The sequence below is a fragment of the Schistocerca americana genome, chromosome 1 (genome assembly GCF_021461395.2).
Source record: "Schistocerca americana isolate TAMUIC-IGC-003095 chromosome 1, iqSchAmer2.1, whole genome shotgun sequence".
Classification (NCBI taxonomy): domain Eukaryota; kingdom Metazoa; phylum Arthropoda; class Insecta; order Orthoptera; family Acrididae; genus Schistocerca; species Schistocerca americana.
Genome location: NC_060119.1, coordinates 670591696 through 670735874, shown reverse-complemented (window position 1 = coordinate 670735874; position 144179 = coordinate 670591696). Strand labels below are relative to the sequence as shown.

Here is a 144179-nt window from a genome sequence, read left to right as displayed (position 1 = left end):
ACGCCCAGACATTTGAACGACTTGACTGTCTGAAGGAGGATACTAGTAATACTGTACGCGAACAAAACAGGTATGTTCTTTCTAGCCGGCCGCGGTGGTCTAGCGGTTCTAGGCGCGCAGTCCGGAACCGCGCGACTGCTACGGTCGCAGGTTCGAATCCTGCCTCGGGCATGGATGTGTGTGATGTCCTTAGGTTAGTTAGGTTTAAGTAGTTCTAAGTTCTAGGGGACTGATGACCACAGATGTTAAGTCCCACAGTGTTCAGAGCCATTTGAACCATTGTTTTGTTCTTACTACTCATCCGCAGTCACTTCCATTTTTCCACATTTCGAGCTAGTTGCCATGAGTCACACCAACTAGAAATTTTGTCTAAGTCCTATCTTCCTACAGTCACTCAACTTCGACACCTTACCGTACACCACAAAATCATCAGCAAACAAATCCACATTGCCGCCCACCCTGTCCGCCTAATCATTTTTGTATACAGAGAACAACAGTGGTCCAATCAGGGGCAATCCTAATGATCCTTGCCTCTGATGAACACTCGCCGTCGAGGACAACATACTAGGTTCTATTACTTAAGAGGTCTTCGAGCCACTCACGTATCTGTGAACTTATCCTACAAGATCCGCACCTTCGTTAACAGCCTGCAATGAGGCACCGCGTCAAATACTTTCCAGAAATCTAGAAATAAGGAACCTGCCTGTTTCCCTTCATTCATAGTTCGCAGTATATCATGTGGGGAAAGGGAAGGTGAGTTACGCACGAGTGGTGCTTTCTAAAACCACGCTGATTCGTGGACATAAGCTTCTCAGTTAAACTTGGCATAATTGTACGGAGTGCCAATGAGAATATGGCAATATCGTTATGGGAGTGTGGGAGGAGCACGAACGTTGCCACATAGCTTTCATCATTGTCATACGGACACAGGACTAGGCACGAGCTTTTGCAGTTGCATTTGGCATACAGCACGAGCGATGGACGCAACAGTGTGTGACTTTCTAAGGTGAACAAACTTTGCCACACAGTATATATCATTGTCATAGTGACAAGGCGCTAGGCGCAATTGTATGTAATGTCAGTCGGAATACAGAACGAGCAATGGACGTATGTGTGTGTGACCGTCTGAGGAGAACGAACGACCCCTGACTGCATTCACCATTGCAATACAGACCTAGCACTAGACGTGATTGTCTGGAATGCCATTCGCAATACAGCACGAGCAATGTGTGAATGTCCGGGGACAATGAACGGTGCTATACTGTATTCCTCATTGCCGTAAAGACTCAGCAATAGGCATGATTGCAAAAAATGGCTTTCGGCACTAGGGGACTTAACATCTGAGGTCATCAGTCCCCTAGAACTTAGAACTACTTAAACCTGACTAACCTAAGGATATCACACACATCCATGCCCGAGGCAGGATTCAAACCTGCGACCGTATTGGTCGCGCGGTTCCAGACTGTAGCGCTTAGAACCGCTCGGCCACCAATGGCCGGCGCTTGATTGCAAGTGGTGCCATTCGGGATACAGCACGAGCAGTGGACGTATTAGTTTGAGAATGTCCGAGGACAGCAAACACGCTATTCATCAGTGTCATGTGGACCGAGTACTACGCGTGATTGTATGTAGTGCCATTTAGAATATACCACGAGTGAGGAACATATCTATATGTAGAGGAGAAAGAATGTTGCCGGAGTGTAATAATCACTGTCATACGGATCCAGCAGTAGGCGTGGTTGGATACAATGCAATTAGGATTACAACATGAGCGAAGAGGAGAAAGAATGTTGCCAGAGTGTAGAATCACTGTCATACGGATCCAGCAGTAGGCGTGGTTGGATACAATGCAATTAGGACTACAACATGAGCGAAGAGGAGAAAGAATGTTGCCAGAGTGTAGTAATCACTGTCATACGGATCCAGCAGTAAGCGTGGTTGGATACAATTAATTAGGATTACAACATGAGCGAAGAGGAGAAAGAATGTTGCCGGAGTGTAGTAATCACTGTCATACGGATCCAGCAGTAGGCGTGGTTGGATACAATGCAATTAGGATTACAACATGAGCGAAGAGGAGAAAGAATGTTGCTGGAGTGTAGTAATCACTGTCATACGGATTCAGCAGTAGGCGTGGTTGGATACAATGCAATTAGGATTACAACATAAGCGAAGACGCGTCGATGAGTTAGCTTCCTAGAAGAATGGACTTCATCAGACTGCACTCACCAAAGCCATAATGTCTCAGCACTAGGCGTGATAATATGCAGAGAATGTCAGAATACAGGTTGAGCATTCGACGCATCCATATGTGAACGTCCGAGGAGAACGAATGTTGCCCGGCTGCGTTCATCATCGGCATGTAGTACCGTTACTGGGTCTGATTGTTTGTGGTGCCTTCGGAATTCGGAATGAGCGCTGGATGGTTCAGTAAAGAAGTGTGTGAGGAGAGTGAACGTTACCAGACTGCATTTATCATTGTCATGTGGACCTGTTACTAGCTATGTTGTGTCATTCAGAATATAGTGTGATCACCTATGGTTTGGAAAAGGTGGTAATTTGGGCACCAGCCTTGTCTTGTAGGTCTCCCTGAGATTATCGTATAACAAGATAACGCAATACCGCATATTGTCCATGTTGTGCTACCTTACTTCTGTACAAAAGGCGTCCCGACTCTACCCCTTGCCCTTTGATCGTTGACCTAAGCTTTGCGAAACTATAGTATAGGGTTCACTATATCTTTTGTATTGACACACATTCGTCTAATATTACATCACCAGACAGATCCTCTTCACAGAAGCTCTCAACGTACTTTAACTGGCAATCCGCTTTCTTCCCTTCTTTTAACATTGGACTTTCCTATGGACTCTCAATTTAGAGAGCCACGCTTTTAATTTCTCAGGAAGCGGTTTTGGCGTTGTGATACGTTGAGGATTTCCTTCTGTAGACCATTTAACTTTTTTTTCTCAGTAAGTTCTTAATTAGTAGCCGGCATCACTACGATTGCAGACGTGTTATTGACGCAATGATCAGTGAATTTTGACAAAATATTGATGGGCCCTGTTATCTTACCGACTTAATTTACAGGGCCATGCATAGAGGCATTTAGCAAAATAAGTTGGCACTGTGACTGGAAAATGTCCATTCGGTTACGTTTTGTTTCAGTACAATGCGGGTACTGCAAACGTTACCAATTACGCAACACGGCTTTTAAATCAAACATTCTGTGAACAATAAATAGACACACGAGCAACATGCATTATCCACTATTCTAATTCTATCCCATAACTGATTACTGTGTAAGTTAAAAGTAAAGTATGGAGGGAAAAAGTAACCAAGGGAGACGAATTAATCTCTTGCATTCTGAACAGATTCTTACTGACAAAAGTGCACGGAAATGCCCACTGAATATTTATACTTAAGCTTACCAACACAACTAATAAATGTACTGAAGTCAATCATATAATGCTGGAAAATTGTATTCAAACTATTGTCAATTACTATTATGTTTTTCATAAGCGAATTACTTAAGTAATTATGTGTATTATTGCCTGACATAGTCATGGTGGATACAAGCGATCTATGAAAATGTGAAATGTGTTAAATGTTAAAGTTTTTTTATATAAAATCCTTTACTAGATTAATTGAGCTGTAGTTGGCTAATTCTTTAGCCGAAAGTATTTATCAGTTACTGTTAAAATACTGCGATCTGGACTATTACAGGATTTTATGTAAAAATAGTTAACGTTTAGTAGTTTGTGTTTTTCTGATCATTTCTACAAAAGTTTCGTTTGTGTGCAGCATTCAAACTTGTTAATCTTAAGTTACTAGAAGTTCATAACTTTGCGTTTAGAGTGCAATCCTATACCTGTCGCAGCTGTCGGTGACTTGTGAGAAAATACTATAAGATGAAATTTAATATTCGATAGAAGTAACGTACTGTCAGAGCCTGACAGTATTCTAATTCGAAGAACTGGCTACAAGATCGCAAAGCTGCGCATTCCTCGGACCATAAAAATTTAGTAAATTTTGAACACTTGACTGATGAACTATAATTGGAGTTGTTTCATCACACAATTACTTGAGGTAGCAAATACTGGAGATACGAAGATGAGCGATCACTTACATTCACTCGTTCAAAACGTAACTAAATCGGTAAAACAACGGAAAAACTGTCATTTTAGTTTTATTTATTGATTGACTTATTTTCTTTAATGGAAGGAACAGCTGGAATAAATATATCCAGGGTATACCGGAAGAATGTTCAAATATCGAAGGTGCAAGACAGTACACACTGTCAGGAGGCATTAAGAGCAGCACAAATGCATGTGATGGGCCGTGAGTCGTGGGAAAGTGGAACACGCACCATTGAAAACCTGCTCCGGTGGACATTCTCGAGAATGATACCTAATATCATGCTTCATACGAAGTAAGACCCCCCGATGAACCACGGACCTTGCCGTTGGTGGGGAGGCTTGCGAGCCTCAGCGATACAGATGGCCGTACCGTAGGTGCAATCACAACGGAGGAGTATCTGTTGAGAGACCAGACAAACGTGTGGTTCCTGAAGAGGGGCAGCAGCCTTTTCAGTAGTTGCAGGGGCAACATTCTGGATGATTGACTGATCTGGCCTTGTAACACTAACCAAAACTGCCTTACTGTGATGGTACTGCGAACGGCTGAAAGCAAGGGGAAACTACAGCCGTAATTTTTCCCCAGGGCATGCAGCTTTACTGTATGGTTAAATGATGATGTCGTCCTCTTGGGTAAAATATTCCGGAGGTAAAATAATCCCCCATTCGGATCTCCAGGCGGGGACTACCCAAGTGGACGTTGTTATGAAGAGAAAGAAAACTGGCGTTCTACGGATCGGAGCGTGGAATGTCAGATCCCATAAGAATAACATAGATACAAAGAAGGTATATAAAGAGCAACCAAAGGATAACAGAAAAATAATTCAGGAGAAGAAGCAGGAGTGGATTTAGAAAAGATACGGGGCCCAGTATTAGAATCTGAATCTAAGAGAGATTTTGAGGACTTATGATCAAAGAAGGCAGAAGCGACAGATAGAATTCCATCAGAATATCTAAAATCATTGTGGGAAGTGGATGAAAACGACTGTTCACGTTGGTGTGTAGAATGTGTGAGTCTGCCAACATACCATCTGATTTTCGGAAAAATATCGTCCACACAATTTTAAAGACGGCAAGAGATGACAAGTGCGAGAATTAATGCACAGTCACCTAACAGCTCATGAATCCAAGTTGATGTCACGAATAATATACAGGAGAATGGGAAGGAAAAGTGACGACGTGTAGATGACGATCAGTTTGGCTGTAGGAAAGGTAAAGGCACCAGAGAGGCAATTCTGACGTCTCGGTTGATAATGGAAGCAAGACTAAAGCAAAATAACGAAACGTTCATAGGATTTGTGGACCTGGAGAAAGTATTCGACAATGTAGAATGGTGCAAGATGTTCGAAGCTCTGAGAAAAATCGGGGAAGCTGTAGGGAGAGACGGGTAATGTACCATACGTACAAGAGCCAAAAGGAAGTAACAAGACTGGACTACCAAGAACAAAGTGCTCGGATAAAAAAGGGTGTAAGACAGGGATGTAGTACTTCACCCCTATTGTTCAATATGTACATCGGAGAAGCAGTGTGACAAATAAAAGAAAGCTTCAGGAGTGGGAGTAAAATTCAAATTGAAAAGATATCAATGATACGATTCGCTGATGAGACTGCTACTCTTAATGAAAGTGAAGAAGAATTACATAATCTGCTGAATGGAGTAAACAGTCTAATGAGTGCAGAATATGGATTGAGAGTAAATCGAAGAAAGACGAAAGTAATGTGAAGTGGCAGAAATGAGGAAAGCGTGAAACTTAACATCAGGATTGATGGCAACGAAGCAGATGAAGTTGAGGAATCCTACTCCCTAGGCAGCAAAATAACCGATGACTGACGGAGCAAAGAGGATATCAAAAGCAGACTAGTACCGAAAACTAGAGCACTCCTGTCCAAGAGAAGTCATTTGTGTCAAACACAGGCCTTAATTTGAGGAAGAAAGTTCTGAGAATGTACGTTTGGAGCACAGCATTGCACGGTAGTGAAACATCAACTGTGGGAAAGCAGGAACATGAGAGAATCAAAGCATTTGTGATGTGGTGCTACAGACGAATGTTGAAAATTAGGTGGACTGATAAGGTAGGGAATGAGGAGGCCCTGCGCAGAATCGGAGAGGAAAGGAACATGTGGACAACACTGACAAGGAGAAGGGACAGGATAACAAGACATCTGTTAAGATATCAGGAAATGACTTCCATGGTACTGTGACTGGATTGAAGAGTTCCTAGCAAACGTAACACAACGTACCATTCTCAAAGGAGAGAAGTCTTCAGACGTAAAAAACTCGAAGCGAGTGATATCCGTTCATCACTTTTCACAGTATATATAAGTAACTTCAGAAGTTGCATGAGGCTTTTCGCGGATCATGCTGTTGTATACTGGGAGTCGGCATCCTGAAAGATTGTACCGAAACGGAGGAAGACCTGCAGAGAATCGACGCTTGGTGCAGGGAGCAGCGATTTCCCCTCAACATAAGCAAATATAACGTATTGCGAATACATAGAAAGAAATATCTATTATTATATGATCACAGCATTTCATAAAATCACTGGAAGAAGCTACTTCCTTAGAATATCAAGGAACGTGGAGCGATTTAGAGTGTAACGACGACATAACACTAGTCGCAGGAAAAGTTATCAAGAAATGTAATACGTCAATAACAGGATGTAGCTTACAGAACCCTCATTCGACCAGTACTTGAATACTGCTCGCCAGTACTGTACCGGATGCGATCGATAGAGAAAATATAGAATATCCAAAAAAGTGGAACGCGTTTCGTTACAGATTCATTTAGTAAACACGAAAGCGTCATGGAGATGAACCAGCTCCAGCGGTAGACGCTCCAAGACAGATGTTCCGCATCACAGTGTGGGGTACTACTGAAGTTCTGAGAGCGTACACTCCTAGAGGAGTCAACTAACATATTGCTTCGTCCTGTGTACATATCGCAAAAGACCACGGTAAAAGTATTAGAGACAAGTGCCATTGTGGAGGCTTACCGACAAGAGTTTCTCCCGGGAAACATTTGTCACTGTTGGAGGAAAGGAGGGGGGGGGGGGAGATGGGAAGTGACAGTGAGATACAAAGTACTTTGCGCCGACACCGATGGCTTGTGGAGTCCAGATGTGATGGTAGAATCTCCAACTATTATTTCATCAGGCGTTAAAATATCGATGCTGTCAATGTAGCTGGTACTTGAGTTTGTCGGTCTTCGAGCTTCTCCCCGACACAATGTCCTTCAGAGATGCATGCGTGTATCGTAGTAAATGCAGTTACTGCATTAACAAACACACTGCCACCATTGAAATACTACATATTTTCAGTGCTATGAAGTGTTCGCCGTTGAAAATCAATTTCAAATATAATTATGGCAACAAACCGACTTATTCTATAACAAGTAACTTTCCATAAATCAAAACTTTCCGCAAACAATCGTGGTCAGCCACTGAAAGTTTGTCGGCCGAATTCGAAATCACTCTAGACTTCAACATTTTATATTTTCCTTTCTTCCCCCTCCCATAATGCAACTTATTATTGACGTGTCTTCAAACGCCATTATGAACATACGACTTTAACAATTAAGTAAGTCTTAAGTACGTTGCAATGCTAACTTGTAAGTGAGAGTTCGACGAGGAAGCTACCTAATCACACGTAGTTAATCATGTTTCGCTGGAACCGTAGCAACTCGGCAAAGACCTTCCTGGTGGCAGGCGGAAGCAGTGTGTGGGGGCAGGTCGTGCTAATCTCAGCACTTCCGGCGTGCCGTATGGTTTTCGCGCGAGATACGTGTGGTGACGACCAGTCTCCAACGCGTCGCCTACACGTTCGCTGCTCCGTAAGCTGAATAAGGTGAGGTGCCACAATTCCCGTTTATATACCCAAGGATTTTACTTCCATATTCGATCATTAACGTCAGGGCTGTTTTATTACGTGTACAACAGCGATATAACGATTTCTAGCGATCGCTGAAGGCCATACTGTTTATTCTGAGGCAGGCCAGTTTGAACGAATAACTGTTGCCCCAAGCTCGGGATCATATTTGAAAAAGGTCGGATTCTGTGGTAGTTCTCGCCTTGATAAGTCGTTTTGACAGGAAACGTCTTTACCTCAAACAGACGCACAGAACTGTTGTCCTGTATCTCTGACGTCAGTCTGTTGGAGAGTATTGGAACATCATTTATATTCGTGTATTGTGAGACTTATGGAGTCCGAAAATCTTATTGTAGGAATCAGCATAGGTACAGGCAACAACGATCGTTCGTCCAGAGACCTAGAAAGCAGTAGATACAGGCGCGTTCCTTGACTTTCGGAAGGCTATCGATGTAGTTCCGCACTGCCGCCTAATGAGCAAAATACGAGCGTACGCCACATCAGACAAGCTGTGACTGGATTGAAGAGTCTCTAGCAAGCAGAACACAACAGGTCATTCTCAATGGTGAGAAGTCTTCGTATCTAAGACACATCGGGCGTATCCCAAGGGAGTGATATTCTCACAATATGTACAAATGTCATAGTAGGCAACATCGAAAATTCCTCGAGGCTTTTCGCGGATGACGCGATGAAATTCACGAAACCTGGAGAGGATCGACACCTGGTGCTGGGAGTGGAAACTGATACTCAATGTGAACAAATGTAACGTACTGCGAATACATATGCAAAAAGACTCTTTATTGTATGATTACACGAATACAGAACAATCACTGGAAGAAACGTCAAGCAATATATTGCTTATTGCTACGTATATCTCGCGAAAATACCGCGAAGAAAAAACAGTAGAGTTTCGAGCCCACACGAAAGCTTATCGGCCATCACTCTTCCAGCGAACCATACACGAGTGGGAAAGAAAAAGAGGTAACTGACTATGTTACAGAAACCATCCTGCGCCACCCACCGCAAGATGGCTTGCGGAGTATAGCGCGAATATAGCTGTAGATGTGGAAGTACAGTATTAGACATAAAAACTGACCGCCGGCCAGCCGTCACAGAGAATAAGTCCGAGTCGTTCACTTAAGGTGGCCAATAAAACTGACCGCCCCTGACAACTCTAAGCATCCACAACTTTTTTTTTTTTTTTACCTCATTTGGGTCTAAAGTTATGAGTCTGATTGAACATCGAAGATAATTCGCTTAACAGTATACCCACCAGCAATAACAAGTATTCCAGAAACAATTCCGCACGACAGCTTGTGGCTGCGTCGCAATCATAACAGCTCACACTCGAGCGTTTCCTCGCGCTGCAGCGGCTACCAGCCACCAACCAGACGCCACCCGCCGCTTGAAATCCGGCGACGCCCATGTGAATGCGGCGCCACGCTGTCAGTGTGTGTATCAATTGTCATTTTCGAATTGGAAGTTCTAGTTATCATCTTGCATACTTGAAAATCATGAACTACAGTAAAGCATTGTAAAACTGAGTCACGAGTAGAAAAAGGTGTAACATCTGCAACACAACATTTACTTTTGGTATAACAGAGGGGTGAATGCAGAGGAGGCAGCTAGAAAGATTTGAACTGTGTGTGGAGCGAGTGCTTTTGGGAAAAATACGCCAGAAAACGATATTCTTGTTTCAGCAAAGATCGTTCTGGCATGAATGATTTTCCATATTAATGAAGTCTCGACTACTGATATATGTGATGGATTACCATTTTACCATCATGCGACATTTGCGTTCAACAGGCAAAGTTCAGAAGTCTGGTGTAGAAGTACTGCATGCTCTAATTCGAAGCAGCAAAAATTAACGGAGTGACTATTATTGAACGCCATCAGGTCGTTCATTGAGCATTCCTATGCAGTACTGTTACTGGTGACATGTTATGATGCCTTTATCGTTAACTTCTTAAGAAGAAAAGAATGGCTGAGCCCCACCAAAAGACGTAAACTCGAGCAAAGAGTAGTATGAACATAATATTTTACGTCTGATAGCTCCAAAAGTGTGTTTTCGGCTACGAATTTTGCCCCAAGGGGTGTGTGCAACACAGCTGGAATTTGTTGCCAACAACTGAGACGCCTTTCGGTCGCAGTGTAAGAAAATCGAGCAACAAAACTACATCACCTGTGCTACGGCATGATAACGCACTCTGTTGATTTGAGAAACAAAACTATCCAGCAGATTGATAGGAAAGTCGTCTCTCAGGCACTTGTATTGATAGGGAAGTCCTCTCTCAAGCACTTGTCCCTCTCGTCATATATTCGTAAAATTTTACCCTTCCCTCTCTTGATCGATCAACCGTCAAGGCAATTCATTTCTAGACGAAACACTCTTAAAACTACTGTGGTTTAATGACATCGTTAGAACCAGTAGGTTTCTACTGGCGTAGAATTTGTAAACAACTTTAGCATTGTCAGATCGATTTAGATATCGTGAAAGAAAATTCTGCTGCTGATTAATTTCTCTTTGATGATTACTGTTGCATTTAGTAAACTAATGGCAAAGGTAACTAAAATATTCACTGTACTAATACCAATTAAATTCAGTTTACTACAGAAACATCACGACGGCAGTCTATCTTAATGAAGCATTAAGTGTCTGTAAGGCGATTGAGCCTATTTTGACACGAATTAGTAGGATATTACCGACTTTTGACTTCGAAAAGATCTGTTTTAACTTCATTTCCTGTATCATACGCAAGTATTACGAAAATGTGGCACTTCATGGATAAAATTATGTATTCACAACAACAAAAAATATGTCGGCAGAATCAAAAGTGGCATTACGAATTTGACAGTACCGTAAGGTTTTCGCTCTGACACTTAGGGTTTCTGAAAGTAGCAAGAAGAATTTTGCTCGAGCGTTGTCTTACGGTTCCCTTATTGAGTTTGTATCTGCCTGCTTGTAGCTCTGCTACAGAAGAATTAAAAATCTGGCTTTGAGCGAGTCTCGTAAGGCGAACGAAAGCAGCTTGCACCTGGTAGCCAAGCATGTTTGTTACCTGGGAACTGGTCTTTTCCTAAAGTGGGAAGACATCCTTTGCTGGTTGAATTGTTGGCAAATGTCAATCAGACGTATGCCGTTGGTCTAAGGGTTTCGGTGTGTTGAATTTGTACCAATGATTTTTCTACAGGTTTTTTTCTGTCCCAAATAGAGAGCTGAAGTCTCCCATTAGTATTTTCACGTCATCTTGGTGAATTTTGCTCATAGTATTTTCGTGTGTGTTCCAGAATTTTTGGACATTTTCGGTGTTTTTCTTACATTCGATGTTGGTGGGGGCATGTGCATTGATGAGTGTATATTTTGTACTAGGGCTCTGGATGAGCATATTCATAAGTCGATTGTTGATGGGCGTGATTTCTTTGACAGAGTTGATGATAGATCTGTGTTCGAGAAATGCAATGCCGAAGATTGGTACGTCTTTCGCTACCTTTCGTTGTATTTTGCTCTTGAAGATGCAATGGTTTCCGTAATGGAAGGTTTCATTGCCACGTAGTCATGGTTCTTGAAGAACAAGGATGAGAAATTTTTGTCGGTCGATTTCTTTTGTGAGAATATTTAGTTTTCGTGTTTGTATCAATGTATCGATGTTTAGTTTTCAAATGCATGTTTTCTGCATGTAGGGAAATTTACCAGAGATCTTCGATATTCTCTGCCGTGCTAACCTGGACTCCCCAGAATCCGAAAATCCAACTGCCGCCTGTCGACAGGCAGGTTGTGTATCACCTGGGGTAAAGTTGACTTCGCTTGCTCAGTTCATGTTTGCTTGTGTTTCATTGGTTTGGCCAGGGTTATTCCAGGACCGGGCAGGACCAGAGGGTGTTGAAGCCTTTGGAAGCAAATATTTTCAGCCGAGCTCATTGAGCTAACAGACGGTGACCAGAGTAGCGGTGATTTTCATTCAGACGCGTCTGGATTTTGGGCTCAGCGGATTGAGAAGCCGTTCAGGATTGTGTTAGTATTTGGTTCACCCCAAGCATTTGATTTCCTAGGTACCACCCATATGGGGGAGGGTTTCCCATATCGGCCACACGGGATTATTATTATTATTATTGTCATTATGTCATCAGCAAATCCGAAATGGTGTATCTTCCCACCACTGAAATAGATGTGTATTGTTCGATTCAGCATTTCCATCACATAAATATGGGTTATAATTACGTTACATTGCTACTAGAAGATATATTTCTCACTTTTTCTTAGAGAGTTGCCACCTGTTACTCCATCATAGGAATTTATGTGCGCAGCATTGTTGCAATGCAGACGTATAATTATTTGGGTCTCGAGGAGTAATCGAAAGTTTCCAGTGCTAGACGCACGACATCGTCCGAACGCTCGCGGGAATACAGTGTGGAGGCGATGGGAATTCGCGTCTGACGAGGAGCGTGTGTAGATAAGTGCTGCAGAGAGGTTGGCTGCTGCGTCCCGACAGTGCCCACTGTCAGAGGTTCGAGTCCTCCCTCTGGCATGTGTATGTGTATTGTCCATGGCGTAAGTTGGATTAAGTAGTGTGTAAGCTTAGGGACAGATGACCTAAGCAGCTTGGTCTCATAAGTTCTTACCACAAGTTTACAAAATTGTAAATCCAAAATACTGCATCTCGGTACTTACAATAGTGCAATAGGTGCGCACTGGTTAGATGTAACTGAAGAGAGTCTCCAACTCGGATTGTGGTTAAGGGCGAATCCCAAGCGCATGGCCACGAACATTTGGGAGCGGAAACTTAATGTCATCGGAACCTTGTTGAAGGACCATGATATGCAATCGTTAGACCAACTGCAGAAAGTTCAGTTTATAAATACATACATACTTAGCAAAATATGTCATGTCGCAGCAGTCTTACCGATACTGCAGGTCACTGCACGTAAAATATTAGCTGTAGCTTCTTGGTACGTGTGGAAACAAAATATCTTCAAAGTATCCTTCCACACGGCGACTTTTCAGAGGCAAAACGGTGTACTTGGAATTAAAGACGTGCTTTAAAACTAATACATGCCACTAAGACAAGCATCACGAAACTTCTGTTCCTCGCGTTAGATCTTGGGGATAGGAACGCTCCTGTTAATGTATCACGTCAGCCTAGATTACGTCCGAAAGTACTATGGCGATTCGAGATGTATAAGACTTCCACCAGCACAAACCAACACTAGAACCGTCTATGATTATATTACCAGACATCATCTTCGCAAACCAATTCCGGTAAGTTAACCTACAAAAAACTGGAGGAACGTCTGGAATAATATCAACAATAAAATTATACCAACTAGAGTCATTGCCGTATTGTGCGACGTTGCAAACGAAACCATACCCACAGCGGAACGATTATGGAAAATCAAATTGATACCAACTCCATACTGCGACAAATGTCGGCTTGTAGAAACTGTAGCGCACATCATCTTATGTGAAAATAAAATCAGAATCTGGAACTGGACTAGGAAGAAATTAGCACTTACAACAGAACCGCAGAAAGTCATATACCGATCACTGAAGCTTTACAACCCGACTGGAAATGTTACCCATCCGCAAAGAATAACAGTTATTCGTGGCCTCTGGGACAGTTTGTGTTTTACGTCGTAACAAACAAAACTTAGAAGAGTACATGTTCTATATAGCAGAAGAACATTTTAAGCTGAAGAAGAATAACAAATATAAGGAATGGTTTAAATTTTTTTATCTTTTGCTTTATGTGAGCTATAAAGAGGTGGACAGTTTTATTGATTAGAAGCAGAATACTATTCTTTCACTTTTTTTTGTTCCTGGAATATTCTTTTACGTTGGTTCTAAAATCAGAACTGTTCTAATTTGGCAAAACCCCTCCGGCTCCGAAATTTCTTTCATTTGTTGAAAAATATATGGCTTCGTTACAGACCTCGTATGCATCCAGTCATAATATCTTCAATTGTGAATATATTTCTGAACGAATGTTTGTTATGTATTTTTCCGTCACCCTTTTCACTGTTAGAAGTTATGTTCTACAAGGAACGCACGCCATTGGAGGCGGCAATCTGTAATTTATTTTACCTTAATTACTATTTCAATTTTGTCCTACAATTTAAAGGAATATACGGGTGCAAACATGGGATACATGGGAATAATGCAGCTGCTCAGTGACAGGTGTGGGAGAGGCAACCGCGCGGGATTAGCCGAGCGGTCTCGGGCGCTGCAGTCATGGACTGTGCGTTTTGTCTCGGCGGAGGTTCGAGTCCTCCCTCGGGCATGTGTGTGTGTTTTTGTCCTTAGGATAATTTAGGTTAAGTAGTGTGTAAGCTTAGGGACTGATGACCTTAGCAGTTAAGTCTCATAAGATTTCACACACATTTGAACATTTGGGGGAGGCGTTGTGGCCAGGCCTCGGATCTTCAACCCCTGCCCTCTTTGCCTCAGCCTACCTGGTGCTGAAAGTCTTCTCAAACTTTAAAAATAAATAATAGTGCTGTGATCAACACTTCTGTCTAGTAAGCAGGAGGTCTAAGTTCGAAGCCCAATCGGTCACAAATTTCCATCTGCCGTCGTTGCTGTATTTCAACACGCTGTGACAGTGTGGACGTCGGTCCTCCGATATTTAAGATGCAATTGTTTTTTGAGGCAATAGAGGTGATTTGCGAACATTTGTGTTGCCATCAGTGTAACGGGACTTCACAGGCATTCAACCCTTATTCATTGCTTTGTGCCGGCGCTAACTGTTCTAATTTGTTAGACTGTAGTTCATATTTAGTCAAATAACGAATGGTCAGTATACAAGTATGCCGGCCGGTGTTGCCGAGCGGTTCTAGGCGCTACAGTCTGGAACCGCGCCACCGCTACGGTCGCAGGTTCGAATCCTGGCTCGGGCATGGATGTGTCTGATGTCCTTAGGTTAGTTAGGTTTAAGTACTTCTAAGTTCTAGCGGACTGATGACCTCAGAAGTTAAGTCCCATAGTGCTCAGAGCCATTTGAACCATTTTTGAAGTATACAAGTATTTACGAACAGTAGAAGCAGGATTGCAGCGAACTGATTACTTAACCAAGTGCAACATAGAGTACCTGTGTAATGAGTCATTCCAGTTGCATAGCTGATGGTATTAATTGTTAAGCAATTCATTGCAGAATTAATGTAATACCCGCACGATGATCTCTGTAGTCATACTGTATCATTAGCAGCCCGCGAATGGAGTACTAAGTTCATTAAATCGGATTACTCAAGATGAGGTCAAATAAAGACAAGCGACGACACCACAACACTATCTTTACTTAAGTAGGTAGTCAGCGCTAAATTATCTGCGCCACCATTGACGTTACTCTAAGCAGTTTTGACAGCATAACACCACCACAACTACTGACAACGTGAACCATTATCTTCACGCAGTTGTGACTCGCAGTCATTGCAAGTTGCTGATGTTTTTCAAGAATAGCGGAACGTGCTTCTGAAGTTCCATTTGCATTACGACTAGGACGGAGAGAATCCTAAATAACAGTAATAGGTCACCCAGCGAAGAGAAGAGTCCACGTATTGTCTCAAGTTCTTGCAGTCTGAAATTAATGCTGTTCCCGATGGTTTCACACTAACGGGTTCTTTTGGCTATCGGAATACTCATATGGGAATTATAAAAGTGTAATTGCTAGAACGCTCAACTACCTCAATAACACTACATTCTGGATTGAATACGACTCGGAAAGCGACGTTAATTTGACGTTTCCATCCATCTCCTGATGTCTTACTGAATGAAGTCTGAAGTGCACCCACAGTTGTGTTGCCTGCCGCAAGGATTCTGTGAAGTGTTGTGGCAGCTGGCAGTCATTGCTGAATACAGACATGTGCAAATATCCTCACTGCTCTAGGGAAACTAGTCTTTGTTGCATTTTTTCCGTACCGTAATTAGCACAATAACATAAGGCTTGTTCTGCTGAAGAACTTGATGCCCACACGTCCTTAAATAAGAATCTCCTAGCGGGAGTAATGCATGAAAGGAAACAGACTGTTGGACAAAAGAATGGACAGCTCCCTGCATTTTTCGTTTCCGATAGCGCCAACGATAAGAATCTGGTGCATATTATGCTTCAGAACCCTAAACTGTTTATTTTTTTTGCTTCATAATAAAACAAAAGTTATGATACGAGAAGAGGAAATGCCTGATATGCTTCTCAGGAACTTTAGTTTTTCGTGTTCATTTTCTCACTTCATACCAAGGGCGTTAATATGAGAAGAGGAAATGAAATATACACTTCCAAGACATAATATTTCCTCGTGTGCTACTACTGCATACATGAAAGCCCTGCAGTTAATTTTTGTATGTTGGATAAATTTTGATATCACCTCACATTCCTTTGTGAGAAGGTTCCTATTTTCTTGGGATTCAAATAGAGTAGACATTTCATCACTGGTTAATATTCTGATGACTAATGACATGATCCCCGTTGCAATTGCTCCATGGCGCCTGTGAGTAGAGTCTTACGTTGGTTACTATAAGAACACGCAGGCAGTGATATCCGCTCACTGCAGTCAGAGCCAAGGTGTTTTATTTCGGTTTATGGCAAAGCGTCTGCTGCAGTGTCCACGCTCAGCCAACATAAACAAATCGCGGCGGCATTGGGCACAGCTAATCGCTGCACTTGTCGCGAGCCTCGACAACAAGAGCGCACTGTCTCTGCTAACGATAATATGGAGTTAATACATCTTACTTAACGTAATATGCAAGACGTGGGTTGGGTAAAAATTCAGTTTGTAACTTCCCATCGCATTAAAATACTTTACAGTCATATTTGATGCAATATTTGTTGTTGGTTCTCTCTCTAATGTTAATAGTATTGATTCAGATTGTGCGTGAACACGAAAACACACACACACACACACACACACAAACAGTCATTGAATCCAGTGAGGGTGACAATTACTGTGTGTTGAACAACACATGCAACAGTCAGTTCCTCAGTCGGCGTCGAGTGGATGAGATTTTTCAATTACCTTGCATTGCAAGAACTGTAAGGAGGAGACTGAAAGTAAATGCACTTGTATGCTAAAGAGCTGCAACAAAGCAAAGCTTGACCGATATCAGCTAATTGTCCACATGGGTTTTGTGGACGAGTATACTTTTAATAACCAACCCACCCACGATCATTATGTATGATTTCTCGAAGGCGTAGGGGCATTGATTTCATTAAGTGGTCGACAGTGTAGAGTGATGGTTTACTTTCCACCATACGTTTTCTATATTCGTCCAAAGGTCGCTTGCATTTGTAGGTCCACAGGGCAATTACCTTGTTACCTCTGCCCACATATTCTCTATCTGGTTGATGTTCGGTGATCGTGAATCAAACGGCAACAGCTTTATCCACTCTTGACCCTCAAACCAATCTCGCACTGCTATGCTATGATGAATGGGGCTCTGCTCTTGTAAATAAACTGTTATCTCGTTAGTTCATATATTTATATTTAAATAACGTATTTGTAATAAGCACATTGGATTATTATTTTCCACAGTATTTAAGAATTCAGCCCCTGACATAGATAAGTGACCTAGATTCAACAGTCCAATTAAGAATGTGGTTTACCCAGTCTATCACATGATGAGAGTCGTAGTCGGATATCCACATTAAGACTGACTGACTGAATCCGAATATAACGATCTGGTATCGAAATGAAATTACAGAAATTGGATAATTGGAACGTCTGTATTGCAACAATGCTGCGCACATAAATTCCTATGATGAAGTAACAGGTAGCAACTCTCTAAGAAAAAGTGAGAAATATATCTTCTAGTAGCAATGTAACGTAATTATAACCCATATTTATGTGATGGAAATACTGAATCGAACAATACACATCTATTTCAGTGGTGGGAAGATACACCATTTCGGATTTGCTGATGACATAATGACAATAATAATAATAATAATCCCGTGTGGCCGATATGGGAAACCCTCCCCCATATGGGTGGTACCGAGGAAATTAAATACTTGGGGTGAACCAAATACTAACACAATCCTGAACGGCTACTCAATCCGCTGAGCCCAGAATCCAGACGCGTCTGAATGAAAATCACCGCTACTCTGGTCACCGTCTGTTAGCTCAATGAGCTCGGCTGAAAATATTTGCTTCCAAAGGCTTCAACACCCTCTGGTCCTGCCCGGTCCTGGAATAACCCTGGCCAAACCAATGAAACACAAGCAAACATGAACTGTGTAAGCAAAGTCAACTTTACCCCAGGTGGTACGCCGGCCGAAGTGGCCGTGCGGTTAAAGGCGCTGCAGTCTGGAACCGCAAGACCGCTACGGTCGCAGGTTCGAATCCTGCCTCGGGCATGGATGTTTGTGATGTCCTTAGGTTAGTTAGGTTTAACTAGTTCTAAGTTCTAGGGGACTAATGACCTCAGCAGTTGAGTCCCATAGTGCTCAGAGCCATTTGAACCATTTTTGAACCCCAGGTGGTACACAACCCGCTTGTCGACAGGCGGCAGTTGGATTTTCGGATTCTGGGGAGTCCAGGTTAGCACGGCAGAGAATATCGAAGATCTCTGGTAAATTTCCCTACATGCAGAAAACATGCATTTGAAAACTAAACATCGATACATTGATACAAACACGAAAACTAAATATTCTCACAAAAGAAATCGACCGACAAAAATTTCTCATCCTTGTTCTTCAAGAACCATGACTACGTGGCAATGAAACCTTCCATTACGGAAACCATTGCATCTTCAAGAGCAAAATACAACGAAAGGTAGCGAAAGACGTACCAATCTTCGGCATTGCATTTCTCGAACACAGATCTATCATCAACTCTGTCAAAGAAATCACGCCCATCAACAATCGACTTATGAATATGCTCATCCAGAGCCCCAGTACAAAATATACACTCATCAATGCACATGCCCCCACCAACATTGAAAGTAAGAAAAACACCGAAAATGTCCAAAAATTCTGGAACACACTCGAAAATACTATGAGCAAAATTCACCAAGATGACGTGAAAATACTAATGGGAGACTTCAGCTCTCTATTTGGGACAGAAAAAACCTGTAGAAAAATAATTGGTACAAATTCAACACACCGAAACCCTTAGACCAACGGTATACGTCTCATTGACATTTGCCAACAATTCAACCACCAGAGGATGTCTTCCCACTTTAGGAAAAGACCAGTTCCCAGGTAACAAACATGCTTGGCTACCAGGTGCAAGCTGCTTTCGTTCGCCTTACGAGATTCGCTCAAAGCCAGATTTTTAATTCTTCTGTAGCAGAGCTACAAGCAGGCAGATACAAACTCAATAAGGGAACCGTAAGACAACGCTCGAGCAAAATTCTTCTTGCTACTTTCAGAAACCCTTAGTGTCAGAGCGAAAACCTTACGGTACTGCCAAATTCGTAATGCCACTTTTGTTTTCTGCCGACATATTTTTTGTTGTTGTGAATACATAATTTTATCCATGAAGTGCCACATTTTCGTAATACTTGCGTATGATACAGAAAACGAAGTTAAAACAGATCTTTTCGAAGTCAAAAGTCTGTAATATCCCACTAATTCGTGTCAAAATAGGCTCAATCGCCTTACAGACACTTAATGCTTCATTAAGATAGACTGCCGTCGTGATTTTCTGTAGTAAACTGAATTTAATTGGTATTAGTACAGTGAATATTTTAGTTACCTTTTCCATTAGTTTACTAAACGCAACAGTAATCATCAAAGAGAAATTAATCAGCAGCAGAATTTTCTTTCACGATATCTAAAGCGATCTGACAATGCTAAAGTTGTTTACAAATTCTACGCCAGTAGAAACCTACTGGTTCTAACGATGTCATTAAACCACAGTAGTTCTAAGAGTGTTTCGTCTAGAAATTAATTGCCTTGACGGTTGATCAATCAAGAGGGGTAAAGGTAAAATTTTACGAATATATGACGAGAGGGACAAGTGCTTGAGAGAGGACTTCCCTATCAATACAAGTGCCTGAGAGACGACTTTCCTATCAATCTCCTGGATAGTTTTGTTTCTCAAATCAACAGAGTGCGTTATCATGCCGTAGCACAGGTGATGTAGTTTTGTTGCTCGATTTTCTTACACTGCGACCGAAAGGTGTCTCAGTTGTTGGCAACAAATTCCAGCTGTGTTGCACACACCCCTTGGGGCAAAATTCGTCGCCGAAAACACACTTTTGGAGCTATCAGACGTAAGATATTATGTTCATACTACTCTTCGCTCGAGTTTACGTCTTTTGGTGGGGGTCAGCCATTCATTTCTTCTTAAGCAGTTAACGATAATGGCATCATAACACGTCACCAGTAATAGTACTGCATAGGAATGCTCAATGAGCGACCTGATGACGTTCAATAATAGTCACTCCGTTGATTTTTGTGCTTCGAATCAGAGCATGCAGTACTTCTACACCAAACTTCTGAACTTTGCCTGTTGAACGCAAATGTCGCATGATGGTAAAATGGTAATCTAACACATATATCAGTAGTCGAGATTTCGTTAATGTGGACAATCATTCATGCTAGAATGATCTTTGCTGAAACAAGAATATCTTTTTCTGGCGTATTTTTCCCAAAAGCACTCGCTCCACACACAGTTCAAATCTTTCTAGCTGCCTCCTCTGCATTCACCACTCTGTTATACCAAAAGTAAACGTGTTGCAGATGTTACACCTTTTTCCACTTGCGACTCAATTTTACAATGCTTAACTGTAGTTCATGATTTTGAAGTATGCAAGATGATAACTAGAACTTCAAATTCGAAAATGACAGTTGATAGATACACTGACAGCGTGGCGCCGCATTCACTTGGGCGTCGCCGGATTTCAAGCGGCGGGTGGCATCTGGCCGATGGCCGGTAGCCGCTGCAGCGCGAGGATCGCTCGAGCGTGAGCTGTTATGATCGCGACGCAGCCATGAGCTGTCGTGCGGAATTGTTTCTGGAATACTTGTTATTGCTGGTGGGTATAGTGTTAAGCGAATTATCTACACTTCCTCCTAACAGTTACGCATCTTACAGTGTTGTCAGATTGTGCAGATGGCCGGACTTAGAGTTGTCAGGGGCGGTCAGTTTTATTGGCCACCTTAAGTGAACGACTCGGACTTAGTCTCTGTGGCGGCCGGCCGGTGGTCAGTTTTTATGTCTAAGACTGTACATCAGCCGTATTGTCGAACCCTGCCGATCACGGGTTTATGGCCAGCCCATGTTTTGCTATGAAAATATATGGCGAGGAAGGAAGAACGATTGAAGTTCATGTATTATCCCGTCGACGGTAGGTGCATGAGAGGGAAGGAAACTCTTCTCATACGATAGGTAGGTGAGATACGAGGGTCCCTTAGCCAGGCGAATTTATGGCCTAATGCCGTGAATTTTCTTTGCCAAATTCCAAGCGATGAAGAAAGATCTATATGATGGCATTGGTGAAGGTGGGCAGAAAGCTTTAGGAAACGCTCGGTCTCAACATGAATTCTCATGGCTGAGGACTGCAGTTGATAGAAGGGCCTATGGGAAGCCCTCATAGCTCTCATACAATCAAATGATTGATATCGATGACTATACGCAGTATGGGAGGATTGTGTCTCACGGCTACAGATGGAAGCAGCACAAAATTTTTGACGCATGGAACATGAAAGCTATTCATTAACATAAAATGTAAGGTTGAAGCATAGACCCAGCGCATAGACCAATCGTCTCGAAAGCTCCTGTCGAACATCTCCCCATGTGAGAAGCAGATTACTGTCATCAAATCCTCACTAGTCTTCGAGACTAACTGAGAAGTCTGAGGTTTAACCCATAACGTTTGCTTTCACTCTTGCCATTAGAAAACGATCGCAACAGCATCACTTCCGCCCCACTTCAGGTTGGGTATGGGCCTGCAAATTTTCTTTGCAAGAAGAATTAGGTCTTCTCTGAAGGTCGAGCGCCAAGGCATGTGTAGGACTACAATAGTAACGACTTCATTAATGTGAACACTAATTGTGTGTACACATCCGGTAAACTGACATCATGTCGATAAAAGGAGCGTTCAAATGATGTCTGGAAGACGCAAATAAGTAACTAACTAGCAACCAGAACAATAGACTTGTGTCAGGTCACGACAGGACAATGTGAATATTTACATTTGTAGCCGACACTACTTTGGAGACCTAAAAAGAATATTTGCATCACTACTCTTCTGTTGGCACTATGTTTCTTACATTCCTATTCCCAAATATCAACAATCATTTTTTGCTGGTCCTACTGTTTTCCAGTAACGTAACGTCATTACTTCTATAGCGCCAGACGTGTCTCAGTTACCGGTCTCCATTAGTAGACGAGGATAGGTCTTAGTTTTGTTTAACATATTTTAACGCAACAATATTGTGATCACAAACTTTCAAGTCATGTGCCTTGCACAAAAACGTGACTGACTTCCGTGAGTAGCCAGCAGAAACGTATTTTGAGCGATCCGTTAGTAAGCATAGCACACATTCATAAACTGCTGCAATAACATTTGGAACGTAAGTTTACACAGAACAGTTTAACACACAAGCTGAAAGTACTTATTCTCTGGATTTATGGACATACAACACTGAAATGTTTAATATTTTTTGAAGGCAGGCATTGACAGCCATAAGGATCTTCACAAATTCGATTGTACCATGTTTAGGCATCTTCACTCTTTCTTTACTCTTTCTACGATCTTTTTGGGACCATAATTGTGTTATCTATTCCACAAGCAAAATGTCAATACAATAAAGGGCGTACATACACGGCCCAGTCACATCAATTTGACCACCGCCTATGTTCCTCATCAACGTGCAATAACCACTCCCACACGACAAGTTGCAGCAGTATCAGTGCGGGGACGCGGAAAACATTACAGTCGTTGTCGTAACGCGTAAACGGAGTGATTTATCAGACGTTCAGAAAGGCATGGTCATTGGCTTTCTGGCCAGGGGTTGAAGCATATCCGAAACGTCTAAGTTTGCAAGTTATTAGCGTGCCACCGTGGTGAAAGTGTACCGTACATGGCAGAATGACACTATGCAAAATCAGCGCCTAGGCAACTGACATTGGGGTGTCACACTGCTCGCAGTGTACCGGGTGTGGTTCGAAGGGCACCAGGACGAGTTTACGGTACTCCCCTGGCCACCAAACTCTCCGGTTTTAAACCCTTTTCAGAATCTGCGAGACGGCCGTTCGCGTCATGGATCCTCAACCGAGAAAGCCGGCGCAGCTAACCGCGGCACTGGAGTCGGTATGGCTGTACATCTTTGTCGGTACGTTCAAGAGCCTTGAATCGTCCCCTTATAATAATTAAGAATGACTGTGCCGGTAAAACAGACATACAGAGACAGCTGAGTAAAACTGAACGTACTCAGACAGTTCTCTCTTTACTTATTCTGATCATCACTAAACTGACACACAATATTTTTAGCGCAACGCAATCTGTCTTTCAATAATCCCTACAAAAGAATGGCCCTGACTAACAATAACCTATACCTTTCATGAATCACTTAACTCACAAAAATCTTCGTTACTCGAACTACTGCAATACAGCGAGCGCCAATACTGCCAGCAAAATAAAGGATTCTAACTACTGAAGGCACTAACTACTGATAGGCGTAGTTAGCAAATGAAAGACTCTGATAGAGAACAAACAATGTACTTACCTTAATAGAGTTCAGAAGTCATTATATATATAAATATATAAAAAACGAGGGCTAGTAGAAATCCTGGGGTAACAGAAGAAATATTGAATTTAATTGATGAAAGGAGAAAATGTAAAAATGCAGTAAATGAAGCAGGCAAAAAGGGACACAAACGTCTCAAAAATGATGTCGACAGGAAGTGCAAAATGGCTAAGCAGGGATGGCTAGAGGACAAATGTAAGGATGTAGAGGCTTATCTCACTAGGGGTAAGATAGATACTGCCTACAGGAAAATTAAAGAGACCTTTGGAGATACGAAAACCACTTGCATGAACATCAAGAGCTCATATGGAAACCCAGTTCTAAGCAAAGAAGGAAAGCAGAAAGGTGGAAGGAGTATATAGAGGTCTATACAAGGACGATGTACTTGAGGACAATATTATGGAAATGGAAGAGAATGTAAATGAAGATTAAATGGGGGATACGATACTGCGTGAAGAATTTGACAGAGCACTGAAAGACCTGAGTCGAAACAAGGCCCCCGGAGTAGACAACATTCCATTGGAACTACTGACGGCCCTGGGAGAGCCAGTCCTGACAAAACTCTACCATCTGGTGAGAAAGATGTATGAAACAGGCGAAATACCCTCAGACTTCATGAAGAATATAATAATTCCAATCCCAAAAAAAAAAAATAACAGGTGCTGACAGATGTGAAAATTACCGAACTATCAGTTTAATAAGTCACAGCTGCAAAATACTAACACGAATTCTTTACAGACGAATGGAAAAACTGATAGAAGCCAACCTCGGGGAAGATCAGTTTGGATTCCGTAGAAACACTGGAACACGTGAGGCAATACTGACCTTACGACTTATCTTAGAAGAAAGATTAAGGAAAGGCAAACCTACGTTTCTAGCATTTGTAGACTTAGAGAAAGCATTTCAAAATGTTGACTGGAATACTCTCTTTCAAATTCTAAAGGTGGCAGGGGTAAAATACAGGGAGCGAAAGGCTATTTACAATTTGTACAGAAACCAGACGGCAGTTATAAGAGTCGAGGGACATGAAAGGGAAGCAGTGGTTGGGAAGGGAGTAAGACGGGGTTGTAGCCTCTCCCCGATGTTGTTCAATCTGTACATTGAGCAAGCAGTAAAGGAAATAAAAGAAAAATTCGGAGTAGGTATTAAAATCGATGGAGAAGAAATAAAAACTTTGAGGTTCGCCGATGACATTGTAATTCTGTCAGAGACAGCAAAGGACTTGGAAGAGCAGTTGAATGGAATTGACAGTGTCTTGAAAGGAGGATATAAGATGAACATCAACAAAAGCAAAACGAGGATAATGGAATGTAGTCGTATTAAGTCGGGTGATGCTGAGGGAATTAGATTAGGAAATGAAACACTTAAAGCAGTAAAGGAGTTTTGCTATTTGGGGAGTAAAATAACTGATGATGGTCGAAGTAGAGAGGATATAAAATGTAGACTGGCAATGGCAAGGAAAGCGTTTCTGAAGAAGAGATATTTGTTAACATCGAGTATAGATTTTAGTGTCAGGAAGTCATTTCTGAAAGTATTTGTATGGAGTGTAGCCATGTATGGAAGTGAAACGTGGACGATAAATAGTTTGGACAAGAAGAGAATAGAAGCTTTCGAAATGTGGTGCTACAGAAGAATGCTGAAGGTTAGATGGGTAGATCACATAACTAATGAGGAAGTATTGAATAGGATTGGGGAGAAGTTTGTGGCACAACTTGACCAGAAGAAGGGATCGGTTGGTAGGATATGTTCTGAGGCATCAAGGGATCACCAATTTAGTATTGGAGGGCAGCGTGGAGGGTAAAAATCGTAGAGGGAGACCAAGAGATGAATACACTAAGCAGTTTCAGAAGGATGTAGGTTGCAGTAGGTAATGGGAGATGAAGAAGCTTGCACAGGATAGAGTAGCATGGAGAGCTGCATCAAACCAGTCTCAGGACTGAAGACCACAACAGACATCCATCTTTAAAAATTTCCTTTTTCTGGCGGACACAGATCCAGATCGTCCGCTTACAGTAACCTCTCAAAACTCTGCCATCTCTCTCTCCACATCCACCACTGCTGGCGGCTCACCTCAAACTGCCCAACACTACGCAAGCGAATATCAACAGTGAGTCCAACCAGCCACAGACTGCACACAGCACAGTCAGTGATTTTCATACAGAGCTTTACTTGGCGTTACCAAAATAAAAACCTAAACAGCCTACTTACAACCTCGCTGAATCTCTTCCTACACTTCTCGCAGTGATCCGCGCTGTAAAATGCCGCGATTCAGGCATCTGACAGATGTATTAAAACAAAGTTGTACCAATCCTTCCAGAATAAATAATTAGTTGTACATCACACAAACATTAAACCATTCCATTGGCATTATGATATGCAAAATGTAAATACTATTACTATTCAGGCCATATGAGGAATTTTCAGATTTTTACATCAGCCACCCTGACCGAATAACGCAATTTTGTCCGATCTGCAGTGCATTCCGCACATGCGATATCAATTTATGCCGACATTACGGATAATTAAAATACATTGTTTACTCTGATCAAAAAATTAAATATTCCAGAATCTGTATCTAGAATGACTAACAACATGAGTAACTTATAAGTACATATCCTCGGTTTTGCGAAGCATCTTAAATTACTTCATAAATCTAGTACCCCAGGTCCAGATTGTGTACTGATCAGGTTCCTTTCAGAACATCCAGATACTGTAGCTCCATACTTATCAATCATGTACAGCCAATGGCTCTTCCATTGATCCGTACGCAAAGACTGGAAAGTTGCAAAGGTCACGCATGTAGCCAAGAAAGCAAATAGGCGTAAGCCGCTGAATTACAGACCCGTATCCCTAACGTCGATTTGCAGAAGAATTTTGGAACATATACTGTGTTCGAAGATTATTAATTACCTCGAAGAAAACGATTTATTGAAAAATAGTCAGAAACGATTCAAAAAATATCATTCTTGTGAATCACAACCAGCTCTTTATTCCCACGAAGTAATTAGTGCTGTCGACAGGGGATGTCAAATTGATTACATATTTTTAGAGTTCCAGAAGGCTTTCGACGCCGTTTGTCACAAGCATCTTCTAATCAAATTGCGTCGCTATGGAGATCGCCTCAGCTGTGTGACTGGATTCGTGAATTCCGGTCAGAAGGGTCACAGTCGGCAGTAAATGACGGAAAGTCATCGAAACAAACAGAAGTAAGTCTGGCGTTTCCCAAGGAAGTGTTGCAGGCACTCTGTTGTTCTTGAGCTACATAAACGACATAGAAGACAATCTGAGCAGTCCTCTTAGATTGTTTGTAGATGATGCAGTTATTTACCTTCTTATCAGATGATCAAAACCAATTGCCAAATGTTTTAGACATCTGTATGAAGCTAAATGTGGCAATTGACTCTAAATAATGAAAAGTGTGACCAAATGAGTGCTAAAAGATATTCACTAAATTTTGGTTACACTATAAATCACAAAAGAACCTAAAGGCTGTAAACTCAACCAAATACTAAGGGATTACAGTTACGAATAGCTTAAATTGGAACGATCTCATAGTTAATGTTATGGGTAAAGAGACTGCGAGGCGGCTCGAAACGTGGAATGTTCCACGGAGACAGGCAGGTGGGCGCATTATTATGCTGTGAGAGATATTTTCCTGGGCTTTCATGGGACCTATGGTAGTAATCGATGACACGCTGACTGTTGCAAGCCACCTGCATCCTCTCATGCTTGATGTCTTCCCCGACGGCGATGTCATCTTTCAGCAGTATAATTGTCTCTCTCTCGGAGCTAGAACCGTGCTACAGTGGTTTGCGGAGCATTGTAGTGAACTCACGTTGATGTCTCCGCGAATTAATTCGCTTGATGTAAGTTCTATGGAACACTTAGAAAGTGCAACAGTTCTGCTAAAGAGACTCCTTACACCGCGCTTGTTCGTCCTGATTTGGAGTACTGCTGTGCGTTGTGGGATTCCAGTCAGCCGGCACTGACAGAGGACATCGAAAAAATTCAGAGAAGGGCAGATCGATTTTAATTACCGAGAAATAGATAAGAGAGTCACGGACATGATACCAGAGGTGGCATTCATAAAGAGGTTTTTCGTTGCGGCAGCATCTTCTCGTCAAATGCCAATCCGATTGTGAAAATATTCTATTGGCGCCCACCTACATAGAGAGAAATAATCATCGTAATTAGATAAGAGAAATCACAGCTCGCACAGAAAGATTTAGGTACTCGGTGTCCCCGCACGTCATTCGAGGGCGGAACGGAAGAGAAATAGCTTCAAGGTGGTTCGATGAATCTGTCAGACACATAATTATGAAATTATGGAGATATACTAAGTATCTACATTCAGAAACATTTAATGTTTCGTCTTGGCTGTTCTGTATGGAGGCTAACACTGCAGCATCGTTAGAGGCTCGAGTACATACAGTGATAAGTCAAAATATTGTGAGCACTCCCGCTGTGACGTTGACCGCCGCGTGGTAGCGTTGCTGACACGTGACGTGGTTACAAATACATGTAAGCGGAGGAGACACGGGCGGGGGAGCACCCTAGTGAAGATATGGGCTGCAAATGGGGAAACCTATTGAGGTAAACGACTTTTAAAAACGGCAATTTATTGCTATGTGGAGCCTGCGAACGAGTATCTCAAAAACGGTGAAGCAGCTCGAATGTTCACGTTCTAGTGTCGTGAGCGTGTACGGAAGAAGCAGCAGGACCGTGAAGCTACCACTAGAATCTAAATGGGTGGACGTCCACAACTTCACAGAACGTGGGGTTCGGAGTCTTGTCTGCTCTGTAAACTAAGGTAGATGATGAGCTTTGGCATCTCTGCCGAAACAGCACAATGCTGGCGCACGTACGTAAAAGTGTTCGGGAGCACACCGTTCATTGTACACTGTCGAACATGGAGCTCCGCGAGAGACCACCTCTACGTGTTCATGTTTCTTCCCAACGATATAGTCAATTACGATTGCAGTGAGCAGTGGACTATAGGGATTCGAACGTCGATCAATGGAAACGTGTCTGCTTTTCGGGTGAACACGTTTGTCACACGTCTCCAAAAACGCCGTCATCGAGGTGAACGGCGGCTCGGACCGTGCAATGTGCCACGGACACAGGCTGGTGGGAGCATTGTTATGCTGTGGGAGACGTTCTCCTGCTCTATCATGAGACCTAAGGTAGTAATCGATGACACGCTGACAGTTGCAAGCCACCTGCATCCTTTCATGCTTGATGTCTACCCCTACGGGGATGTCATTTTTCAACAGTATAATTGTCTCTCTCTCAAAGCTATAACCGTGCTACAGTGGTTTGCGGAGAATCATAGTGAACTCACGTTGATGTGTCGGCGACCAAATTCGCTTGATGTAAGTCCTATGGAACCCATCTGGGCTACTATTTGGCGCCATCACCGCGTACGAAAATCACCGGTCCATTATTTCTCCGGATTACATGACCTGTGCGTAGATATCTAATGCCATACACCTCGACAAACCAACCAACAAACTATCGGATCCCTGATACTCAGGATCACTGATGCCTTTTGTTCCAAAGACGGATAAACAGGTGGTCAGAATGTTTCGGCTCATCAGCGTACGTGACGTGACAGTACAATCTTTGGTAGGTGAGGGCAGTTGCCTTTAGTTGAGAATCGAGCTTTGTGGAGTGTTATGCGCCAACCGGAGGTGTTGAAGAAATGATTCTGATTTGGCAGAGCATGTTTGCTGCTTTCTTTTTACTTTTGACAGTGTCTAATGGCATATTTACTTCAAGGCTTGTAAAACTACAGATGTGCCAGTATGTGTAGTAATGCGATGTCATGATTTGTTTCATAGAACTTTATGATTGGGTAATATAGTGCCGAAACACTTTGTAGTAAATAAATAACACGTTTTCTACAACTGGTGAGTAATATTCTGTGTGCTGATTTTATAATGCCCTATATCATACAACGAAACAATTTACAGAAGCCTTACACACATAATGCAAAAAATGTAGAGTGTACATCTTGTTCGGAAGGTCTGTATCACACAGTCCGCTTTGGCAGCTGCGTGGTCAGCGTAGATGCCTAACATGCGGAGCAAATGGGTGCGGTTCCCTGCAGTTCTAGTTTTATGTCTACATCTACATCTACATCTATACTCCGCGAGCCACCTTACGGTGTGTGGCGGAGGGTACTTATTGTACCACTATCTGATCCCCCCTTCCCTGTTCCATTCACGAATTGTGCGTGGGAAGAACGACTGCTTGTAAGTCTCCGTATTTGCTCTAATTTCTCGGATCTTTTCGTTGTGATCATTACGCGAGATATATGTGGGCGGTAGTAATATGTTGCCCATTAACGTCTCTGGCGCCTTCTGTATCTGTGCCGCGTACACAGTGGTGCGGTCCATGGGTTTAAAACGACAGGGTAAGTGCTGCAACGTCAGTCATCTCGGCTCACTCTGAAGATGGGTGGAGTGTATTCAGCCGAAATATTTGAAGAAGAAGAAGTCGAATTTATGTGGCTGCACACCCGAAATTTTGTGAATTGGACTGTATTTGTGTGCGTCTGTGGAATGGTTCGGAATGGGGTCAATCTGTTGTCATGATACCAATTTAATTTAGCATCTTACACATGTAGATCAAGTACGGATAAAGGAGAATTTGCCATTTTCATAAAACAAGGGTATAAATATAGAACTGTTGAAGTAAGCACATTTTGTGTTGATCAGCACTTTGAGGTTTGTGCATGTGAACTTCAGCTAGATAATGTTGTGTTTGATATTAGCAACAGTGTACAGGTCTCCACTAGGAGATTGGGAGCTATATGGCTTTCACGCGTTCCACTGAGCGTCGTGATGCCAGTAGTAGCGACTCCACAACCTGGAAAGTCATAATAAACATCCGGGAGAGCAGGTTGCTGATCACATGCTCCTCCAAACCGCGTCTGCACGATGCCAAATAACAGAGGACGAGGCAGTGGCCGATCGGCATCCCTCGAGCCTTCCCTCGGGCCTTCAGGATCTGGACGAGGCGCTGGTATACGTCACATAATACTCGTAACAGGGATTCTTAGAATTTACTGAATGAATTAAAATGAAACTGTGTGGAACTCCTCAAAATGATCGTGATTTCAGCTATGGCTATTTAACTGGAAGTTAGTTTTGATCTTTATGTCATATTCTAAGATGGTAAGGTGACATATATACTGAAAATATGTATTTAATACACTGAAGAGCCAAAGAAACTGGTACAGGCATGCGTATTCAAATATAGAGATGTGTAAACAGTCAGAATACGGCGCTACGGTCGGCACCGCCTATATAAGACAAGTGTCTTGCGCAGTTGTTAGATCGGTTACTGCTGCTACAATGGCAGGTTATCGAGATTTAAGTGAGTCGGAACGTTGTGCTATAGTCGGCACACGAGCGATGGGACACAGCATCTCCGAGGTAGCGATGAAGTGCGGATTTTACCCTACGATCATTTCACGAGTGTACCATGAATATCACCGGTTAAACATCAAATCTCGTACATCGCTGTGGACGGAAAGAAATCGTTCAAGAACGGAACCAACGACGACTGAACAGAATGGTTCAACGTGACAAAAGTGCAAACCTTCCTCAAACTGGTGCAGATTTCAATGCTGAGCCATCAACAAGTGTCAGCGTGCGAAACATCATCGAGACGGGCTTTCGGAGCCGAAGTCCCACTCCTGTACCCTTGATGGCTGCACTACACAAAGCTTTACATCTCGCCGGTGCCTGATAACACCGGCATTGGACTGTTGATGACTGGAAACATGTTGCCTCGTCGGACGAGTCTCGTTTCAAATTGTATCGAGCTGATGGACATGTATGGGTATGGAGAGGTGGACTGATATGATACCCCTGATACGACTAGAAAAGACTTTGACAAGTGACACGTACGTAAGCATCCTGTCTGATCACCTGCATCCATTCATGTCCACTGCATATTCCGACGGACTTGGGAGATTCCAGTAGGACAATGCGACACCCCACACCTCCATAGGTGCTACTCTTCCTCTGGCCATCGAGCTCCCGAGACGTGAACGTTATTCAGAATATCTGGAATACCTTGCAACGTGCTGTTCAGGAGAGATCTCCACCCCGTCGTACTCTTACGGATTTATGGACAGTCTTGCAGGATTCATGATGTCAGTTGCCTCCATCATTACTTCAGACATTATTCGAGTCCATGCCAGGTGTTTTGCGGCACTCAATGGGGCCCTACACGATATTAGGCAGGTGAACCAGTTTCTTTGGCTTTCATTGTGCATTAAGAGTAAAAAATACCTTAAGATAATGTCCTTTGATATTAATGCTATGGTATGAAACACTTACGTACACTACTGGCCATTAAAATTGCTACACCACGAAGATGACGTGCTACAGACGCGAAATTTAACCGACAGGAAGAAGATGCAAATGATTAGCTTTTCAGAGCTTTCACACAATGTTGGCGCCGGTGGCGACAGCTGCAAAGTGCTGACATGAGGAAAGTTTCCAACCGATTTCTCACACACAAACAGCAGTTGACCGGCGTTGCCTGGTGAAACGTTGTTGTGATGCCTCGTGTAAGGAGGCGAAATGCGTAGCATCACGTTACCGACTTTCATAACATCTACATTTACGTCTACATTTATACTCCGCAAGCCACCCAACGGTGTGTGGCGGAGGGCATTTTACGTGCCACTGTTATTACCTCCTTTTCCTGTTCCAGTCGCGTATCGTTCGCGGGAAGAACGACTGTCTGAAAGCCTCCGTGCGCGCTCTAATCTCTCTAATTTTACATTCGTGATCTCCTCGGGAGGTCGGATTGTAGCCTAGCGCGATTGCGGTTTATCGTATCGCGACATTGCTGCTCCCGTTGGTCGAGGTCCAATGACTGTTAGCAGAATATGGAATCAGTGGGTTCAGGAGGTTAATACGGAACGCATTGCTGGATCCCAACTGCCTCGTATCACTAGCAGTCGAGATGACAGGCATCTTATCCGCATGGCTGTAACGGATCGTGCAGCCACGTCTGGATCCCTGAGTCAACAGATGGGGACGTCTGCAAGACAACAACCATCTTCACGTACAGTTCGACGACGTTTGCAGCAGCATGGACTGTCAGAACGGAGACCATGGCAGCGGTTACCCTTGACGCTGCATCACAGTTAGGAGCGCCTGCAATAGTGTATTCAACGACTAACCTGAGTGCACGAATGGCAAAACGTAATTTTTTCGGATGAATCCAGGTTCTGTTTACAGCATCATGATGGTCGCATCCGTGTTTGGCGACATCGCGGTGAACGCACATAGGAAGCATGTATTCGTCATCGCCATGCCGCCGTATCGCCTGGCGTGATGGTATGGGGTGCCATTGGTTACGTGTCTCGGTCACCTCTTGTTCGCACTGACGGCACTTTGAACAGTGGACGTTACATTTCAGATGTGTTACGAGCCGTGGCTCCACCCTTCATTTGATCCCTGTGAAACCCTACATTTCAGCAGGATAATGCACGACCGCATGTCGCATGTCCTGTACGGGCCTTTCTGGATACAGAAAATGTTCGATTGCTGCCCTGGCCAGCATATTCTCCAGATCTCTCACCAATTGAAAACGTCTGGTCAATGGTGGCAGAGCAACTGGCTCGTCACAATACGCCAGTCACTACTCTTGATGAACTGTGGTATCGTGTTGAAGCTGTATGGGCAGCTGTATCTGTACAGGCCATCCAAGCTCTGTTTGACTCAATGCCAAGGCGTATGAGGGCCGTTATTACGGCCAGAGGTGGTTGTTCTGGGTACTGATTTCTCAGGATCTATGCACCCAAATTGCGTGAAAATGTAATTACATGTGAGTTCTAGTATAATATATTTGTCCAATGATTACCCGTTTATCATCTGCATTTCTCCTTGGTGTAGCAATTTTAATGGCCAGTAGTGTATTATTGGAGTGGCATCCCTAAAACACTATAGGAGAATGTACAAAGATTCCTCTGAAAGGCAAGGCTCATTTCCTTGTCTGTCCTTTCCCACAGAAAATAAATGTAAGTACAGGTGTGTTCGTCGGCTATGTCAGGTCTCTCTCCTAAGAGCCATTAGGAGTATTTTGTCTGCTGTTACTTCGGATGTTTGTAATTTTGGTTTTGCATTGTGTAGCTAGAGTCTGCCAAAACAATTACTGCTCGTGACGTCCTTCAACAGAAATCTCGATTTGTTTCCCATTACGAACTAAATTATCTTTAAATTCGACGGAGTGGTCCCAGTTTAGTGTAGTCCAACATTTGTTTTATCGACATGTATCAAGAGGGACAGTAAGCAATGCAGCAACGACTGAGCAGCGCTGTATGCTTGGCGGTAGCTGACAGCGCGGGCCAGGGCAGTGCTGTCTCTGCTGGAGTACTGGTTATTTTTCTAGTCTTACTGTCTTTGTTAACACATATCGATAAAACAAATATCGCACTACACGAAACAGGGTCTCTCGGATGGACACGTAAAATTCCGATTTAAAAAACATTTTGTTTGTAATGGGAACTAAACCGACACTGAACGTCGCCTGAAAATCGTGACAAGAAGTTATTGGGGTGACTGTAGCTACGCAAAGCAAAAACGAAATTGCAAATATCTGAAGGAACACCAGAGAAAATGCACCTGACGACTTTTGGCAGACACAGCCTGTTGATGCGAAGGCAATGATTTCTCGTTGTTCTGCTTCTAAAAGTTTTTTGATTTAGTTTAATAAGGTGATCTGCATTGCAGAAAGGTGATAGGTAGCCTAATTAAAACAGAGAATATTTCGATATTCAGTAGACAGAATATCCATCCAAAAAATATAAAAGGAGATGTGTATAATTGATTTCGTTAATATCAATGTTTAGTAATAGATCACACATCTTCAATTACACTGCATCTATATAGATATCTTCGTGTACACTGCGTTTATGTATATACCCGATAGATTAGAGCTTAATGACATGAATTAGATGTATTTTTAAGTGCTGCAAAATAAAAGGAGATCGAATAAAAAAGTTAATTGAAACAAAATATAATTTGTTCCTACATTATTTCTAAGTAGTATTGGAGTGGTTGTAACATTTATCCCTGTTTAGATCTGGCTCTCTTTCTTCTCATTCGAGGATTATTAACCAGAACTTGCATACAGTGTTCTACATTTGTATAATGCAGCATGGTAGCGACGCGATGGAGCATATCTCAAGGTTTTCCCGTGTGAAACTCGCTCGCCTCTTGCCTTGTGTGGTGTGATAGTTTTATCGGACTTGATTAAACTTCCTGTTCGCTCGCGCTCACTTTGACCTATGGCCCACCAATGTGAGTGAGGTGTGATGTCTTAACTGTTATTACGAAAGCGTCAGTTTGTACCTACTACTTGTTATTTCAGTCGTTGAACTCCGTGGTAATTATTGAAAGATTGAAGACGGAGACACCACAAATACAACGCACAATACAATTAAAGGCTCACGTTTTTGGAACGCTGTAATCGTCTTCCATTGTAACGGAAGTTTCACATTTGCCTCGAAGGTGCCTACAACCTTCCTCCATAACAACGTAAAAGCGCGGCGTTCTGCAAAATCATACTCGAGCTCAGCGATACTTCAGACCGCAATGTCTCGATGCATGCCAGAAAAAGGCCACAGGTTAGAAGTTCATGTGAGCTGAAAGGTGGGTTAATGACGTCACATTGGCACCAGATGTCACCACGAGTCTACCTGGCGCCACCGTGGATATGTTACACTATGGAGAGGTCGTCACATCTCTGTTACCCACATTTCACCCCTGTTTTTGACGCCTCTGCCATGGAGGTCAGAACGAAGGACATAAATGAATCCACCCCTTTCCTTGCGGCGTTCATTTCCACACATTTCACAATCGAAAACGACAGTTCACTGTGCAATGAACAACGGGACTACATTCCCGACTATGTTCGACACTGCCGACACACACGGACGATTCAATTCTTCTCTAAATAAGTCGTGGGCCGGTAACCTCATTGAAAGTGATCTGAACCCTTAGAATGCAGTATAGTCATAATTTTTCTGGTCCTTTAATTGTGTTGCGCGGTGTATCTTAAAAATAAAAAGCTTTTGTTTCATCGCTAACATTGCACAACTATGCTCATCATCATATGGTTACAATTGTTTTCTCACATCGTCAGTACCTTAAGCATCAAGATATATGCTCCTGTCACGTGCTCCATGCATCCACGGCTTGTTATTTATCTGAATATATGAATGTCTGAGAGAGAAGTGGCGAAATGATTTTAAAAAGTCACGTACACACTGCAGCGTCCGATGTGGCACGTGAACATCTCACAGTATTTCTCACATCAGACGAAGAGATTACGGATCACTGGAACACATTACAGGTGTCAAGGACATGTTACTGGAGAGAAATACAATTACCGAAATCTGATTGGCGTCAGAATAAAAGTTTCTTGAAAGTGTTTGTAGGCGGTTGGGAACTTTCCAAGACTATTTATCTCTGTGTTGGTTTAGCCGCCACATGTAGCATGTAGCAATATACAATACGATGTATGCCAAAGTGCCTTTTTAGGATAATAACGTTTGCTTATTAATGGCATTTTATAAATTTCAACTTCCACCGGTGAAAGCGAAAAACCTGCTCTTTGTTAGCAACTTGGCAACCGTGTTTCATTCCTATTACAAAGGATTCTGAGGAGTGGTTTTTCTCGTGCCGCAGAGTAAATTCGACAGCAAAATCGACCCTCGCTGATATCTAAAACGATAGAGTAATAGGGAAAAGGAAAGCTGAAAAACGAAAGGTGAGCAGTCGCTGTGTATCCCACATTTTCCCTCAGATGAGTACTGTATCTGTTTAGGAAAGTCGTACTCCTTGCTTCAATTACGTCCGTGATTCGAAAATCATGAGAAACAGTACATCAGGTTCAGCGGTGTTAAAACTTTCGAAATAAAGTGAGTGTGGTATCTTGACGAAGTTCACTGCGCAACGACGCAGCACAGAAGTAACTGAGGCCAGATTTGAGAGTTCGAGCTTCTAGTCGCCTTCAACAAAGGTATAGACCCCGGTACAATGAACGGTACGGTACTAAAAAAATCATTAACTAGCTTTCATGACGATAGAGAGCCGAAGTTGGGCGTGAACCTGTACAAGGAAGACCTCGAATGACAATTATTCAAAGACATTGGTTTTCAGTGGCAAAATAATGTAATGTCGAAAACGATTAGCATCGTTATCATCATCGTCAACATCATTGTATCGTCGTCATCATTCAGACCAATATCCGTCGTACAAAGATCTGCGTCTTTAAGATATTTTGCCAGCGAACACAAGTTTCCTTTCTTGTATTGTACATATGGTCATGTCTCACTACAAAACTCATATGGGTTGTTCCACTAATATGTATCTCTAAGATCTTAGATATAGTGTTGTTCACTCTTTTGTTGGTGGTGTACTATACTAATGGAAATTGTTACATTTTATACATCAGGAAATTAGATAAGCTGTGTTTTCTCGAAGTTTAAAACAAGCCCATTTGCATCGAACCAGATAAAAGCTTTCACAAAGGTGTCATCTACTGTTTTACTTGTTCATGCATAGGAAATAATTATGTCTCTATATTCAAATAAATAATTCATATAGAGCAAGAACAGCGAAGGATCCAGTATCGATCCTCATGTGAAGCATGTTTTAGTTTCTCTCTATACAGATCAAACCGGAGAAGAAGAGAATCGAAGTGTTTGAGATATGTTGCTATTCAAGGGTGTTGATAATTAAGTGGACTGATAAAATAAAGAACGACGACGTTCTTAGCTGAATCGGCGAAGAAAGGAAAATACTGAAGTACAAAAAGAAGGGACAGACGACAGGACATTAGGGAACAAGTGATGGGAGCGGTAGTCGGAAGACTAATGACCCCCCCCCCCTCCACCCCACAACGAAAAAAAAAAGAAACAAGCTAATTTTCTTCGACATCTATTCTTTTAGATAACTACCTAACCAGACATACATCCGACCATTCTAGAAAACTTGGGCGTTTCTCATAGAGTGTCGTGACCGACGAATAATATAACTTTAATAAGTCACTAAAAAATCCATCTTTTTATATTCATCGTTTAAAAACTTTATCATGTGCTTAGACTGGGTATAAGAAGGTGTCTCAATGGAAGGGTCCTTTTGAAGTGCAATTCTGAATGATGAAATGACCTAAAGTTACAGTATAAGAAAATTTGCGTACATTTCCTTCTCAAACACTTAAGAGAATAACGAAGGATACAGCTATCAGCCACTTTAGTATCATTTCTCTTACAAAAACTTTCGTTGCTGATTCTTTAGACTGCGTTTTTTTTTACCTTAATACGATTGTTCTACTTGCGTACATATTCGACCAAATAGTAACACCAAAGCAACGGCAGGAGAATTGCTGCCTTCAAAGTTGTTGCGGCAATCAAGTTGTTACATGTTACGTATTTCTCCATTTACAAGCATTTTCAGCTCCCTGTTTAGCTTCTTGTAAATCGCTCTGGTAACATGTACAACAAGTATGAGCTGTGAGAAACCTGAAACTTCGCAAGGAAATTACTTTCATTAACAGCTAATTAGCGATCTACTCACGTCGTAGTCTAAAGAGGATAAATCCAAATCTTTTTATTTTCTTTCTGTCGTGAGCTAATGAAGCGTCGCCGTCGTTTTTGCAGTGGCTGAATATTATGCTTCTGAACCGCGGGGGTGGAAGGCCAAGCATTTTGAGAGACATTTTTATTGAAGTTAATCAAAGAAAATAAGCACTCAAATGTTGCAATAAAATGGAAACTGATAATAAAAGGTGCATCAGATGCTGGAGTAGCTATATACACAAGTCAAAAAAAGGAATGCATCACCCCAGTTCTCAGAACTCCTGAAGATAGACGTTGACTGTCGATACTGTATCACTGTCAGCGTCCCTTTGACTGTTCAGAGATGTCACTAAACCCGTCCAAAGATGTAAACAACCATGCATGAGCAGCATCTATGACCACTTTTTTCGGTTTGTGATAGATGGCGCTGTAATAGTCACAAACATGTGGCTCACAATTTTAGACGAACAGTTGGTTACAGGTAGGTTTTTTAAATTAAAATACAGAACGTAGGTACGTTTGGACGTTTTATTTCGGCTGTTCCAATGTGATACATGTACCTTTGTGAACTTATCATTTCTAAGAACGCATGCTGTTACAGCGTGGTTACTGTAAATACCACATTAATGCAATAAATGCTCAAAATGATGTCCGTCAGCCTCAATGCATTTGGCAATACCTGTAACGACATTAATCTCAACAGCGGGTAGTTCGCCTTCCGTAATGTTCGCACATGCATTGACAATGCGCTGACGCATGTTGTCAGGCGTTGTCGGTGGATCACGGTAAAAAATATCCTCCAACTTTCCCCACAGAAAGAAATCCTTAGACGTCTGATCCGGTGAACGTGCGGGCCATAGTATGGTGCTTCGACGATCAATCCACCCGTCATGAAACATGCTATTCAGTACCGCATCAATCGCACGCGAGCTATGTGTCGGACATCCAATATGTTGGAAGTTCATCGCCATTCTGTTATGCAGTGAAACATCTTGTAGTAACATCGGTAGAACATTACGTAGGAAATCAGCATACACTGCACCATTTAGATAGCCATCGATAAAATGCGGGCCAGTTATCCTTCCTCCCATAATGCCTCCCCATACACTAACCCGATAAGGTCGCTGATGTTCCACTTGTCGCAGCTATAGTGATAGTGTATTTTCCGTTGCCCAATGTTGCATATCATGCCGGTTACGTTACCGCTGTTGCTGAATGATGCTTCATCGCTAAATAGAACGCGTGCAAAAACTCTGTCATCGTCCCGTAATTTCTCTTATGCCCAGTGGCAGAACTGTACACGACGTTCAGAATCGTCGCCATGTAATTACTGGTACGTAGAAATATGGTATGGGTGCAATCGTTGTTGGTGTAGCATTCTCAACAACGACGTTTTTGTGATTCCCGATTCTCGCGCAGTTTGTCTGCTACTGATGTGCGGATTAGCCGCGACAGCAGCTAAAACACCTACTTGGGTAACATCATTATTGCAGGTCGTGGTTGACGTTTCACATGTGGCTGAACACTTCCTGTTTCCTTAAACAACGTAACTATCCAGCGAACGGTCCGGACACTTGGATGATGTCGTCCAGGATACCGAGCAATATAGACTCCTGGAAATTGAAATAAGAACACCGTGAATTCATTGTCCCAGGAAAGGGAAACTTTATTGACACATTCCTGGGGTCAGATACATCACATGATCACACTGACAGAACAACAGGCACATAGACACAGGCAACAGAGCATGCACAATGTCGGCACTAGTACAGTGTATATCCACCTTTCGCAGCAATGCAGGCTGCTATTCTCCCATGGAGACGATCGTAGAGATGCTGGATGTAGTCCTGTGGAACGGCTTGCCATGCCATTTCCACCTGGCGCCTCAGTTGGACCAGCGTTCGTGCTGGACGTGCAGACCGCGTGAGACGACGCTTCATCCAGTCCCAAACATGCTCAATGGGGGACAGATCCGGAGATCTTGCTGGCCAGGGTAGTTGACTTACACCTTCTAGAGCACGTTGGGTGGCACGTGCGGACGTGCATTGTCCTGTTGGAACAGCAAGTTCCCTTGCCGGTCTAGAAATGGTAGAACGATGGGTTCGATGACGGTTTGGATGTACCGTGCACTATTCAGTGTCCCCTCGACGATCACCAGTGGTGTACGGCCAGTGTAGGAGATCGCTCCCCACACCATGACGCCGGGTGTTGGCCCTGTGTGCCTCGGTCGTATGCAGTCCTGATTGTGGCGCTCACCTGCACGGCGCCAAACACGCATACGACCATCATTGGCACCAAGGCAGAAGCGACTCTCATCGCTGAAGACGACACGTCTCCATTCGTCCCTCCATTCACGCCTGTCGCGACACCACTGGAGGCGGGCTGCACGATGTTGGGGCGTGAGCGGAAGACGGCCTAACGGTGTGCGGGACCTTAGCCCAGCTTCATGGAGACGGTTGCGAATGGTCCTCGCCGATACCCCAGGAGCAACAGTGTCCCTAATTTGCTGGAAAGTGGCGGTGCGGTCCCCTACGGCACTGCGTAGGATCCTACGGTCTTGGCGTGCATCCGTGCGTCGCTGCGGTCCGGTCCCAGGTCGACGGGCACGTGCACCTTCCGCCGACGACTGGCGACAACATCGATGTACTGTGGAGACCTCACGCCCCACGTGTTGAGCAATTCGGCGGTACGTCCACCCGGCCTCCCGCATGCCCACTGTACGCCCTCGCTCAAAGTCCGTCAACTGCACATACGGTCACGTCCACGCTGTCGCGGCATGCTACCAGCGTTAAAGACTGCGATGGAGCTCCGTATGCCACGGCAAACTGGCTGACACTGACGGCGGCTGTGCACAAATGCTGCGCAGCTAGCGCCATTCGACGGCCAACACCGCGGTTCCTGGTGTGTCCGCTGTGCCGTGCGTGTGATCATTGCTTGTACAGCCCTCTCGCAGTGTCCGGAGCAAGTATGGTGGGTCTGACACACCGGTGTCAATGTGTTCTTTTTTCCATTTCCAGGAGTGTACATAGCACACGCCCGTTGGGCATTTTGATCAAAATAGCCATACATCAACACGATATCGACCTTTTCGCAATTGGTAAACGGTCCATTTTAACACGGGTAATGTATCACGAAGCAAATACCGTCCGCACTGGCGGAATGTTACGTGATACCACGTACTTATACATTTGTGACTATTACAGCGACATCTATCACAAAGCGAAAAAGTGGTCCAACTAAAACATTGATATTTCTGTATGTACTGCACGAATATGTAATAAAAATGGGGGATCCTATTTTAGAAAACGCAGTTGATATCCGTTTGACCTATGGCAGTGCCATCTGGCGGGCCAACCATAGCGCCATATGGTTTCCCCCTTCAAGCTAGACGAGTTTATATACACTCCTGGAAATGGAAAAAAGAACACATTGACACCGGTGTGTCAGACCCACCATACTTGCTCCGGACACTGCGAGAGGGCTGTACAAGCAATGATCACACGCACGGCACAGCGGGCACACCAGGAACCGCGGTGTCGGCCGTCGAATGGCGCTAGCTGCGCAGCATTTGTGCACCGCCGCCGTCAGTGTCAGCCAGTTTGCCGTGGCATACGGAGCTCCATCGCAGTCTTTAACACTGGTAGCATGCCGCGACAGCCGGCCGAAGTGGCCGTGCGGTTAAAGGCGCTGCAGTCTGGAACCGCAAGACCGCTACGGTCGCAGGTTCGAATCCTGCCTCGGGCATGGATGTTTGTGATGTCCTTAGGTTAGTTAGGTTTAACTAGTTCTAAGTTCTAGGGGACTAATGACCTCAGCAGTTGAGTCCCATAGTGCTCAGAGCCATTTGAACCATGCCGCGACAGCGTGGACGTGAACCGTATGTGCAGTTGACGGACTTTGAGCGAGGGCGTATAGTGGGCATGCGGGAGGCCGGGTGGACGTACCGCCGAATTGCTCAACACGTGGGGCGTGAGGTCTCCACAGTACATCGATGTTGTCGCCAGTGGTCGGCGGAAGGTGCACGTGCCCGTCGACCTGGGACCGGACCGCAGCGACGCACGGATGCACGCCAAGACCGTAGGATCCTACGCAGTGCCGTAGGGGACCGCACCGCCACTTCCCAGCAAATTAGGGACACTGTTGCTCCTGGGGTATCGGCGAGGACCATTCGCAACCGTCTCCATGAAGCTGGGCTACGGTCCCGCGCACCGTTAGGCCGTCTTCCGCTCACGCCCCAACATCGTGCAGCCCGCCTCCAGTGGTGTCACGACAGGCGTGAATGGAGGGACGAATGGAGACGTGTCGTCTTCAGCGATGAGAGTCGCTTCTGCCTTGGTGCCAATGATGGTCGTATGCGTGTTTGGCGCCGTGCAGGTGAGCGCCACAATCAGGACTGCATACGACCGAGGCACACAGGGCCAACACCCGGCGTCATGGTGTGGGGAGCGATCTCCTACACTGGCCGTACACCACTGGTGATCGTCGAGGGGACACTGAATAGTGCACGGTACATCCAAACCGTCATCGAACCCATCGTTCTACCATTTCTAGACCGGCAAGGGAACTTGCTGTTCCAACAGGACAATGCACGTCCGCACGTGCCACCCAACGTGCTCTAGAAGGTGTAAGTCAACTACCCTGGCCAGCAAGATCTCCGGATCTGTCCCCCATTGAGCATGTTTGGGACTGGATGAAGCGTCGTCTCACGCGGTCTGCACGTCCAGCACGAACGCTGGTCCAACTGAGGCGCCAGGTGGAAATGGCATGGCAAGCCGTTCCACAGGACTACATCCAGCATCTCTACGATCGTCTCCATGGGAGAATAGCAGCCTGCATTGCTGCGAAAGGTGGATATACACTGTACTAGTGCCGACATTGTGCATGCTCTGTTGCCTGTGTCTATGTGCCTGTGGTTCTGTCAGTGTGATCATGTGATGTATCTGACCCCAGGAATGTGTCAATAAAGTTTCCCCTTCCTGGGACAATGAATTCACGGTGTTTTTATTTCAATTTCATATATATATATGATATCATTAAGCCATACACTCTCTCCTCCTACACATGAGGGATACTCGAAATCCATGAAAATCTATGAAAAAATCCAGGAAAAATATTCCTTTATTGCAATCGCGTGCGAACAGTACTGTGGTGGCACAACGTAGAGACACAAGACATATACTGGCCAACAATACAAAGTCTCTCAGTATGACAGGAATCTTTTGGTTGGATTTGGTGCACTTTATTTGATTCTCAGGAAACCGACATTTCATTTCTACAGCTCTGAAAGTGTGGTCCTGTCACTGCATCGTCTCGCCTGCCGTCATGTGCGTATAGCGGGTACACTACCATTTACGCGACCTTGATGTATATTTATTTCCCAGCATAACAGCAAGCAAAATCTGATGTGTCCTAATAAGACGAAATGTGTCATTAAACAACAATATTCGCCTCAAGACTGTTTTATTCAACACAAAATGACGCTTATTGTAGCTTTCCATTTACTGAGTTTTGACTTTTTCTTACTTGTACCAAAGATCAGGAATATCTACACAGGTATGTATCGTACCAAAGTGTGAAATGCGTGTCCTGATGCAAACGAGACAATCATTTATAAACATAAGTTTCTGCTGCCATTGTCACATTCAATAAAACTTTTCTGTGTTTGTGACCGCATTGTCAATATAAATAAAACTACTACGTTTCGGTCCCTGTTGTAAGTGACCTTCTTCAGGGTGTTGCAAAAACACCCTGAAGAAGGTCGCTTGCAACAGTGACCGAAACGTCGGCAGTCTTATATATATTGACAATGCTGTCACAAACCCAGAGAAATTTTATTGAATGAGACGATCGTTGTGATATTCTCATTTACCTTTTCATTTATTTATTTATCCTGATCTGATTAGGTCCATCAAGCCCTCTCTGATGTCGGACCAGTGTTTCACATATGCAGTATATTTTTTAGATCGTCGTTACCTAAGAAATAACAGTTTAATATGATAACTAATACGAGAAACATCTGAGTACCTGTTGTGGTTGGAAATAAATAGTACTGACTATGAACTAATAAAGTTAATACTGGCAGTACTTGTACTGTTACTGCTGTTGCTGACACTAATAGTGATAATAATAAAGATAATGACAGTAGTAAGAATAGCGACAGTGGCGGATATCAGAAGAATTAAAGAAATTGAGGTTTTCTGTTATAGTGAATTATAAGAAAAAGGAAATTTAAGAAAACTGCATCTGCTAAGAATACTTGAAAAAGAGGAAGATTAGGTGGAAGAGACGGATGTACAAAGGTAACGAGTGCATACGAATACAGCAATTATCCTTATTATTGGTTTAGTAGATATGTCATTAACAATCTTCTGAAGCTGTAGATGTTATTTAGTTCGCCAATATAAGGCGGGAGATTATTTCGCAGTCGGGTTCCTGCTACTGAGAAGGACTTCGAGAAAGTGCCTGAACGCTGGGGTGGAACAGAAAGAATTTTGCTCTAGTTGGCGCAGATGGTGCTGGAGTACTAATAAGGTCGAGGACAGATGTGAGGGACAGTGTTCATTGACAAGACAGCAGAAAAGACAGAGTGTATGGAAATCTCTGTGCTTGCCTGCACACTGCCAGGACATCTGTGCATATGATGGTGAAATGTGATCAAATAATCGAATATCACAAATACAAAAAGACAGCCATTCATAATCACTTCCAGGCGCCGTGTGTTTTCTTAAGAAGGGTCCTGCAGGATAAGGTCCCTCTATGCAATAGTTCATAGTATAAGTGTTTGTACAAGTTTCTTTTTTAGGTCAAGAGGGAAGAGCTTTTTATATTTTTTAGGGTGTGGAGGGATGCTGATTCCTTCTTTATGTGCTCAGTGCATTTCAGATTTTCATCTATTATTACTCTTAGATTCTTTACCCAATTTAGGATTAAGGATGGTACGGATTCCCTATATTTTTAGCTAATGAGCCTAGAATGGTTTTGGATGGGTTGAGCTTTAACTCTATATCCTATAACCATTTTCATAGTACCCATAGGTCGGTATTGAGATTCACGATAGCTGTCTATTGATTTTATTCCAAGGTTTCTGACAATACAGCAAGAATACTTATAGGTCGGCAATTTGAGTGTGCTGTGGCTACGTCCTTTTTAGGGAATGGTTTAACTAGTACGTGTTTCGAGGCCTCTGGAAAACTACTTCTGATTAACGGGTGGTTGAAGATATCTGTTGCAGTGGGAGTACTTCGTCAATAATAAGCTCCATAATTTGAACCGTAATGCCATCGTGTCCAGTATGTGTTGATTGATGATCTGATACATATAACGGCTTTTCTGGAGGTGTTTCAAGCAACATGGTTTTGATAGAACTTTTCGCGGCTACAGTTCTTTTATCCCCAAGAAGTAACTCTTTGTTTCGTTTGTGGTTCACTTGTGATTGTACACTGATACGCCAAAACATTATCACCACTGCGATGTTGGATGCCACCTGGTGGCGTTGCGGGAACGCAAACACGCTAACAAAAGTGTGTAAGCTGGCAGACAGAGACGGGTGATCCCCGTAGCTGCAAATGAGGAAATCCATTGAGATAAACAACTTTGACAAATGGCAGATTATTATTAAGCAGAACCTGTGAACGAGTGTCTGGAAAACGACGAAGCAGGTCGATTGTTCACGTTCTAGGTAATGAGCATTTACGGAAAGAGGCAGGACAGTGAAACTATCACTAGACGCTAAATGGTTGGACGCCCACGACTATTCACAGAACGTGGGGTTCAGAGGCTTGACTGCTCTGTGAATGAGGATACATGGTGATCTGTGGCATCTCTGGTGCACAAGTGTTTCGGAGCGCACCGTTCATCGTACATTGTTGAACATGGACCTCCGCAGCATATTACCGCTATGTGTTCACATGTTGATCCAACGACGTCGTGAATTGCGAATGCAGTGAGCACGAGACCATCGGGATTTGATCGTCGATCAGTGGAAACGTGTCGGCTCTTCGGGCGAAACACATTTTTGCTACACTAGCTCTATGGTCGTCTCCACAAACGCCGTCGTCGAGGTGAACCGCGTCTCGAAACATGCAGTGCGCCACGGACGCAGGCTGGTGGGAGCAGTGTTGGGCTGTGAGAGACATTCTCCTCACAGAGGAAGATTGCACTGTAGTTCCTTCTCTAGATCGTCGCACAGATGACAAAATGGTAGATATCGAAATAGACGACAGAGGGATAGAGAAACAAATAAAATCTCTCAAAAGAGGAAAGGCCTCTGGACCTGATGGGATACCAGTTCAATTTTACACAGAGTACGCGAAGGAACTTGCCCCCCTTCTTGCAGCGGTGTACCGTAGGTCTCTAGAAGAGCGTAGCGTTCCAAAGGATTGGAAAAGGGCACAGGTCATCCCCGTTTTCAAGAAGGGAGGTCGAGCAGATGTGCAGAACTATAGACCTATATCTCTAACGTCGATCAGTTGTAGAATTTTGGAACACGTATTGTGTTCGAGTATAATGACTTTTCTGGAGACTAGAAATCTACTAAGTAGGAATCAGCATGGGTTTCGAAAAAGACGGTCATGTGAAACCCAGCTCGCGTCCACGAGACCCAAGAGGGCCAGAGACACGGGTTCCCAGGTAGATGCCGTGTTTCTTGACTTCCGCAAGGCGTTAGATACAGTTCCCCACAGTCGTTTAATGAACAAAGTAAGAGCATATGGACTATCAGACCAATTGTGTGATTGGATTGAGGAGTTCCTAGATAACAGGACGCAGCATGTCATTCTCAATGGAGAGAAGTCTTCCGAAGTAAGAGTGATTTCAGGTGTGCCGCAGGGGAGTGTCATAGGACCGTTGCTATTCACAATATACATCGGAAGTTCACTGAGGCTTTTTGCAGATGATCCTGTGGTGTATCGAGAGGTTGTAACAATGGAAAATTGTACTGAAATGCAGGAGGATCTGCAGCGAATTGACGCATGGTGCAGGGAATGGCAAGTGAATCTCAATGTAGACAAGTGTAATGTGCTGCGAATACACAGAAAGATAGATCCTTTATCATTTAGCTACAAAATAGCAGGTCAGCAACTGGAAGCAGTTAATACCATGAATTATCTGGGAGTACGCATTAGGAGTGATTTAAAATGGAATGATCATATAATGTTGATCGTCGGTAAAGCAGATGCCAGACTGAGATTCATTGGAAGAATCCTAAGGAAATGCAATCCGAAAACAAAGGAAGTAGGTTACAGACGCTTGTTCGCCCACTGCTTGAATACTGCTCAGCAGTGTGGGATCCGTACCAGATAGGGTTGATAGAAGATATAGAGAAGATCCAACGGAGAGCAGCGCGCTTCGTTACAGGATCATTTAGTAATCGCGAAAGCGTTACGGAGATGATAGATAAACTCCAGTGGAAGACTCCTTCAATAAAATTCTTCAGGGTATCAGACCGCATCGTCATAATTTTAAAATGCGCCAACGTTTCGACCGTGTCACGGTTTCCTCGTGCAGCTATTTAAGGAACCAAGTGTGTTCATTTAGCAGTTAACGTAAGGCCCTGATGAAGGCTAGCTGCAACGCTGGCCGAAACGTTGGCGCATTTTAAAACTATGACGATGCGGTCTGATACCCTGAAGAATTTTATTGAAGAAGACAACGGCCGCGGAAGCCGACGCTTACATCCAGTGGAAGACTCTGCAGGAGAGACGCTCAGTAGCTCGGTACGGGCTTTTGTCAAAGTTTCGAGAACATACCTTCACCGAAGAGTCAAGCAGTATATTGCTCCCTCCTACGTATATCTCGCGAAGAGACCATGAGGATAAAATCAGAGAGATTAGAGCCCACACAGAGGCATACCGACAATCCTTCTTTCCACGAACAATACGAGACTGGAATAGAACGGAGAACCGATAGAGGTACTCAAGGTACCCTCCGCCACACACCGTCAGGTGGCTTGCGGAGTATGGATGTAGATGTAGATGTAGACCTGTGGTAGTAATCGAAGACACGCTGACAGCTGCGAACCACCTGCATCCCTTCATGCTTGATGTCTTCCCTGAGAGGGATATCGTATTTCAGCAGTATAGCTGTCCGTGTCTCGGAGCCAGAACAGTGCTATAGTGGCTTGAGGAGCATTGTAGTGAAATTACGATGTCTAGGCGACCAGATTCGCGAGATGTACATCCTGTGGCATCCATATAGGTCCCCATCGGGCGCCATCATCGCTTACGCATATCAGTAGCCTGTAATGTACGCTGATTACATGACCTGTGTGTAGACGTATAATGCCACACACCTTCAAAAAACCTGGCACCAAACTCTCGCATCCCTGATACGCATAATCACTGACGTATTTCCTTCCAAAGAAGGACAAACAATCTATTAAGGAGCCTGTCATAACGTTTTGGCTCATCGGTAATCTCGGCTGGGACAGTGGGATCTTGTGCAGGTTTTACTTTGCCTTTACCAAAAACCACGCAAGTTTTTCCATAGGAGAGCTGGCGTATTACTGTTGTCAGTAAATGTATGAGCATACCTGAGTTTTGCATTGCTCACACTTTGACTGACTGTTCCGCTTCTGCTCGTAAGTAATATGATTATCAGGCGTGGCGCGTAGTCTACGATTATATATACGAAGCGCACTGTCTCTGAGATTCATGAGCTGTTTTAGTTCTTCAGTTAGTCAAGGTGCAGGTTTTCTTCATACTTTTCCGGTCTTTAGGAGGGCATATTTGTCAACTAGTTGAGTAAGTTTATTACTAACCCCAAAAGTTTTTCTTTTATGTCAGAGAATGGAGTAGAGGACGTCTTCCAACTATTTGTTACGTCTCAGTTGTCAGTTCAGATAAATTAATGTGTTTCAAGTGCCGGAATATAGTCAGCTGCAGTTTATTTCTAGGAAATTATGGGAAATACGTGTTGAAAATTATGTCATGCGCAGACAGGCCACATACAGATATTTGAGAGGTACGAATTACTCTGTTTGTGGACTTCATTGAAAATATATCAATGAGAGTGTGACAACTGTTTGTATGTTGGATAGCAACAAGCTGAAATAGTGACACGATTGAAGAAGAAAGCATCCGCTTAAATTTCACACTGGATGGACTACTGCATACTGCGTGAGTTGTCTCTGGCCTGCGTTTCATTACTCACTACACTATGTGATGTATTTTCTTGGTCTGGGCTACGTATTAGGTGAAGTAATATTCCAGGAAAGCTAAAAAGGTTGGAAGTCACACCTAAATTCAGGGGTAATACATTTCTGATTTCATCAGTCAATCATGTAATGTAGCTGTATATTACCTGATTGCACTTTAATTAATCTAGTGCGTGAGTGACAGATGTTTTGATTCAGAGATTTGGACAACTGTATGACGAACTAGTACTATTCTATTACAGGAAGTGTAATTGTGCAGCTGAAACGGTTCTAGGTAGATAACTTTTACTACCCACGTACGACATCAGAATCACCGCGTCACAAATTTAGAAATAGAAGTTTTATGTTGCCAGATAGCTAGAAGAATTGCGCTCACCTAAAGACACTGCACGATGTGTTATGTCGTGCCTATCACGACTGGGCCCAGAAACATTGAGGAATCGCAGTTTCTCCTACGGACAGATATTCACCGTCTGTTCCTCAAGAGCTGTAATATACGTTACACGTCGTACAAATTTATTTTGAAATTTAGAATGAAATTATGCTTGAGAAATGTGACTAACAATATTTGATACAAAATAATTAATATCAAGTTAATTACAACAGGAACTTTTATGGTAACATATTTTTGAGTACTTTACATAAAGTGGAAATACATTTTGAGGTTCAGATTTTACATAATAATCTCGTTTTGACAAAATGATAGAAATAATAGTTTGTCTATGACAGAAAGTTTTAGAACTCGCAATTACAGAATTAATAACAATGAACCTGACTTGAGTTTTTATAGAAACATAATGTCTTGACAGTGTACGTAACTTTGGGTGCGTTAGTTAGCCAGAAATCTATCGAAAACATTAATTTTCACGTATTATGAGGTAATCAAATTTTGACAATTAATATCCCGTTTGATTACTGAAATGATTTTTGCCGGATGTTTATACAAATGAAATAATTACTTATACTGTAAATCTCGTAAAATCGATGATTATAATAAGATAATTTTTGAGTAATTAAAGGTTCCTGTTAATGGTTTCTAAATGAGCAGTAGTCGGCCAAACTGGTGTCTTACATTTTATATACCTCGCGTACAGTGCTACTGATACAATATCGAGCACCAAAAGCTGTATATTAACATTCGCTATACTGGGAAACATGTATCGTATAATACGTAACAGCGTGGTACCGAATACTTCCTATGAGGGTCCCCATAGCATGATCTGTCACAATCTGCACGATGAAATAAAATCTGTCTTAATATCACTTAAAAACAGGAAAGCTACAGGAAGAGATGGTATTAATGCTGGATTTCTAATATATCGAGGTATGAAGCTGCATGTACGGCTACTTTTTCTGTTAAACGAATATTGGAAGAGCAAGAGTATCACCAAGGAGTGGAAGATATTTAGAGTGATCTCAGTTTTTTTTTAAGGAGACAAAAGCTTGTGCAGTAACTCTTAGGGATAAATTTACTAGACTCGGCATACAAGATGTGTCCTACGACTTTGAACGCAAGACTTAAAAATACAACGGAATTAGTACTGCAAAGGACGCTCTACTATGAATGTAGCTTTCATTTTACAAGAGATAGCACAAAAAACAGCGAATATAATAAATAAACACACATAGGCTTTATCGATTTTTAAAAAGCTTTTGACAATGTCAATAGACAGAAACTCCGGAAGATATCCGAAACATCTAATAAATGTGATAGTAAGTTTGTATCAGAACACGACTATCACTATCCACCCCAACGGAAAAACGACTATTGCATAGCAGCTAACAGAGGAGTACGACAAGGCTGCCGTATGTCCCCAACTTTATTTAACGTTTACGTACATGAAATAATGCACATACGGAAAATAGAATTTCAGAAAGGTATATTTCTAGACAGGATGACTCTTACATAACCTGCTATATGCTGACGATGCAGTGATCCGAGCAGATATAGAAGACGACTTCAGAAAGGAATTTACGTACTGAAACAACTAAGTGCGACGTTTGACATGGAGATCTCAACACAAAAAACGAATACAATGGTCTTCGTGGGGAAATACCATATTAAAACCAAAATAAATGTTAGAGCTGTAAATCACTTTAATTACCTAGTATGTGAGATGACATGAGGCTATAGCGAAGACATAGAAATTAAACTTAGTAAAGTTAGCCGGGTATGTGGAACAATTAACAGAAACCTTAAAAACAAAACTAAAAAAGATATTCAAATTAAATCCTACAAATCTGCTATAGAGCAGTAAGACCTGGATGATTAGCAAAAAACAAGAATACCGTATTCAGGTACAAGAAATGAAGTTACTGAAACGAGTAGAAGATTGCACAATAGAAGACAGAGTAAGGAATCAAGATATTAGAGAAGAACTGTAAGTAGGCTGTTTATGTTTTCTTATTGGCAACGTTACATAGCGCTCTGTGTGAGAATCACTGGCTGTGCAGTGTGCAGTCTGTGGCTGGTTTGCATTGTTGTCTGCCATTGTAGTGTTGAGCAGTGGCAGCTGGATGTGAACAGCGCGTAGCGTTGCGCAGTTGGAGGTGAGCCGCCAGCAGTGGTGGATGTGGGGAGAGAGATGGCGGAGTTTTGTAATTTGTCATAAGTTATAGTTTAATGTTAGTCAGGGCCATTCTTTTGTAGGGATTTTTGAAAGTCAGATTGCGTTGCGCTAAAAATATTGTATGTCAGTTTAAGCACAGTCTTGTATAATTGTTCAAAGGGGACATTTCAGAACTAAATACTTTTACTCTAAATGATAAAATTCTAGAGTATTGGAGAAAACGGAACGAACACCTAGAAAGTATGTAGAGTAACAGAATCCTCTTAAAGGCTAGGAATTATGAGCGCCAAGAAAGAAGAGATAGAGGAAGATCCCGGCAACGAAGGGTTCCGTAACGGGCAATTTCGCTTAATACCTGAAGAGAAGAAGAAAATGTTTATTGCGACATTATCGGTGAGTAAATATCGCCTTTCTTTTACATTTGAGTACGTTGTGACATCCCATGTTTGTGGGGGGTTGGTGCTCACAGTTTTACATACGTACACTCCTGGCGTGTTGCGACTGGCTTGCTGAATACCCATCAAGGGCGTATGTAGGGCAAAACGGAGGAAAAGTTCGAAGCTGTTTAATGCTTAATACATTAGATTGATGCTTCTAGAACGACATCTCCAAGTTTCATGATCGGCACCTGCCTCAATAAATATTAATCCTTGGTCATCAGCGCCTGCCGCGTCCCCTTTTTTCGTGCTGTGATTCACGCTTTCTCTACCATAGACTTTTTGTGGTGATTTTGCGTCACAGAATCGTAGCGAACTGCAAAAGTATCTAGAAGGCTGCGAGAAAGGTTATATCTAACTTTTCCTTTGTTTACAAATTAGTAATTAGTAGGTGGAATGTTACTGGGTGGTGCTAACAGATTCACAAACAAATAAAATCACTCATTACATATATGTCATGGAAAAGTCACCAGGAACAATGTACATAGTATGTACAATTACGTAAGCAGTGTGGGCAACATTCTTCCACAAACTTTGCGTGGTTGAGCCCCGGCAGAACATCCTCTGTGACATATCGTGGTGCAAATATCGTCAGGGAGAAGCCAAGGAGCCCATAACCCTTAAGCATGCTTAGCCACTTGCTGGTTTAATTGTTATAAAACCAACTTCTAGATACATAGCCAATAATGAACTGATGAAAAAATGTGTACACGCAAAAACACAAAATACGAATGAGAACTACAATCGCCCTAGATGGATACATTTTTCAAAAACAGTACTTGTGTTCTCAGATGCTGTGAAGACAGCTCCATTTGACGCCTGTCAAGTGTTTAATAGTAGAAATGTAGGTAGAATTAAGTGCCTGCAAAGATTAGGCTTCCACCCGGGTGGATTCGCACTGAAGACACTAAGAAGCATCGATGAAGCTCGATTTGACAGAGCTCAGGGAGCAGACGAAAATATGAAAAAATTGGCTGGGCAATGGAAGCAGATGAAGAGAAAGATGTAGGAAGACAAGGAAGAGAATGAAGATTATGGATATGGACAATAATAATGACTAGAGGTACGAAATATTGTTAAAAATGAGATATGCCGTAGAGCAATTTTTTTGATATATAATGTACCTTCTCTTAGGAACTATAAAAGCTAATATCGTAATATTTGGCGAAATTCTTAGAAATCACTTACTGAATAATCCTGTGCAGCAATTTTTCTTTGTTTTTCTGTCTAGGAGATGTTCTCCTTTGCTGTATGAGAAAAAGAGGGCAATCTCGGTTAACATAAAATTGAAAAACTGATTTGAAAGTAACTATGAGCTTAAACAAAAATCTGTTACATTGATTTTAGCAGACTTTTATGCAGATGTGAGCTGTAGTGTTGCAGCTTTAATACTTTATTAGTGTACACCTGCTTGATGGGTGGTTACGAGTTTGCCCCCCATGAAGCGGGCTCGGGTTCGGCTCCCGGCCAGATTGGAGATTTTCTCCGCTCGTGCACTGGGTGTTGTGTTGTCCTAAACATCCTTTCATCATCATCACCGGCACGCTAGTCGCCCAATGAGGCGTCGACTGAAATGAGACTTACAACTCGGCGGCATTACCAGTCTACATTATATTAATTAAAAATACATTATAATAATTAAAAATTGAAATCCTCATCAAATGAACGTCCATGAACGTTATGAAACAAAAACTGCATAAAATATCTTCTACATAATATTTTTTCAAGTTCTAACATTTTGACCGTAACATTGTAGGACACACAGAAGTTTAAATGTCAGTACATATTTTCGCCTACATCTGCAATTAATTGCATCGAAAATGCGTGGGGTAATTTGAAACAGAGGATGAAACTAAGAAATCAACAACCCTTCCTTATTGTAGTCCACACCCAGATCCAATCTTGAGTGAGTGGTTGCAGTTGGAAATGGTATATCTCAAGAAACATGTGGATTTTCTTCCTCGCTGAACTGAGACCATTATGAAGGCTAAGTGCATTGTCAAGCAGCATTTGCATGTTGTCCTGCGTGTACCAAATTTTTTGCCCAGTGCGGTTATTTTCAAACCCTATTTTCAGGAGGAATAGCTAAATCGAAGATGTATTACTGTTATGGCTAGAATAACAGCAGTCGTAGCAGTGGCTGAAGACCGCAGTAATAGACACATCTCCGCCTTCGTGATCTCTCATGATTCAGTACCGGAATACGAACTAGTGCGAAATACTACCACAGCAGATTGCTCCGAGCAGAGAGTTATTGAGCTTTTCAAGAACGATTTGACCCGCTTGGCACACATATGCACTTTTCTCGTGTATCGGGATACGTACGTAGGAAGAAGGAGCGCTCGAGGGAATTTGAAAGATCAAAGTGTACCACACTATTTTCAAGCGTCGTTCTACACTGGGGTTTCGAAAGTCATGAGATAGGACATGCGTGTATACAGATATCGGTAACATCGCGTACACAAGGTATAAAAGGGCAGTGAATTGGCGGAATTGTCATTTGTACTCACCTGACTCACCTGATTCAAGTGAAACGGTTTTCGACCTGATTATGGCCACACGACCGGAATTAGCAGACTGTGAACGCGGAATGATAGCTGACTCGCCAGGACAGCCGAGAGCACTAATGCGGTGCTTCCTGGACTCGGGTAGGCGCGCTGGCCCCGGATCGAATTCGCCCGGTGGGTTAACAACGAGGGCCGGTATGCAGGCCAGCCTAGATGTGATTTTTAGTCGGTCTTCCACATCCTACTAGGTGAATACCGGGCTGGTTCCCACTTTCCGCTTCAGTTACACGACTCTCAGACGTTTGAAAACGTTAGCCTTATTCCATGGCTTACACTAGACGCGGACAGCTGGGGTACGCTGATTCCGTCCCATGGGGTTCGGGATGGCGGCAGGTAGGGCATCCGGCAACCTTCTGCAACTAAGACTGCCAAATCAATAGTAACATGACCGACCCCGCGTTGAAGCAGGAGAAACGCTCCAAGAAAGGAAGAACGAAAGTACGCAGAACGGTAGTTGTAACTAGATGCACAGGACATTCCATTTCTGAAATCGTTAGGGAAATCAGATCCGCAGTGTCAAGACTGTACAGAGAATACCAAATTTCAGGCATCACCTCTCACCACGGACAAAGCAATGGCCGACAGCCCTCACTTAACGACCGATTGCAGCGGCGCTTGCATAGAATTGTCAGTACTAATACACAAGCAACACTGCGTGAAATAACCACAGAAATCGTCGTGGGACATACGACAAAAGTGTCCCTTAGGACAGTGAGGTGAAATTTGGCAATAATGGGCTATGGCAGCAGACGACCGATTCGAGTGTCTTTTCTAATACCAGGACGTCGCCTGCAGCGCTTCTCCTGGACTCGTGTCCATATCGGTTGGACCCTAGATTTCTGTAAAACCGTTGTCTGGTCATATGAGTCCCGGTTTCAGTTGATAAGAGTTGACATTAGGGTTCCAGTATGGTGCAGACCCTAAGAAGCCATGGACCCAAGTTTTCAATAAGACACTGTGCAAACTGGAGGTGGTCGCGCGGGGTAGACTCGTGGTCTACAGCGCCTTGTTACGGTCTGTGCGGCTCACCACGTGGGAGGTTCGAGTCCTCCCTAGGGCATGAGTGTGTGTGTTCAGCGTAGTGTAAGTTAGTTTAAGTTAGATTAAGTAATGTGTAGGCATAGGGACCGATGACGTTAGCAGTTTCGTCCTATAAGACCTCACCAGAAATTTCCAAAATTTTTCTAAACCGGAGGTGACTCCGTAATGGACTGGGCTTTGTTTACATGGAATAAACTCGGTCCTCTGGTCCAACGGAACCTATCATTGACTGGGAATGATTGTGTTCAACTACTTGGAGACCATTTGCAACCATTCATGAACTGGTTACTACAAGTTCCCAAACACTTCATGTTCGCAAACAACGACGGAATTGCATCGCGGCCACATTTGGCCACCCAGATCGCCCGATATGAATCCTATCGAACATTTGTTGGGCATAATCGAGTGTTCAGTCCGTGCACAACATCCTGCGCCGGCAACCACTTTCGCACTTATGGTCGGCTATAGAGACAGCAGGACTCAATGTTTCTGCAGGGGACTTCCAACGTGTTGATGAGCCCATGCCACTTCGAGATGCTGCACTACGCCTGGTAAAAGGAGGTCAGACAAGATATTACGAGATATCCCATGACTTTTGTCACCTCAGAGTATGTACATAACATCGACTAGAAAATCATATCTCCAGTCATGTAGATTGTGTGAAATACAGATTGTCGCTTTCAAGCAAAGAAAAATCCATATATAGTTTTTCATTTTTGTATATAGTTATACAGTTATACAAGTACTGAGAGGAAAATGAAACTACAGAAGTGTTTCGAGCGATAGATAGAACGAATGTGGACGTGCCTGACTTCAGTGAAATTTCTCACAAACGTACGAGGGTTGTCCAGAAAGTAAGTTCCGATCGGTCGCGAAATGGAAACCACTAGTAAAATCCGGTAAAGCTTTGCACAGATGTTTTGGGCAGTGTCTCTAGTATGCCCATCGATCGCATCAAGACGCTCTTTTCAGTTGTGAGTGAACAGTGGACACGTCAAGGTGCGTAGGGAATAGCGTCTCCCGCCAAGTATGAGGGCCCGGTTAGAGATTTCGCCTGTGTCATGCAGCCCACATAACACAACTGTCGAGCAGTTCCTTCTTCAAGCCAATTCTCGGCCGCACACTGCAGCGGCAATGAAGACGCTCCTGCAGCGTTTCCCAATGAGAAGTGTTTGATCACCCACAATACAATCCGCAAATGGCTCCCCCTGAGTATCATCTCTGCTCACAAGAACCGCTGGCTATGAAGACAAAAATTTTCCACAGACAACGAGCTGCAGACCAGCGCAGATAACTGGCCGAAAGCACAGGCGGCTGCTTTCTATGACAAAGATATTGGAAAGTTGATACAAAACTACGACAACACTCGACGTTGGAGCGGCGACTATGTAGAAAAGTAGGTGGGAGGTGTACCTAACTGTTGCAGATAATACGTTACTTGTTTTCACTGTGATTTCCATTTCACGACCGATCGGAACTTACTTTCTGGACAACCCTCGTACAATACCGCCCGGCACTAGTACCTCACGACGTTCGTTAGTTTCTCGATGTTTCCCGTTTCTTGGTGTCCAGATCTGGCGTACAGGTTATTCATCTTTTAGTGCACGAATTAGTGTCACAAGAGCTCGTTCTTTTGTTACTGTTGAGAAGTGTGACCCTAATATTCATAAAGCTTTATAAATTTTGCGTTGCAGAAAACGATTACTGTCCATTCATCTATGCTCTTCGGTTTAAGCTGTGCATTTCGTCTCTTCTCTCCAATTTTCGCTTTGACAGGTGTAACGAGCATCGGCATTCCCCAGTCTTGTCTTTCCATGTTGCAGCTGAGGTCCTTCAGGTCGCATCCAGTACATTGGTCCAGTGAGATGAGGATTTTCTTCCCTTCCTGCACTTGTCAGTACATCACAACACTTAGGGCAATTAATGTGATTTACGTTACCGTGGTTTTATATCTGTCTTTTGTGTGCGATCCTGATTCCACAGTGAAACATTGCTACCATATGCAAGTATAGCAGCTACAATTTTCTATTTTTTGCATATAAATGATCACAAGACATTCAGGAATATTTTTGAGTCAGTATCACCCAGGAAAGTTAATTACAAAACTCAAAAAAGTGTTTTGTGCCAGCGAACCAAACCGTACAATAAGGTACCAATGGAATTGAGAGAGAACCAAAAGTAACATGTTCAGGAAGGTAGTTAAAGAATAATACATACCATACACGCAATAATTACTAACATAAAGTGAAGTATGCTTCTTAAAAATATTAGTTTTAACAACAGTTTAAAAAATCTATTTGTTCCACTATATACATTCAGAATATAGTGTTACTGAAAAATTATACGCCCAAGATCTGTGATCGAAAATGCCTGCCTCCTTTCATCTCCGTCATCTCTACTTTTCCTTCTTTATGGAGGGATGCTGACTTAGCTTTTCGAATAGACAACCGGAAACCGACAATGAAAGTTACAGAGTTTGGGATTTCGTCGTGGGTTTGTCAATTGAAGGGATATGTACATAACGTGTCTAATTTGTGAAGTGAGTACTGATAAGCTGTCACCAGAAAGTGTAGTATAGTTTTGGAAAGAGCTAAGCCTGTAAGTAATTATAGAGCTGCATCAATGGTAAACTTTAAGTAAGATTTATTTTTGTAGAACAGCTAATTAACCGAAATAGGTTTTGGAAATGCTGAGAGATAATATATGAGAATAACTGGAGGAGAGTAGACGATCTCGTTGTCGTGTGACTAGGGCTTCACGTCGGGTAGACCGTTCGCCTGGTGCAAGTCTTTCGATTTGACGCCACTTCGGCGACTTGAGCGTCAGTGGGGATGGGAATGATGATGATTAGGACAACACCCAGTCCCTGAGCGGAGAAAATCTCAGACCCAGCTGGGAGTCGAACCCGGGCCCTTAGGATTGACATTCTGTCGCGCTGTCCATTTAGATACCTGGGGCGGACATAGTTTAATGTAAGTGCAAGATTCAAATGTGAAAGGCTGGTGCATTAATAACTGGGGTAACAACCAGAATATTGAATGTAAGCAGGCAAACATGCATGCGTTGTGTTAAACAGATGTTCTAAATGGTTCAAATGGCTCTGAGCACTATGGGACTTAACTTCTAAGGTCATCAGTCCTCTAGAACTTAGAACTACTTAAACCTAAGGACATCACAAACATCCATGCCCGAGGCAGGATTCGAACCTGTGACCGTAGTAGTCGCGCGGTTCCAGACTGTAACGCCTAGAACCGCTCGGCCTAAACAGGGGTCAGATGTCAGTTTGTGGAATGGAGCTCCATGCCTGTTGCACTTGGTCAGTCCATACAGGAATGATGCTGGAGGTATCATCCGATGATTTTCCTCGTGTGCTCAATTGGAGATGAATCTGGTGACTGAGTAGGCCAAAACAACATGTCGCTAGTTGTGGAAGACTATAGGATAGTCTTACTGCCAGTTCCAATCATTCCGCTTTCTCGAACACGTTCGTCGCGAAAACGCCACAATAATAAGTAAAGCACGGAACAATAGTGGATCAAATGCTCTCTCTCTCCGCCATGTACTTTATAGTGACTTGCGGAGGATGTATCAATGGAGATGAAGAGTTCTTAAAGAAATACTGCATCTAGATAATTTATGGGTCTTTACTTCAAAAGATAGCTAATGCTCACTCTTCGTGGCACTTCTATTTTCCAGGCATTTCTGCAGACCTCTCACCTCTCTATCTGCGCCCCGCTGTCTTCCTCTGGAGCTGCCATGATGCCGGTGGTGCTTTTCCTCCTGCTGTGGGCAGTGTCTGCGACCCCGCAGGTGCTGGACCAGCCGCTCAGTGGCCTGGAGGCGGCGCCTGACGACCTGTGCTCGAGGGACCTGGTGGCCGCCAACTTCTGCGGCAATAAGCTGCGAAGCGCGCCGCCCTGCTGCGGCTCCTTCCTCCGTCTCTACCTGTACCGCAACAACATTCAGGAGCTGGCAGAGGACTGGCTGGCTGAGTGCTCGAACCTCGAGGTAAGCTTCTCGTTGTTGCTCTTGCCACTTCGACTTTCTTTTCAGTAGTAAGGAGACACAAATCGCTACAGGCATGCCACTGGTTCTTCCTTACCTTACAGTGTAGTAGTGAATTATGAGAATGGATCTTCCACTATACAGCAGAGAGTCTGATGTAACTTTATAACAGACTGACACTGTCCGCCTGATCGGGCCTCGCAACTGGAACCTTAACTGTCGTGGCTAGTGCTCTTACCGACCAAGATATCCGGGTACAGCTCGCGACCCGCCTTCAGAGTTCACTTCCACCGATACCTCACTTCCAAACTTTACAGAATTTCTCCTATCTACCCTGGATCAGACCTAGTAGATAGTGTCAGAAGTTCCATGCAGATTTTCGCGGATGATGCTGTAGCATACAGGGAAGTTGCAGCATTAGAAAATTGCAGGCAGATCTGCAGCGGATAGGCACTTGGTGCAAGGAGTGTCAACTGACCTTTAACATAGACAAATGTAATGTATTGCGAATACATAGAAAGAAGGATCCTTTATTGTACGATTATATGATAGCGGAACAAACACTGGTAGCAGTTACTTCTGTAAAATATCTGGGAGTGTGCGTACGGAACGATTTGAAGTGGAATGATCATATAAAATTCATTGTTGGTAAGGCGGGTGCCGGGTTGAGATTCATTGGGAGAGTCCTTAGAAAATGTAGTCCATCGACAAAGGAGGTGGCTTACAAAACACTCGTTCGACCTAGAGTATTGCTCATCAGCGCACCGTATCAGGTCGGGTTGACAGAGGAGATAGAGAAGATCCAAAGAAGAGTGGCGTGTTTCGTCACAGGGTTATTTGGAAAGCGTGATAGCGTTACGGAGATTTCTAGCAAACTCAAGTGGCAGACTCTGCAAGAGAGGCGCTCTGCATCGCGGTTTAGCTTTCTGTCCAGGTTTCGAGAGGGTGCGTTTCTAGATGAGGTATCGAACATATTGCTTCCCCCCACTTATACCTCCCGAGGAGATCACGAATGTAAAATTAGAGAGATTCGAGTGCGCACGGAGGCTTTCCGGCAGTCGTTCTTCCCGCGAACCATACGCGACTGGAACAGGAAAGGCAGGTAATGACAGGGCACGTAAAGTGCCCTCCGCCACACACCGTTGGGTGGCTTGCGGACTATAAATGTAGATGTAGATGTAGAGCAGACCTAAAAGAAAGAATACTGTGGAAAAATGACTTCGTCACATCCTAGGGGACTGTCGACCTGGAGAAAGCATTCGACAATGTCAAGTGGTGCAAGACGTTCGAAATTATGAGGGAATATGGATAAACTATAGAGAGAGAGAGGGGTAATATACAACCTGTACAAGAGCCAAGAGGGAACAACAAGATTGGGAGCTCAAGAACGAAGTGGTCGGGTCAAAAAGGATGTATGATCGAGATGCAGTCTTTCCCCTACTCATCAGTCTATACATCGAAGAAGCAATGACGGAAATAAAAGAGTGGCAATTAAAATTCGAGGTGAAAGGATGTCAATGGTAAGATTTACTGACAACTTTGTCATCCTCAGTGAAAGTGAAGAAGATTTACAGTATCTGTTGACTGGAATGTACAGTCGAGTGAGTACAGAATATGGATTGAAAGTAAATCGAAGAAAGACGAAAGTAATGAGAAGTACCAGAAATGATAACAGCGAGATATTTAACATCAGGATTGATGGGCACGAATTACATGAAGTTAAGGAATTATACTACCTAGGCATCAGACTAACCCATGACGGGACCCAAGGAGGACATCAAAAGCAGAACAACAGTGGCATAAAGGGCATTCCTGGCCAAGAGGAGTCTACTAGTGTCAAACGTAGGCTTTAATTTCAGGAAGAAATTTCTCAGAATGTACGTCTGGAGCACAGCATCGTATGGTAGTAAAACATGGACTGCAGAAAAATCGGAACAGAAGCGTTGTGGAGCTACACACGAATTTAAAAAATTTGGTGTACTGATAAGATAAGGAACGAGGAGATTCTGCGCAGAATCGTAGAAGAAAGGAATATATGGAGAACTCTGACAAGAAGAAGGGACAGTATGATTTAACATCTGTTAGGACATCAGGAAATAATTTCAGTGATACTAGAGGGAGCTCTAGAGGGTAAAAGGTAGAGGAAGACAGAGATTGGAACACATCCAGCATGTAACTAAGGACGTAGGTTGCAAATGCTACTCTGTGATGAAGTTGGCACAGGAGATAAATTCGTGGCGGGCCGCAACAAACCAGTGGAATGACTGATAACTCAAAAAAAAGGGTGGGGGGGGGGGAGGTACTATTTCTAAAATGTATGCCTGTCTGTGTAGCGGACTTTGGGCTATCAAACATTAATGTTTGAACATTCTCTAGATGTCTGTACGGCCTTCTATGAACAACGTTTTTACTATAGTTCGTGGTATTCGTAGCGAGAGAACAACTGTATTAACATTTCAAACAATTTTAGTGTACCCTTTATTTTTCAGGTGCAGTTGCACTTTGGTTTTAGAGTTTCACATATCAGTCGGTAAAAATCGAACCGTTATAAGATCATTTTGTTGTCAGTCAGTCAGTCTGTCTGCCTGTCCTTCTGCTAAGCTCATTTACCTCAAGAACGGGTAGCGGTATCAAGTTAGCCGGCCGAAGTGGCCGTGCGGTTAAAGGCGCTGCAGTCTGGAACCGCAAGACCGCTACGGTCGCAGGTTCGAATCCTGCCTCGGGCATGGATGTTTGTGATGTCCTTAGGTTAGTTAGGTTTAACTAGTTCTAAGTTCTAGGGGACTAATGACCTCAGCAGTTGAGTCCCATAGTGCTCAGAGCCATTTTTTTTGGTATCAAGTTAACATTCATGTCAGGTGGTACGGTCCCTTGGTGGTGTAAAATAATTGAGCTTTTATGTCTATGCAGTCGAAAGACATGGCTATTTGTGTCACAAATTCTGACAGTCGCAAATTCACTCACCAAAACCTATAATGTTTGTAGCTGTATCAAGCAAAGAATATTATTTTTTGTCATTCGTTATCCACCTGCCTCCCTGTCTGTCTGTCCTTACGTTAACGCCACGTTTTTCCTCAGGAACGAGTAGCTGTATCAAGTTCAAAACGGTGGCACGTACCACGGCCTACTATCCTTTGGGGGTGTAATTAACAATTTTGGGGTGTTTTCCATTACTTGTACTGTGAAGCCCTGCTTCTATCCAAATTTCGTGATTGTCGGTCAACGACAAGTACCCCATATGTTTTGACGGGTGAGATTGCGAATGTCTAAATATGTGACATAAATGCAACTGCCAGGTTGCATTAACATGCTGGTATAAAATAAATGATTTACTGTAGTGATTACGAAATTACAAAAACACTTAACACTTAAAACTTGAAATGAAAACATTCTCGGAAGTCTTTCTACACTCAGGACCGATATCCCAGGGAAGTGTGGTAGGCCTGGTATTATGCTCTATGTAAATAAACCATCTGATGCACAAGGTAAGAAGCAATATGTGTCTGCTTGCTGATTATGCTGTGGTGTACGAGAAGGTGTCGTCGTTGAGTTACTGTAGGGGGACAGAAGATAACTTGGACAAAATTTCTAATTGGTGTGATAAATTGTCGTGTCCTGACACGGGATAGAGGGAAGACAGGGTTTTTTTTGTCAGTCTGAAATTTCCGAGCAATGAGGAGCAAATGTAGAAAGACAATTCCCAATGAAGGCGGGTCTATGACTTGGATCAGCGCCAAACACTGCCACAGGGCATTAACGAGAGATACAGTTTCTGGGACACGGCAGGATCCTTCCAGCAGGAGACTCACGTCATTCAGGGATCTCATTAACACTGTTTATTTGCGATCAGGTTAGCTAATACACTGAAGGCTAATTCTAAACATTAGAAAAAAGCATAGGAGGCAACTGGTTGCACAACAAAAGTCAGTTCTGAAGCCACGGGGCAGGTGGTAACAGAAGTAGCGAACACTAGCACCCACGTTAAGCACAAACGTGAGAACAGCACTGAATGTGAGAAAAAACACGCGTGTCGGAGCTTATCGAGGCTGGTCAGGAGCGACACGGAGTCTGCACCCCAGTGATCTGACTGAGAACTCACTCTGAATACAAACACATGAGTTTTTAAAGAATCGTCGTGGTGCATCATTTCAACGTTCCTACAACTGAGCCACCAATCCACCGGCACTTTACAAGCTTCGGCAAATCTGGCGAGTCCCTCTGCACCTCCAGGGCACCCCTAACCATCCATATTTAAACTTCTCTCCTACTCGGATTCTCTCCTGGATTTTACATTAACAAGTTTAGTACCAACTGCGTTCAGCTGAAAGCTAAACATCACTGCTACTTCTATTATGGTCAGCAACAACAGTGTTTTATGTCACTTGGTCCTGCCCTCCGTCCTTTTGTGGATGGGGAGTGATGTATATCACTCTAACCTGTATAAACTCATTGAAGTTGCAGTTTTAATGAGCAAGTATCAAACTTGCTGCCTCTTCTGAGACGTGCCTTTTCGTGGCAGTCTTCTAAAGGGACGCCTTACAACAGCGTCTAGGCGGTGAATGGAGTTACCGGTTAATTCTCTGAAGCCAGACTTCTCACCTGGTACAGGTTCCCAGAGCGTCTGCAATTTGCTTCGGGCTAGTTTTACTGTTTATCTCCGGTAACCTAAACTCTACCACTTTTGCCTGCTCTCTGCATTGTGTCTCTGATTTTCTAGCTTGGAGTGCCCTTGATGGCTTCCAACAGTCTTAAGCGCATCAACGTGCAAGTCATTACGTCGTCAATATATGACAGAATGGTTGCTAACCATAAATGTGGAAAACTGTAAGTTGATGTAGGTGAGTAGGAAAAACAGTCCCATAAAGATCGAATACAGCATTAGTAGTGTTCTATTTGACACAGCTCACTTAAATGTCTAGGCGTAACGTTACAAAGGGATAAGAAGTGCAACGAGCACGTAAGCATTATAGTGGAGAAGACAAATGGTCAACTTCGGTTTGCTGGGTGAATTTTAGGAAATATGGCTCATCTGTAAAGGAGACCCCACACAGGACTCTGATGTGACCGATTCTTGAGTACTGTTCGATTTTTTGAGATTTAAGGAAGGTCGGTTTGAAGGAAGATATCGAAGTAAGATAGATTTGCTTCTGGTAGGTTCGAACAACACACAAGCATTACGGTGATGCTCCGGGAACTGGAATAGGAATCCCTGGAGGGAAGGGAACAGTATATTCTACTGAGAAAATTTAGACAACCGGGGATTGAATCTGACTGCAGAACGCTTCTGCTGCAACCAGCGTCATTTGGTCTAAGGAACACGAAGATAAGATAAGGGCAATTAGAGCTCGTGTGGAAGCTTGTAGATAGTCTTGCTTCCCTCGGTCAGTTTGCGGTTGGAACAGGAAAGGAAACGACTAGTGGTTGTACAGTGTACGCTCCGCCACGCACAGTATTGTGCCTTGCGGAATATGTACGGATATATAAGCGTAGATATCTTGCCAGTATAAATATCGATAACAGGCGAAAATCGTCGAATTCTCGAATCCCGGGATGGATGAACGGTCTAGGTATACAGTTAAGTTTGTACGGAACCTTGTGCATGAGTCGTACTCACATTTAGCAGTGTTATTTTTACCGTACGACTAGTTCTGATATCCCTGGACAGTCTTCAGATTATAACGGACCTAAAATTTTGAATAATTAACGTAATTGATGACATGTGTTCCTGATGCCCTGGTATTTGGTGAAAAATCGTCGGTTCCGAAGAAGAAATTAAATGAAAAAAAATATTAGAATAAGCTGTAGCCGAATCGTTATTGCGCGACTATTTCTACGCAGCAACGTCGAAAGAATTTTGACAAATGACAAAAAAAGGCATAGTATTTGGTGAAATCTCAGGTAATGCTGTTAAAGATTTTTTATTGTAGATTGCAATGGTTGTAGAAAACGATCACCGGCCGGGGTGGCCGAGCGGTTAGAGGCGCTACAGTATGGAACCGCGTGACCGCTGCGGTCGCAGGTTCGAATCCTGCCTCGGGCATGGATATGTGTGATGTCCTTAGGTTAGTTAGGTTTAAGTAGTTCTAAGTTCTAGGGGGCTGATGACCTCAGAAGTTAAGTCCCATAGTGCTAATGGCCATTTGAAACATTTTTTTTGTAGAAAACAATCACCAGCTAACAGCGGTCCGCCCCGATAGCTGAGTGGTCAGGGCGACACAATGTCAATTGTAAGGGCCCGGCTGGGTCGGAGATTTTCGCCGCTCAAGGACTGGGTGTTGTGTTGTCCTATTACCATCATTTCATCCCCATCGACGCGAAAGTCGCCGAAGTGGCGTCAAATCTAAACACTTGCACCCGGCGAACGGTCTACCCGACGGGAGGCCCTAGGCACACGACATTTTTAGCTAACGGTATTTGCGAACAAAATTGTATGGTTGTTAATCAATTTAGAAAAGTATTTACGCAATAGTAAGTGCAAGACATTCAGGTGGAAATGGGCACAGTGACACTGACTACAATTCAGATTCGAAATCGCTGTCAGAAATAGCAAATAACTCTAATAGTGGAATCAGTAAAGCAGACTGTGCTAAGCATACGCACTTGATTGCTAATTGTTTGGCACTCAGTTTGCGTAATAAACAGCTTCACCCAGCTTACTGTAAGCCTACTGGTAATACTTCTACACCTCAACTGATCTTAAATGAGTATTTTCTGTAAAGCAAAATATCTCTTATGAGCGGGTAACTTTCACTAAATAACTACTAACTGACTTTTGCATAACACTGTTACGTATTCTGGAAATGACAGCGGAAATTAATCATTCTGATCTACAACAATCTTTAAAAGCTCGCTGAAATTACTTTTTCATAATCTGAATATTAATGCTGGTTTTTAGGTGAAGATTTCCTGAACAAAAAAGTCCGTTAACCTTAACTATTCAGTCTCAGTTAGTTTTTAACTTTCGGTAAATTTCAATTTTTTATACAAATTATCAAAATTAATTTAGCTCAGCAATCATATTTTTATCATCAGCATTGACACTAGGTTTTAATTAGTAAGGGCGGGATAGAGCCCAACTTCGTAAACACTTGTAGCACACCGTTAATATTAAGCTGGTAATTATTCACAAAATGAAACTAGTACTCTGGCTAGCCTTGATACACTTCTAAATATTAAAGTTGGTCTGGTCTTACTTCAGTGAGTGGCTGCTGGTACTGCATGCGATAATAATCGCTAACAGTACATGATAACGTGCTCGTCTTAGCTTCGCTTTGCAGTAAAGAATTTTTGGTCCGCAGTGCTTTTCTGTCATATTTACCACTTTTCATGCTTTTGCACACTGTGCCCAGTAAACGCTGTAATTATGCCAGGCCATAACATACGGTTCTTCTATTTTGGAAACTTACTTCATATGCTGCTAGCAACCACTACAACTGAGCGCTTCTGTCAGCCTCTACTGCGCAACAGGTCGCGCCAGGCTCAACTGCCCTGGCGTCGTCGTCCAGCGGCAACCGCTACGTTTACATGCGACACGTCTTCCGAGAGATGAAAACCGAAATTCGGAAAGCGTTTTTCGCTTTCGTGTCTACCTGTTAAGGTCTGAAGTGAATTAGCTTGTGCAGTTAAATATGGCGTCTGGAAAAGAGCTAATCTAGTTTCTGATTTAGTCAACACAACTATTATTTCTCTTCACTTTTAAACGTTACACGTTGACAGCTTCATGCTCAATCTAATATTTCTGCTTCTCCTTCACTGTACAATAAGTCCATATTAACCAAATATTCTGAAAACAAGACGTAACTTGACAACGAAGGACGTTTCAAAACCGTTTGCGCTTAAATGGGAGCGAAGACCTATTGCGGAATTGGAAAACCGGCAACTAGAAGCGGATTTCCAGAATCGTTTTTAAATGTTTATGGGTTCACCCAGAAGCGGGTTTGGGAAATCGTTTTACGAAATCCGGCTTTGGGAGTCCCATATAAACTTGGTGAATGTTCCCTGTTTCAAATATACTCTTTGACTGTTCACAATAACAAATCGCCCTGAGTAGACCAGCGTGTTTACTACATGCTATTACATAATTCTTTTTTTAGGTATTGCATTTAAATTACGTAATCATATTCATTCATAATGAAATCTGTAAAAAATATTAACAAATTATAATACATTAAAGATTACTGCATTACTCAAAATTACAATATTAATACTGTAAAAATCTTCTATGTTAGACACTGTGTGGTTGTTCTACAAGATTTATGTGCAGTACTCTGAAATGAAGTGATACTGTAATAAAGCAATGTCCTACTGGAGCTGAAAATTAAACGGTGCATTAAAATTTCTTTAAATTACTATGTCTTTATTGTACGAGCGGAGGGTGGCAGGCGATAAGGTCATCAGTTTATACATGGATTAGACACAATCCACTTTAACTTCGTCTAGTATGTGAAACGCTTGTACACGAACGGCTTGAATTATTTGTTGGACAAATTTCTATTTCTTACTTTGTTGCATTTTTTCCCCTACGACGGACTCTAGTATTATAAAAGTTTCGTCGCCTATCCTATCATCCTGTCCGTCTTCTGCTTACTGTTTTTCACATTTTCCTTACCTCATCGATATTATGGAAGACCTCCTTATTTCCCATCTTATCAGTCCATCTATTTTTATGATCCTTCTGCGAGGACCACATCACAAATGCTCGTTATGTTTGCCAGTAGCAGACCTACTTTATTCTAGCAGTGCCTGTGACTGCTTCTTAGATCCTGTTTAATTCATCCAACGTGCGTCTTTTACTTCCAGAGCAGCAGGATACCTTCACTTCAGCTACTGCGTGGCCTGTAGTTTTGATATTACGATTTACACTAGTTTCATTTCCGCTGCTCCTCATTAGTTTCATCTTTCTTTGTCTCGCTTTTAGTGCATACTCTGAGCTCATTGAACTCCTATCAGCTAATATTATGATTTATAGCATTTCATCGCGAACTTCAGTCTCACACTTTGCAGTATTTTTTTCCCCTGTAATTGATTCTTCGATATAATTATATAGGGTGAACAGTAGAGGAGAGAGATTTATACGGAGGTGGCAAACGTCATGAGATACCTCCTAATGTTGTGTGGGATCTCCTTTTTACCGGGATGGTGTACCAGTTCGACGTAGTTTGAATTCAGAAAATCGTTGGAAGTCCCATGCAGAAGTTTTGAGCCGTGCTGCTTTTATAGCTATCCATAATTGCGAAAGTGTTGCCGATGCAGCATTTTGTGTACGAACTGACCTCTCGACTGTCCCGTAAATGCCCGATGGGATTCGTGTTGGGCGATCTGGGTGCCTAAATCATTCACTCGAATTTTCCATAATGTTCTAACCAACAATTATGGCCAGGTGACATGGCACATGGTCGTCCATAAAAAATCCATCGTTGTGTAGGAACAGGAAGTTATGAATAGCTGCAAATGGTTATTTCCAGTCAATGATGTGTTCAGTTGTACCAGACGATCCAGTCCACTCCATGTAAAGACAGACTCATCATTATGGAGCTGCCAGCCGGTGTGGCCGAGCGGTTCTAGGCGCTTCAGTCTGGAACCGCGCGACCGCTACGGTCGCAGGTTCGAATCCTGCCTCGCGCTTGGATGTGCGTGATGTCCTTAGGTTAGTTCGGTTTAAGCAGTTCTAGGTTCTAGGTGACTGATGACCACAGATGTTAAGTCCCATAGTGCTCAGAGCCATTTGAACCAGCCGTTATGGAGCTACTACCTGCTTGAGCAATACGTTGCTGATAGCTTGATCACATGGCTTCGTAGGGCCTGCACCACAATCTAACCCTAACATCAGCTCTTATCAACTGAAATCAGGGGCCATGTGACGACGCAACGGTTTTTCAGTCGGTTAAGGTCGAATCGATATGCTCAAGAGCCCATGACATCTGCAGGCGATGTCGTACTGTTCGAAAAAGCACTCGCGTCGGCCGTCGCCTGTCATAGCCCATTAACGCCATATTTCGCCCCACTTTCCTAAATCACACGTCAGTCGCATGTTTGACATGGATTTCTGCATTTGTTTCACGCAGTGTTGCTTGCCTGTTAGCAGTGGCAACTCTACAATAACACCGTTCCCCTCAGTCGTTCTATGAAGACCGTCGGCCACTGCACTGTGCTTGGTGGGAGGTAATTCTGAAATCTGGTATTCTTGTCACTCTCTTGGCATTGTGGGTCTCGGAATATTGAATTTTTACTGACTATTTTTTGGAATGAAATATCCCTTGCGTCCAACTGCATCTACCATTCTGCGTTGAAAGTTTGTTAAGACCCATCGTGCGGAAAGCTTTCCATATGCGTCACCTGAGTACAAATGACAACTCCGCCAATGCCCTGACCTTTTATACCTTCTGTACACGATACTTCCGCCGACTGTGTTGCGCATATTGCTATCCCATTACTTTTGTCACCTCAGTGTTTTATCCGACTTCCACTTTAGCTCATGCTTGTCTTCTTAGGATTTTCTTGTACAAGTCTACACTTGAAGAAATCTGCTTTAAGGTCGGTGACGGTATGATAACCATGTTTTGATGAAGTGCTCCTGAGCAGTTTGCACGTGGTGACACTGGTGGTGGTTGCCCTCCCGCAGGAGCTGAGCGTGTCCCACAATGCGCTGCGGCGGCTCCCAGACCGCCTTCTGTCCACCGCCTCCAGCCTGCGCCGCCTGCAGGCCTCCCGCAACCATTTGGACATCCTGCCGCCCCGGCTGCTACACAATGCCACCTCGCTGCGGGTACGTAAACCAGCTGCAGTCCATAGTAGCTAAACGGCAATGCGTTCCGCCTCGTGTATCGAAGTTATATCCTACAAACCGGTCTAAAAGATCAAAATGTTCGAATGTGTGTGAAGTCCTAAGGGACCAAACTACTTAGGTCATCGATCCCTAGACTTAAACACAATTAACTCAAACTAACTTATGCTAAGAACAACACACACACCCATGCCCGAGGAAGGACTCGAAACTCCCGCGGGAGGGGCTGGGTCTAAAAGATCAGCTGTTCCGTCGGTGTTTACTTAGCAACAAACTTGTTTTGGGAGAGGGTCGCCTTGACCAAAACAGAATTTTCTTTTTTTCCCCAAAGATGTTTCTTTGAACTGTTACCATCATCAGTAGGCTTTTCTTACCTTTCGATTAAAATACGAAAAACACTTTTCATTACTTGTACATTTATAAATTTGAGTTTTGAAGACAGTATTTACAAATGTGGAAAACTGACGAAGCTTTGTATATACACTTTGCTACCACACGCTCTAGTTTTCCTGGATTTTTACGCTTTTAATTGCACGTATTTTCTTTCACAGTTTGCCATTTGCATCCATACAGAACTTAATATAGAACAGCTATTTATTTAGGAATTTTAGACTAGCAAATGTTAAATTATTCGCAACATTACGTAATTCTGTGTGGAAGATTGCATGTGTGTGTGTCTGCTGGAAATACGTTTCAGTTATTTTTTCTGTTTTTCCGTTAGTAACACTGTGAAGAGATGCATAAAGTTACTGTGTGCGAACTGCAGAAACAAGTTGGTAGACAAGTGAACAGTTGAATATTTTCTAGACGTCAGTTTTGAATCTTTGTGAGGTGTATCTGCCACTTTGTGTATTTGCGTGTGTATGTGTGAAGAGGGTGGTTTTGAGTGTTTAGGATGGTCTTAAAATTTCGAAGTAAATAACGGTTCTACATTAAGTTCTGCGTGGTTGCAGATGACAAACTGTGAAAGAAAACAAGTGCAATAAAATACATGTTAATCCAGGAGAACCACAGCACTTCGTAGCAACGTATATATGCAAAAATTTCTCTGTTTTTAAAATTTGTAGTCCTGTTTTAAAAACTCAAATTTATATGTGTATAAGCAATGGAGAGCATTTTTTCCCTCTTACAGAAAGATAATATGAACCAACTGATGATGTTGAAACTTTTAACGATACATGTCTGGCAAATAAAAGATAAAAATTGTCCTTTTCTCAAGGAGGATCCTCTCTAAAATGAAATCTGGTTCAAAAGACACAGTCGAAAAATGTTGTTGTTGTGATCTTCAGTCCACAGACTGGTCTGATGCAGCTCTCCATGCTACTCTATCCTGTGCAAGCTTCTTCATCTCCCAGTACCTACTGCAACTTACATCCTTCTGAATCTGTTTAGTGTATTCATCTCTTGGTCTCCCTCTACGATTTTTACCCTCCGCACTGCCCTCCAATACGAGATTGGTGATCCCTTGATGCCTCAGAACATGTCCTACCAACCGATCCCTTCTACTAGTCGAGTTGTGCCACAAATTCTTCTTCTCCCCAATTCTGTTCAGTACCTTCTCATTATTTACTATCGTCCCATCTAATTTTCAACATTCTTCTGTAGCACCACATTTCGAAAGATGCTATTTTCCTCTTCTCTAAACTGTTCAACGTCCATGTTTCACTTCAATACACGGCTACACTACGCACAAATACTTTCAGAAAACTCTTCATGACATTTAAATCTATACTCGACGTTGAAAAATTTCTCTTCTTCAGAAACGCTTTCCTTGTCATTGCCAGTCTACATTTTATATCCTCTCTACTTCGACCGTCATCAGTTATTTTGCTTCCCATATAGCAAAACTTTTTTTACTACCATAAGTGTCTCATCTCATAATTAGATTCTCTCATTATCACCTGATTTAATTTGGCTACAGTCCATTACACTCGTTTTGCTTTTGTTCATGTTCAACTGCTCTTCCAGATCCTTTGCTGCCTCCGACAGAACTGACACAATTACAATGACATCGGCAAATGTCAAAGTTTTTATTTCTTCTTCATGGATTTTAATTCCTACTCCAAATTTTTCTTTTGTTTCCTTTACTGCTTGCTGAATATACAGATTGAATAACATCGGGCATAGGCTACAACCCTGTCTCACTCCCTTCCCAATCACTGCTTCCCTTTCATGCCCCTCGATTCTTATAATTGCCGTCTGCTTTCTGTAGAAATTGTAAATAGTATTTCGCTCCCTGTGTTTTACCCTTGCCACCTTCAGAATTTGAAAGAGTATTCTAGTTGACACTGTCAAAAGCTTTCTCTAAGCCTACAAATACTAGAAACGCAGGTTTGTCTTTCCTTAACCTATTTTCTAGGGTCAGTATTGCCTCACGCGTTCCAACATTTCTACGGAGTCCAAACTGAACTTCCCCGAGGTCGGCTTCTATCAGTTTTTCCATTCGTCTTTAAAGAATTCATGTTAGTAGTTTACAACCGTGACTTATTAAGCCGATAGTTCGGTAATTTTTGCACCTGTCAACACCTGCTTTCTTTGGGATTGGAAATGTTATATTCTTCTTGAAGGGTGAGGGCATTTCACATGTCTCATACATCTTGCTCACCAGATGACAGAGTTTTGTCAAGGCTGTCAGCAGTTCTAATGTAATGTTGTTCACTCCTGGAACCTTGTTTCGACTTAGGTCTTTCAGTGCTCTGTCAAATTCTTCACGCAGTATCATGTCTCTCATTTCATCATCATTTACGTCCTCTCCCATTTCCCTAATATTGCCCTCAAGTACATCTTTCTTGTATAGACCCACCATATACTCCTTCCACCTTTCTGCTTTCCCTTCATTGCTTAGAACTGGTTTTCCATCTGAGCTCTTCATATTCATACAAGTGGTTCTCTTTCTACAAAGGCCTCTATAATTTTCCTGTATGCAGTATCTGTCTTACCCCTCGCTCAGTCTGGAACCGCAAGACTGCTACGGTCGCAGGTTCGAATCCTGCCTCGGGCATGGATGTGTGTGATGTCCTTAGGTTAGTTACGTTTAAGTAGTTCTAAGTTCTAGGGGACTGATGACCACAGATGCTGTGTCCCATAGTGCTCAGAGCCATTTGAACCATTTTTTTGTCTTACCCCTAATGATATATGCCTCTACATACTTAATTTGTCCTCTAGCCGTCCCTGCTTAGTCATTCTGCACTTCCTGTCGATCTCATTTTTGAGACGTTTGTATTCCTTTTTGCCTGCCTCATTTACTTATTTTTATATTTTCTCCTCTCAGCAATTAAATTCAGTACCTCTTCTGTTACCCACGGGTTTCTAGCAGCCCTCATCCTTTTACCTACTTGATCCTCTGCTGCCTTCATTTTTTCATCTCTCAAAGCCAATCGTTCTTCCTCCACTGTATTTCCTTCCCCCGTTCTTTCCAATCGTTTTTTTAACGCTCTCTCTGAAACTCTCTACAACCTCTGGTTCTTTCAGGTTATTCAGGTCTCATCTCCTCAAATTCCAACCTTTTTGCAGTTTCTTCAGTTTTAATCTACAGTTCATAAGCAATAGATTGTGGTCAGTGTCCACATCTGCCCCTGGAAATGTCTTACAATTTAAAACCTGGTTCCTAAATCTCTGTGTTGCCATTATATAATCTATCTGAAACCTTCCGGTGTCTCCAGGCCTCTTCCACGTACACAACCTTCTTTCATGATGCTTAAATCAAGTGTTCGCTATGATTAAGTTTGTGCGAAAATTCTAGCAGGCGGCTTCCTCTTTCATTCCTTACCGCCATTCCATATTCACCTACTACTTTTCCTTTTCTTCGTTTTCTTACTACCGAATTCCAGTCCCCCATGACTATTAAATTTTGAATTTCCTTCACTATTTTATCTCATCATACATTTCTCCAATCTCTTCATCATCTGCGGAGCTAGTTGGCATATAAACTTGTACTACTGGGGTCGTGGTGGGCTTCGTGTCTATCTTGGCTACAATAATGCGTTCACTATGCTGTTCGTAGTAGCTTACACGCGCTCATTTTTTTTTATTCATTATTAAACTTACTCCTGCATTATCCCTATTTGATTTTGTACTTATAACCTTGTATTTACCTGTCCAGAAGTCTTGTTCCTTCTGTTACCGAGCTTCACTAATTCCCACTATATCTAACTTTATCCATTTACCTTTTTAAATGTTCTAACCTACCCACCCAATTAGGGGATCTGACATTCCACGCTTCGATCCGTAGAAATCCAGTTTTGTTTCTTCTCATAACGACGCCCTCCTGTGTAGAGCCCGCCAGGACACCCGACTGGGGACTATTTCACATCCGGAATATTTTACCCAAGAGGAAACCATAATCATTTGACCATACAGTAAAGCTGCATGCCCTCGGGAAAAAATACGGCTGTAGTTTCCCCTTGCTTTCAGCCGTTCGCAGTACCAGCACAGCAAGGCCGTTATGGTTAATATTAGAAGGCTAGACCGTCAATCATCCAGACTGTTCCTCCTGCATCTACTGAAAAGGCTGCTGCCCATCTTCTGGCCTCTGCAGGCAACCTCCCCCCTCCACCGTTGTGGTTGCACCAACGATACGGCTAAGTGTATCGCTGAGGCACGCAAGCCTCCTCACCAACAGCAAGGTCCATGGTTCAAGGGGAGCGGGGAGGGTGTGGCGGGCGAATCCTGAGATGTACGAGCGATAAATTTACCCACATCGTCTAACGAGAACCCAGATCAAGTGTAAAATGAAAAACACGAAACATTGTGGTTTAGAAGTAGCTGGCTTGGTTCATTACTTGCTGCCGTGAATTTTTAACATTTCAGCTGTACCACTCTTATTCGCACTGGTGCTTCAGACTGCGTATTTGCTAGAAGAGTGGTTTCTATGTACCACTACAGTTATTAGTAATCTCAGTGAGATAGCCGAAATGGTGGCTAAACATGTCCAAATCGGATAAATCTGACCGTGAAACAAACTGACAGGCACACGTCCAAATGATAGGCTGTTAAAAAAATAAAAAAATAAAAAAAACCATAGCGTTTATGTTAGAAATAAATAAGAGCGGTGGAACATGTCTATTTGATCGTACTTATTATTATTCAAAATACGAGTAACTTACATAAATGCATACATCCGTACACATGGGCTAAGAGGAGCACAGCTAATGAACGAAGAGACAAGAGAAGGAAGCAATACAAAAAAATCCAGAGTTATCAATATTTTAAGCTTATACACTACGCAAGTCTCTTTTTATTATAAAATAAATTCACGTAAAATAGTCCACAAAGAAAATATTGTGTCTCTACAATTTGTAGTTGAATTTAAAGTAGTTGGCGTATGACAGCTGGCGGCTAGGCCGCTCCCACAAAACACCTGTGTGAACGTGGTGCTGCCGGCACCTACTGTGTGGCCACTTCCGCCGCGCGAAGCATCCTGACAGACAGTTCTCAGTGAGTCACTGCACAGTGAAGACGTCAGTACCATACGTATATTTCACGTTTTTTAAGTGATTTTTGTAAGAGACAATGAGACTAGACTTCAGACTTCATATTTTCTACGAGTTTATCACCGACAGAATTCGTAAAACTAAAGAGACCAACCCCATCCTGATAGGCTGAACAATATCAAACCTAGTGCGATACGAAACACTGCAGAGACCCTTCGACATGTAACGTTTCATGAACGAGAAATTTTCACCAGCTTGAAAGAAATTAATGTATCTCTGAATTGAATTAAAATTAAGAGAACATTTCTGATATGCTAAGAGTCTGTACAGATAGGTGTACTATACGTGAAGCGATTTTCTATCATCAGTGCGAGTGAAGCGCTATGGTGGTGGCCTGTATATTGTCGTGATGACGTCACAACTGAGGACTTTAACGTCAGATTGCAGCTGATTTAAATTATACTATACACGTCTGTTTTCCGCACGCCACATTATAGTGTGTGACTGATTGTACAGTAGTACCACTGTCGCTTCTTCTAGATCCCGTTCCACTTGTGAATAGTGCGCGAACGACTTGTGAGTATCAACGTAGTGTATTTGTTCATTATGATGCTGAAGTTAACAAAGTTATGATTTAAATAGAGGATGTTTTCACAAGGACTTTGACTGCTATATTTAGACACTTCCTTACTTCTTGTCACTTCCAATGAACGACGAACTTTCTGAGCAAGTTGATGACGTCCCAATGGGTAACCCACTAGGCCTTGATGAGACACCTGTGGTCTGTTTTTACGGTAACATAGAAGAATTCTTTCGTTATCCAAATAAAATAAATCGAAAAATCATGGCCGGCCGAAGTGGCCGTGCGGTTCTAGGCGCTGCAGTCTGGAACCGCGAGACCGCTACGGTCGCAGGTTCGAATCCAGCCTCGGGCATGGATGTGTATGATGTCCTTAGGTTAGTTAGGTTTAACTAGTTCTAAGTTCTAGGGGACTAATGACCTCGGAAGTTGAGTCCCATAGTGCTCAGAGCCATTTGAACCATTTTTTTGAAAAATCATGCTTACCATGGTGAAACGGCAGGGAGCGTGTTGAAAAGTGGAGCTGAACTCAGTGCAAAAGAATTCCACCAAATAACATTTGTTTAACAGTTTTTCGGATCCGGAGTTCAAGAAAGACACAGAAAATACACAATAAAAAACAAACAAACAAGCACACAATCTTCAATAAAAAGCAGGCTTTAAGTAATGAAAGCCGTAAGATTATTACATCTCCAATAAACTCGATTAAGGAATATTCGCAGTTAAATATATTTACTTTAAAATTACACTAAACGACATCAACATCCCTCTACATGATGCAGGTGGCAGGAAAGCTTTAAATTTATGTTACTAGTGTTCTTCAAAATAGTCTATGTTCGAAAAGTCAGAATTGTTTAATAACGTCAGACAACCCTGAAAATTTCTTAATAATCAAGAGCCTTTATAGTTTCGACGAAGTCGCTTTGATTATACCAGATAAACGTTATTGAAGACTTTCACCAAGACAGTATACGTAGAAAACCTACCAGAAAGACCTTAAGACTAGAGAGTAGAGCAGGCAATATAAAGTAAACACATCTTAAAATGTCATTCTAGTAAAGGAAATTAACATACAATTACTAATTTTCATTCATAGAAAGCAAGTTTTGGTCTCATCAAAAAGGCAATGGCCAAAATTATTGTTCTGACAATTATTTAAAAGTTCACTATCTATCATTTAACCTAATTTTGGACAGAATTATTTCTAACGATGGACTACCAGCCAGATAGTACACAACCATACATGACATAAAATGTACCACACTCGAAACTTTTATTGACACACAAGACAACATACAGGGGATAGGCAAAATGATGCAGATACCTGTACTTACTTGGAAATGGTTTATTGATAAGTGGTTGGACCCGTATTTGCCCGTAATACAGCTGCGATTCTTCTTCGAATACTGACGTATAATGATTGTATAGTCTGCATGGGAATTTTATGCTACTCTGCGATCAGAACCTCTTCTAAGCGAGGCGGAAAGGTGCTCCGGAGTCTGTGCTCCAACACTGCCCACAAGGGTTCGATAACGTTGAAGTTTGTGGACTGTGCTGGCCAGGGAAGACGCTGCAGTTCAGTTGCATGCTCCTCATACCACGATTGTGCTGTCCTGGCTGCGTGAATTGGTGCATTATTCGTCCTGAAATATGGCATCATTGTTGGGAAACAACATTTTCATCACTGGCGCACCTGATCATCTAAAACGTTCTCATGATTGTTGGATGTAACACGCCCTTTGAGAGTAATAATGGGACCAGCAGAATACGACGATATGGTTGCCCACACCGTCACACTTTCACTTCCACGCTTAACCGTTGGAAACAAGCAAACAGGATCGTACTCTTCTTTGGCGTTCTCCAGACATACACCCAGCCTGATGTTGGAAACAACGAAAGCGTTGACTCGTCGAACCATATGACGTGTTTCCACTGATCAGCCGTCCAGCATTTATGCTCCTGACACCATGTTTTACGCTTATTTGTGTTGGTTGCCGTCACTAATGGTTTCGGTATAGCAGCTACTCCGTGAATATTCACTTTATGGGTTTCTCGGCGGACGAAGATGGCTATTGAGCTCTGTAGTCACTTTAGCCACCATAGTTTTGTATTGTTTTCACAAAATTCGTGTTAGTGTACGACGATCTCTGACATTTAGTTTTGATTTGCGCCCACTGTTATGTTTACACGATGTTTTTTTCCATGCTTTGTGTAGCTGTCATGACTTTTGAAACAGTTGCTCTTGAAACATTCAATAAGTTGGCTGTCTTGGTTACTAATGCTCCAGCTAATCGGGCCCCCACAATCTGCCCTCTCTGGAACTCTGTTAGGTCTTTCATTGCACGTCGACCTCGGCCTATGAATGCAAATACGAAGTGTGCACTACTCTTAAACATCATGCACTGATGCCTAGTCCGTACTGGAGACGCACAGTCCAGCGCGACACGTGCCTGACCTTCGTTGTTGACCATCAAACACAACCATCCCATTACTCCCAATGTTCACATTATTTTACCTATCCACTGTATGTGATCAGTTAGCCATGGAGAGACTGAAAATTTAATAAATGGAACGTGAAATTTATGATTTGACCAGCAATTTTAATACAGTAAGTTTTTCAGATTACATGATACTTTAACTACTGTGCCACAGAAATTATTATTATTTTTATTGTACTCACTCCTTTTATGATGGAGTACACTTATTAAATTTCCTTAAGTTTGACATCTGACAGAGGTGCAAGACACACAAACAACTATACAACCATCTTACCAAACCTTCTTAGCATGGACTGATTACATGCTACATTACGTTACATTACATTTCAATAATACTTGCAAAATAATGAATGAGACATTTTGTAATAATGTGTAACATGTGAATTTAACACAAGTTTTCTGTACACAGTTATTTTTCTTTCTTTTTTTACAGTTACTACTTCAAATCTAAAAAGTCATCTATTGAGTAGAAGGAATTATTATTGAGGAATTCTTTTAATTTGTGTTTTAATTATGGTTGGTTACCTTTCAGGCTTTTCATGGTATTTGGTTAATGGCCGAAGATTTTTGTGGCAGCAAAATTCATTCCTTTCTGTGACAAAGATTTATCCCAGAACAGTGAGGATTATCGTGGTCGTGCGGTAGCATTCTCGCTTCCCACGCCCGGGTTCCCGGGTTCGATTCCCGGCGGGGTCAGGGATTTTCTCTACCTCGTGATGGCTGGGTGTTGTGTGCTGTCCTTAGGTTAGTTAGGTTTAAGTAGTTCTAAGTTCTAGGGGACTTATGACCACAGCAGTTGAGTCCCATAGTGCTCAGAGCCATTTGAACCATTTTTTTCGATCAGTGAGGATTATCCTTTCTTCTGGTGCTGTAGCTATGCACTTTGCTATTGTTTTTGAATTGGGATATGTTATTAATAATAAATTTCGTAAGTGAATATGTGTATTGCGAAGGTACTGTGAATATCCAGAGTTCATTAGACAAAGGTCTGCAGGGTGCTCTTGGGTATGCCCACGCTATTATTCTGATTACACACTTTTGTGTATTGAATACTTTTTCTCTTAACGATGAATTACCCCAAAATATTATGTCATATGAATGCAGTGGATGAATATAGGGATAGTAGGCTAATTTACTGGTAAGTTTATTACCAAAATTTACAATAATCCTAATATTGTAAGTAGCCAAACCTAAATGCTGTTCAGATGAACAAAGTGTTTTTCCCAATTCAACTGCTCATCAGTGCACACTCCCAGAAATTTTGAATATTCCGCCTTAGCGACAGACTTCTGTTCAGAGTCTATATTTATCAATTGTGTTATGTCATTTACTGTACAGTACTGTATATGCTGTGTTTTCTCAAGATTTAGTGAGAGTTCATTTGTAGAAAAGCGCTTAGTAACTTTCTTAAAGCCATTATTTACTATTGCCTCAGCTAATTCTCGTTTGTTCAGTATGATTACTGTTCTTGCATCATCAGCAAAAAGCACTAGCTTTGAATATAGAGTGGCAAATCACTAACATATATTATGAACAATATAGGACCCAAGACTGAATCCTGTGGGACACCATTCTTGACACTTCCTAAACTAGAGGACTCTCCCCGTTTTTGCAGACCATCTTTACTGTTAATTTCAACTTTCTACATTCATCCAGTTATATGTGACCTAAAGAATTTGTGCACTTGTCCACTCATACGAAAATACTTGAACTTATATAGAAGAATTTCGTGACTCAATCAGTTAAAAGCCTAATACAAGTCGTATTTGTTGAGCTCAGTCCATCAGGCTAATTTTATAGCAACCACTCAGTAGGTTCAATTAGAAGTGATACAACACAATTCCAAAAACAGCTGTGTTCGGTGTACCCCGAATCTCGTAGTAATTTGCATTGTACATGATGATTTCAAAAAGGAAGGTTTCCTCCAAAAAAAAAAAAAAAAATAGCATACAGAGGCGAACCGAAATACATATCATTTAATCGTTCTTGCAGAGCTGTATCGGAATACCAGCGAGACTGACCATGCTTCTACGTATTCAACCAATAGTAGTAAACCGTATAATATCGGCGCTTATCGCCGGTACAGAACGTAGGCGAAATGAGACGCAACGGGCGTTTCAGCATTCACCACTTAACGGAGAACGTCTACTAAGCTTGGAGCCTACATATGCAGAATGGCGAAGATGAACAAAGAAACAATTTACCCCTCAGTCCGTTATTCTGCTGTGAAATTGTGCCAATGTCGGATTTCTTATGGAGCTTTGCCCAGCAATGTATTGCAGAACAGAGATCACAGGGCAGGTTCGGCATCTGACAACGAACATTGCATCCTCCTCCATGCTCCAGGCCTTCTGCCGATAACAAGAAGCCACGTTAAGAACGACATACTGCATTCTATATGCTAGGACCTCATCATTCGAAAGAAAAACCTGGTGTGGTATTCCAAACGCGCGAATTTTTTTCACTAGGAGGCAGTAAGACAGTGTGGAACGCTTTCCGGAAGTCAAGGAGACAATAAACAAAATTCAACCTCTGCAGGAATCTCCTTTATTTAAGGTTACCTCTTTCGCAAGATTATCCTTCACCTTAAGTATTTTAAATTGTGAAAATATAAATATATGTTAATGCATAAATCACCAGCCTAGAAATTATTTAGGCCGTGACATTAGGACCCTCGCATGGCTAAACTAGATTCAACATTCTTGAAACCAATGTTATCTTAACTAGTCCTTGTCATGTAAAGCATTACATTCCACGAATCATGTGTCACGTCTGTAGAGGATGCTTGTGTACGAATTGGAATTACAGTAATCTTTCAGCACCAGGTGCATTTGTTTTGCAGAGTACTACATTATAAAATTCTATAATATGTTTTTCTGTGCATTGCGTCAAAGTAACAGGCACCATACATGTCTTAACATGTAAAACGCTGTTGCTAATATTGTTAACTGTCTCCTAACAGGAGCTGGATTTGAGCCACAATAAGCTGATGGAGGTACCGCATGCTTTTCTGGAAAAAACAAGCCACCTCACCGAGCTCTTCCTGCAGGTAATACTATGTATTCATACAGATTTAATTTACGATACTGTAGGACAAATTGTATTCAAGATTATATTATGAAATGGAAATACAACGCCGCTAACAGATGAATTGCAAGAGGCACACAGTTGGATATTCTTTGTGATATTGCTTGAATGCAGGGCCAGTTAGCTATAAATCCTGTAGCTGCTGTAACTAGGGCAATTAAATTTCTTCGCTTAATACTTCTGCAGTTATTACAGGAGGATTCTACAGAAGTCGTTAGCTGTATAGAGTTGTCATAAACAGGCCTATAGTGAAAAAATAATACCCACAGTATTTGTAATATGGAGGACTAAGTTAAACACGTGTTCAACTTTCTCTAAATGATGAACGCGAGCACCACTGACAGGTTCATGTGATGTGGTCGACATTTTGTCGAGCTGTTTTAAATACACAGTTCAGTCGCATTAATGTGGCTACCATCCATGTGCGAAGTCAAAGTGTAATAGCCACTTGCAGACGGCATGTGGCAGCACTAGCAGTGCAGGTTATTGAAAGCTTGTCAGGGGGACGCAGAAAAGAGTGCAGTCGTTGTCGTAATGCAGAAACGGAGGGATTTATCTGACGTCCAGAAGCAAGTGATCATTGACTTTCTCAAGGATGGGAGCAGTTCCAAAACGGTTAAGTTGGGAAACCCGGTGCCGCTGTGATTAAACTATACCGTGCATGGCAAAATGGCGCTACGGAAAAACTTGCACTAACGAAGCTGTGGTGAACCAAGGACCGTAGATAACAGCTGTGACAGGATGTAAGTTGGGACGAGGGCCGTTTATTAGCGTGAGAAAATAAGATGCCTACAGCTGTCCCTATGCTTTTATTTAATTTGTTGCAACCAGTTTCGGCGCTTCAATGCGCCACCTTCAGGCTGTAGTTGATGCGGAAGGTATTGACACGTTCCATTAGTGGCCACCATAACTGCATACGCAGATTATCTGAAAACTTAGGTGTCAGCATTCTAACCACCAACTGCCAGCTGAGTTGCTGAGACGACGATGCGATGTATATAGGGATCGTGTCAACCACTTTCGCTTCAACTACAGCCTGATTCAGTTTGCAGTTGACTGTTAAAGCGCTGACCCCTAAGTTTCCAGATAATATGCGTATCAAGTTAGACTGGCCACTGATGCCATATAGGGATCGTGTCAATCCCTTCCGCATCAACTACAGCCTGAAGATGGCGCATTGAAGCGCCGGAACTGGTTGCACCAAAATAAATAAAATCATGAGGACGGCTGTAGGCGTTTTATTATCTCACAATAGATAACAGTAGCGAATGACGGCTGCGGAGATGTTTATAGAACAAACAGACGGGCAACTGATATGCAACTGACGGGCCAGATGATCCAGGGGGCTGCCAATAGCGTCTCCTCAACGACATTCGGAGAACGTTGCCGCTTATTGGGCCTCAGCAGCTGATGCCTGGTTCATGCACCTGGACCCTGTTCATCGGCGACGAAGGCTGGAACTGGCGCCCCAATATAGTAACTGGACGTTCACTGAGTGGCATGAGGTGGCCTTTTCAGATCATTCACGTTTTACGCTCCGTCGGACAGATGGCCGTTGGCGTGTACAGCGCGAAATGTTTCAAATCAAACACCCTGCAGAAATCGAAGGAGCGTTATGGTCTGTGGAATCTATTCGCGCCATTCCTTGGGTGATCTTGACATTCTGGAAGGCACACTCGATCACCACAAGTACGCATCAATTCTTGTGCACCATGTCCAACCCTACATGCGGCTTCGGAAAGGTGGTGTCTACCATCAGGACAGTGCAACGTGTCACACGGCTCGCAGTGTATGTGCGTGATTCGAAGGGCGCCTAGCGCAGATGGTCATGACACTGCAGTCGGCACGGCTTCACTTTCCAGTCGATACATTCCAGGACGTCATTCTCTTCCTGCACGTCTCGCAGGCGTTCGCGCTTAAAGAGGTGAGTATTCAGGCTTTTGACAGGTTGTCATATTAATGTGACTGGACTGTGGGTAAAGGGGTATTTAAAGAACAGTGTGACGGAGTCGCTTTGTCCTCATCTTTACAGCTGATATTTCAATGGAGCACATCAAACAGATAGCTTCAAGCGACGCGGAACTAAATACGTCTTGTTGGTTTCGCTATGTGGATGACAAATTTGTTGCACAGTGACAACAGAGAAGAATTTCATGAATTCATGATTTTATTAGCAGCATTCATCCAAAAATCGACTTCGCCATGGTAACGGAAAGTGAAGGCGTTCTCCTCTTCCTAGATGTGCTGATGTGCAGAAGATCTGACAGTAACCTAGGGCATAGAGAGTGTATGAAGCCTGTCAATACAAATAGGTGTTTAGACGCCTCTTTACACCACCATCCAGCCCAGAAGCAAGTCGCTCCGAGGACGCTATCTTCGCCTGCATTCCGCATTAGTGACAGTACGAGGTAGCCATCAGAGGTAATTTTCCTTAGGCAAACATTGATGGTCAACGGCTATGATAACCTTATCGTAAATAGGGAGACGTTAATAATAATAATGCAAAGAAGGGAACGAGGACCTCCCTCACTTTTTGTAAGGTTACAGATTATTTCTGGAGTAACCGGTCGCATATGCAGAATGCGTTGGAGGAATGGTATACGGAGTACAGTCAACACAGGACGGAAAACGCCTTCCAAACTGGAGCTAACCTGCTGTGGCTAAGTATGTATCGGCTAAACTGGAAGGTTAATAAAAAAAAATCGGTTGAAAAGGACGAAAGCCGCGCAGAGCTAGCGGATCACCAACAATGCTATGATCAGATTATGAACTTGAATCACAAACGAGTGCTATTCAGCGAAAGTAATATTTGTAGTAATAACATCTATGTAGCAGTTGAAATAAATAAGAATGCGTACAATTTTCATAGAGATGACGACTGCCGCCACCCATCCTCATGGTTATCCGTTGTCACGGAGTAGAGACCCAGTCACGACAGGCGACGAACAAAACCAACTACCGGAAAACAATCAAGGTGGCACAACAATAATATTTTGGAGCCCCCCTCTCTTTCAGTACCTGCTTTCAGTATTGACCCAATGATGAGCCCATCAAGACTGAAGACGTGTGCCCAGTAACTCTACTTCTCTTGAAAAGCGCGAGAAAATAGTATTTTATAAGTGAAAAATCCCTTTAAACAGTGTTCAGCCAACCAGGAACACCAACGGAATTTTGTAAAAGATCCCAGCAGATACACAGAATTATCGAGCATTGAAGAAGCCTGTACAAGAGTACGACGCGATCTAGCGACTCAGAAGTTAATACTATCAAAATTTTGGAGCTTCTTCAGAGATATTTTATGAATATTTTGGTGTACGGTACTAGTGATCTCCTGTGTCTCGGCACACGGTAATGACGTTTCAGTTAATTTCTTACTCACATGTATCTTCCTATTTGAATTGTACTGAAAATAGCTGCGCAAATGTGCAAATCTCAATGATATGTGCTTTATATCTTGTTTCCATTGACTCATAGAACTCGCTGTTGATAACAGTAAGGCTCGCAAAGTCCTTGATCCCAAAGTAATATTTAGTAATGTTCAGTTCTGTCTCGCATTTGTTTTCCGACATTGTTCGTTGCACGACAACTGTGATACACATCATTGTGGATAGGTTTACTGTTGGAGAGCTGTTAGACATATAATTCGTGTGTGACCGCTTCATGATGTGATAAAAACACAGTCGTTTCAGCCACTAATGTTGAAATTATTCATCAAAAGACGATATCTTGATGAAGGCTGCGTACAACAGTAGCCGAAACGTTTGTAGCTATATTATGTTATCTTGGGATCATACATAAAAAATCATTTTAGCGATGTGGTCATCAAGTTCCTGTGCCACAAAATTTTAATAATATTATCCTGTATATTTTCTGGTTGTGATACAAGTATGACGTTGGTGGAGCCCTCCATCTCTGCCTGGTTTAACATTTTCATATTTAGCAACTGAAAATAGGAACTGTGGATGTCCAACGATATTATTTAGTTCGTGACCTTTCTTATGCTTACAAGTCCTCATTCTACAATAACTAACCTCGAAATTTTTAAAAAATATTACATGCGGAGAATGTAGTAAACTTCATCTTCGAAATGCTTGGTTGAAACTGTATAAGATACTCGGTAAATAAAATGTGGATGGAATAATTCACAAATTTACTTTATTTATTGTAAAACACTCTTTATCTATGCTTTTTAGGTTTCCGTACCTCAGTCGGTAAAAAGGAAGCACTTGTAAGATGACTTCGTCGGCCATTTGTCTGTCTGTCGGTTCGTCTATTAAGACATCTCTTTCTCAGGAACCGGTACAGGTATCGAGTTGAAATGTACGTCAGATACTAAGACCTACGGTCACTTGGTGGTGAATGAGGTATAAGCTTCTAAGTCAATGTAATCAAAAGAAACGCTCGTTTATGTCACATATTTTGATACTCGCAAACTCATTCATCAGAACCAGTAGGGCACTTTCCGTTGGTCTAGAATCATAAGATTTGGCAATAGGCAAGTTTTTACAGTACATTTAAAGGAAAAATTCGAAAATTGTTAATTTTCAATTACACTAGAGAAAAAAAGTTTAACGTACGCTATCCGTCTGTCCTTCTGTCTGTCTGTCAGTCTGTTAAGAACCCTGTTTCTCAGGAGTGTGTAGACGTATCAGATTGAAATTTATGTGAAAAGTGTGCAGTCCCTTGGTGGTATAAATAATTTAAGCTACTCATTCAATGCAATCAAAAGCTACGATCATATATGAAACCTATATTGATAATCGTAAACTCGACCCATCAAAATCCATAGATGAACCATCTATATTCTAATCGAGCCTGGCGGTCTAGACTCGGCACAATTTCGGTGCGTATTCTGTCCGGGGACTGGTCACGCTTCGTAATAACAAAAAAACTGACTTAAAATCTCATCGTCAGAATCTGAACGGTGTCATACGACACCCGCGCAAAACCACTGGAAGAAAAAGGAAAGAAAAAGAAGGGAGAGGAGCGATGAAGAAACATCTTTTAAAAAAGCAGTGGATTCGGTACATGGAAGTCTGGAGAACGCGAGATCGGAACACGGATTTTCAGCCATCACCTCTCAGCGATGTGAGGAGCCTTCAGACACAATAGCTTGTTCGGATTCCACTTTCAACTGTAGTTTTCTTCCCTCGGATGGACAACTGCGGCACTCTAAGAAGACTCAAGTCGCCGAGGTGGCTCCAGTAGAAAGACTTGCATCAGTCCATGGCGCCACCCGAAATTATTGCCAACTATACAAACAATTAAATTTCTACGGAACAGAGTGCAAGTCCTATTGACAGATGACATTTATTTGATGCATAGTGGCAAAATCACTAAGCTGATCAAGTTCTACTTGTTTTCACGTGAAATAATGTACGATTCCAAACCCTTTAATAATTCACGCGATTGTAATAGCATTACAAAATGTTTCATGACACACTGCCCCCAAAAAATTAATTTACTTTTAGGTGGCACAGTTACATAACAATTTAATTATATTTATTCATGAAACTAGGATAAATCACATATACTGGTGGTGTTACTGATATTATTAGGTTGGTGCTTAGTGTTTTTGTTTTTCATGTTGGTATTCCGATCGATATGGATTTATTTATCAATTGTCATTTTTCATTTGTAGTTCACTGTTGCTATTTGAGTTTACACATTGTCATTTTGTCATTTTGAAATAATAAGTGGAGCTGTGGACGCTGAAAAATGGAGTACGAAGTGGAGAAACCGGAACATTTCCGACATATTCTTTTATTTGAGTTCAATAGAGGGGTGACAGCAATGGAGGCAGCCAGAAACATTTTTACCCTGTTTTTAGATAATGCCACTGGGCAGAGCACTGCAAGAAAATTATTTTCTCGTTTTAAGGACGATTATTTTCATATTAGTGACTCTTCGCGTTCAGAAAACTTCTGGAGTTTTAAGAAGATCGTTTAAATACATTGATCTACAATTATTCCCGGCAGAGTATTCGATAACTGGCAGATGTGAGCAAATGTGTTCATTCCACCGTCGTGCGTCATTTGCATCCAGTGGGGAAGTTCAGAAATCGTATCTATGGGTGCAGCATGCTCTAGCCAAAATCATAAAAATCAGCGGGTTTTCATACATGCATCTCTGTTTGTTCGACATCAAATGGCTCGTGAACAACACTGACCATTGCTATCCCGTATCGCTACTGGTGACAATAGATGGTGACCATTGCTATCCCGTATCGCTACTGGTGACGATAAATGATGTCTTTAACGCCAACATAAGGAAAAGAAAGAAATGGTTGAGCCCGAACAAAGCAGCAACTCCCCGTAAAAAAGACCTGCGACGTACTCATAACATAATGTTAGCCATCTGGTGGAACAGGAATTATGTGTTGTATTACGAATTACTTCCCCTTGGTGTAACCACCACTGATGACGTTTATTATCAACAAATGAGGCGTCTGGTAGACACAGTCAAAGAACAACGACCACGAATACTGCCTGAAATGATGCTACTCCAAGATAACGCCCGCCCGCCCGAGTTCTACTAGACTAAAAAATTAAATGAACAAGTAATTAAAAAATACAGCACCCATCTTATTCACCTGATCTTGCTCCCTCAGATTTTCACCTTCTCCCCTCTCCAGCGAACAGCTTCCAAGGAACTTCCTTCACGGGTGAAAATGCCTACTAACATGATTCGATGATTTCTTCGCCTCAAAACCACGTCATTTTTCTGCAACCGCGGAGTTGAAAAACTTTGGCAGACGTAAATAGTGAAGGAAAAAATATTATTGGTGACGAAGTCACTATTATGTGGATCTGTTGGGGTTATTGAACGTATGGAAAAACGCTACGAATTTCACTAATAAGCCAGAACAGTATGACTACTACCCACGCGACGTTGGATGCCGTCCGGTGGCGTTGCGCCTACGTGACGTTGTGACAAAAGTATGTAAGCAGAGCGGACACGGGATGGAGATCACCTTGGCAAAGATATGGGCTGCAAATACGGAAATCTGCTGAGATAAGCGACTTTGTCAAAGGGCAGATTATTACCGCACAGAATCTGTGAACGATTATCTCGAAAAGGGCGAAGCTGGTCGAATGCTCACGTGCTACTGTTGTGAGCATTTACGGAAAGAGGTAGAAGGACAGTGGAACTACCACTACGCACTAAATGGTCAGATGTCCACTTTTGTTTTCACAGAACGTGGTTTCGGAAGTTTCTCTGCTCTGTAAAGTAGTATAGATGGTGAGCTGTGGCATCTCTGCCGAAAGATCACAATGCTGGTACATGCACAAGTGTTTCGAAGCGCGCCGTTCATCCTACGTTGTTTAACACGGAGCTCTGCAGCTGACCGCCCTTAAATGTTCACATGTTGACCTGGCGACATCGTCAATTACGGTTGCGTGGGTACGGAACCATCGGGATTCGACTGCCGCTCAATGGAAACATGTCGGCTCTACGGATGAATCACATTTTCTATACACCATGTCGATAGTGGTCTCCAGAAACGCCGTCATCATGATGAACGGCACTTCGACACGTGCAGTGGGCTGGGGACGCAGGCTGGTGGGAGCAGTATTATGCCATGGAAGATTTTCCCTTGCGCTTGCATGGGACCTTTGGTAGTAATCAAAGACACGCTGACAGCTGCGAACCACCTACAGCCCTTTATGCTTAAGTCATTCCCGGTGGTGATGTCATGTTTGAGCAGTATAACGGTCCAGTCACGGACCCAGAACGCTGGTACGGTGGTATGAGGAGCTTTGATTTTTCGGCGAAAAAATTCTCCTGATGTAAATCCTGTGGCACCTATCTGAATCGCTATCGGGCGCCATCACCGCGTAAGCAAATCAGCGGACTGTTATTTACGCGAATTACATGAGCTGTGTGTAGACATCTAATGCCACATATCTTCACAAACCTACCAACAAATTGTCGGATCCACGATACGCAAAATCTGTGATGTATCTCGTTCCAAAGATGGACGAACAAACTATTAAGCAGGTGGTCATAATGTTTTGGCTCATCAGTGCATGCAGCAACCTAGTATTTGACAACGTCGATCTCACTAGCTATAATGGTATCACTGAAATACAGTCCCTTTTTCCTAACTGACGTCATCAGCAGTTGTGCGACTATTCTCCGTAAATGCGGCAAACTGAAATGTGATGTATTTATACACCGTCGGATTTAAGTGAAGGAAAAGAAACACTATCGAAGAGTATTATTTGAGATTTATTCCACGCATTTAGTTTCAGTTCCTGCAAAACTTTGCTACTTGAGGTTCGTCTGACGAGAGAAGAGCTTCTCAAACCGTTTTCTCTCAGTACGAATTTGTTTCAGTCATAGCTCAAGACAGGATCTACTTTCCTTTCTGTTTTGTTCCTCTGTTTGATATCTGTGGAAGAAAAAGGAACCAAGCCGTGCGGGATTATTATTAAGATTATAAATAAGGTGTTGGTGTTTTACATGTCTTGCTCTGAGCGTGATCCGAAGAGACTATATAATAGCGCAGATTACTGCTCTCTGTTAGGAGAACAGCGTAAAAAATAGGCAACGCTATAGATAGCGTGAACTTCTTCCTCTCGCAAAAATCTGCTAGTGTGCTGAAATACTTAGAGAATATGCTGACCCCGACGATCCAATCGTGACACCGTGGAGCAAGGGGATGAATGTTACAACGCGAAAAAGTCTACGCCAGTGCGAACCCGTTCACAGAGCACATGATCTTATTGTGTTAAAGGTGCCGCAAAACACATGAACTCAGCGAGAAACAACATATTATTAAAATAGGCAAAACATAACGAAACAAAAGAGAAAACGAAACCCAGAAACAACGGCAAAAAGAAAATATTTAACTCAACCGTAATTTGTAGACACATATGCATTTTAAGAGGTGTTTCGACACTAATACGGTGATGCGTATTTGACGCGAAGAGAGGAATATTGACAGATGGAAAGCGGAGAACGACTGACGACGATCTGTGCGTAAACATCAGGCTACAGGCACTGATATGGCGAACACAGGTCTTGTGTGGCTGTTAAGATTGACTTTCCTCCAGAACGCAACTTTGTGCTAGCATTCTCATTTACCCTGCTGGAAATGAAAGCTTTAACAGAGTAGTAATAACGCAGAAACATTTCCGTCTGCAACATTCACTGACATTGCAGTACAGTACTTAAAATTCTTTAATTACGCATCTCAGCCGCAGAGGCTTAAAGTTCAGCCAAGAAATCAGTTATCATTACGGTGATAGCTTCCGTCTGCAAGCGAATCTTTCACTTTCACAGAAACTGGTCCTTAAATTAGCTGGTAGGTGAATCTTTGCTGTAATATTTGGTACAAAAATATGAGACTCGCATGAAAATATTTCGCAGCGTTTGATACGTATTTAATAAACCTTATCAGTGGCAGCCTCGAAGGATTTTAAATAGCGAAGTACTTTAATTAAAAACATTCGCATCTATTTCACAAATTGTTCTTCACAGTCCGCGTTTCAAATTGGCGGCATACTAATTTTGTTTGCATCTGTTTTATTGGGTTGTCTTCAGAATCATATTCGGTTTCCAACAGTCGGCAGAAGATGACATACGCGTTCTCAGTAACACAATTACGCTTCTATTCTTATTCATGAACTTACAAGAACGAACTTCGGGAAGTTACTATGCATATATACATGATGGGAAATGATTTTGAACTACATAGTCAAAATACGAACAGTGTGTATAAACAGGGTGTACACGAACCGCTACTTCTCTTGAATGAGGGACAGTGTGAGGGACCCTACGAGTCTAGGGTGAGCTTGGTGTAGTTTTCAAGTACAATGTGAGAATACTACAGTGGTCAGATACATTGCCCTAAGCTTTTCGTTTTTAGTCCCCGGAAATGAAATGACAAATTAGCCGACTCCTAGACCTTCAGTTGACTTGATGGATGGTTACGATAAGATATATCAGTGCCTCTGTGTTGTAGACACATGGTTGACGGCATATGATATTTTGGGTCTGGCCATGAAGTGTGCTCGGATGGTAAGGGCAAGTGGGAATGCCGGGTTCGAGTCCCACTCAGGCACAAATTTTGATTGTCGTCATTCCACCAAAAAGCTGATGGCTGTCCATATTTGTGGCTGCCAATACATTTCATGATGGATGGTTTGTTGGCCCGTGGTGGTCATGGTCTTACGAACTATATTCAATTGTGATACTGATTGCCACTTTGAATGCGGTAACTGGCGGCCCCGAAAACGTGACTTGCGATGGGATTTAAGTATCCTAAATTGATCTCGTGTGAGTCAATACTTTTTCAAATTAGTAGGTGTGCGATAAAATGCCTGAAAAAACATGTCAAGGATTTGTGTTGAGTCAGTCTGTCTTTGCTAGGGAATCTGCATTAATATAATAATCTATAGTAGAAAGGACTGATGGACAACTTTGATTTTCTTGACATAAATCTAGGAAGCCGTAATGCATCTAAAAACCAGATAAATAAAAATACTCTTAATTGATCTACTCTGGAATATGGCTCAAGTACTCTTCACCAGATCAGTTTCAAGGACGAGATGTAAATAATTCAACGTTATGCGGCAGTTGATATGTTCAGCTCTCAGGATGATAATGTTGTGCAGATGGTCACGGAACATATGTACTAATCTCTGTAAGGAAGACTTTTTTTTTTATACTGACTTTTAAGTGATTCCACTTCGTCAGAAATCTTGATTAACAAACACAATACGTTGGCTGATAAACACACATTTGTCGCGCAATTCATTTGAGAGTGGAACAAAAAAAGAAATCGGAAACAACTGTGTAGTATACGCTTTCCTATGAAAGGTGCAAAAACGTTCAGAGATGTAACTTCATTCGTATGAAAAAAAATATTTGCGTCAAAAAAAAAATTGGAACCTCTGTAAAACAGAGACCTCTAGGCAAATTAGTCACGCTGAAACAAAAATGTCTTCCATGTTTTCTGAATTTAAGTCCTGTCATCTGGCATTAATGGCTGTGTGACCCAAAAGGGAAGGTCTAACCGATAATTCGGTCCGCCCCAGTAGCTGAGTGGTCAGCGTGACGGATTGCCGTCCTCTGGGCCCGGGTTCGATTCCCGGCTGGGTCGGAGATTTTCTCCGCTCAGGGACTGGGTGTTGTGTTGTGTTCATCATCATTTCATCCCCATCCGGCGTGCAGGTCGCCCAATGTGGCGCCGAATGTAATAAGACCTGCGATATGGCGGCCGGACCTGCCCCGCGAGGGGCCTCCCGACCAATGACGCCAAACGCTCATTTCATTTCCATTTTCCGATAATTCGAAAGGTTTTCCTTATCCTTCGCGCCCACAGGCGCCTTTGCTTCACCAAGTATGGGAGCCGTGTGTTTGAGTGCATATAACTTTAACTGTGTGTGTGTGTGTGTGTGTGTGTGTGTGTGTGTGTGTGTATGTGTGTGTGTAGCGTAGTGTAGTGTCGTATTCGTACTGAAGATGATGAGAGAAGGGAGAAGGTGAAACCCGGTGGCAGCACGTAGCCTAATCCTGTCGAAGAGCTCAAAGGGCGCCGTCAAGCTTAACGTCTCCATTCGACAGACGGATAACCGTGAACAGCGTCACATACTCTCACTTCACGAGACAGTGCGGAGAGGTTTGGAGTTCAATCAAGGACACTAGCACAAAGACTGGTGATCTGGGACTTGGCGCCACCACGCCTCTTGTCCATTGTGCCATAAAGGCAATGGAAAATTTGTCAAAAGTGCGTGGCGTATTCGGACGGTCACCCATAGAAGTACTAGCCACGCCTAGCAGTGCTTAGCTTCGGTGATCAGCCGGAAATTGGCCCATATGCAGCTAAGCACGCCCTTAGATCTCCCTGAATTATTTTCAACATTTCTTAAAAATGGTCCAAATCACTCTCAGCACTAAACATCTGAGGTCATCAGTCACCTAGAACTTAGATCTACTTAAACCTAACTTACCTAAGGACATCACACACATCCACGCCCGAGGCAGGATTCGAACCTGCGACCGTAGCAGCCACGTGGTTCCGGATTGAAGCGCCTAGAACCGCTCTACCACAGCGACCTGCAGGAAAATTGTATGTATTCAACTGAAAGGGCTCCAGAAAGTGGTCTAGTCAATAATGCGTTGGTCCATCTCTGGCCCTTATGCAAGCTATTATTCGGCTTGGCTTTAATGTGACAGAAATGTTGGAAGTCCTCCTGAGTTATGTAGTACCAAACTCTATCCAATTGGCCCTTAGATCTTCAAGACCCCGAGCTGGTTGGAGGACGCTCTCCATAATGCGCAAGACATTCTGAGTTGGGGAGATATCTGTCGACCTTGCTACAAGTACGAAGACAAAGAGCAGAAACTCTCACCCTGTGGGGGCGGGCGTTATCTTTTCTGAAGTGTGAGCCCATACTGACTTGTCATGAGGGCAAAAAAACGGGGCGTAGACTATCATGACGTCATTAGGGAAATCTCTTGTATTGCTGTGGAAAACCAAATGGGAAACTAAGCGGAGTCAGGTTTCTTGTAAACAAAATCATATAGGTAAGATAATAGTATTAGAGGGAACTTCAGGTAGAATTGCACGTTTGGTAATCAAAATAGAGAAAAGTGTAAAATCCAGATACTTCAAGCGTGTGCACCTACTTGTAGTCACCCAGGTAAGGAGACAGAATCCTTGTATGAATGCGTGAAAGAAACCTGTGAGAAAGGGAAAGATTCTTTCATAAATTTATAATTGGTGCTTTAATACCAAAGTTCGAACGCAAAAGGAAGGTGTTCAAGTTACTGGCAAGCATGTAATAGTTGACAGAAGTGACAAAGATGAGAAACTTATTAAATTTGCTGAATGCATGAAAACATCTATTATGAATAAGTTCTTCATGAAACATTCTAGTTGCAAATTGAGTTGGTGGGCCCCTAAATTTGAAGTGAAAAATGAAATAGACTTCATTCTTTCCAACAGGGCTCAAAACGCTAAATGTCCCTGTGCTGAACTGGTTCACTACCGTGATGGTCGACTAAAGTAAGAGCAAAATTTGAAATGAAGATGAAAGAAACCAATTACAGGAATGGAAAAAATTTGGAATTTCAAAAATCTCGAAAACAGAAAGAGGAATTTCAAGAAAGAAGTGAGAGAATTTTAGAACAATGTGAAGCAGAAGCTGTAACGAAGATACTGACAGCAACAGATGAAACAGTGCAAATCTCAAAACCATCCAAAGATGCTGAAAAATAAAACGATAAGTTTGATGGACAAGGGAAGAAAAATGAAAGCAGAAACAGACAAAAACAAGATAGAATATCAGAACTATGCGAAAGAGAATAAAAGATGGCGTCGAGAAGTATGAAGAAGATACACTAAAAGTCAGTCTTGAAAAATAAATGCAGCTTAAAGATAGCCACGCGGAAGCTTATGATTGGAATGAACCAGCTGACATCGTGACACAGGCCGAGGCCGAATTACATATAAGAAACAAATACTCGAGTATATTAAAAATTGTTGTAGTAACCTGTACAGTATAGTCAATGATGATATGTTAATACTAGACGAATTGGATGCCTTTCCCAAATACTAGAAACACTCCCACCACAAGTCAAACATGCTATAGACAAGAAGAGAAACGGAACCGCTCCAGGTAGTGATGACCTCTCAGTCGATATTTTAAAGCTGCTGGATGGCGAATCTATAAAGCATTTAGCTAAAATATTTTCACAGTGGAATATTACCAAGAAATTCGGATAAAGTTAAAATAATCCTAATACACAAGAAAGGTAGTACAAAAGATATAAAAATTTGTCACCCTGTCAGCCTCCTCTCCATACTGTACAAAGTTTATACTACAATTTTGACTACCAGATTGAGCACTATACTTGACCTGGGTCAACCCATTGAGCAACGTGGGTTCCAAGCAGCGTTTAGTACAACCGATTAGATCTTCATTCTACGCGAAAAAATTAGTAGGTAAAATGAGTACCATATCTACCTATTTGCCTTTCCTTCATAGATTTCGAAAAGACTTTCGATTCGATCTGTCGCTCAGTTGTGTTTGAGGCCCTAACAGAGTAAGGAACAGAACGGGCCTATATTAGACTTTTATAATGCATATACAAAACCTCCACAGCGTTTGAAAGTGTAGTTGAAAAAACCAATGAATTTCCCATCAGAAAAGGCGTAAAACAAGGCCACTGTATATCTTCAAACCTTTTCTCATCAGACTTCGAAAAACTGATATCTAAATTAAACTGGAAAACAAAGGGAATCCAAATTTCGGGAAAGATATTAAACAACCAGAGGTTCACTGATGATATTGTACTATTTGCAAATACTATACAGGAATTTCAAATGCAAGTTAGTGAACTTGTCTGCTCTGAAGTTGGCCTAAAAATGAACTAGGATAAAACAAGATCATGACGAATAAGTGGACACCGAAGGGAAATGCAATTGCTGGAAGGGTTACAGAGTATATCTACCTGAGTCAAGTGCTAAATATGAAAGGTGACCTAAAACCAGTAATATTTCAACAAATTGATTTAGGCTGGCAAGCTTATGGAAGATAATCCTCAGTTTTGAAGTCCAAAATGTCGGCCGAGCTGATGAAAACAGTCTTTGACCAACGTACATTGCCGGTAATAACTTATGGTTGTGAAACGCGAACATTAAATCAGTTCATTGTCAGAAAACTAATAGTAATCCAAAGCGGAGAAGGAAGATCAATGTTGGTCTTCACGAAGAAAGACAGAAAGAAGGCTGTCGATATCACACAGACAACAAAGGTCGGTGATATAATGGAAAGAGTGAATACAGTGAAATGGCAGTGGGCTGATCATGTCACGATAAGAAAAGATGGTAGATGATCAAAACAAGTACCAGACTGGAGGTCAATTTACCAAGGGAAAGACCATGAGGCAGATGGCACAGAGTCTTAAAGACGACAGCCCGAATGAACTGGCAACGGTAAGCTCAACATCGGAAGAAAAGGAAGAATCTGCAGGCCGACTCATAGAGGCTGCATCACCAAGTGATCGAATTGGCTAATAATGATGGTGATGAATTGAGGAAAGGAGAAAATAAAAAAATGCAGCAAATCAAGTAGGCGAAAGAGAATGCAAATGTCTGAAAACCGAGATTGACAGAAAGTGCAGATTGACTAACCAGGAATGGGTAAAGGATTAATATAAGGATTTAGAAACATATTTCACCATTGGAATTGCAGATACCGTCTACGGGAAATTTAAAGAGGCGTTTGGAGAAAAGAGAAGCAGCTGCATGACTATCAAGAGGTCAGATGGAAAACCAGTCCTAATCAAAAAGGGAAAGCTGAAAGATGGAAGGGAAATATAGAGGACCTATTCAAGGCAACATACGTGAAGGCAATATTACTGTAAGGAAAGGGGATGTAGAAGAAAATGAGATGGCCTGATAGAACTACTGAAGTAGTAATTCCAATTTGAAAGACAGAAGGTGCAGCAGTTGTGGATATACCGCACTATCACTTTAATATGTCCTCGTTGCAAACTGCTAACACGAATTTTTCACGGAAGAATGGAAAAACTGGTAGAAGCCGACATCGGGGAAGATAGGTTTCGATTCTGGAGAAATGTAAGAACACGTTAGGCAATACAGACCCCATAATATCTCTTAGACGACGAGATAGGGAAAGGCAAGCCCACTTTTACAGCATTCTAGACTTAGAGAAAGGTTTTCACAATGTTGACTGGAATATTGTCTTTGAAATTCTGTAAGTAGTAGGGGGAAACTACCGGGACCGAAACGCTAATTCCAAATTCTACAGAAACCAGTTGTAAGAGTCTAGGAACATGAAAGGGAAGAAAATGGTTGCGAAGGTAGAGAGACGAGATTGTAGTTTATACCACATGCTATTTACTCTGTACATCGAGCAATCAGTAAAGAAAAGAAAATAAAATAAAAATTTGGATTAGGAGTTAAAGTTCCGGGAGAAAAAAGAAGAAATTTGGGGTTTGCCATGACATTATAATTTTGTCAGAGACGACAAAGGACACTGAAAAGCAGTCGAACGGAATTGACAGTTTCGAAAGAAGGATATCAACTGAAGTGGCGAAAGTCATTATATTGTGATATGCACATATGCAGATGGCGGTAGTATCGAGTACCCGTAGTATAGAAGAGTAGTGCATTGCCAGAGCTGTCATTTGTACTCAAGTGATGCGAATGAAAAGCGGGGTTTGAGTAGATCAAAATGGTTCAAATGGCTCTAAGCACAATGGGTCTTAACATCTGTCGTCACCAGTCCCCTAGACTTAGAACTACTTAAACCTAACTAACCTAAGGACTAAACACAAATCCATGCCAGAGGCAGGATTCCAACCTGCGACCGTAGCAGCATCGTGGTTCCGGACTGGTGCGTCTAGAACCTCTCGGCCACAGTGGCCGGCGTTAGAGTGGAGTTGTCCGTGCTAACAGACAAGCAAAACTGCGTGAAATAACCGCAGAAAACAATGTAGTACGTACGACGAACGCATTCGTTACGACAGTGCACTGATGCCGCGTGGAGTGGCCGCGCGGTTAGAGGCGCCCTGTCACGAACTGCGCTGCCCCTCCCGCCGGAGGTTCGTATCCTCCCTCGGGGATGGGTGTGTGTGTTGTCCTAAGGGTAAGTTAGTTTAAGTGGTGTGTAAGTCTAGGGACCGATGACCTCAGCAGTTTGGTTCCTTAAGAATTGACACCCATTTGAACACATTTAAACGGTGCCTTGAAATTTGCCGTTAATGGGCTACAGCAGTAGACAGAGTGCCTTTGCTGGTAACAAGACATAGCGTACAGCGTCTCCTCTCGGCTCATGACCGTATCGGTTGGTCCCTAGACGACTGGAAAACTGTAGTCTGATCGTACAAGTCCCGATTTCAGTTTGTAAGAGCTGATGGTGGGGTTCGAGTGTGGCGCAGACCCCACTAAGCTATGGACCCAAGTTATCAACAAGTCACATTGCAAGCTGGTGGTGGTTTCATAATGGTGCAGGCTGTGTTTACATGGAGAGCACTAGGTGCTCTGGTACAGTCTAGACGATTGTTTACTTGAAATGGTTATGTTCACCTACTTGGAGATCATCTGCAGCTATTATTGGACTTCATGTTCCCAAACAACGATGTGGCTTGTCACCGGTCCACAACTGTTAGCGATTGGTTTGTAGAACATTCCGGACAGTTCGAGCAAATGGTTTGGGCACTCATGTCGCCCGACGTGAATCCTATCGAACATTTTTGGGATATAGTCGACAGGTCAGTCCGTGCAGAAAATCCTGCACCGACAATAATTTCGCAATTATTGACGGCTACGGAGGCAGCTTGGCCCAGTATTTCTGCAGGCTACGTCGAGTTGCTATACTACGCCGCGAAAAAGGACGGCCGACACTACACTAGGAGATATCCCACGACTTTCGTCACCTGAGTGTAAGACGAACGTCAAAAAGAGCAGAACAATTGTAATGAAATGTAGTCGATTTAAATTAGGTGACGTTCAGGGACTATGATAAGGAATCGAGAAGTTAAAAGTAGTATATGAGTTTTTCTGTTTGGACAGCAAAGCAACAGATAATGGTCAATGTAGAGAGAATATAAAATGTAGACCGGAAAGCGTTTGTGAAGAAGAGAAATTTATTATCATCGAGTATAGATTTGAATATTAGGGAGTCTTTTCTGAAAGTATTCGTATGGAGTGTAGCCATGTATGGAAGTGAAACATGGACGACAAGCAGGAACAACTTGATTAAAAGAAGAAACCGGCTCTTAGGGCACATTCTAAGACATCAAGTGCTAGCAAGTCTAATACTAGATGGAACTGCGGAGAGGGGGGGGGGGTAAAATAGTAGAGGGAGACCGAGAGATAAATACAATAAGCAGATTCAGAAGGCTGACTTAGAGCGGAAGATTCTTGTACAGTATAGAGCAGCATAGAGAGCTGCTTCAAACCAGTCTTTGGAGTGAAGACCACAGCAACAATATGAACACGTAGAAGGTTATTCAAAAATCATTTCAAGTATTGTGTACCTTTCGCATAATTTATTATCATTAAATTTCTATGTCAATATATTAGTTAGTCATATATCTCTAACGTTATAATTACTATTTCCTGCCATTTTGTCTCTATAAATGTCAGTCTTTTACTTATCGAAAAGAGTACCACTTGTTTTTCCAGCTGCAATTTTATTTTGTAGGTCAATAACCTGACGGACCTTCCCGAGGACTTGTTGGCGAGCTGTGGGAGTCTGCGGGTGCTGTGGCTCTCCCACAACCGTCTGAGGCGGCTGCCGAAACGCCTGCTGGCAGCCACGCCCCAGCTGCGCACCGCGCGCCTCGACCACAACCTCATAGAGGACATCGCTGGCGACACATTTGACAACAACCCGCAACTCGACCTCCTTGATCTGTCCAGTAATAGCCTCACGTCGTTGCCGACAGGTAAGACAGGAACTGCGTACGCTACTTTGAAATAAGTAACTCGATCAGTCCAGATTTTTAATACGCCATAAAATTACATTCTGTCTGAAGAATTTATGATCAGATTTATTATATTTTCCTCATATTCTGTCCCTGCAGAGGAACAAGAACGTTTCACAAGGTAGCATATTTCAGGCACATAATGGGCATTTTCCGACATTAATTTCAAATACTGAAAATAGTGAGATTAGGGGCAAATATTACTTTGTCGTAGTTTCGAACAAACGGTGTGCATGGGAGTCATTGTTTGCAACAGAACGAGGGAATACTCCAGTTAATAACATACGACGAATGATGTGGCGCAATGTTAAGAGACTATACTCATTCAGCAGTTCATGTCTCCAGATATAACCTTTGCTTGATTTTTCCAAATCGGTTTAGACTGATAATTGTATGATTCTTATTAAAGGGTATGGCTGATTTCTTCCCCTCATTCTTCCCCAATTTGAGCTTGTACTCCATTATTATTACATCGTGGTCATTCTTTCTTTAGTTACTAACACACCAATGTCGACTTTTAGTATTATAGTGCTGGTAATTTATTCATCTGAAATTAAAAGTGAAAACCATACGCTAGATGCTATACCAAAATATAGCTCCCAGTTACAGGGTGTAGACGGTGATTCAGCTACCGCTATCGATCTCGTTTTATGCCACCCGCAACACCCATCCACAGGCGGCACAATATGCTGCTGGGAACATGCTTGTATTATGAATAATTACACAGCCCGTCAGTTCAGTGTTTAATATATTATTTATTTCAGTATTACGTCATTATAATCATTAATTTAGGGTCTTTGATACACCCAGTCACTAGACACAACTTGGTAACATGGTTACGGGGCGATTCAGTTTCCTCTGCTGAAATTGTCTGATGCTACCAAACAAACATGTGAAGCTCTCATAAGGTCGATATTCCATGCTAGCTTACTATACGGTACTAATGTTCAGTAAGCTCTTCCTATAAACGATTCTGAACACACCTGGCAGGTGGTATAGTCCGTTCGCAAAACAACAGTCGTTTAAATCATTTATAGACGCCTGCCTAACATGTAACTGTGTTAATAAGGCGCCCCTAGTGACTGGATGTAACAAAGAACGAAATTAATGTTCAAAAGGAGGTAACAGTGAAATAAATAACGCATTAAACACCGAGTTGATGGAATGTGTACTGCATTCGTAGTATCAGCATGTTCACAGTGGTGTGGCGTGGCGCATATGGTTAGGCATTGCAGGTTGCATAAAGAGGGGTCGGTAGGGGAAGCTGAATTAACCTGCTTATTAGGAACGATATAGACAGAAACTGTAAAACCATGCATTCAGCAGCTAACCCTGACAATCTGCTTTCGTAGCTGAGGGGTCAGAATTGTCATAAAGTGGTGCCGTATTCAAGTCCAGGGGAAAACAAAATCGCTAAACCCAGAGCACTCAGTGTGGCTTGCAGGATGTCGTCTTCTCTGCAAGACCTGTGATGTATGGTCTGTTGATGTCTTCACCGTAATTCATTGCACCTGCTTGGAGCCCAGTAACTCACGTTGTCTTTGGACGTTCCCACATTTCCTCATAATTCGTTCAGCGTATTCCCTATCCCAGATGTGGCTGTTAGGCTACTGTAATCGATCCTATTACGGTATTCATGTTTCCAAAGTTTGTTGACCCATTCAGTATTTTTCTTTTGTTTTTGTTTTCTTCAACTCTGTAAATAGTGACGACAAGATGTGCGTTGCACCCTTCTACATGCACTATAAGTTCCCACAAAGTCTTATGCTACCACAGTACTTCCTTTTAAAGCCCTTTGAATAAGGATATGCCAGCCACACAACCTAGGTATGTCACTCTACTGTTATCACTTGTTTGGTCTGTTTGAAATGAAAATGAGAGAACATTTATTCTACGGTCCTATAACATGTGGAAAAAGAATTCTGTGCTTCATGAGTATACTGGTGTAGTCTTTAAGACAATGGATACATTCGGGTGGGGGCAGGTTGTCAAAGCCGTATCAACTTATTCTGATACGCATTGTGTAGGAAGGCGAACCTTTTCAAACGAAGACCCGCATTACGACACCGTGAACGTTACAAAGGGCTGACCATTTTCTGATGGGCCGCAAACTACATGTCACGTACTTACAATAAATCAGAAGCGAATAAAAGTAATAAGACTTCGGGGGAAAATACAGTCCAAAGTACATTACGCTAAAGTACTTCTGTCTAAGGACGTGGCTACGCTGAGACGCTACAACTGATTCAGCACGGAATATCAGTTGCCAGCGAGGTCCTGTACCATGCGTCAGCTCAGCCAATCGTCGACAAGATTGCTGACATAGCTTTCACAACAACATGGGAGCAAAATAATCATCTAAAGCAACACGATTTCCTAGAACTACTGGAAGAACAACGCTGCTGAAGTGCTCGTCTGCTGACCTAAGAAATCCGAAAGACTGTGTTTATGTGATCGTCTTGAGGCGACAGTCGACCTTAAACATTGCAACACGCCCAAGGTCCAGGGAAAGAGACAAGGGAGCAGAGGAGGAAATTTAGGAACAAAGACTACCGTCTAAAGTGATACGAAAGAACAATTAGAAGTCACTTGAAACGTCCTCGGGAATGCAGATGGAGCCGACAACGAACCTAGAAACTGGGGTGCCACTGACACACTCTGAACAATCTCTGACAAAAAAACAAGTTTTCTGTGGCTATACATCAAAAATAATAATGGTGAAGGCAGGCATATGTAAATTCGGCAATATTAATATTCATAGCGCTGTTAGCAGTAATAGAAACAGTAACGTTAATAATAATTTTTGCTACATTTTTAACTATAGAGTCGTTTTTGTTTATCTAAAGTGAAAGTTAAGATATAATTGGAAGTCTAAAGCAAGATTTGTTGTAGAATATCAGGTAACTAGCTATAATGTATAGTAAATAGACGGCCGTGGTGGCCGAGCGGTTCTAGGCGCTTCAATCTGGAACCGCGCGACCGCTACAGTCGCAGGTTCGAATCGTGCCTCGGGCATGGATGTGTGTGATGTCCTTAGGTTAGGTGATGATGCAGCACTAGTTTCACTACCTCTCTAATCACTATCATATTCCTGTGGGAGAGGAACAGGAAGTCCGTCTTGGTGAGACAGCGGTCGCATGGGCGACAGTATGTAAGGATATGCCATGGAAGACTTTTTGTTTATGGAAATAACGTATTTTAATGAAGTAGTCATTCACATGGTTTGACAGCTGTCGCCTGATCGTGGTTATAGCAAAGCCCATTGAAGATTCAACCACGGATGAAGATTCCAGGCACAAGATATGCAACACACATGAGGAGCACAGGGCTTGTTCTGGTTCCGCTTTCACGGCCAAAGTACAGTCTGTACGCCTTCCTAACACTGTATATGGCGTTACTGATCAAGTTTGCTATTGCAGTGGAGACTTTCCGCAAATGTAGCAAAAATCGGGCAGCACTGTTTATGCATTTGCGAGGAATATTTAATCACAGAAAACGCTGTGTCCACATACAGTGTCCACATGCACAAACTACGCTTCAGTGACACATTCCTCCAGGACACGAAAAATGCGCAGCTTGTAACAGACTGAAACTACTCTTGAACGAAACATGCTCCCCTCCTCCCTTTCTAATCTCCTTCTCCTTGTAACTAGGAGCCTGTGCTAAGCGACAACATACACACAGCTGTTGTTGTCTTAAACTTCATGACTCTGTCAACCATTACCGGGATTTTGAAGCTTGCATGAGGAGGGGCTGACAATGGATGCTAATACAATATGATTACAGTTAAATGTAAGCCTTTGTCTGTAACTTGGAAACGAGAGCTAATTCGTGTTTTTGTCGTTTTCGTTATCAGCGTGATCGATACAGACAACAAATATTGATTTCATCTGCCTTACCTTTTCACCGTTGGCTAGTGTTATTAATAGAAAAATGATGTGTGATATACCAGTTCCACGTCCACCACGTAAGAACAGGTTTTACGGACCTGACGCAATCAGACATAGCACAGGGTACCAAATTTTCTTACATCCTTTATTTCTACTAGTAATCTGTAGCAATCAGAACAGAATCAGATTTGGTCCTATTTGCAGAGGATACAAGCATAAATATGAGAAAAACAGTAATATTAATCTTACTCAAATGGCACCTAGTCAATACATAACCTGATAGCCAAATGGAAACTCTTTCAATTTAAAGTTTAGTATTGTCCACGGAAACCCAGTATTGACAAATATGATTTGTCCACGAAATCAAATCCAAGAAATAAATAGTTTCTGAGACTACAGATAGATGACATCCAGAACTGTAAATCCCATCTTGGACTAAACTGAACGCTTTGGTGCAATTAATCTATAGTGCTTGTGATCACATCTATAGGTGAATAGCTAATCATGAAACTTGTTTGTTTTTCGTCTTCCAAATCTTTAATGCTGCTCTAGAATTGATTTTTCTGAAGTCTCGACTTAAAGGGATAACTCAAGATACAGAAGTGCGTGGAGAGAATTATGTCTGATATTGGCCCGAAATGTCATGGTGAGGCATGTGCAAAAAATTTCAGTAGGTTAACTACTGTTTCACAGTATATATAGTCCTTAATATTATATGTGGCTCTCACTGTTTATTTTCTTTTCAACTAGTATTTTCTTCAGTGACATTAACATTAGTAGGGTTTGAAAATAAGCCCCACAAAGACGAAACATTAGAACATTAGATACACTGATAAAAATGTATTCAGCCCCCTGGAAGTGCATATTAAGTGTATTTTACTTAACATAACATAGTTCAGTAGTTAACTGCTAGAGAATATATGTTTAATATGGTGAAGTTTGATAATTAAAGGAGAGTATTTGGAAAAAAAACTGTTTGTTATTTCACCATTCCCTTATTAAATTACTGTAACTTTTGGAAGGTACTGTTGACATGAAATTCATATTGTTAATGGTGAAATCTCGGCCTTGGTCCCTTATCAGTTATAATCAATTTACAACATGCATACGAAAGATTCACATACACTGTACCCTGTGCACATTCACTTACAACAGTTACACAGTTAATGAAAACCTACGTTGATCTTTGAAAGAGTGTCTAACATTTGCTATGGATTTAATTAAAACTGGCAGAATAGAGTTGATAGTGGAAGTGTATATGTGTTGAGGAAGATTAGGATCAATCAATTATGACAATAAAAACCTGAAAAATAGTTTTCCGTGTATTCAGCTGCAGATCCATACCAACGGATCCTTAATCTGAAGATATTAAAGTTAATTAAAGAATTTTGTGCCCTTGGTCACTTCCTCCAAGCCATTGATGAGAATATTTACAGGGATTCGTAAAACGATTGACTTCAGTTATAATGTAATAAATTCTTATAATCAAAATATAACAGTTGTTTGTTGATTTAAACTGGTCTATCATACTGCAGTTAGATTAACTGTAGATCTGTGATTTCTTTTCACATAATGCAGAGTCCCCGAAGTGAAATATAAAAATCATGATTCGTGTAATATCGATATATCTACAGTTTTATGGCCACGGTGCCTATCTACTGTAGAATTTTGAGCGGTAAAGATTCACAAGACAGCGAGTTATTTTCTCTTTCTCGTTGTTTTTAATTCCTATAAAATTTTCATAGTACATGGATTCATCGTCAAATTTTTCACACTGTTATATAAGAGACCGGTAATTCTCATGTATGTGTAAAAACCCAATTGGCGTTGCCCCTTAACAGAACACAATTAATGTGATAGACATATACAGCATATTTCAACCTAGAAGTTGGGGCTCATGGTATAAATTGGGCGTGATATATCAGCACAGAAATGACACGTTTAATGGAAGATGCGTTGTTAACAAAGGAAAATCCTTCGAATTCTTGTATCGAGTAACGATAAAAATGAATTTTAATTGCGTATTTCATATTTTATATCAAGCCTGTTACTTTCAATATTGGACGGGAAATTCAGTTGCTCGGCCATTAAAATAGTATAGGTGAACCAGCGGGGAATGGCGGAATAGTGAAGTACAAACATAAAAGTCAAGCCTCACGGTTAAAATGTGCGATAGAATATCAGCTTTTATTGCCGCGCAGTTGACGATTTTTATGTTAACTGTGCAGAGAGGCAGAGATTAAAGGTAAATTGAAATTCAGGTCACATGTACGTCAGATTAATCTCGGCAAATGGAACTGTTCAGTAGTGTGTCACGGGCGCACAACGACGCCCTTTCATCTGAACGCTTATTTATGAATCATTCACGTGTTGTCAGCTATGGGTATCGCTGTGCTTTTGTATGCGAACAAGGTTCACTTCTATACATGCGCATGGGCTGCTACTGAAGTGTCAAAGTTATATTGTTTAAAAGTGCGTCACTGAAGCAAACAACGACTTACGAGCTGCTTTCTGGGAGTTTATATCATATCTATAAACAACCAAATTACTCAAATAATTCTACTCAGTTTCTATTCAGCATTTATCAGATACCATGCTAGCATTTTTTCGGATATAAACCTAATGACAACTGGAACTTATGGACCATGCTTTCCAAATGTATATACTTCAAACTTCTGGCCAGAAAACACAAGATTATTTTTTAATTGTCGGTTTCTACAGCACATTCTCTTGCATACAGCAAGATCAGTAACTCATTTGCGTCTGAAGAGACACATAAGCAAATTTTTACAGAGGAGAATCGCAAAACTGCAAAGTAAATAACTAGGAAATCTTACACGGTGATAAAACTGCTACTGCAAGTAGAGCATAATTTTAGCAACCTAATTGTATCTGTAGGATCACTATCAGTAAATGTGGTTCCGAGCTCGTATTTACGAACATTAAGAAATGAGGAATATGTCTGAGACAGTTGGAGGCACATTACCACAACACAGTCAAAAGTAGCAGGTATGTTGTAAAAACGTGTTCTATTTACTTTACCTTTCTAGTACTTTCGTGCCCAGAAGGTTTTTTTCCCATTAATGGCGAAGGAACATTGGAACGTGCAAGAGACCATTCGGCATCAGACCACGTTGACAAAACAAGTGTTAACAAGCAATGGGAAGAAATAAGGACCTCTGTAACTGAAGCAGCCGAATAAATTCTAGGAGAGAAAAAGCTAACAACGAAGATGAAATGGTTCAACGAGACCTGTGAACAAGATGTGAAGGCCAGGAAGAGAGCAAGGGTGGTGCACATGCTGGACAGACAATGTGCTGTACAAAAGGAAGCACTGAAGACCGTAAGAAGAGAAACAAATAGGATTATTATAACTGAAAAAAGAAAATTCTTGAACAATATGATGAAATCGAAAAGGGAAATACAATATCAGACAGCAGGAAAATTTTCAGATGCTGAAACATGTGAGGAATGGTCACAGAAACTAAAATTCAGTTATTAGTAACAAGGATGGAAATGTGCTAACAGACAAGAAAATAATTCTGAATAGGTGGAGAGAAAATTTTGAAGAGCTATTAAATACGGAAGATGCAGAGAATGTCTTTCTACATGAGAATAAGACAGAGGGTGAAGGAGAAGTTGTAGAAAGAGCAATGAGGAAACTAAAGAATAATAAGGCACCAGGAGAGGATAAACAGAGATGTTGAAGGCAGGAGGAGAAACACTTCAGGAAGAGCTATACAGTCTCATAAAAGAAATATGGGAAAAAGGGGAAATCCAAAAAGTGGAATCAGCCGTTATTATCCCACTGCATAAAAAGAACAGTAATAGGTGTGATTCTTGAGTTTCTCCCGGCGTATTTGATAATCAAAATATCCACGGGTGTACTGCCGGTCTACAGTGTCCAACGGGCACAATATTTCGGCAATCATACATGCCGCCATCATCAGGTGAACTGACGGACTGAGCTCCTGTGAACGTGCCGGCACGGAGATCTGTACGCTATGGCTGCTCAGGGGGAACTGTGTTCGGTCGCGGCGGCGGCCGATTAAATACCCTCCGCCCGCGGCACGCTACCTCCGCTGTCCGCGCCCTGCGCCACGGTCGCGCGGTGGAACAGATTGCGACGGCGTCTGAGATGACGTCGGTGTGATGGCTTTGTCCGCCGTGGTCGTCACAACTATACGTTTGCTCGATTTACTCTTGATTAACCCAATCGCTGGTTCCCAACCCTTGCTAAGATTATAGCCACAGTCGCGATTTATGATGTCGTCATTGGTGCGAATTTCGATGGCCTCTCTAACAACGCTGTCCTAGTATCTAGACGTCTGTACCAGAATCCTCTTGCGTTCATACTCCATAGCGTGATTTTCCGACAAACAATGTTCAGCGACCGCCGACTTGCTCGGATACATCAGTCGAGTGTGCCTCTGGTGTTCACGGCATCGATCCTCGACGGTACGCATCGTCTGACCAATATACGACTTGCCACATTGACACTGAATCTGGTACACACCGGCCTTCCTCAAACCGAGGTCATCTTTGGCGCTTCCCACCAGTGCACGAGCTCTATTTGGAGGACAAAACACAGTTTCGACCCGGTGTTTCTTCAAAATGCGGGCGATTCTCCCCGAGAGTGCGCCTGTATATGGAATAAACGCAATGCCTATCTCCTCCCTCTTGATTTCACCCATCTCCACAGGTTGTGCTGTAGTGGTTGGGCGGAGAGCGCGTTGAATCTGCAACTCTGAGTACCCATTTTTTTCGAAACAGTTCTCAGATGTTCCAATTCCTGGGGTAGACTCTCTGCGTCACAGATAGTGCGCGCCCTATGTACTAGAGTTTTAAGTACCCCATTCCTCTGTGAAGGGTGGTGGCAGCTGTCTGCGTGCAAATACAGATCAGTGTGCGTTGTCTTCCGATACACCCCATGACCTAGGGTGCCGTAAGCCCTTCTCTTGACCAAGACGTCAAGGAAAGGTAATTTACCCTCCGTTTCAGTCTCCGTAGTGAATTTGATGTTGGGGTGTATGGAGTTTAGATGTGTGAGGAAGTCAAGGAGTTTATCCATACCATGTGCCCAGATGACGAATGTGTCGTCCACGTAACGGAAAAATCAAGTAGGTTTCCATTCGGATGACGAAAGGGCTTCCTCCTCGAAGTACTCCATGTACAAATTCGCTACCACAGCTGAGAGTGGGCTACCCATGGCGACTCCCTCCGTTTGTTCGTAGTATTCTCCATTAAAAAGAAAATACGTGGAAGTCAAGGCATGCCTAAAAAGTTCAGTGGTCTTCTCGTCAAACTTCTGACTAATCAATTCTAGTGACTCTCGCAGGGGTACCCTCGTAAACAAGGAAACGGCGTCAAAACTCACCATGATATCTGACTCATCCAACCTGAAGCTATCAAGGCGTTTAACAAAATCCACGGAATTACGGATGTGACGAGGGCACTTACCTGCATAAGGACTTAATATTCCCGTCAAGTATTTGGCCAACAAATATGTAGGTGCCCTGATGTTGCTGACAATGGGGCGTAATGGTACCACCTAGACTGTATGGACTCCCGAAGGTTCACAAAGAGAGAGCTTGGTATACCAATGAAGTTGATAAATATGGTCAAGGTGTGCACAGCGGAGACAACAGCCAAAGTCGAATACCAAGGGGAGATGTCCGAGGAATTCCATATCAGAAGGGGTGTAAGACAAGATGATGTTATTTCACCACTGTTATTTAATCTGGTCCTAGAGAAAGCAATCCGAAAAGTGAAAAGAGAAAACAGAAGGGTGCCGCTAAGTGGTAGGACAGATTTATTGGGTTATGCAGACGACACCGCAGTCCTAGCAGAATAACAGGAAGGGAGGGTAGAAACTGTAGAGAACCTAGCGCAAAATGTAGGTAAGATCGGGTTACGGATTAATGCGGAAAAGACCGTGGTAATAGAGGTATCAAGAGAAACCCCTAATGACATCCCATTACACGGATTTTGCTAAAGTGGAAAATTTTAAATACCTTGGTATATGGTTCAACAGGTAAAATAATTTAAAACAGGAAATAAGCCAACGTATTGAGAACGGGCCTAAAACTTATTTCAGTCTAAAGCAGGTAATGTCATCTAAGAATACGTCAATTATGACCAAACTTAAAGCATACAATGCCGTGATAGTACCAGCATTGTTGTATGGGACAGAAACTCTAAGCACAACAAAGAAAGATAAAGAAAAATTGTTGGTCTTCGAAAGAAAAATTATGAGAAAGATCTTTGGACCTATCCAGAAAGGGAGCTCGTGGAGACGTGGGAAAAACCAGGAATTGTATGAGCTGATGGGGCAACAGAACATGGTTCAAAAACTGAAAGCGCGGTGAATAATCTAAGCAGGCCACATTGCTAGGAGACCAGACACCTCTGGGGCAAAAGCCGTACTTAAGGGAAGACCTAATGTTAACCGTCCAACCGGAAGACCCAGGAAGCGATGGGATGATGAGCTACAGAAAGACCTTTGCCAGCTAGGAGTCCGTGACTGGATCCAAAGTGAACAAGATCGCCATCTATGGAGGAGCATTGTGAGGTCGGCGCATGATCTACAGGGTCCTTGACCGCCGATTTGATGAAGAAGAAGAAGAAGAAGAAGATGATGATGATGAATAGACAATTTCAAAGACATTCGTCGGAAACATTTACTGGATCACGAATAAAGAGCAATCTGTGACACCTTGACCAAAGATGGTTTCCGTGAGTTTGAAATGAATTAAGTCAAATAATTCTCAGAATTTACGTAATTGGGTACCATCAAGGCTTTGTAGGATACAAAATTTACAGAGAAAAACTTTCGGGATATTATGCCATTAAGAAAACATGTCATCATATCTGTAGCTCCTCCTGAAACTAGAACCTTTCAGGAGCTATTAAATTAATTTGATATTCTCACAGTTCCATGTACACTGAAGCGCCAAAGAAACTGGTTTGGCATGCATATTCAAATACAGAGATACGTAGACAGCCAGAAGACGGCGCTGCGGTCGGCAACGCCTATATAAAGACAATTGTCTGGAGCAGTTGTTAGATCGATTACTGCTGCTGCAATGGTAGGTTATCACGAATAAAGTGAGCTTGAACGTGGTGTTGTAGTTGGCGCACGAGTCGTGGGACACCGCATCTCCGAGGCAGCGACAGAGTGGGGGTTTTCCCATACAACCGTTTCACTAGTATACCGTGAATATCAGGAATCCAGTAAAACAGCTAATTTCCGACAACGCTGCATCCGGAAAGACATCCTGCAAAACGGGACCAACGATGACTGTAGAGAATTGTTCGGCGTGACAGAAATGCGACCCTTCCCCAAATTGCTGTAGATTTCAATGCTGGGCCATCAACAAGAGCCAGTGTGCGAATGATTCAACGACACGGCATCGATATGGGCTTTTGGAGTTGAAGGTCCACTCGTGTACCCTTGATGACTGCATGACACAAAGCTTTACTCTCCCCCTGGGTTCACCAACACCGACATTGGACTATTGATGACTGGAAACATGTTGCCTGGTCGGACGAATCTATTTTCAAATTGTATCAAGCGGATGGATGCGTATGGATATGGACACAAGCTCATGAATCCATGGAGCCTGCATGTCAGCAGGGGACTGTTCAAGCTGGTGAAGGCTCTGTAATGGTGTGGGGCGTGTCCAGTTGGAGTGATATGGGATCCCCGGTACGTCTAGATACGACTCTGACAGGTGACACGTACCTATGCATCCTGTCTGATCACCTGCATCCATTCCTGTCCATTGTGCATTCCGACGGACTTAGGCAACTCCAGCAGGGCAATGCGACACCCCACACGTCCAGAGTGCTTCAGGGATGCTCTTCTCAGTTTAACCACTTCCACTGGCCACCAAATTCCCCAGACATAAACATTATTGAGCATATTTGGGATGCCTTGCAATGTGCTGTTCAGAAGAGATCTCCATCCCCTCGTACTCTTACCGAATTATGGACAGCCCCACAGGATTCATGGTGTCAATTCCCTCCAGAGCTACTTCAGAAGATTAGTCGAATCCATGACACGTCGTGTTGCGACACTTCTGCCTGCTCGAGGGGCCCTACACGATGTTAGGCAGGTGTACCAGCTTCTTTGGTTCTTCAGTGTATGTCGTATGTATTTTGTGTTAACAGAGATGCCCTGAACCCGGTAGTTTATACTCGTTGCGAACTATTCATTTAATATTTGGCTTATAATGCACTGCGCAGATGAGAAATTACAAGGTTCGAAAACTGGACAGTAGTGCAAATGTAAGTCACTAATAACTTTTAGGTTACGTTAGTTCGGTAGTTACGGAAAGTACGGCAATGTAATTTCAATGTTTTCAGTGAAATAAATGCAACATTAATGTTACTTAGAAGCAAATCAGCTCTACCCCTAGTGTTAGCATTTATAAAGATACAACATTCAACAGACAATAAGAACGTGCACATCGTCATTTAATGAACAAAATACGAACATATCGAGAATCGAACAGGATTTGTGATTGGATTTAGGACTTCCATGCAGACAGAACTCAACAACTTGTTCTTAACGTCTTAATCGACAGATGTAAAGGTAATTTCAAAAGTATACTAAACGAATGGAGTAGGTCCATTACTGCTAACAAAATATATAAGTGAACTAGTAGATAACGTTGAAAGCTTCATCAAGCGTTACGCGGACGTTGCAGTTAGCTACACATAGGTTGCAAGGGAGGAATAGAGCGGCGAAATTCAGGAGTGCTCGCGGGAAATCAATGACTGGTTGCAGAGACAATTACTTGTCCAAAATCAATGTAATGTGTTCCTGACGAATAGACGAAAAGATCTGTTACTATTGGATTACGCTAATCGATAAGTCATTGGAAACAGTAACAACATTAATATCTACAAGTAACTGCTCGGAATGACGTAAAGTGGAATTACCACATACAGGAACTATAGGAAAATTTATAGGTTCCAGATTGAGAGTCACTGGAAGAATCTTGAGGAAGTGAAATTCGAATATGAAAGAAGTAGCTCGCGCAGGAGATCTGGGACCATGATGTGCACTTGAGGAGACAGTTCTGAACTGGTCGGTACAATAACTGCTCACTTGTTGTTCAAAAATTCTTATTTACTGGCGCGTCTCGGGCACAGTCCGTCTTCAGGATATCAAAGACAAGTATTCGCGCAAATTATGGAGTCACATGTACCCTTCGTTCTGATACTGACGACAGATACATGTGACTCTGTACTCAGTATGAAGACTTTTCCATGTTCTGATGATGGGTTGTGTGTGAAACGCGTTAATATAGAAGAATTTTTGAACAGGAAGTGACCAGTTATTCAAGCGATCTATTCGTCACCGGCATTGCTCTCTTCAGTAGGTCTGTCGAGCGGCTGTTGAATTTTTTTGACGAGTCTGTGAGCCTTACCGAGTGGTATTAATAGTATAGAGAAGAGTCGAGCAGCACGATTCAAAAATGGCTCTGAGCACTATGGGACTCAACTGCTGAGGTCATTAGTCCCCTAGAACTGAGAACTAGTTAAACCTAACTAACCTAAGGACATCACAAACATCCATGCCCGAGGCAGGATTCGAACCTGCGACCGTAGCGGTCTCGCGGTTCCAGACTGCAGCGCCAGAACCGCGCGGCCACTTCGGCCGGCCAGCACGATTCGTCAGGGGTCGCTTAGTAAGCGCGAAAGCGTAATGGAACCGTAACGAAATTCTGTGGCAGGTACTTTAATTAAGATACGGAAATGTATCATAATTCTCTAATGTCTTTCACGTTATTTCTCTTAAATTTTTATTAGTTGCAACACGAAGAAAACTGTTTGTTGGAAACATGACACAGAGATGATCTGCTTGTCCTTTGACTTCAAGGGATTAAGCTTAAAATTGTTGTCTCCATGATACCCATTCATTTGGTCGCTTTAGAATGTTTAATCCTACGACTTGATGTACTAAAGAGACTTCTGTTCGTCGTATTAAGTACGGCATAAGTAATATACTTTTTACTGTAAAACACAAGTTGCTGAGCGTTTTATTTTTGTTATTGCAGAATAATAAAAACAAAACTATGAAGCCAATTTTTAAGAAGATCTCATTATAACTTTATTTTTTATGATTTTCCTTTCTACAGTAAAAAGTAAACATTTTTATTTTACAGTTTTCATTCGATAAATGAAGGCATATAGCACAAATTCATTTGTGCGTGCTGCTTTGTATGAAATTATCGTTGCACTCAGCCTTTTCCTAGTAGCTGTACTACCAGAGCATTGGTTAGAGTTCTGTTCCTATTTTTTTTTTTACTCTGGAGGCATTATTTCGTAAATTAAAAACGAGTGTTATCTTAAATAGTCAAACAGGTAACATAGCTTTTAGCTGATAAGTCAACTTCATTTCCATCGAACCACAAGCCTAACGGCTCATGTTTTGCTGGATTTTTAATTGCAAACTTGTGGTCCCATAAGTTAGATTTGTAATATAAGCAACTGCACTTAAATTTGCGCACACTTTTATTGATCAAATGTCCATCACGAGGGGCAACACATAGCCCGTTTAGTGACCAGTGATTTTTTCCTTGTTGTCGTATTGAGGATGATTTATTCCTAACATCACTCAAGTTTTCCAATTCATACGTGATACCTCCCTTACTGTAATACTTCTGGATATTTTGCAGTATAACCAACACAGTGCTTGTACAGGCCGTTTTTCATTATCGGTACAAGTTACTTTGTATTTATTGAATAATTGAATAAGCCCAAATATATTGTCTATTCAAATTTTCCAGAAAGACTTCGTCTGAGTCTTCTTGAAACAGTGCCATGGCAATTTTGGCAGTGAATTAGTCAATTGTACAAATATATGAATTTCTTTGATCTAGGAGTTCGTTTTTTTCTTCGCTTGACGTTAGTTTTCTGTTTGGATTCAAACGATGACTAGAATCGTTCTTGATTATCTAGTTACTTGAAAATAATTATAAAATGTTTGTTTTGACTCCTGGATAATTTCAATCTAGCATTTACCTTCTTCAGACTTTTAAACAAAGAAGCTAAATAAATTTTCTTTCGACTGCAGTTTTCTCCATCCAATACTCATAATTTCCATACTTTTTCTTTAATTATTTTTTTTATCGTTCCCTTCCCGTTCTTCGAGTCTCTCGTACACTAGATTTGATTTGTAATTGGATTAAGTGTTTTCCTTGTGTACTAATTCGTTTGGAACTCATTCTTTTCTTCTGTTGTCATATAATTCGGCTGTAGACTGATGGAACAAAACATAATGATCGCCTGCTTCAGAACGAGTTGGCCACCTTTGGAATGAAACTCAGCAGCATTTTTGAGTGGTATATATGTCACAAGTCGTTGATAGTGTGCCAGAGATAAGTGGGCGCGAAGCTAGCACCCAGTAGCGTCCCAGATGTGTTCCATCAGGCGAATTGCGGGGGCAAGGCATCAAGCTCTTTTAAATCGCTAAGCCACTGTTATGACCTTGTTACATTGACAGTTATCCTGCTGGAAGATGCCATCTCCGTAAGCCGGCCGGTGTGGGAGAGCGGTCCCAGGCGCTCCAGTCCGGAATCGCACGACTGCTACGGTCCCAGGTTCGAATCCTGCCTCGGGCATGGATGTATGTGATGTCCTTATGTTAGTTAGGTTTAATTAGTTCTAAGTTCTAGGCGACTGATGACCTCAGAAGTTAAGTCGCATAGTGCTCAGAGCCATTTGAACCTTTTTTATAATCGTAATAGACGATGTTGTAGGTGGAAACTCGTAGGGGTCTTCTGCTGCATGGCCCCATCTTCAACAATGTGCGCTGAACGGTGTGTTCCGAAACACTTGTGCCTCCACTGGCATTATATTGTGTTTTCCGATATGCTGTGCAGAGCGGGAAAGTCCCTAGGCTCTACGTTCTGCGATGAGGGATGAAACTCCAACTTCTTGTCGCCTACTCGTGATTTCATCGTACACTACTGGTCATTAAAATTGCTACAACAAAAAGAAATGCAGATGATAAACGGGTATTCATTGGACAAATATATTATACTAGAACTGATACGTGATTACATTTTCACGCAGTTTGGGTGCACACAACCTGAGAAATCAGTGCCCAGAACAACCACTTCTGGCCGTAATAACGGCCTTGATACGCTTGGGCGTTGAGTCAAACAGAGCTTGCATGGCGTGTACAGGTGTAGCTGCCCATGCAGCTTCAACAAGATACCACAGTTCATCAAGAGTAGCGAGTGGCGTATTATAACGAGCCAGTTGCTCAGCCACCATTGACCAGACGTTTTCAGTTGGTGAGAGATCTGGAGAATGTGCTTGCCAGGGCAGCAATCGAACGTTTTCTGTGTCCAGAAAGGCCCGTACAGGACCTGCAACATGCGGTCGTGCATTATCCTGCTGAAATGTACGGTTTCGCAGGGATCGAATGAAGGGTAGAGCCACGGGTCGTAACTCATCTGAAATGTAGCGTCCACTGTTCAAAGTGCCGTCAGTGCGAACAAGAGGTGACCGAGACGTGTAACCAATGGCACCCCATACCATGACGCCGGGTGATACGCCAGTATGGCGATGACGAATACACGCTTCGAATGTGCGTCCACCGCGATGTCGCCAAACACGGATGCGACCATCGTGATGCTGTAAACAGAACCTGGATTCATCCGAAAAAATGACGTTTTGCCATTCGTGCACCCAGGTTCGCCGTTGACTACACCATCGCAGGAGCTCCCGTCTGTGATGCAGCGTCAAGGGTAACCGCAACCGTGGTCTCCGAGCTGATAGTCCATGCTGCTGCAAACGTCGTCGAACTGTTGGTGCAGATGGTGGTTGTCTTGCAAACGTCCCCATCTGTTGACACAGGCATCGAGACGTGGCTGCACGATCCGTTACAGCCATGCGGATAAGGTGCCTGTCATCTCAACTGCTAGTGATACGAGAGTGTTGGGATCCAGCACGGCGTTCTGTATTACCCTCCCGAACCCACCGATTCCATATTTGCTAACAGTCATTGGATCTCGACCAACGCGAGCAGCAATGTCGCGATACGATAAACTGCAATCGCGATAGGCTACAATACGACCTTTATCAAAGTCGGAAACGTGATGGTGCGCATTTGTCCTCCTCACAAGAGACATCACAACAACGTTTCACCAGGCAACGCCGGTCAACTGCTGTTTGTTTATGAGAAATCGGTTGGAAACTTTCCTCATGTCAGCACGTTGTAGCTGTCACTACCGGCGCCAACCTTGTGTGAACGCTCTGAAAAGCTAATCATTTGCGTATCACAGTATCTTCTTCCTGTCGATTAAATGTCGCGTCTGTAGCACGTCATCTTCATGGTGTAGTAATTTTAATGGCTAGTAGTGTATTTTAATCATTTCTCGTAATGCTCACGGCAGTAGCAGCTGTTTTCGAGATGCTCGTTCCCAGGTGTTTGGCAACAATCATCCCTCTGTCACCGTTGCCCATACCGCCGCTAGAGTGACTACCCGTTCGTATCTGGCTCCGCTTGTACATACTTTCCTTATCGCTTTATGTGACTATTACGTGATCAGGCGGTATTCAGTCTGGCTGTGGACGGTGGTCATAATGTGTTGGCTTGTCACTATATATTATTTCTTGTTTCTAGTACGACATATTCGAAAGCTGTGTCATCAAGCATTTCATCTTCTGTTATTGATCAAGTTGAACATTATTCAATACAACTTCTCCATGGTCGTACGCTTGACGTGTGACCATTCAGTCAATTAAAATACTGTTCGCATTCAACTTCCATGCCTGCTTCATCCCAATATTATAGTATTTATGGTTACCAATCTCAATGGTGTATAGCAGTCTGCATAATCGATTTGAGGATTTTGGTTTTAATTGGGTTAATTTGGTATAGTTTGAATAAGAGCATTAGGCAGTGCTCCTTATTAATATCCATAATATCTGCATGTAAAAGTCAGGGTTATCTGTGTTAAAATCCATTGTTAATTTCGAATTCTGCAGGAACTTCACATCATTTTAAATGTCATACATTTTTTGTCGTGTTACTTTATATACAAGTTTTTTGTGGTTTGGTACTAACTTTTGACATATCTTAACTACAAACTTGTAAATCACAAAAGAACTAAAGGAATTACTGTGACTTATGTGTTAGAACAAAATAGATGGAATTATTTTTGTAATTATTTTCATACAATTACGTGGCACCAAATTGTCTTACGAGACCTAATTATTGGAATGACACGTGTATAGTCACATGCCTCCAGTAATTATATCATATTGTAACATTAAGTATATTAGAGAGTAGGATTTATTTAAACTTCGATTAAGTAACTTGTGAACATCTCGTTCCTGATAAAGAACAAATAATACCACGAAACACATCGCTATAAACTGCAAAGCAATTAATTGATACTCATCTGTGGTTGGTGGAAGTGAAGTGTAATGTTCGTATATCTTCTTGGTGAACGAATTAGTCTTTGGAGCCCACCTTTAGGTAATTAATTAGATTTATTAATCGCCATGAAACAAACACAAAAGAGTTTACTTACAATGTATTGCTAACATTGTTGCATGGACTTCAAATAAAATGAAGGCCATATGGGAAAAGTGGTATAAGCCCACGTGAATAAATGTGGTAGGAGAATAATTTCAACAAATAAAAGTGAATCTTTTAATGGATATTCTCACGCTACATGGAGGAACATAAACATATTATATGCTTAAATAGTCATTATGATGTTCCACAATAATATTTATTTTTTGTTCCACTATGAATCGGCTTTCTGCTTTTTAGGCTATCCTCAAATGATTTAAGTAAACAGTGAATCGTGTTATTCTGTGCCTGCAACCTGCCTGTATTTTTATTATTACATACTTGTGGGAGTAATTGTATATCCTGCAGTTGTTTGTAACGAATAAAGAGCGCAGTTGGCATAAATGTGCCCAGGGACCAAAGAGGTGCTTCCAACTTGTATGTACAAAAACACTTTTTTCAGTATGATATTTCAAATAATTACAAAAACATGAAAAGTAGTACTGTTCTTGATTATTATAAACCGATTAGGATTACCAGGTGTAGAAGTATGAAACCGGAATTAGGTTCAATAATTACACATCTGCTGTTTGAAACTGATAAACGATATTTTATTCAGAATAATCTCCATTGCTTTTTATACATTTCTCCCACGTCTCCGGCAGGCTATGAATGCCACGCCAAATAACCGTTCTTCTTTTGAAGCGAACCAGTCAGCGAGCCATTTCCGTACATCTTCATACGAACTGAAGTGTTGTTCAGCTTGAGCGTGGACCAGTGATGCAAATAAATGAGAATCCGAAGGAGCCAAGACTGGAGAATAAGCCGCATGCGCTGGCACTTCGCAATTGAACGCCTCGATCGTTTCCATGACCCGTTTTGCTGTGTGTGATGGGGCGTTATAATGGAGCAATATGACTGTGTTGTTTTTTCCATATTCCGGTCGTTTTTCACGCAATGCTCGGCTTAAAACTATCATTTGCTGTTCGTCGTGATCAGTGTTAACGGTTTGAGATGACACCCTTCTGATCTCCCCAAATACAGAAAATTCTTTTCTTTCAAAAGGGATTTGGCCTTGCGGTGGATGTCGATGGTTTGCCTGGATTCACCCATGATTTACGGCGCTTACTATTCTCAATACATATCCATTTCTCATAACCTGTCACTATTCGATGGAGAAACGACTTACTGGTGGGCAGCATTTCACAAGTGGTCACTCTATTTGCTTGCTGTCTTTCATTCAGTTCATGCGGAACCCATTTTTCCGCTTTCTGCACCTTTCACATAGCTTTCAACCGAAGAGACAAGGCTTTCTGCCTCACATTTAATTGTTCCACGAGTTACAGTTGAGGTCGAGTATCATCTTCATCCCATAACGCCTGCAATCCATCGTCTTCGGACTATTTCGGTGATTTACCACGCACGTCATTCCTCATGCCAAATTGGACTTTTTCGGGGATTTCCGACGCTCGTCGTTTCTCATGTCAAAATTACCACTTTCGAATTTTTTGAACCATTCAAAACACTGTGTTTCCCCAAGAGTGTGTTCGCCGTTAGCTTCGCCAAGCAGTCGATGCGACTCTGCAACAATTTTCTTTAATCGATAACAGAAAATCGCAAATCGTCGTTCGTAGGCAAAAACTCGACATGTTTACAGGTTTGAAACAGATACTGGTGCATGGAACTTGGGTTACTGTGCGGTGACATTCGTCGTCAGGCATTACAGGAAGCAGGTCGTGCTGCAGACGCGGTCTCACGGGCCCTACACTGGTGGCTAGCACCACCTGTAGGGAAATTCCGGCTTCATACTTCTACACCTGATATTTAATATTTTCAGACTGATGACAAACCGCTCATGTGTTATCGAAGAGACTATATCACTCATATGGTGGTGACAACTTGGCCTTCGGAGCAGTAAAAGTATAAAAAATCTCTCATTATCTTTGATCTTCCTGGTGCCAGAACATTATGAAAACACGTCAGTTCCTAGCTACACGGCTTAGTTTTCTTATATGATTGCCAGTCATGAATGCCGTTCATGAAGACCCACTGTAACACAAAGATTCTCCAGTGATGATTAGAGCAAATGTCGAATTCTTTACAATGGTCCAGCCCAACCCCTGCACAAAGAGACAGCGTACAGTAAAAATGAAATTGCTGTTCGGATTTCTTATAAAATTGCGAGTTCAGTAGTAGCAGGCACGGGGATGCTCACACCTTCATTAAAAGACGATCAACTTAATTCACTTCATTACGCTTTCAAAGTAATTTTCTCAAGTAATCTGTAACTACAGGTAACTTGCCTGCGCACAGGAATATCAAATGGTATGGACGGAGGAACTTCTGGGTTCATTTATAAGTCAATTCGTAAATGACTCAGAATGGTGGAGAAATGCAGCAGGTGCAGTGTCCGTTGGTATCAAAAATCCACGCCAAGGCGACGATTTCGTTGAGGAACACCGGCCGCTCTAACATCGAGACGCCTGCAGCTACCCCAGTGACGCCAACCTGTGTGTGGGCGCCGAACTACCCCTCGGCTGGAAGTTTAAGCGACCGTGGGCAATCCGGCCGTCGCTCATGTTGGCAGCAGGACCTGTTGCTAACAGACGAAGCGTACAGTGTCAATGACCCGAGATTTCAAAACTACTTGGAGTCGCCGCTCAGTCTCATTTCGTTTCCGTGCTTAGTACGCTCAGTTCGTTGCAGTGCTACATAGGTTTAGTTTAGACAGTATTCTGTAGGCTGTATTTCGTGACCAGCAATCGCGCGGGAGTATCAGGCGCTTTGAGCTCCGTGTGTTCTTTTCCACTGTCACGGGAGCAACCAGACATCGTTACCCCCAGTTTTTATCACTGATACGTGGTACTCACTGGAATTAAGAAAAACGTGGAAGGGAGGACCCACTAATATAACTTTCTATTCACGCAACCTGTTTATTTAACATTAAGTAACCATAAATTTTTGTTTACAAAATGAACAAATTCGCAAAATTCCTTTGACCTTAAGCTTTTGCAAAAGAAATCAAAACAGAAGAATGATTTCAAGGTGGCCGGACCTGCAGCCCGCCCGTTATCGCGTGAGCCAGCGGTGTTTACTACCGCGCTGAACACAGTCTGTCTTATTAAATGCCCTTCTGCAACACATGAAAACTGTATAAGCACCACTGATGACAAGAGTGATTCAATTACCGAAACAGCTGACGTAACTTTAAATTTGAGAACTGTATGTCGAAAAGTTCGAGGTTAAGATGCGCACCTGTTCTTAGAGGTTAAACAGATTAGGAAACAATATAATAATGATAAGGCTTACTTCAAAGCAACCAACCTCTTCGTTTCAATTGGCAACCAAGGTGCGACTGGATCCCAACCCGTCGCTTTTGACAATTTTATTTTCACTAAAGAGCTGGTGACAGTTGGCTGTTAATATTTTCAAGGTTAAACTGACTGTCAATTATGAAGACCGCTCTGAAGGAACGTCTTATGCATTACTTGTGAGCACTTATTACAAGAGAACTGACTCGGCGGAACCACAATATCCAGCTAAAATACACCAATAATGACCCGGTATTTCGAACACAGCAACGCACAGCTTGATGTAAAAGGGTTGTTCAGATTATAACTAATGACTGAGAAATGGAATTACAATCAAAGAACTGAACCAGTTAAAACCTAAATTTAACCACAAGGTCCCTGTTTAGTTTATTTATTTTTTTATTTTTTTACGGCAACCTGTGCCTTAGTACAATTGTTCCGGTTGTATTTAGGACCAGGAGCTGATTCATTAGAACGTAAATGATCGGGTACAAACTAGAAAGGAAAGGCAATATTAAAGCGGAACAAATTTTCAAATGACAGCTAGTGTCTCAGTAGAATACTACGGCCTATATTTACAAACAAAGAGCCGACAGAGTAAAAAAAGCATTGGAAATTTGTGGTGAGGACTATGGAACCAAACTGCTGAGGTCACCGGTCGCTAGGCTTACGCCCTACTTAATGTAACTTAAACTAACTTATGCTAAGGACAACACACTCACTCATGCCCGAGGGAGGACTCGAACCTCCGACGGGGGAAGCCGCGCGGACCGTGACATGGCGCCAGAGACCGCGCCGCCACCCAGCGATGCTGGACCTAGTAAAACTCTGAGGGTCGAGTACAAACCAGAAAATAATGAGGACAAGTAGGCAAAGACACAAATCACCACGAGGATTACAGAATGTTACTCCCCTTTATGTGCAAGTAGTTCCATGGATCTACGGTGCGTCGCAGCAGTTACTGAGTGGTGTCGTTGAAAGCCAGGTAGAAGAGGGTAGCCAGGCCATGAGCGGTCGTCCGACACGAATGTTGTCAACCAACCGACGGGTTGCTGTCTTGCTGCTTGTAGTCGACGCTGACCCCGGTATCTTCGCTTTGCGCAGGCCCTCCTTTCGCAGCTCGTCGCTTCGGCCGCTCGAACGTCGTGCCCGCATCTTGTCGCGACGCTGCCGTCAATCCCCAAAGTTGGTGCCTGCCTCTCGGGCCATTGGACCCCATATACCGGATGATCAAAAAGTCAGTATAAATTTGAAAACTTAATAAACCACGGAATAATGTAGATATAGAGGTAAAAATTGACACACATGCTTAGAATGACATGGGGTTTTATTAGAACAAAAAAAAAATGTTCACAAAATGTCCGACAGATGGCGCTGGACAGCAAAACGCCAGTGACTGCGCATGACAATCGTGTATAAAAGGAGCTGTAATGAGAGAGAAAATCAGATGCGCCAGCAGTCGCAGCATCTTGACGTTACCTGAAAGGGCGCTTTTAGTTAAGCTGTATTATCAGAATGGGGAATGTGCTAGTTCAGCGTTATGATCCTACCTTCATAGGAAGGGGATTCGAACGGGTAAAGGACCGTTGACAAATGCAGCTGTCGTGAGAATGATTTCGGGTTGTTTAGACGATAGACCCCGTGGTGGCCGACCGAGCACAAGGCGTAATGCTGCTGAGACAGTTCAGGAAGAAATGGAGACTGTAGCGGGTTCGTCTATGCACGGGGAAGTCAGCGCTCGTGCAGTCGCACGTCGCACCGGCATTCCATACACTACTGTTTGGTTGCCACTGAGGCGTACTTTCCGATGCTATCCGTACAAAATAAATCGGCATCATGGCGATTTAGTGAAGCGGAGGGCATTTGCGGGGTGGGAGTTTCAAAAGATGGCGGAAGATGACGATTGGTTGAGTAACGTGTTGTGGACCGACGAAGCTCATTCCACGCTCCGAGGGTCGGTCAACGCCCACAACTGCAGAATTTTTGCTACCGAAAATCCTAGAACTGTCGTGGAAACTCCATTGCACGACGAGAAAGTCACGGTATGGGTTGGATTTACCACATCTACCGTTATTGGGCATCGTTACCATATTGGCGGCGTTGACGAATGACAGTTCTTCCTACCACGTGCCGTGTGTTCCTAGTTTGCTGCAGGCCGTGCGATTGACGCAGCCTACTGTAAGAAGCAGAATGGCCCGCAATTCATGTCGGGAACAGCCAAGCAGATGGAAACGGTCGAGAGGCAGCATGGCTATACCAAAACAAGTCCTTCACAGCCACCAATCACATGACATCATTTTAAGCCATTTTTGGGTGTTTGTGTGATCATGGATCCATTCAGACAGACGGACGTGCATGGAGGCGGCGGACTGCGCGTACACCACATTTGGAGGATCGGGTTCTACAGGACATTGGGGCGAAACCTTGTACAGGCTCCAGGCAAGTGGCCCGCTAACATGGTGTAAGCCAAAATACGATTACGTGTATCCTGCGTGACAACCGGTACTATCCCTATCACCTGCAACCCCATGAACACCACTTTGAACATCTGTTGTGACGTTCATCGATGCAGCTCTATACTGTATTCCAGGACGATTTGTTGTCTTTGCACGTACACCGTCCATTTCAGGACAGGTGTTCATACGAACTTGCTTCCTCTACTTAGTCAGGAATCCGTCCCTGCAGTTTGTGGTTTTGTGAACGTTTGCCCTGCGTAGAACTTCATTTATGCGAATGGTGCGTGAAATGACTAACAAAAATGTGGACTTAAGCTTTTTTTTTCTCCTGTGTCCTACAAACACGTTCTGGTTTCCGCAGGGCTGTTCAGCAAGGCCACGTCTCTGCGCCGCCTGCTGCTCGCCGACAACCTCCTGAGTGTGGTCCCGTCAGCCAGCAGTCTACCACAGCAGCCGGCGGTCATCGACCTCACGTACAACCTCGTGCAGACTGCCGAGGTCTTGGTCGCGTTTGGTGCATCGCGTGTGATTCTCGAGTACAACAGCTTCTGGTGCCGCGACAACATCTCAGCGTCCGAGCTCAGCAAATCGGACAGGGCACAGAGATGTCGCTTGTTTCGGCGGCGGCCTACCCGCTACGACATCCCCGCTGGTCGCGTCACGGTCACTGAGTCGGGACTCCTCAACGGTGGAGTAGCCCATGATGCCACGATCGATTTTAGTACTACTGATTCTGCTACTACGGTATATGTAAAACACGAAACCATCACTGAGTCACCACCTACTTCAGAAACAGCAATTCCATCAACGACTGACACTGTAGGCTCAAAAGATCTAAATATAGACGGGGATCATGTCACGCTCGATTCTGGATATACCACATCTGCGAGTACGATTCCCGCAAGCCAGGACGTTGGTGCGAGTAACTATGGATCAACCATAGACGTAAACTGTAGCACAGAACAACCGCAACGAACGTCAATTTTGACATCGTAGGAGATACAAAATCCGAAACAAGAGCATCATGATATTTCTGACAAAATATAAAACATTCCAAATGAGCACAATGTCAGTGAAAGCAATGGAAACAGTAGTGTATAATCAACTAGTACCGGTTAAATGAACACTGGGGCAACGCATTAGCCCTGGAACCATATTACCAACCTAAAATAAACTATTGTAAAAACCAAGTATCAGAATCTTCGAAATTTACTGTCTGACCAGCTACATAATTGCAAACGTCTAAATCGCTATCTTTATAGCTAACAGTTCTAAATACTGACCTTACTGCAATAATCTCTAGGAAAACTTCCAATTATGGACAAACGCCGCATCTAGAGGTGCTGTAAAATAGTAGTTATCAGCTTCAGGGTCAATGGTCTCAAAAAATTAAGATAAAAGGAACAGAATGTTCGTAGCAAAAGACGTCAAAACACCAAGCTTTAAATTACAGTGCTCGCAGTTACCAGTTCTGAAGATATAAACTTCCACATTTCTAACGTCAGTCTTGGAGCTGTGTGTACTAGTAGCACACGAGGTTTTTGCCCACTGTTAAAGAAGCTCCTAAACATATTGCTAATTAGAAATGATAGTCTTCAAATAACCAATCTAAAAATAGCCTGGAATAACTGTTATATCATTATAAGGTTACAAACTGTTAAACTTGCAACTGTATGCTGTACAACTGCCAACAGTGAAACAACATGAACTACCTCGCCAGTGCTAGAATTAAAAATGTAAGATGAGCTCTAACACTTGAATCATTATTTCCCATACTTTCCTTCGAATGATCTACGAATGGTATGTATAGATCCACAAGCTGCGACATGGTCGCGAATAAAACAATGATCTAGAAAGCGTACAATAAATTTCATTTATTTACGTCTATGATCATAAATTTATTAGGTTCTTAGATTACCAGTTTCACTCAGCGATGACCATCTTCAAATCTGCAGCAAACTATGGGAGAAGAAAAATACGACTAGTGGATGGTTTACATCTTGAAACAATACAGTAGGCCACAACGAAAATTTTACTGATACAGCTACATGTGAAAAACATGCTCTCAAAATTTGACTGCCCATACCTGTTTTAAAACACTTCATAATATAATGAAGCCATAGTGGCATCGTCATGAGATATACGTGAAATCAGCATGGCACCGTCGCACATATTTTAAATATGGTATACACTAGGCCACACTATCGGTGGAGGCATCTTGGTTAACGCGCTACTGTTCATTACGAACTGCAGTACAGTAGCCACAAAATGTTTGTGTCGTAAGCTCATTAGATGTTGTTACTGTAGGCCTAGACATATTCATCAATTATATAACTATGCAGAACGCAATAAAAAGAAGAACTCAGTAGGTAAAGTCTATGGTGAGCTTACCAGATTTTATTGATAATTACAGTGATAAACTCTAATGACTAAAATTAAATTTAGATTGTTAAAAAGGCAATGATTAAGTGATAATGTGATTGTAAGTCTGAGATGCTCCCGTGGTGAGTAGATAAAAATAAAATGGCCTACACAAGAAGAAGCTTACTTAGCTAAGAGGATAATATAAAATACGATAAACAGGGAAAGGAGCCAAATGGATGAAACAACAGACTTCAGAAAGTGGTCAACTCCCTCTGTTGACGTGGCCGCCAAAATTGCATACACACGAGAAGCGGTCAGGAGAACTTAACCACCACAGGGCCTCTCGTACCATATGTCAGGCCGTTCCAATAAAATAATCATAAAATACTGTACCGGTCAATTAATAAGATTATTCAGTTAATGAAATATATTACAAAAACAGAGAAGGGACAAGCCAACAAGAGAGTAACACGCTCAAGGTACTTTCCGTTATGGCCTGTTTTATTGTTGTGAAACGTAAACAGTATATCAGTTGTATTTGCTTTTTCCCATGTCTTGCTGCAGACCGGCTAGAAAGGATCTAACAATTTTGTGATCATAGACTGAAATAAAAGAAAGCTTACTATCAAAGAACAAGTCATCAAGATTCACAAAACATGTTCCGTGAGTACAGCGACACAATGCTTATACTTTTGATACAACCTTGTACGATGTTAGTCCAGGTACGAAAGTATACACGTAGTGTTGCAATACTCACCGAATTTGTTTCGTGAGTCTTGATGACTTGTTCCTTGAAACGTCAGCTGTATTAAAATTGTGAACCAGTAACAAGTACTTGGTTCAGTTACTTTCAAATCAGAATAGATCAGTGTGAAGTTCGCTGTCTTGCAAGAGAGGGAGGCGAGCTGAATCTGGGTCGAATGCACACGTCGTCATTACTGACTGTTGGTCTAATATACCGACCAGCCTAAGAGCGGCTCTTCAGCGGAATTCTATACGTATTTAACCAGATATCTTTCTTTCTCCCCAAATTCTGCCTTAGACACGCAATACGCAAACATTTAGGAATATACAATTAACACTATTTACTCGACACGCTCACTAAAACGAATAATATCGCTTTATCAAATAAGTAAAGGCTCTGTTCGATTTTTGTTCTACTTTCATATTACCTTCACTGATGTTACTGATCATTTCTTGTATCAAGTCGGTACTTGTTCAGTGAATCTATTTTAATGTATTTTTTGTTAAGCCTGATACAGACGCGACTTTCTACAAACCAATTGCCACCACATTGTATTTTAACTGAACTCAACTTGCCTATTGTCTCTTCACTGTTTATTTGAATTCAATAAAGCATCGTTAAGTTTTGTTAAAGTCAGGTACATCTATCACAATATGCACTGATAGACAACCTTTTCTCATACTCCTTCTTTACACTTTATACGTAAACAACAGAAATATGCCATACAACGGAAGTATGCCACACGCATTCAGACACAATCAAGCCATGCGTACAGATCGTAAACCAAATATTATAATTATAAAATGTAGCGAACTCTACTTACTTAGGGGTTGCGTGTGTCTATGACTTTGGACTCAAGTTAATATGATATAGACTGTTATGGGAGCAGGGAGGTTTCATTAACCCGCAACAGGTATATGTTACACACTATAAAGACCAACATTTTATCAGATTAACAAATAATATGCAAGCACCTGTAATTAGATGTCCTAGATGTCCGCCCCGATAGCTGATTGTTGCCCCCCCCCCTCCCCCCGAAAAAAGTGGTCAGCGCGGCGGTCAGTCACGCCAAAGGGCCCGGTTTCGATTCCCGGCTGAGTCGGAGATTTTCTCCGCTCATGGACTGGGTTTTGTGTGGTCCTCATTATCATTTCGTCATCACCAGTGGAAGGCAACGGGAAACCACCACTGGAATGACTTCCCTAGACGCTCATGCGGCGGACCTCTCTGACGAGGTCTCCCCCATGACAAGACCTGCCGTAAGGGAGAACACAAAGTTTTTGTACTTAAGATCAGTAGCGTCAGACTGTTACCAGAGTTATTAGAGAAACACCAGTTTGCTACTTTGGCGCCTTATAAGGACGCCTTTAGCGTTCCTTTTCAAACGCCATTGACACACTGCGAAGGACTGACCTCTATTAATTCGGCACCTTGTCTGCGAACCACAAACAGTACTCGGTATTTTGCTAGAGACAGACCAACAGCAATGAGTAGTTCCGAGAGGCTTCTTCCGTAAACTCTGAGCAGAGGTATAGTACGATCTTAACGTAGTTCAAACGTCGGCTTCGTCCCTGCTTAAATCGCCATATAATGCAGCCATCACTTTTTCCAACCAAGCATTGATACTTAAGCAATAACACTGTTTGAGCAGGGCTCCACGCACTTTGCTTGTCTCCGGCCAATTCGCCCGTCCCTCAAGCGACGCTGTGCCCTCCACGCATCCAGCTTGCGTCACTGCAAACCACCGCAAACCACCTCTCTCGCCGCCGACCACCGCGCCAGACACCTCCCAGAGATTACCAGCCCGAAGAGAGGTCATGGATCCTTGATGCCACTACCGATATGTGCCGACATGGCACAAGGCCTCGTACAGAAGTACGTAACATTTAAATTTAGTGTTTACTCTACAGTTAATTTTAAAATGAATATGGCATATTCCTATCGTGATAGCAAAACAACAAAATGTTAATGAGAACTTTCTAAAAAGTACACAGTGTATTAGTATGAAGCAGAATAATAACGATCAATAACATGAACTTCGGAAGACACTTCATACTCAAATGGTGCAAATCGAACTGTGAGCATACATATATATTGCCTGCACTGCAACATGTGAAATTAATTTGTTACTGTTGAAGTTCACTACATTTCACAGTTTAACTTCTTTTAATTGTTTTTCTTTAATCAACTGATTCTTTTGCTTTATTTTCACTTTTATTAGCTGAAACTGTCTTTGTAATGACTGTACAATGAGGTGGCAGAAGTCATGCGATAGCACTATGCACATATACAGTTGGAGGTGGTATCGCGCACATAAGGTATAAAGGAGCAGTGCATTGGCAGCGTTGTCATTTGTAGTCAAATGATTCATTTGAAAAGATTTCGCACGTGATTACGGCCGCGGGGCGGGAATTAACAGACTTTGAACGCGGAATGGTAGGTGTAGCTAGCTGGCCGAAGTGGCCGTGCGGTTCTAGGCGCTGCAGTCTGGAACCACGAGACCGCTACGGTCGCAGGTTCGAATCCTGCCTCGGGCATGGATGTGTGTGATGTCCTTAGGTTAGTTAGGTTTAACTAGTTCTAAGTTCTAGGGGACTAATGACCTCAAAAGTTTAGTCCCATAGTGCTCAGAGCCATTTGAACCAACCTTCTGAACCATTTTGGTAGGTGTAGCGAGACGCATGGGCAATTACATTTCGGCAATCCTTAGGGAATTCAGTATTCAGAAATCCACAGTGTCAGGAGGTGCTGAGAATACAAAATTTCAAGCATTACCTTTCACCATGGGCAACGCACTGGCTGATGGCCTTCACTTAACGACCGAAAGCAGTGACGTTTGCGTACGGTTGTCCATGCTAACATTCAAGCTATACTAAGTGCATCAATCGCAGAAATTAGTGTTGGACTTACTACGAACGTATCAGTTAGGACACTGCGGCGAAATGTGGCGTTATTGGGCTGTAGCAGCAGACGATCGACGAGAGAGCGACTTTATTAACAGCACGATATCGCTTGCTGCGCCTCTCGCGGACTTTTTGCGATATCGGTTGGACCCTAGACGACTGGAAAACCGTAGCCTGGACGGATGAGGTCCGATTTCAGTTAGTAAGAAATGACCGGAGGATTCGATTGTGGCGCAAACCCCATGAAGCCATTGAAACAAGCTGTCAAGGTGGCACTGTGCGGTCTGATAGTTGATCCTTAATGATGTGGGCTGTGTTTACATGGAATGAACTGGCCCCTGTGGTCCAACTGAATCGATTATTAACTGTAAATGGCTATTTTTGGCTACTTGGAGACCACTTTCAGCTTTTCATTGACTTCATCTTCTCAAATTATGATGGAATTTTTATGGATGACAATGCACCATGTCACTGGTCCATCATTGTAAGCGATTTGTTCGAACAAGTTTGGCCACACAGATCGCCCGACGTGACTCCCATCGAACATTTGCGGGACATAATCGAAAAGTCATTTCGTGCACAAAATACTGAAACGGCATCACTTTTGCAATTATGGACTGCTATAGAGGCGGCTTGGCTCAATATATCCGCAAGGGACTTCCAACGAGTTTTTGAGTCCATGATACTTTGCGTTGTCAAAGGAGGTCCGACACGATATTAGGATATCCGACGACTTTTGTGACCTTAGTGTAAGACTATATTATTTGTATATTGCTGGCAATCGAAGAAGAACTCCTGAGATTCTCCTATCTCTGGCTGCCGAGAGTGTTCTGTCACGGGATGGTGATTGAGCGTGGGTATGTGTGTGTGTGTGTGTGTGTGTGTGTGTGTGTGTGTGTGTGTGTGTGTGTTTTGTATCACTGGATCGCTGTGCTGTAGCTGAGCTGAGAGCACTGCGAAAATGGTGGTCTCTCTAGATGAAGATCAGTCGCGCGGAGTAGCCACGCGGTCTGGTGCGTCTTGCCACTGTCCGGGCGGCTCCGCCAGTCGGACGTCCGTGACCTCCCTCGGGTATGGCTGTGTGTGTTGTCCTTAGCGTAAGTTAGTTTAAGTTAGATTAAGTAGTGCGTAAGCTTAGGGACTGATGACCGCAGCAGTTTTGTCCTTTAAGACCTTATCACAAATTTCCAAATTTTCTAGATGAAGTTACCAAAACAAGCCTGCCCAGTTGGCCGTGCGGTCTAACGCACGGCTTTGCGGGCGGCAAGGAGCGCCTGGTCCCCAGCACGAATGCGCCCGGCGGATTTGTGTCTAGGTCCGGTGAACCGGCCCGTCTGTGGATGGTTTTTAGGCGGTTTTCCATCTGCCTTGGCGATTGCGGGCTGGTTCCCCTTATTCCGCCTCAGTTACTCTATGTCGGCGATTGCTGCGCAAAAAAGTTCCCCACGTACGCGTACACCACCATTACTCTACCACGCAAACATAGGGGTTACACTCGTCTGGTGTGAGACGTTCACTGGGGAGTGCACCGGGGGCCGAACCGCATAATATCGCTGGGTTCGGTGTGGGGCGCCGGAGGGGTGAAGTGGACTGCGGTGGTCGTCGTGGGGTTGTGGACCACTGCGGCTGCGGCGAGGACGGAGCCTCTCCGTCGTTTCTAGGTCCCCGGTTAACATACAATACACACCATACGAAAACAAACAACGGAACGGCGCCTTCTTGCAAGCTGAGAGGTGGGGTCGAAATTCCCAATGAGACCACTGTTAACGGTTAAGAATGAAGTGTACTGTCTTTAGTGGGTGGTCTAGTGAGGCGAACACGTCTCTCTCTGTTGTCCCTGGCTGGAGCTGACGAACGGGCGTTGTTGACGACAGGCCCGTGGTAGGCTGGCGTCCGTCACAGGCCACGTTTGTTGAAGTCAGTAGGGCGCTACTTTCCTCGGCATCGTGGAGCCCACAACCGCCCCCTCCCCCCCCCCCCCCCCCCACTCCGTTTTCATCACCACAAAGGCAGCCGGCTGTGGGGCACGCCACTGTGCACACCGTTCGACTCTGGGAATAGTCGCACTGGGCTGTGGCCGCCAGTCCCAATAGGAAATGTGGTCGGCGGCAGTAGAACGGGCGGCAGGTCGGTGGTCCCGTGGCACCAAGTCTCGTGAAGGAATTTAGCGGTGGCAGCACGTGCAGCGCAGTCTCGAACAGTGGCTGTTGCTGGCGACACCTAGTCATTTCGCAGTCCGGAACAGCCCCTGGCGTCGTAGGGGTGCTTCTCATTCCTGGAGACGAGAAATGCTCCCCTAACTCGAAATTCAGACTTATTCGTATATCTCTGGTGCGCATTTGTTTCAATAACCTGGCACCAAGTCACATCATCCATAACAAGAAACTTACTCAGGAGTGATGATAGTGTCCCGCTGTTTGATACATTTTACTGCTGTCTCGGCTACCCAGGCTTCGCAATCCCCTTGTGTGTCTATTGTTGTGATCACCAGGTGAACGCACTGGCGGCTACTGGCTCGCTTAATGGATCTTAGTAACCTGTTCAAGAAGAGATGAACACAACGCTTCACGGTGACTTCCACGCTACTTCCCCTCACTTTTGCTATAGGCCTACGATTTTTACTCAGGATTGGGTGGCGGTCGACCAAAGAGCGTAGGTAGAAATGGCTCTGAGCACTATGGCACTTGACTTCTGAGGTCATCAGTCCCCTAGACTTAGAACTACTTAAACCTAACTAACCTAAGGACATCGCACACATCCATGCCCGAGTCAGAATTCGAACCTGCGACCGTAGAGGTCGCACGGTTCCAGACTGTAGCGCCTAGAACCGTTCGGCCACACCGGCCGGCGTTGGTAGAAGGGAAGACAATATGTGAAATCGTAGAAAACTTTCAACATTCAGCTTATTACACCTAAAATTGACTTTAGGTTTGCAGGTAAACCAGCTTGTACAATCGGTTAAAAGGTGGTGAATTGTAATCAACACACCATATGCATTACAGATAGGTGGTTCTTCCTATGTAGAAGAAGTCATGAGTCAGGGCGCTGTGACCTGTTCGAACTCGCGTTCAACAGACTTCATGAATACAAAGCCTCTTTTATTGATCGCAGTTATTAACCGTCACACCCAGCCAGTCTCCCTCCCAAAGACGCATGACAGACATTCGCAACAGTAACAGCGCGTCATGTAGAGTGATAAGACAGTCGGTTACGTTTGAAACGTCCCCTTAGAAAAATTACAAAGGACTGTGCTTAAACTGACACACAATATTTTTTTAGCGCAACGCAATCTGACTTTCAAAAATCCCTACAAAAGAATGGCCCTTACTAACATTAACCTATACGTTTCACAAATCACTTACCTCACAAAAATCTTGGTTACTCGAACTACTGAAATACAGCGAGCACCACTACTGCCAGCTAAATAAAAGATTCAAACTATGGAAGGCACTAACTACTGATAGGGATAGTTAGCAAATGAAAGGTATTAATAGAGAACAAACAATGTATTTACCTTAGTCATAATATATATAGCGGTTCATGACAAATTACAAAACTCCGCCATCTCTCTCCCCACATCCACTACTGCTGGCGGCTCACCTCCAACTGCGCAACGCTACGCGCTGTTCACATCCAGCTGGCGCTGCCCAACACTACAATGGCAGACAACAATGCAAACTAGACACAGACTGCACACAGCACAGCCAGTGATTCTCACACAGAGTGCTATGTGGCGTTACCAATAAGAAAACCTAAACAGCCTACTTACATAGCCCCCATGTCCCCACAAAAAATTTTACAAATTGTTTTGGGCAGTGGCCAATAATGATTTGATAAAATTTTTCATAATTACAATAACAAAGATATCAAATGCACACACTTATTGATACAATGTTGGTCAAAAGCTAAAATTTTCTCACAGTCCATAAAGACAGTCCTGAACACATTGCAGTGTTTTTCTCAAAGTCTGAGCAGTAAAAGAAAATGCACACGGAAGTAGTGAATTTCCATGCAGTCTTGAAGAAGTAGTGTTGTCCTTCCAATGGAAAGACAGTGCAAACTGTCGACATGCAGACAGGTCATGGGCCACAACAGAGGAAACCCACAGCAGAGTCATTCGACGTTTTGAAGAATATTGGTAGGTAGGTCATCACAGAGTACACCCACTGTGGTCCTGGTAGAGAGTATGGTATTGGTGAGTCAGCAAGGGTGTAGACCCACTGCAGTCCTTGTAGAAATAATGGTATTGGTGAGTCAGCAATGCTGTTATCCAGTTCCTTGCAGAATTATTAACACACGTGCAAACACTAACAGTCCCTACTTCTCACATATTGTCCATATACTATGACCAACAGAAACGTGTGCAGTAAAATGTAACTTAATTTGAAGAACTGGTGTCTATACAATTATAAATTTACAACATGAAAATAAAATTACAAAGGTACAAAATACATCATTACGGAACATAACAATACAGATAACATTTGTAGTACAGGCTTTACAAAAGAATCGAAATAACATATCCATCAGAGTTACAGGAATTATGACATAAGTAAATATACAAAATAATGAGAATAGTTTTTGAAACATTAATTTCACACATGAACATTGAAATAGAACAGAATTGTAAACAACTTTACAAAGAAAATAACATATTATTAATGTAACTTATATTTGAGGATAACAGTATTCCTCCTCATAGTGAATATAGCTTAGTACTAGAAAAATTCTACAACATAAATCGTATTAGCTAAACACATAAAGACAGGAAAAACACAAATACACAAGAGTACACACACATATAGCGGAATAATACGAAAGGAAAGGACAGGGTTGGTTTTACTGCAGTATTTTGCAAACTAAACTTCCTTTACTTCTTGGAGATCTCCCTTCATTCATCATTATTCCCAAAAAGTCCTATCTATACCTGCTTTCTGTATTCTATTCATATTTCTTTCAATATAATTATTTCTCAGTGTACAATACTCATTTTTCCCCAAATATTTTTCATATAACTTCTCAATGCATGTTTTTCCTATTGTTCATAGTCAGTTTCTTATGTAGTCTACCCTCTCTTAAGCTAACTTAAATCTACTGAGCTCAGATGCTAAACTAAGGGATGAGGCAATGCAGCAGCACAAATCAATTAATGCAAACAGCAATGAAAAAAAATGGAAATTTGAAAAGCAAGCTACAGTAAATCTAAATTACCAAGCAATTCAACATTACAACTAATATGAGGCAATGCGCAGCAAACAAGAAAAGTAAATCTGGCTTTGCAGAGTAACACAAATTGAAATTCAGTAGCACTATGCCTGGCAACCAACAACAGAAAATGAAATAACTTATACCTAAACATGACAAAGCTCAAGCAGAAAAAATAGTACACTAAAGACAACAATGCAGACAAAGGAAATGTATATTCACATCTTAATGTCTATGTAATTAAAGTGGTGCACCACAAGAACTAATTTTACAAAAAATTACCAAGTGCTTGAAAAGAAAATTATGAATGCAGTTCTTGTGAAGGTAAATGTCTTTTTGTGCTCCCGCATTGTTTTGAAAAAAAAAATATTATTTACTCGATCTGTAGACAGAAAATATTTATATTAGTACATCTATAAAATTTTATTTTAACCAATGCTGCAGTGCAGCTAGAAACTAGATATCAAATGAAATAAGCAACTATGTACAAAGCAAAGCATAAGAACATCGTTCAATAGTCATGTGACAATTCATAAGTTAGTAGAAATTCTCTCAACTCTCGTAGAAAGACGCTTGTCATTATCAGGTGTGCAGATGTATCTTTCCAAGTAATGAGCATGTCGTATTTGCGATGCTTTCTCTAAAGGAATATCAATGGCGAGGATAATGGCCTATTTTTTCTCCACCTAATGGCTTTCTTTTGTCAGATGACTACCTCTAAGCTGGGCGCCAAAAACGCATTACGTCAAGGTCACTTACCTTTCTTAACGAAATATTTACGACAGCAGTTTCCGCTACAGTGACAGTCTCATATAAAAATATTTCACAGGTCAAGAATTTGCGTTACAAATCTGTAGAAACAAAATGCTATTGATATAACAGTGTCCAAAAAATTTTCGTCTGCATTGTAATATATTCACGCATATACACACACATTTCATAACTCTTAAAGTACGTTTCTTGGTTTCCAACATCCTTTTCATAAATCAGAGTCCCTAACCACTACTCATTATTCCTTACCTTATTACACATATACATATTCGTCGACACTTCTTCAATATTTTATCATAATAAATATGTAGCATAATCAAATTCCTCATTTAGCATCACCTTATTGATCATAAACATACCTCAACAGCATAATACACATCGTCATCGTAATAATAACATCATAACACCTCAGTCAAATCTCAAAATCGTCGTCGCTTCCGCAAATAATTTCAAAACCTAAAAAAAATTCTCTGCTCATGTCAAAAGTGTCATCTACATCAAACGTACTTTAAAAATCATGATCCCATAAGAAATACGACATTCAAAGCTCTCATAGTATCACAATGGTTCCGAAAAATATGAGCATTTCACAAAGTACAGACAAAATACAATGTCATAAGTGTGAAGTAACCCAACTGTGAAATTGCGTAAACATGTGTCACTGATGTAGTAAAAAAAAATGTTTATCTCTCAGTTAAATGATCAGATAGCTGTGAAATTTGTGTGTTACAGAAATATGGTACCGATGTGTAAAGTTGTATAAGCAAATAGCATATTAGCTAGGGCTCCTTGTGCTTGCCAAACACATGGTACACAAAGTAGGCGTGTACCCCCCTGAGGATTAATGTAATTATACCCTCAGGTGTTACAGATTACAACAATGGAATGAAATTATTACGGAAAACCTTTGTATCATTGTACTTCAAATATCTTTAAAAATAAATGTTTTAAGTATAAAATTAATCACACAAATACGTGTACTGTAGCGCTAAACTGTGCGTCTTGTTGTGAGATAATCTCTGTGGAAGTGTCGTAGTTATTATCCTCCGAAAGCTAAGTTCTGCAGAAGTCAATGTACTTACCTCATGATAAACAAAAGTGAAGTTCTTTGTGTATAGATATCTTAGTTATTACGCTTATTGCCATGATGAGGAAAGTACTGTGCTGTAACGTATTGTTGTCCTACGGAAAAGGCTGTCTCCTTGTAGCTATAGCACAAAAGTTATTACCAAAACATGTTTTACTTTCCAGAATAATTCAGAAAAACTGTGCAGATATAAAACAGAAACACCGCAAAAGCAACATTGTAAATTGTCACTCATTAGCAGTGTCGTGATAAAATCGTGTAGCTGTCACATAAACTAACCACTGTGTCATCTGGTATCTCACAGAAAGTACTTTAATTCAGAATGTATTTTCAAGTAAACCAAAATGTTGCATTAAAATCTCATTAGCAGTACTGGTAAATGTTCTAAGTATGTGAGCCTTATAGTCGTTACGTAATCGTGCAACTAACAAGCAAGAATGTACGAATACAACACTGTGTCGTCTGTTCACTATAACAATGCATTCGTAATTTCTGTTTAAAAATGTTCCCTAGGTTCTAGACAGGATATTTAACTTCAAACATTGTTGTATGTTAACAGATTCTAAGTCTGACAAAGCATACTAGCAATGCAAAGTGAAAAGTTATATGGCAAAGACAAGGTTAAAAGCAGATTATCTTTCAATAAACGGTTTTACATGTGAAATGTGGTGTAAACCTTTACTCTTCCTAGTACGCAGAGTTTCAACTTCAATGCAATTATCATGTGGTATACGTCGGATTCTGTAAGGTCCATTGTAAACTAGAAAGAATTTGTGACTCAAGTGTTTCTTCTTATGTGACAATGAATGAGCTTTAATGAGAACTTTCTGACCAATATACAATTTCTTTGCATTTGCTTTAGCGTGTAGTTTTCTCCTTTTGTCTGCTGCAGATTTTATATTTTTAAGAGACAAATCAATTACGTCTTTCTGTCGAAGTTTACGTGTATTTGGGAAAGGTACAAGCTCTCTGATTCTGTTTGGTGGTTCTTCATACTTTAGTACAAGAGTAGGTGGTAAAGCAGTGGAATCATGAGGCATTTCATTCAGCACATTTTGAAATAAGTGTAAATATCTGTCCCAATGCTGATGCTTTCTGTGACAATAAAGTCTGCAAAGCTTATTGATTTCTTTCATAATCCGTTCAGACGGGTTACAATGTGGTGAGTACAATGAAGTAAAAACAGGTTTGATTTTATGATTCCGAAGCGTGCGTGACCAAACAGCAGACCTGAATTGAGGTCCGTTATCTGAAATGACTTTGCTAACGTGTCCAACTTCACGTAAGAAATTTTTAGCAAAGGCGTTGGATACAGACCGTCCAGTGGCTTTACATAACGGTGTGAAAGAAACAAATTTTGAAGTAAGTTCAACAGCGACTAGAACGTACGAAAATCCATTAGATGTTCTGACAAGCGGTCCCAAGAGATCAACAGCAGCAAATTCTTTTAATTTAGAAGGAATGATAGGAAACAGCGGAGCACGATGGGAGATAGTAGATGGTGTCGGCTTTTGACAAAGTTTACAAATAGACAAGACTCTTCGAATTCTCTTTTCCATATTGTTAAAATAACAAGTCGTTCGAAGAATATGATAACATTTTCGTGGACCAAAATGTGCGTAGCTGAAATGAATGTACCAAATGAGCTTATTAACAAAATCGTCAGGAATGCAAAGTACCCATAGCTTGTCATCAACACTGCAGCGTTTGAACAGTATGTTGTTTCTAACCAGATAATAATGCCGAATCTGTGTGTGTGTCTTTTCATGCCATTTGCTCTTGATGTCTTTCCAAATCGGATCTTTATCTTGTTCATGAGCAATGTCCTTTAAAGATGTGGTGATGAAGTTTTCAAAGGCGACTTTCTGAATGTAAAGAATACTGAAATTGCCGGCAGAAGTGGCCGTGCGGTTAAAGGCGCTGCAGTCTGGAACCGCAAGACCGCTATGGTCGCAGGTTCGAATCCTGCCTCGGGCATGGATGTTTGTGATGTCCTTAGGTTAGTTAGGTTTAACTAGTTCTAAGTTCTAGGGGACTAATGACCTCAGCAGTTGAGCCCCATAGTGCTCAGAGCCATTTGAACCATTTGAATACTGAAATTTTTCTCGAGGTTGCCTTCTGTGTTACTTTTCTCCAGCCCAGCCGGTGCGCGTGACAGTGCGTCCACAACAATGTTCTCCTTGCCGGGAATGTAGACTATTGTGAAGTGGAATTCTTGCAGAAACAATGCCCAACGTTTTAACCTGTCATGATTTAATTTTGAAGACATAAGAAATTGTAATGCACGATGATCAGTGTATACTTTTACGTGCTTACCAGAAAGAAAGAAACGGAATTTGTTAAATGCCCAAACGATTGCTAAAGCTTCTAATTCAGTAACGGAATAATTTTTTTCAGATTTTGTTAGCACTCGGCTAGCAAAAGCAATGGTTTTCTGAACAGTAGTGTCATTTTCTGTGGCTTCTTGAAATAAATGGGCACCAAGACCGACTTTAGAAGAATCCGTGCTAAGGCAGAAATCTTGTGACAGATCTGGATGAGCTAGTATTGGCGAGTTAAGTAGCGATTCTTTCAAAGAATTGAATTCCAACTGTGCTTGTTCGTCCCAGTTCCAAATAGTATTTTTTCCAGTGAGAGAACAAAGTTTTGGTGTAACAAGAATTTGCATATTCAGAAAACGATGGTAAAAATTTACGAGACCTAGAAAACTGCGGACCTGTTTTTTTGTGGATGGAACTGGAATGGCTCTGAATGCTTCTAACTTTTCAGGATCCGGCTGAATGCCTTCAGAAGAAATAATATGTCCCAAAAACCTCACCTTTGACCTACCGAATTCAGACTTTTCCAAGTTAACTGTAATTCCAGATTCTGCAAAAATACGTAACAAACTGTAGAGGATGCGATTATGTTGTTCCCATGAAGCTTCTGCTATTAAAATATCGTCCACATATAAGGTGATGTGACGTTTTAAGAACTCAGGTAATATGGAATTTAGCCCGCAAATGAATGCTGCCGAAGAAATGTTCAAACCAAAAGGAAGTTTCCGAAACTGATAACAAACGCCGAAACAAAGGAAAGCTGTGTATTTTCTACATTCTGGATTAAGTTCGATCTGATAAAAGCTGGATCTGAGATCAATGGAAGACAACACTTTTACACCATTAAAATTTTGAAGAAGTTCTTCCAACGTTTGCGGCCTGTCTGTTTCAGGAATAATGATAGTATTGATTTGTCTCGAATCTAAGACAAGCCTGATCGATCCATTTTTCTTCTCAACAACATGTAATGGATTGTTGTATGAGCTTACTGCAGGCTCAATAATGCCCTCGTCAAGCATAGATTGTATTTCTGTTCTAACACGGTCCCTATAATGTGCTGGAATTAGGTATGGTCTAACACAAAATTTAGTATGCTCACGAACACGAAATTGGTATTGAAATCCCTTGATTGTTCCTGTTTTGTGAGTAAAAACTGTGGAATGTTCTTGTAAAATCTCAAAAAGGTCCTGCCTATCAGTGTCATTACAATTCTCAATTGTTTGAATTTTATTCTGAATTAACTCATTAATTTTAAATATGCCGTCGATATCATCCCTGTCAGTACTTGCAGAGTGATTGTTAGTGTCTAGTTCCGTAGAAAATTCCGAACTGTTGTCCAACAGAAGGTAAAGCCGATTAATTTCTTCGTCATGGTTTGAGAGCCAATCTTCAAATATCAAAGCTATTGACTTACCTTCCTTCTCTAAACTTATTTCAGCATCGTGAAAGTTTAAGATTGCTTTGTATTCATTCAAAAAGTCTACTCCCAATATAATTTCCGTCGACAATAATGGAACAATAAGAAAGTTCATAGAGAAGCTGTGGCTTTGGCAAAAGAATTCTAAATTGGTTTGTTGGCGTACATCTACACTTTTTCCAAAGATTGCACCTTGTAATTTAATCTTACGTAACGGAAGTGTGGGGCAATCGTTCAATTTGTTGCATTTGCTAAAAGCTGTTTCACTAATTACTGAAATGGGACTGCCAGAGTCAAGTACTGCCGTAAATTTTACGTCATTTACAGTAATGTGAATCACAGGATATGCAATGTTGTTATGGTTTATGTCGTGTTCCTGGAGTAAGATGTCCCTAATGTCTTCCATTTTTACGTAATTACTAGCTACGGCAGCTACGTCGTTAGTTTCATAAGTACGTTTTGTGGCTGCCAGCGGTGTGAGTCATTGCCTATTGTCTCTTTGTTGGCACGCGTCGTTATTGGGATTTGGAGACCTAACTTCTACAAATTCACCTCCTCGAGAGGGCCCTGCTCTGTCTGAATCCCGCCAGTTCTGATGCAATTCAGGTCTGTCGTTACGATCATATCGTCTGTCGTCATGTCGGTAGATGCCAATGTTTCTTTCTTGTCGGTCACGTGGTGGAGAATTTCTCCCTGAATCGTAACTGCGCGCTGGACCGTTGCGTCTAAAGTTATTCTGTCTCCCTTGATAATAATTATTTTGGTTCCCATATTGTCTGTTTCTCCAATTGTCTCTGTAATAGTCATTACCGCGGAGAGGTGATCTTTCCCTGTAATTATAACTACTCTGCCAACGGTTGTCATACGGGTGGTGTCTGTTTTGGTCACGATATGTGTTGTGAGAATAGCCTTGTCGTGTCCAGTTATTATTTCTTTCATCGCGGAATTGTGACAGATGTTACCCGTAATTGTTGTGCTCCTGTTTCCGTGTTCCCCGATTGTCAGTGTCAATTTCCAGTTCTTGTAACAGTCCCTGAAAAGCCTCAATGTCTTCTTTGCAACGTCCTGCTAAAATAATATGTCGTAAATGTTCAGGCAATTTGATTAAGCAAATGCGGATGAGTTCTGAGGGGCTGTATGGGTTTGGCAGGTACTGATTCTTGTGCAACATGTCTTCAAAATATTTCACAAGACTGAAGAATTCAGATTGTTCGAAATGTTTCATCGTTATGATGCTATGTTTTACTCGGTCTTGTGTGGCTTGAGACCAATATGCTGAGAGGAAGGCATGATAAAATTCTCCTTCACTGTGGCAATCGTGAATGACCGATCGCATTCTTACAGCTGGTTCATTCTCTAAGTAGCCACACATAAATTCTAATCTGTGCTCTAACAACCAATTGGGAGGAAAACAATGAGAGAATTGATGGAGCCATGCTTGTGGATGAATGTCGTAGCCAGAATTCTTAAATGTTTTGAATTTACGTGTAGTAATGAACAGCTTATAGTCAAAATCATGTCGGCGAGTCGCATATCGGTCATTGTTAGGTCGTGTCGGCCGTTCCATCTCAAAATTCGGTGCACGTTGCCAATTTCTTTCATAACTTCCGAAATGCCCTGTGTTATTATTTTGCGGCTTTTCCGTATTTCTAAGTCCCTCTTCCCATGTTGGAGCGCGAGTGTCCTCTGAAATACGTAGTTTTTGTATTACCTGCGTCAACTGATCTTGTACTTCCCGGATTTCTCTTTTGTACTGTGTATTGATTTGATTTTGATTTTGTTTGAATTTTCTAATTTGTTCTTACTCTTCTGTGTCAGTGATGGCTACAGGTCTTGTGTCATTCAGATCATCATCTACCTTTGCAGATAAGTTAGTGAACTGATCTGAAAGTTCGGCTACTTTATCCGATAATGAAATTATTTCCTCTGTGTGTTTTTCTGAACCAAGTTTCAGAGTGTCCATTTGTGTTGAAATCGTATCTACTGTGTCCTTTAAGTTTTCTTGAGTTTTTGCAAGTTGCGTAACCGAACCAGTAGATGCAACTGAGTCAATTTTAGCTTGCAAGGTGTCGTGATTTTCATGAACAATAGTTTGCAGTTCTTTTATGGCTGCTTCGTGATTCTGTAATGCATTTTCATGACGCGAAAAAATGGGTTGGAAATGCTCACAAATTTGTGTTTTTACGTCATTACAGACTTTTTGACATTTCGATTCGATTTTATGTAACTCAGTAGTCAAATCTTCACGTGTTTGTTCAA

At 42.3% G+C, this 144179-nt stretch overlaps 1 protein-coding gene across 2 annotated transcripts; it reads left to right on the top strand.

The window, feature by feature from the left end:
* Positions 1 to 59755: 59755 nt before the first annotated feature.
* LOC124544673 (prolargin-like) lies at positions 59756 to 126860 on the top strand. 2 transcript variants are annotated; one of them, XM_047123300.1, is made up of 5 exons: positions 59756 to 60063; positions 70682 to 70825; positions 82316 to 82402; positions 100629 to 100872; positions 125472 to 126860. In XM_047123300.1, exons 1-5 carry the CDS (start codon positions 59812 to 59814, stop codon positions 126104 to 126106), a joined length of 1362 nt encoding a protein of 453 aa, XP_046979256.1. In that variant the 5' UTR covers positions 59756 to 59811; the 3' UTR covers positions 126107 to 126860. The 2 variants fall into 2 exon arrangements, with proteins under 2 accessions (XP_046979256.1, XP_046979265.1); XM_047123309.1 differs by lacking the exon at positions 70682 to 70825.
* The last annotated feature ends 17319 nt before the right edge of the window (positions 126861 to 144179 follow it).

Bases quoted from the DNA above. Each gene is read 5' to 3' on its own strand.
- LOC124544673 (XM_047123300.1), top strand. From the start codon at position 59,812: ATGATGCCGGTGGTGCTTTTCCTCCTGCTGTGGGCAGTGTCTGCGACC. The intron at 70,826-82,315 runs GTACGTAAACCA...GTCTCCTAACAG, and splicing joins ACAATGCCACCTCGCTGCGG to GAGCTGGATTTGAGCCACAA. The intron at 100,873-125,471 runs GTAAGACAGGAA...TGGTTTCCGCAG, and splicing joins CCTCACGTCGTTGCCGACAG to GGCTGTTCAGCAAGGCCACG.